General features: G+C 39.6%; 4 protein-coding genes across 10 annotated transcripts; 2 read left to right on the top strand and 2 right to left on the bottom strand.

Annotated features, from left to right (window-relative positions):
* Positions 1 to 16585: 16585 nt before the first annotated feature.
* LOC137291221 (calreticulin-like) lies at positions 16586 to 20892 on the bottom strand. Its single transcript, XM_067822517.1, has 10 exons — positions 20696 to 20892; positions 19852 to 19956; positions 19500 to 19703; positions 19211 to 19305; positions 18906 to 19040; positions 18295 to 18627; positions 17955 to 18047; positions 17730 to 17817; positions 17506 to 17579; positions 16586 to 17109 (listed from the first exon to the last, which is right to left on the bottom strand). The coding sequence occupies exons 1-10, from the start codon at positions 20775 to 20777 to the stop codon at positions 17092 to 17094; spliced, it is 1227 nt and encodes a 408-aa protein (XP_067678618.1). The 5' UTR covers positions 20778 to 20892; the 3' UTR covers positions 16586 to 17091.
* An 80-nt stretch (positions 20893 to 20972) lies between these two features.
* On the top strand, positions 20973 to 44135 carry LOC137291016 (uncharacterized protein C19orf44-like). 5 transcript variants are annotated; one of them, XM_067822258.1, is made up of 10 exons: positions 20973 to 21062; positions 23606 to 23811; positions 31868 to 32474; positions 33922 to 33948; positions 38278 to 38414; positions 38964 to 39171; positions 39384 to 40059; positions 41409 to 41617; positions 41779 to 42134; positions 42565 to 44135. In XM_067822258.1, exons 2-10 carry the CDS (start codon positions 23710 to 23712, stop codon positions 42640 to 42642), a joined length of 2400 nt encoding a protein of 799 aa, XP_067678359.1. In that variant the 5' UTR covers positions 20973 to 21062; positions 23606 to 23709; the 3' UTR covers positions 42643 to 44135. The 5 variants fall into 5 exon arrangements, with proteins under 5 accessions (XP_067678359.1, XP_067678362.1, XP_067678363.1 ...); XM_067822261.1 differs by having other exon boundaries at positions 41971 to 42134; XM_067822262.1 differs by having other exon boundaries at positions 20977 to 21062; positions 38967 to 39171; positions 41971 to 42134.
* Positions 44136 to 44934: 799 nt separating this feature from the next.
* On the bottom strand, positions 44935 to 75214 carry LOC137290741 (FAS-associated factor 1-like). Its single transcript, XM_067821856.1, has 18 exons — positions 75154 to 75214; positions 69043 to 69111; positions 63929 to 64217; positions 63366 to 63457; positions 62984 to 63090; positions 62433 to 62541; positions 61991 to 62074; positions 60266 to 60364; positions 59863 to 59983; positions 56817 to 56880; positions 55404 to 55485; positions 54636 to 54790; positions 54125 to 54261; positions 52820 to 52908; positions 52425 to 52505; positions 52104 to 52214; positions 51025 to 51240; positions 44935 to 49912 (listed from the first exon to the last, which is right to left on the bottom strand). Exons 1-18 carry the CDS (start codon positions 75193 to 75195, stop codon positions 49829 to 49831), a joined length of 2031 nt encoding a protein of 676 aa, XP_067677957.1. The 5' UTR covers positions 75196 to 75214; the 3' UTR covers positions 44935 to 49828.
* Positions 75215 to 75908: 694 nt separating this feature from the next.
* LOC137290627 (cyclin-dependent kinase 4 inhibitor C-like) lies at positions 75909 to 105065 on the top strand. Of its 3 annotated transcripts, XM_067821691.1 has the most exons (5): positions 76219 to 76325; positions 77379 to 77413; positions 90690 to 90963; positions 102298 to 102670; positions 104289 to 105065. In XM_067821691.1, exons 3-5 carry the CDS (start codon positions 90811 to 90813, stop codon positions 104447 to 104449), a joined length of 687 nt encoding a protein of 228 aa, XP_067677792.1. In that variant the 5' UTR covers positions 76219 to 76325; positions 77379 to 77413; positions 90690 to 90810; the 3' UTR covers positions 104450 to 105065. The 3 variants fall into 3 exon arrangements, with proteins under 3 accessions (XP_067677793.1, XP_067677792.1, XP_067677794.1); XM_067821692.1 differs by lacking the exon at positions 77379 to 77413 and having other exon boundaries at positions 75909 to 76325; XM_067821693.1 differs by lacking the exons at positions 76219 to 76325; positions 77379 to 77413 and adding an exon at positions 85009 to 85316.
* The last annotated feature ends 15955 nt before the right edge of the window (positions 105066 to 121020 follow it).

Here is a 121020-nt window from a genome sequence, read left to right on the forward strand (position 1 = left end):
ATGGTTGATTGCCGACACCACCTTGGGTAACCTCGTGACCCATTCAGTCGATCGTTTTCCAGGGGTGGCCATCTCCCTAGCATACTGATAGCCGAACAAGCGCTCAGCCAAAGTCCTATTAAATCTCTCAACTATGGCTTGGCTGCGATGGGCTCCGGCCGTGCCACGCCTGACCTTTGTATCGTGTTTGGCTAGCAGTTGTGACACGGCACCCATGAACTCCCGTCCGGGGTCAACTTGCAGCTCTGTTGGCCACGTCAGCGGGCTGCGTTTGTATATGCGTTCGAATCCTCTGGCTACCTGGGCCGAATCTTTCGTGGTCAAGGGTTCGGCTTCCTTGTAACGACTGGCTACGTCCACTACGGTTAAGGCATACTTGTACCTCTTGTCGTGGGGTAGGAACAGTAGGTCTGCCTGGTGAACGCTATTAGGTATGTTAATACCGAACCTCCTTCTAGGCACGTAGCGTGGTGCCGGCAAATAGATCTGCCACAGGGCTTGTTTTTCAAGCCACGTTTTGGCTTCCTCCGGGGGTACTCGCGCTATTTTAGCTAGCTTATCTACTGCGCTAGCTCCTTTCCAGTACCCACGCGGGCTGTAGTAAATAGCCTCAAATTTTTTCATGTCCATACGCGTATGTGTTTATCCCATCAATAGCTATCCAACGTTTCGTGTCCATAGGCGACAGGGACGTCTTGTTTATAGTCAGTCCGTATATCTTATGTCCATCACTTCTAAGTGTGTTCATTTTATGTCTAAAGGTACGGGTCTTGAACAGGGCTTCCTTGAATCTGGCGTGTTTGATGTGTTGTTTCACCACATACTTCTTAACCCCCTTAGCCTTCCGGATCTCACTATTGTCGGCTTTCAGTATGGAGTACATCTTAGGTCTCAAACCTATATACTCGGCTATGGGCGTGCCAGCACACTCGTCCTTCATCTTACCTAGGACCTTTTTATTTACCGTACTGTGTATGGCATGGGTCTTAGGGTAGTCGCTGGTGTCGTATAAATCGAGGTGTTTTTTCATGTCCTCGTACACGTCCTCGGTTCGAATCTCCATCAGCAGGGAATCCGTGTCAGTGTACAGCACTTCACACCTGTCGCCGTACTGTTTCTTGAGCTCGTTGTAGTAAAAGTCGTACATCAGGTGTTTGGATAAATCGAGGATGCTCATCCCCACGTAAACAGGCCGGTTGAATTTTATGTGACTTTTCTTCATGTGTAGGGCAACCAGGTTGTCTGTGAATATCTTACTACGGTTGAATGCCGGACTGGCTATCAATCTCCTGAGCTTGTCTTCCTCACTCGACCGAACCAGCTTCACGGTCACGCGTTTCCTCAGGTTCTCCATAGTCTTACCAAACACCGAGTTGTTCATGAGCTTGTAGAGATTTTTCTCAAAATCACTGGTGGCTTTTTTTCGTAGGTCTGTGTTCATTCTGATGTAGGGCTCCATCCATGGACTCTGGTCGAACATGAGCACCCTGTGTATTTTGGTCAGCCTCATACCCAACGACAGGTACAGCTGTAGGTTGCGATAGTGAACGATGTACTTGGTCTTATTCATTAAGTTAGGCACGAGTTTTTCAACGTCTGTCACACGCCCACCTGACAAGTTATGTTGGTACTCAGACATCCAGTCTGGGTTAACCCTCATACGTTCGGGGGCCAGGGGGTAGCTGTTGTGCGATGTGTGTAATTCCTTGGGATACTCTAAGTCAACCTCGAGGATATAACCTTTGTTCGAATCTGGTGCAACCCCCATAACATCAACGTGGGGTACCCATTCGAATCCCCCTGTAGGTAGATACTGACTCATGGCCCAGCCGTACAGGTTGTTTGCGTCGAGGTAGAGAATGTGATTGGTTGGTTTGTTAGGATCGTAACCTTTCACGTATTGATTATTTGCTTTCGCGTATCGTTTGGATGCCATGGAAATCCCACCTCGCAAACCTTTCTCAATGAATAGGTGCATGTCGTAATCTGTGAGCAATTCCAAATTAACTCCGGTCTTTTTAAGCAAGGCGTCCCACGACAGACCTGGGCTGGTGTAATACCATGCGGGGTCGAGTTTATACTGCTTGAAACATGTCCGCCTAAACGTTTCAAACACGTCGGCTAACAGCAGTACATCTGTCCTCAAGTACAGGTCGTGATAATCACCCAGGTTCTTACAACCCAGTTTATTCCATACGTTAGTCGCGTGCGAGTAATCATCTCGTGAGACGGACGCCTCATTCAGCTTGCTATAAAAGCAGTCAATAGGGGGTAGTCTGGTCTCGGTGAACTTAGCCCAACTATCCATGTACTCATAGGGGTACACACCCTTCCTCATAAGCAGGGGTCTAGTCTCGGCGTCTGTGTATCGATCGGTGATAGGGAAGGTATTGTTGGCCTTGACCAGACTGTCGAGTGACGACAGGAGGAACTGAAACGAGTCAATGAACCTAAGTCCGTTTAAGCTGAAGGAGATGTATCTCTCCATGTTGTTGGGGATGCACGTTATATTACCATCGATTTTCGCGATGGCCTGCATGATCAAGTGTGAGTCGTACCCTCTCAAGTTGTGAAAGACAACGGGGATGTTTATTGTCTTAGGGTTGATTTTAAGCTTGAGGTTGCACGCGTTGTGAGCGGCGCCTCTATACTTACCAGTTATGTGACAGTGATCTCTCACCGAATCACCGTTAAGTGGTGATTCACACACGTGACAGTTAGTGCTACTAGCGTGAGCTAGCCTGTCGACTCGGGTCATACGCATGGGAGCGATTCTATACAATGCATTCCTAATAATTTTTTCTTCCTCCTGCAAACACTTTAGAAACCTTTCAGCCGCGTCAGGCCCCCTATACACTACCGGGGCTTTCGTTTCCCCGTCACAACGGACGACAATGTATCCAAACGAACAGGCTTTATGCTCTTGTGTCTTGTGGGTAAAGGTACCACTGGTGGAATCCCCACCCACAACTAAGGCTTCGAAGTCGGCGTATATAATATAAGGCACAGACATTTGGTTCTTGTGGTTACTGAATTTTAGGATATTATCACCTTCCTTAGGCATGTCGACTCGTATGGCCGTCTGCCCCACACCTTGACAATCCTCCCGGTGGGATTCTAATAAATCAGCTCGACTGAAACCGTGTAGGCATCGTACACAAAAGTGTTTTTCCCCATCGTGTTTCGACTGGTCGTGCAACAACCGGCTGAGATGTTTTATCCACGTGTAGTGATACTTGTCACCTCGTTGGATCATGAATATATTGATAACTTGGCGATCCTTCACCGGGCTGACCCTGTGTACTATTGTTGTGTTACCTTCGTGCCCAAAGACATTTATAGCCAGATTATTCTGTTTTTCTATTTTAGTGATCTGGGATATGGGGGTGGGTTCATCTATACCATCCCAGTTGAGCCCATCGTCTTGGGGATAGCTAGAAAGCCTATCTGAATGAGTGCCAGCTGGAAATAAGGCTGACCTGATAGCTAACCTCAGGCAATCGTTTCCTCTATTCTTAACGTTTACTATGGCATGTTTGTTTCTATAGTAGGGAGGCAAGGCTAGGTATGACCCGCCTCTGAACGGCACGTAGTTAGCTATGTCTAGATAGACATTATCGATTTTATCTACAACCCACCCGGACCCCAAGTGTGTGTAGCGTTCTAGGTATTCTCGTATCTGCTGAAAACTGGTATCGATTGATGTATCAATGGTCTCTGTATGTGTGGCGACCTCTTGTTGACCTCGGAAGTAAGGCTGAACATATTCAGTGGCCCCTGTGGGGCTCCCAACCTGCTTATCGAGCGACATTTTCACTGTGATCTGAAACTTGATACTTCCTAGATTATTTAGTTCCTGGTTGACCTTATCAGCTATCAGAGGCTTGATATCTGTAATGTCTATGTTTCTATCAACGTGCATGCGCCAACCTCTCAAATAGTTGCCTACAGCGCGCTCAGTGCGCACGAACTGTAGGTCAATAGCTCTATTCTGTCGTAATAATTCTAAAAGCTGTGGTTTTCTCATACGGGAATACCCGCCTAAACCCAAATCGTGTGCCTCGACTTTCAGTTGTTTTACAGTGAGAGGTTTTGCTACGGGGGCATGTGATAACAATGCGGTTAACCCGGCTCTCCCCAGGTTTGAATAACCCGTGTATCCAAGCTGTTTTGCTTGAGCTTTTAATTGTTTTACTGAAGGAGGGGCTTCTAAACCTAGTAATCTCAACAATGCTGACTTCCGCATTCGAGAATACCCGATCACACCTCTCTGTTTTGCGACCCGCTTGAGCTCGCTTACAGTAGACATCGTGTTTACACCTAAGAGAACCAATGTCTAATTGGTTCACAGTAAGGGGAGGTAACCCTTAAGTGGCTATCTTGAGCAGTCGCCTACGTTCTTTTATGTAGCCTTTTTTATTCTCGTAGATGAGTTGATGTCTGACTACGTTCGCTCCGTGAGCTTTACATAGACAGTAGTGTCCTTTAACCCCGATACCACACACAGAACACGTGTAGTTAGGACTTCCCATATGGAAACAACAGAACCCCTGATTCCTGCATTTCCTACCACAGGCCTCGGTCTTCCCCATAAGTATATATTCGCATCGGTATGGAGCGGGTCTCATGTTTACTTATATAGGTATTTTAATTTAATTGCTTCGCAACCAACGCAGTAGCTGCTATACCCAACACTATGAAGCCCAGTTCACGATTCATTTGTCCCTTGGATGGTGTGTAGTACTGAGCGAGTGTGGGTTTATTGAGCGGTTCCAATTGTTTACCAGTTAGTAGGTAGTATTCTTTCATTGCTTCATCGACATCGTAGAATGTTTTAATGGCATGGTTTTCACGCTTGAGCTGTTCGTTAATAAAATCGATCCTCTGGAGGCGTTTTTTAACGTACTCGTCCTGTGCTCTTTGTAATTTCTCAGTAGCGAGATCGTGTCGCTTCCTTTCTTCCTGTATTTCAGCCGCGTGATCATCTCGTAGTTTAGAGAAGAGGAAATTACTCCCGGAAAATGCCAGGGCATTTACTAACGCCCCACCGACCATCATAGCTATCGTGGCCATCCCTATATTTATTTCATTATATTATCAGGTATTATCCCTTGTTTTACTAGGATGTCTTTTGTGGCCATCGCCATACCAAGGTTCATTATGAGCATACCCATATCCTGCAGGTTGAAATCTAGCTTGATAGTTGGTTGTTTAAGTACCATTTTAGTCAACCGAGCGTACCCTACTGCTAGACTGGCGACCACTGTGGCGTGGTATGCGTCGTTGACGAACGTTTTCCCCTCAGACATTATGTATATATAAAAATATTTTAAATTATAACATGATATGCGGGTCGACAGTGGGGCCTGCCGGCGGCGTGGGGGTACTCCTCACACCCCCAGAGTTTCCCTCACTGTGGGAGGGTACCCCCACGTATAACCATGTTATAACCACGGCAGCAGTTACGCCTACAGCCAGTCGGGTTGGGTTGGTCACTTTATGTTGGTTACACCACCGTTTTTTACCGGCAGCTACTCTCTTAGGATTCTTCTGCCTGGTTACTGTGGGGGGTACCCCCACTGAAGGGGTTTCCACCGTCACCTCGGGACTCACTGTTGGGGGTGGGGTCTCCTCCATCACTGTTGGGGGTACCTCCACTGGGGTTTCCTGTGCAGTATCCATCTATACTATTATTATTATTCTTTCTCTCAAATTGACAATGTTTTGCCGTGATAATCGCCGCCGTCACTGGAGCCAACAACATGCCATATTTGTGGTACAGCCCGCAGCTGATAGAGCTCACGGCGTGTTCGATAAAAGGGTCTTTCTCGAGGTCCTCCCACAGGTAAAGTCGGCGCTCTGGTGGAATGGGAAAGAAGTATGACACAATACCGGTGTATATCTGGGTCATAGCCGATCCTATTGTTTTTGTCATTTCTGCTCCGAGCCGGGACTCGTATCTAGCGTACAGCTTATCGATTTCTTCGGCTGACATTTTGTTAATTTTATCCGGAGTGTAGTCTCCAAAGTAATGTTTGGCTTTGCCGCCAACAGCCAACGCCACCAGTTTCTCTCGCTTGTCATCAGTGGGGCCTGCGGGCGGCGTGGGGGAACCCTCCACAGACAATTGTTCGAGCAATTCCTCACACTCCATCTTATAATATAACAAGTAAGATTTAGTTTTAACTATATAATACCCGATACAGGCAAAACACAGAGAAATGAAGGTTAAGTTGCACACGACAAATACTTCAAATATCATAGCTTTGCTTAGCTTTTGCTTAGCTTTGCTTAGCTTTGCTTAGCTTTGCTTAGCTTTGCTTAGCATACTATATATGCTACTGGTTGGTCGGTTTTTAGAACGAGCTTAGCGTGTTTAGTTTCAGCGAGCTGTTTCTTCACCCGTTCCCGTTCTAATTTACTCATCACATCGTTCTCTCTCAAACACTCCTCAAACGAATCCCTGTCCTTGCAGTGAAATAAGGCCACCCATCGCGTCTGCTCCCTGAGGTCTTTCAACACCGAGTTGAACTTCTGCGTTAGCACCCAGACGCTGTGATTTGCATGCCGGCCGGAGAAGGCCAGGTACGATAGCATGTCTCTCTTTTTTGTTATCTCGCGATTAGCGCTGCAGTCGTCCAGTATAAACAGCGTCGGTTCCCCTTTAAATTTCTCGTGAAGAACTTTCAACCAGTCCTGCAGGCGTGTTCCAGGGTCGATTTTGTGTACGTCCGGGTCCGTCATCACCCAAGGTCGCGCGTATGTTTTATTCATGCTCAGAGTAGGGCACATGATAACGATGTTATCGAACACACCCTTGTAGTAACCCTCCAACATATCCAAGACGAAAACGGTCTTCCCACAGCCAGTCTGCCCGCACACTATGGCGCAGTGTGGGTCAGTGGGGAGGTGGGGGTACCCCCGGGGGGTGTGGGGGTCTCCCCCACTAGTAGATGGCTTGCACGAATCTCCCATTGTCTATATTAAGTTGCGCGTCCATAATAACGTACAGATATAATTTCAACTTACCAGCGGTTTGAGCCTTCTTAGTAATCTGGATGGTTATCCCTTCGCTGCCGTTATCTATACGGCGCCCGCTACCGTGCAGTTTATCATCATCCGTGGATCGCATGTCCAACCATAGGGCGTACTTGGTGGTCAGGTATTCACCGATCTGCACGGAGCCGAGGTCCAGGTCCTTTGTTATGTAGTCCCCCACTGGTAGCTTTTTTATCTCATCCCACTGCTGGTGTGGTCTCATACCATGACTGAACAGCTGGTTTGGCACGCCCTCGATGGTCACTTCCACCTTTTCAATCTCGGGGTTGAAAAACTTCTCGCTGTCCCTCCGGAATGGATCGTAATCCTCCACGGGGACGACCAGGATACCTTTCATCGATCGCGCCGGCACGTTCAGGTTGATATTCCACACAGTGTCGCTCTTATCTCGCACGACTGATCTATGCCTCAGTACGCGATCGTACAGGATAGCCATCTTCCCAGAGTACTGGCTTCGAACCTGCCTGGCCAGCTCCGGGCTAGTGACCATGTCGAACTCCAGAGAGATGTTGTCTATGGCATAACTAGCCTCATCACCGTTCGGCGTACGCACTACTTTACTATAGTCGTTAAACGTGAGCTCGTATTCGAGCCTATCACCCAGCGCTGCCTGGTAAAACGGCGCGTGTCCCGTGAGCAACTCGAAGTCGAGCGGCACGCAGAATCGATTTCCGTATGCTAGAGCAATGGCCTTTTCACCGTCCGATAGCTTGTCTTGCTGGTCTGTCGTGAAGACGTATCCTATGCGCGCCCGGGTTGATTTGCTGATGCCCTGGTACACATCATTGACTCGTTCTCTCTCGCTTTTCCAGAGATCCTTGTAGCAGTGAAACACGTCGCTGTCGTCGATGCTCAGCACCTCGTTACCGCTGATCTTGACGGTCGTTTTCTTGATGATAGCTCGACCCACGTTCCGCACTAGCTCGCGTTTGTCGTTGTCGGAGGTCAACGTGATATTGAACGCCAGTCGAACAGTGCCTGGTACAATGAGGTCATTCTCACCAAGGTTTGGAAATCTAACCAGCAGAGTTTGATTCTGGTCTATCTTGCTGGGATTGTTGGTGATAGTCACCGACTGGCGCACGGCTCTGGCTCCTAATGGCTCTCTCAATTTTCTGAAAGGATCTAATTTTCTGCCGTACATTGTTATATAAAAGAAATATATTTTTAATACTAATGGATGAAGACATACCTATGGATGAGATGCCGGGCGCTAGTGCCCAGGCATTCGATGAGCAGGAGACCTCATTTACTAGTTCACCATTGAACCAAGAACTCTTGGAAACAACGGTAAATGATTATTACGAAAGTTTAAGAAGAGATAAAAACTACGTTGAACCACAGGGTCGATACCATAAGAATTTTTTTATTGATACAAAGGGTGTTCTACGCCTTAAGTCTGACCCAGGGGTTGACCTCTTTAACAAGAGCAATAAAAAACCACTGGCCTTGTCAACTCTAGCCAGCCGCCATGGTGTCGAATTTATTCGTAAAACTCTAAACATGAATGATTACGGTGGTGCAATACCTAAGGCCGTTAAAGAAGATCTGCAAGCTACCAGATCCCACCTCACCATTAGAGATGAAATGACACCACAGCGTGCTACAGAAGCCTCGGACAGCATAGAAAAACTGTTGAGCACCTACTGGGACAAACCGTTACCGGGGTTTGACTTTCTGGTAAGGGAACTGCGCGGCTTAGACGAAGCCGTGAAACGCGTGCGTGGAGAACTCGTGAACAACATGGGGAAACTGAACGAAATCGACGAGCACATCGCTAGGGAAAAAACCAAACTCAACGAAACTGAAAACGATGATATGAAGCGTCGTATCAATGAACGAATACGTGATTTAGAAGACGAGAGACGTACACGATTGGAAGCCGCTTCCTCGAATCGTGAACAGCTTCGATCCCAGATCAGTCGTATTCGGGAAACAATCGATAGAATACTGAATGAGGATACAACTTTAGCCAACAGGATTCGGATATTATTCCGGGAGCAAGGGATCACCATCGCCAGCATTATCACTGCATTGGGTTTCATTATATCAACCCTGGTGGTGTCACTGGTGGGTGGAACCCCTGTGGGGCCTGCCGGCGGCGGGGGAACTCCAAGTGGCGGTGGTGGTGTTAAAGACTGGATAAAAAAACTCGGGGAAGGCCTAGCTAAACTGGCTGGTAAAGCCGCCGAAGCCCTTCCCGGCATCCTGGGTAGCATCGTCTCGTGGTTGTTGAGCGCTCTGGCTAAAACTGCCACGTGGCTCAGTCAAAACCTGTGGGCAGCCATCGTCGCCGTGGCGGGTCTGGTGTACGTAGCTGCTAAGAAATCTTTAACCAAATAAGTCCCAAAGTTACCCCACCAACCACCAGGGCTGTTTTACTATCAATATGATTGGTGGCTTGAATATGGGGGTGTGTGGGGGGTACCCCCACCTGAACTTTAGGCTCCGGGGGTGGCGCCACTATACCCTTTTCACGTGGTGGGATGTGTGGGATATAGGGGGTGTTAATATCGGGGTTGATACCCAACTTTTGGTCCGCCGTGGCTATGACTATTTTGTTGTTATAACCCACCACTTTTTTTTATTCTCAGTTGCATATCACTCGGAGCCATGTACAACCCCACGCCGAACACGTAATTGACTTTCGATCTGGCGTATTCTAACACGTTTTGGTAACGGTCGATGGCCCTCGGGAGATCAACTGGAGAATTGATAGCATCCTCAACGTTGGAAACGAATTGTGTCTGAGCGTCGTAAGCAGTTCCCTTACCGAGGATGTTGGAACGCGTCATCGACTGCGCACCCAACAGCGCCCACACGTACGTTCGAATCGAGTCGTTCAAGCGTATTGTACCAGCACGAGTGAATCCTTTCGATGTTTTTGAGATCATTTTAGTCCAGGCTGTGGCTGCATCAGGATTGGTTTGCTTTATACAGCTGACATGGATCTTTTCATTCGTTGTGGGGCCTGTAAATGTATGACGGTTTGGGTTGTATGAACCATCTTTAGAACCGGCATAATATGTTCCGGACCTGTAGAAGTACACGAGAACTATACCGAGACCATGGTTCACACCAGGAAGGCGAAAGTCTTTATTCGTTGGAATCTCAAACTCCCCACAAACACGTTCATAAGCGCGTCTATCATAGGGGTTATTCGTCATACTCCACGCTTTATCTTGGGGAAGAGGAGCACTTATTTCCTTCAATATTCGTCTCGTTTGATAATAAATATGAAACAAAATAACCGCCTTACTCAGTTCGTCTATACCGTAGTCTGGTGTCACACCCGACCCTGTCGTCGCACACCACACAGCAAAGTTTAGTTGGTTCTGCCAAAACTGCATTGGGTTTTGATTCCAGTTTACCACCGCCTGCGCGTTATTAACGGACACGATATAGTTTTCAAAGATATCAATAAAGGTTGTTTTAAACCCCGTACCATCTGCATTCACCACGATTTTCAAGTGTACTAAATCCATATTATAATATATAATTCATATATTATAATATGTACATAACACTTCCAGGAATAACGAGCGGTGAGGCCGTTCAGCTGACGCACGCGATCGATAACACGTCAGGTCAACTCGAAGTCGCACTCTGCGATATCACCTACCTACCGCAATGGACTAACATCAATATCAGCAACAATAAGCTGTTCGTCAGTGGAACTCGCAGCCAGATAACTGACGGCTACTACAGCGTGTGCTCTCTAAACGACGAGGTCTTCAAACCCCTTGGAGCCGAACTCAAGATGAACGACTCAAACGGCACAGTGGTGTTAATCAACAACGGAAGAACCTCATTGAGGCTCGGCCGACCATTAGCGAGGATACTCGGTATGTCTCCTGACGAGATAAAACCAACAACAACCGTCACAGGCACGAAGGTACCCGATCTAGTACCGTACCGAGAGCTGTACATTCATCTCGGTCAGGTGAGCACAACGTACAACATTCAAGGAGGTCACCCTTCCACTATACTGAGAGCAGTGCCGGTGAAAACTGAGAAATTCAACGACGGTAGAACCGAGTCGTTTTCACCACGGCAGTATAAGAGATTAACCCAGGGCAACATACCTGAGCTGACAATATCGGTGTTAGATATAAATCATAATCCTGTAAATATAGGATACCTCAGCTTAACGCTTCATGTAACATGACCAGCGCACAAGGGCCCGGAGTGAAAAAATGCGTCAATATCGGGATCTCCGACCTCGGAGACACACGCGGTTTCGACGCTCCCGGAGTAGATGGTAAATCGTACGCCTTGCAACTGAAAAACAACATTTACAAACGCGTTGAAATCCCCTCCGGTGGAACCCTAAGTGATATAGTAGATACCACAAGAGCAACAGTCAACACTAAGTACACCCTTGTCAACACCGGTGATAATAATTGGGTAATATACCCATCGTTCGGAGGTAAACTGTTCGACTTAGACGATGTTGAGAGCACTACCGTCGCCCGAAACAAGCCATATATGCTCGTCTTCACCGAAGATGACAAGTGGGTGTTGTTACCCGATAACAACTGGTTTATCAATATTAGACTCGTCTCCCCCTACGTGTTCACTGATAACAAAGACAACCACCTAAACAAAGTCGTGAACAATGGAACCCTGCTCGTGGCTTACGTCCCAACTCAGAGACGTAGCATAGTCGTCAGCCCAGTCAACACTATAGCAGCCCACATGCTATCGAGTAAACCAGCCATACAAAACGTGAAATTGCAGTTGGTGTCTGAATTCGAAGGCGTGGTCAAGATACTAGAGAGTCTACCGGCAAACTCAACATTGATCATCAAAGTCTACCTAGGGGAACCATCGGTGAATGAGGTCGAGATCGTGAAGGGGATCAAACTCGGGTGGGTGAAACGACACCAGTATCAAGTTTGCAACGTTTACGTGCGGGTGGGTGTCGGCTCCAACACCAGTCTGCAGGGGGTCAACGTGATCGTGGAAAACAAGATATCACTAATCAATATCTTCCTGCCTGACAACATACACTTCATGGGTATGAAGTTAACCCCTGAATTATTATCAGAAAACCAGTTGGAAATTATATCGTAATAGTATAATAATGACTAGTCATCATCCCAACACTACGCTTAACGACCTAGGAGACACGGAGGGATTCGATCAGCCTGGTGAGGAAGATGAATTATACATCCTGCACTTCAAAGACAACGTGTACAGACGGGTGTCATTACCAGATTTTAAAGAGCCCAAATGGCTAATCAACTTAACAATCGCCTCACCTTATATCACATTTAGCGGAAATTGGTTTATCTCTAAGATTAGGAACAGCGGTATCTGGGTCGGGGATTTCATTCCGGAGGGTGATGTAGTAGTCATGATATGGTTTGGTAACGAAGAAATTGGGTTAAGAGCTTTTGGGTTAGACAGTAAATTAACATTTGTCACTAATATATTTCCCGGGGTTAGGAATATTGAGATACCACACTTCCCTTCCACAATCATCATAGAAGTCTTTTTTATAAGATGGGGGGACCCGGAAAACATCACGAGAGCAATCCCAATTTTACCCGGGGTGGCAATACACTGGGCTAAAGAACACGCAAACAAATATTGTCGTATTGTTATACAACAGGATACCTCCACGGGTCCTATAAACCGCTTAATAAGCCTCCATGGGGTTTTTATTACAACAGAAAAGTCTATTAGACTCTCACCTATTAACCTGACTAGGGGTATAGACCTTGTAAGCTTCAAATACATTGATAGAGTATTAACTGAAACCCAATTAAAATATCTTTCGTAATATATATTATATATATATATATATAGGATGGGTCTGTACCCAGTCGTAGAGGAAGTAGCGAAGACGCTGGAAACCGTAGATGGGTTCCGCTTGAGGCAGTTATGTGATGTGAAACGTCAACTAGAACAAGACCGTGACACGCGGAAAGCACTATGTAAAAAATACAATAGAGCTTTCAATATCGTGGACGGGGCTGACACTACCCTTATGGCAACCAGCATGGGACTAGGGGCGGCAGGTGTTGGGTTGTTGGCTACCATCGTGGCTGCACCTATAGTGCTAGGTATTGAAATAACGGCTGGGGTGACAGGGTTGGTAGGGTTGGCGCTTAAGTTAGTATCATGCAGACTTAATCGTAAGGCATTGAAACACGACGAGATCAGGGTTCTGGCCGAAGCAAAGCTGAACACAGTGAGTGAGCGAATTTCCACGGCACTCTCTGACAGTAAGATCTCAGAAGAGGAGTTTCGTTCAATCCTATCTGAACTCAAAAAATATAACGGAATGAAACAAGATATTCGATCCAAGTCTCGTAAGTCTGCTATCAGCGAGGACGAGAAAAAAAAGTACATAGAACAGGGGATACAAAAAGCCCAGCAAGCCTTTATTATGAACACCAAAGAGATCGTAGGCGGTTCACGTTAAACTGTTTCATCGATATAAACATAACATAGGCACAGACGTTAAGTAGTAGGGGGAACACGAGGGCGATAGCCGTAAGCGAGCCACCGATCCTATATGGTCAGTCAAAACTTACAACATAGATAAAGTGGATATGAAAGCCGACGAACCTAACTTATACTACTTGAGGGATGGGCCGGGTAGGGGTTTTGTAAGAGAAGAATTATTGATCGTACCGTACGGCACAGTGTTACCTCCTACCAAGGCACAGTAATTACCGCCAACTTTTTTGTAGTAGGGGTAATAGTAGCAAGAGCTAATGGCCCAACCAAAGCCTTATTTAGTAAATAAGGCTTTGTAGAGACATTTCTTGAAAGTGGTCCAGAACTGTCATTCCCTATACTACTGATTTTGATTAATTACAGACCGCCGCCATATAGCTGGAGTATTGCTGAGTGTGGCATAGAACTAAACTCACTCACCCGCTCATTTGCATTTTATCAATTTTTTAACTCGAATTTCCTCAACCTTTTTTAATGGTATATATTAACCATTAACTATGGTGAACAGTCTGGAATAACAGCACTTCAGTGTGGATTTACCAGTTTACCAGGGCAGGGTCCTGGGCCAGATGCAAGAGAAGTCCCTTTATTTGACGATCTGTCAGCAGCATCAAGAACTGTGTAATCCAGTAATTATCATTACACCTCCCACTCTCACAAATCCTTGTCACCATGGAACTTGTGAGTGAGTGAGTGAGTTCAGTTTTACGTTGCACTCAGCAATGTTCCAGCCCTATGGTCTGTAAATAATCAAATCTGGACCAAACAGTCCAGTGATCAATAGCATGAGCATCAATCTATGCATTTGGGATACAATATCATGCGTCAACCAATCAGTGAGTCCAACTACTGGATCCTGTTAGTCTTTTCTTATGACAAGCTCACGTTCGAGTTCTAGATGAGTATTCTAACCCGGGTCTCCATGTGTTGACACAGAATCACCAGGCTACAGAAAACAAGCTGGGCTTACCCACTGCTTGACTTACACAACCCACGTGTCTAGAATACAGCGTTACTGGCAGACAATGATAATGTAGGTGACAGATTAAGTATCCCAGTTGAGATTTATAGCATAAATTGCATGAAAGCAGTGCAAATTGAAAATTTCATAATTTTATATTATAGACAGTGAAGATGATGTAGTGTACATCAGTACTTAGGTAGAAGGGTAGAAAGCATTTTGGGTACAAAGTTATGTTGGAAAGTTATAAACTTTTGATACAAATTATATATACAAACATACTGTTCACCTCAGTATAGCAACACATAGTTCCTTTATGTGAACATGTTGCAACCATGTAGGCAATATATAGCAACTAGAAATGTAGTTTAGCCAGCAGAGGAGAAAGTAATAACAAAGTGAATTCATATGACTACACCTAGCTGAACATTGAGGAAACCCAGCACAATGAGCCTCTGTGCTGACCAACTGCATCAACATGACCCCTGCTCTAATGAAGAGAGACAAGCACTGGTGTTCAACATGTCAAGACGCTCGGTACTATTTGGATAAGGCCAGGTGTATTGTACTAACCATCACTAGACTCACTAGTGGAAATGTAGAGCTCATTTACTTAACGCACTTCTGTCAGCTGTTCTAAGCTAGAACTATTTGAAAAATATTCCATACTGTTTATAGATACTGTTTACACATGAACTGATGGATTGTAATACAAATTTGTAATGTTTAAAAGATTATGGTCATAGTTCAATAACTGAAAAATCTTAATTCTTAACAAAACCTTACACCAAGATGCAGCCGTTCACATGCACAATACTTGCACATGCTTTCAGTAATTTGATGCATGATCTTCTTGCAATTCATCTACATATTGTTTGCATTTGGTTTCCTCAAATGCTTTAAGTGTGTAAATTTTTTATGAGAAATAGATTACCTGATTTTGCTATCTCTACTTGTGACCCGAAGTAATTTGTCCAGATTGTGGGTGGACTCTTATGCTACGCTGTATGCAACATTCCATGGTTTAAGTTGCCTGTTTACTTGGCAAATCAGCTTACTCGTCATGATAGACATCCTTAACACAATCTCCCAACCACTGACTTGCTGTTTAGAGATGGATGTGGTGTTAATTCTGTGCCAGCAACCCCATGGCACAATTGCCAACAAAACAGGCTTAAAACATGTCATTCACAGCATCAGGTGACCTCAGTGATCAGGACACACACTATTTTGGCCAATCAGTAGATGTCATTGTACCCTGACAACCTGGATAGTTAACCTGGCAGAAACTTTGTGGTGTTGGGTAGTTGCTGAGGTCACAATCACTTGACGTAAAGCAAACGCTGGGTTTGGAGAATCCTTGGATCGGTGACTGCATTTGGCGGACTGACCTAAGTGTCTAGGGACTGAGTCCTGCCCAACAACAGGGCATGCGTTTCATGTTGTCTGATCTTAGGCAAGTGAAACATCATGTGACTTTACCTCACAACAGCTAAAGGCCAGCTTGGGTTATCCAGGCAATAATAATCATGCAATCTTTGAGTGAGCAAGGCTGGTTTCCGGCCGCTTTTAGCAACATTCTAGTAATATCACAGCAGGGAGACACCAGACATTGTCTTCAGATGTACCCATGAGAAAAAAATAAAATGGAACCTGGGCCTTAGGCATGGCAAGTGAATGCTTTACCTCTTGAACCACCGACCAAAAGACTGGACAACAAGGGGTAATAACTTTGCAAATGAAAATGCGGTGTCCAACTGAATCCAGTCTGATGTAACATCACCATGACCTGCCAAAATGCCAACCAGTGTTCAGCTGACATAATGCTGACAGAAACAACTCTAGCCTCTTTGATATAACCAGTAAAGATGTGTTAGAACTGATCTTTAGTAACCCATGCTGTGTCGTAACAGACAACCAACCGTATTGGGTGGTCAGGCTCATTGACATGTCATTGTATCCACACTGTGTAGATAGACGCTTACGTTGCTGATCAATGCATTGTCAAGCCCGGACTATTTACTGACTGCCACCATACAAATGGAATATTCTTGAATATGGTGTGGAACTATGTTTCAAACACACAACACAGACTTGTAAAAAGAAGCATTTATTACCTCACTTTGGTATAAACACCCCTACATTATATGTATGTTTCATAGAGCAATTTACATCAATAGCATGAAATTTACAATAGTTCTTTATACATCACTTAAATTGTACATTAAATATTTAAATACAAAACAAAGGGTGAAATCATCTAATATGACAGACAACCTAACAATGTTGACAGCAATGCCATTACCAAGAACATAGGACTGTCCCATGCATATCATCTTCACACACACACTTTGTTTTTAGCGAGTTCATGGTGGCATATTAGGGTGAAACGCTGTTTGACTTTTCTTTAAAACATCTCATACACAATGGCAGATGAATACAAAATAAAAAACAAAAACTTAACAAATTTCCTTTAAGAGCTTTGATGAAAGCTTTTGACCCCGACTAAAAGACTTCCCATTTTATACGTCATGTGAATGGCATGAAATGAACGGTGACGAATGATGGATGGAGATGATTGGTTAATCTCTGGAAGATCTCTACAACTCGTCATGATCCTGAAATGAAAAAAAAAAACATTCACGAATGAACATGCCATAAACTCATCAGAATACAAATTGTAACATACCACAGTGGAAGCTGTCTAAACCGGCACTAACTGGGACTGAAGAAATAATCCGGTTTAGACAAAATGCTGTTTTGTAGAGCTGATGGTAAATGTACAAGCCGTGGATGGGGGCTGAGATTTTATCCTGGTGTTAACAAATTGCCAGATTGGACAAATGCCGGTTTTGACAGCTTCTACTGTAATGCAATTCTTATCATAAAACTGATATTTTATACTTATCTTGACTCATGAGACTTGTAATGAGTAAGTACTACAGTTTAAAAAGTTAAAAAGTTTAACAAATTATATCGCTCAAGACCAGCTTAAAGCAACCGTGTTAACTTACAGGTTCTTCTTTTTTATCTGAATCATCCTCTTCTTCTTCCTCCTCTGCCTCGTCACCATCTTCCTTCTTGGCATCTGAGAAGGCAATTTAATAACATGATCACTTTAACTTGTTGGAAAAGAGACTATCTGAACAATTACAAGTCTTTATGAAATCACAAACACTGAACTTCTTTCATAGCAAATGACATGTGTAAATCAGTTTGTTCCCTAACCATGTCTCACCTTCTTCCTCTTTCCTCTTCTTCTCTTCTTCCTCCCTCTGTTTCCTCTCCTCCTCATCCTGAGCATCCTTCATCTTCTTTTCAGGATCCTGAAACATACAGGTATACATGAGACAAGTCCAGCAATGTAATAGGTGCTCAGTGAAATCTTACATCAGTCTAGAACATATTGATGTGAACAGCACACTTAATGCTGCATACAAAAGCTGACAATTCAGTTCCTTACCTTTGTTTTACCCCATGTAGATTTTCCAAATTCTTCTGCGAAGCCTTCATCATCAGTAATGAGGACATTATCAAAGATTGTTCCAGATTTAACCTGAAATGAAACAACAGGTCTTGTAAATCTTGCATGTGTTTTATCCCTGTCAAGTTCATTTACATTTCAAATACATGATCAAAAGCATTTAAATGATTTCATAATTACTAACAGACCAATAATGGCATCCGGTCAAAGTATTTTTAGAAAACAAACAATTTGGTACAAAATATTGCTTTCTGATGCCAATATTGGGTAGATGCATTTGGAAATAACACTTAAAAATAAACATTGCTATTCCTCGTACCTGCCACAAATCAAAACCGATAGCACCAATATCTGTGTATCTGTAGAGGTTTTCATCAGGAGAGTAGTCAGGGTTGTCAATTTCGGGGTGGATCCATTTGCCCTTGTAGTCTGGGTTGTCAATCTGCTTGGGTTTCCACTCTCCCTTGTAATCAGGGTTATCTACCATTGGAGGCTCCCATTCTCCATCCATCTCATCATCCCAGTCATCAGGCTTCTTGGCATCAGGGTCAGGGATGTGTTCTGGCTTGTCCCAATCCTCGGGCTTGGTGTCATCAGGATCATCAATCTTCTCACGTTCGTCCCAGTCGTCAGGCTTCTTCGCCTCGGGGTCCTGAAACCACAGCACATTTACTTTGTATTCTTATTCAGTACACTTAATCCTGGCTGATATATGTGTTATCAGTTGTGGTTGAAATAGTATATTGAGGTACATATTGGTGGCTCGTAGAAAACCACTTACGGGGCCCACCAGTTGAAACCAACTGGATAGCCGTGGAGTGGGCCAGACATGCAAATTGGTTTATATGTATGAAACTGCATGTATATGGGCAGATCGTCTTTGCACAGACAAAAAATTTGATTCATGCAACACCTATGTAAACTATTTACCTTGATTTTCTTGGCAGGAAGGAAATCCCAGTCTGCCTCAAGTTCTCCGCTCTCAACCTTCTCGTTATCTATCTTCACCTCATATGTGTTGTCAGAATTCACAATCAGGGTGTACAGGTGAGTGAAAACATCATCCTACACGAAAACAATGTTAAATAGTTACTCAACATATACCGAACAAAAAGACTAAGATCACTGAGATTTTTTTAAAGACAAGTCCCTCAAATATGGTTTATTCTTCACTCCTCGTCACCCATGTTACAAATTGGTGATCATGAAACCAGCTTTAGGCATTTTCTACAAACCTTGCATCGGATATCTTTCTTGGTCAAAAGATTCTTTCCCTTGTAGTTGAAAATGACATGAACCTTCTTTGTTCCTGGACCACAGATGTCAGGCCCTGAAAGAAATGAATTAATATAAACAATAAATGAATATGAAATATGTTACAAATTAGGTGTACTGCCTAGACAAATGACAATTTACAAGGAGCCTGTGATATATGTACATATAGAAAAAGGTTGAACATTCCTGATTATGAATAACAACTTGCATAGTGAGTATGGTGTTTAAAAATAAGAATATCATTCTCACCAAACATAATGAGGTATGGGCTGTCTCCATGCATGTTTTCTTGGTCGAGTTCACTGGAAAAGACCTTGACATAACCGCCACCACAGTCAATGTTCTGCTCATGTTTCACAGTGAACTGGATGACCAGAGATTTACCCTCGTTGCTGAACTTATCAAACTTGGCTGACAGACCATAAAATCTGGCATCCTGGCTGGTTTTTATACCTGAAAAGGAACACACAAATTCAGAATAACAGCAATGATTCTGAAGAGCAATTCTACCTTTATATCGCTCAGATTAATGAATTTTAAGTAGCAATACATTGGTACATGTTATAGTACATTGGAATGATCACAAGGTAAAAATACTCACCCTTATCTTTTTCTGCATCACCATAAAATTTTCCAGCTGACAGTTCAAATTTTCCTTGTTCTGCTCCCTTTGCTGTTGAATCTACCCACCGATTTCTCCAACCATCTGGGAAAAACAAGGACATGCATACAATGGGATATTTTGACCATATCAAATCATACGTGCTTTCCAAGTATAACATGTTGCATATCTTGTGATGGCTTCATTCATAGACTACACAGACTAATGTGTTAGTCTATGAATATACAACTTTGATTGTTATAAACATGATAAACAAACCTATTTAAACTGAAAAGGAGCCCAAGGCCTGAACCTGGGGAAATCTAGCCTTGCTCTATTCAGAGCCAGACACTGCAGAGTGGGCTGTAGGAACAATAATGTGGTTCACCCCAAATTCAGGGGCTCTGAGTGTGAGACAGATTGACAAGCATATTTCGAGTCGGATTCTCCAAATTGCACGCTAAGATTCGAAGAACGGATATATGGTTAAAATATGAAAATAGGTGTACAATTCTGGGAAATCAAAGATGCACAAATGCAACAATTTCTTTACAAATAATATACAATAATATGTAATTATCCAGGTGTCGATTTTAAGTAGATCTGTTAAGATGACAGTTTATTAATTATTAGCATCTGGAAACTTTAACATAAATACCGACACTTCTGTTGAAAACATTCCGATCATTGTGGTCTAGAATCTACATTTATTTGCTAAAGAGTTTTTACATATTCGTACTTCACTAGTCAAATGTCAAAGCATGGGAAATCGTGAAAGTCTTTAGCTACACGAGCACCTGCAAACCATTAAATACTACTTATGCACAATCACAACTTAACCTACCATCAAATTCCTCCTTAAAGTAAATAGTGGGATCACAGAAAACTGCACCGAAGAGTGCCACAAAAATCGCAACCGCCCTCATCGTTGGTCAGGCTTTGGAAAGGACCTGCCGAAAGTTCCACTCCGAGATAGTTAATGCCGGTTCTCCACGTGATCTCGACAGCTGTACGCACGCGATTGGTTTCTTCTGACCAATCAACACTCACCACGCGCAGAGCGAGGAATCTCCCTTCATCGTAACACGTCGGAAACTGTCGTTGGACAGCGGTCTTTCCCGATTGTCAAGGAAGGGAAGTAACTCTAAACTTTGTTGTTGTGTGCAACGGAAGTTAGGAGAAAGAAACTTGTTGAAAATGTGCATTTTATTGTAAGTTTCGGGGCTAGAATGTAGGATCGTTTCTGCATATGCGTCTCTATTTATGAAGTGATGTTGTCTCTTTGATGATATCAGCTGTGCGTATTATTCTAAATTATGTATATATCTATGAAAAATAGTTCTACATGTCTGAACGTGAAATCGACGTTTGCTATCTGCACATTTTATCAATTTTGGTGGAAGGTCATGTCACTATGCATATAATTAGCAGATAACGTGAGTTCCGGCTATTAGTTCCATCTGCTTACTTCATTGATAGCTTTCGTCGTGGGAAGTGTGTAACTTCACAAATGTGAATCACGGATTGGCTGGAGCCATACCTACGTGGAGCGCAATGATAGACATAACTGCCGAAACATGGATATAGAACATACATGTGACTGTAAATGGATCTGATTTTATAAACATTTCAGAGTTAGCAAAAGGTTGTGTTTGTAGTATCTGTAGTTTAAACATTACTACTCGAATTAATCACGCCAATAATCTGTAGTAGCCTAATGTAGGAACACCAAACCTGAATTGACAGTCACATATCAGAATATTTACCAGAAGTAATCCCCAAACTATACAGTTTGTTTTGAGGTGGCTTTAGTATTTATGGATTGACTAGCATAAAAAAAATAACATTATTATTGTAATGAAACATCTCTATCAGTTAAATGTACTAGTTATTTTGGGGTAAAGGGGTAGCCTTGTGGTTATGTGGTTGCATGTCAGGCCAAAGATATAGGTCAGATTCCTCACATAGTTGCAGTGTGTGAAGCCTTTCCGAGTGTCCCCATGATATTACTGTAATATTTCTAAAAGCAACCAGAAACCAGCCTTGTGCACTCACTCAAAATGTTTACAAGGGCACAAATATAATCTTAATATTATTTCTCGGATAACCCAAGCTTGATATTGCTTGAAAATGGCTAAAAGCAACATAACACTCACTCATTCACTCACTAGTTATAGTTTGACATCTGATTACAGGGTGAAAAAACATGCATTGCCAGTGAATATACAAATGCACAATAACATGAAAATGCTTTGTTAAAATATCTCAATAAAGTGTTGCCTGCATTTTCATTGGAGACCAGGCATAGGTTGTGTATTGGTGGAGTGGTTTCACTTCATGAGATTTTGCTGGTTAAAGCCTCATTGAATCTCATGTACCATGTTTACCTCAATACTTTTCAGTTATTGTGAAAATATTATCTTATTCTTTTTTTTTATATATAATAACCACTTTTGAAAAGGAAATTTTTGTTGTGTCACATGTTTTCAGTGAGATTTGTTCACTATCGAATGTGTGGTGATATGGCTCATAATAGAGCATACTACAAACAAACTAGCAACAATTTGTCCCCTTCACAATTCCCATATAATTATAAAGTCATTGTGTATGTACTTATATGATGTCATTTCACATAGCGTATTTGATAGCTTCAAATTTTCTTCTGTTCTTGTGCTGCTATATGTGTATTAGACATTAGAAAGCTCACATGTAAGCAATGCATGTCTCAGCTACAATGTAAAATATATGTAGCTCATGTATTCACTGCACTAAACTTGTCTTATCTAAAATATAGATATTCTAAGGTATTTGAAATTGCATTCAAAATGCTTTTTAGTATCTCAACACTGTATTTTTTACAAATTGTATATTTAAATATTTTTTACACACATGCATGCAAACAGCTCAAAATTAATTGAGTTATGATGATTTAGTTTGCAAGTGGTACAGAAATACACAACTTATCATGAGTTCTGCAATATGGATAAAGGCCAGCATTATTGTGCATATCAGTCAGTCACATAACATCTGTTGCAGCTGATTTTAAGAGCTATGTGACACTGAATTAATTAAGAATTTCTTTAATTAAGTCTTTATAAACTGGGTGAACCATATATATCAAACAGACTCACAAAAATCAATGTCAGTGGCATCACCACATCAGTTAGTGGATGTATAGTGCACTTGTCATGCAGGCTACAACATGAGAATATTGATATATCAATTACATATTTGAATATGGTCTTGATGAGTCATGTCTTTACTGTTGCTGTAGTCTTCTCAATCATTTACTGCTGCAGTGTTGTATATACCAGGTCCCATTAACCGATTGTGATTTTTGTAAAATTTAAAATATGCATGTATGTTTTTCATATATGTCATTTATGGGTTCTAATTGTTCTAACAGTTGATATAAAGTCAAATACAAATTAAATTTCCTTTTCAACCACATTGAGGGGCAACTATAAACAGAGTTAGTAATAATGGTTTTGTTACAAAAAAGATGAATGTGAACATAATAAATTGTATATTGATAAGACCCCTGGGATTATTAGTCTTTAGGTATGTCTTGTAAGCAAAGGTTTTGAGCAACCTAATAGCATCTAGGAAAATTGTTCGTAACCATATATTATAATAATGCCATGTTTCTTTATTATTAATAATTGTATTTCCTGCAGTATTTATGTCAAATGAGATTTCTGTTTCTATATGTGAATAATGAGTAGTTTTATGTGAAATGTGACATTTATTGCAGGTTCCAGCACAGTGTTAGGGACTTGTGACGCTGAGATGCACTTTTTGTCATTTGAAATGATGGTATTCGTGCAACACTGACGCAGACTGTGAGAAGTTTCGTTCATGACAAGGATGAGTCGTGCTTCCTCCATCCTTCAGCGGGTCAACTCTCAGCTAAGAGGGGAGAGAGTGCCAATAAAGTCTAAGGAGGAGGATGAGCTCTCAGTAAGTCCGTTGTTACTGAACCATGTCCATTAAAGTGAGGAGTTTGTTCTTGACGCTACAGAAGGGCATATATCTGTCTGTAACTAGTTGATTAGTAAATGAAGATAGCAATAGACCTACAAGTTGTAAACTTATTATTCATTCTTGATGTATTAATGGTGATTAATCAATACACAGTGTATCATCAGGGTGAACAAGTTACTATTTATCCAGTATGTGGAGAGGGCTTATTGAAGTTGGATAACTTGTGCCCAATCCGTTTCTTGATTGAATAAAATATGTTTCCATCCATCCATCCATCCATCCATCCATCCATCCATCCATCCATCCATCCATCCATCCATCCATCCATCCATCCATCCATCCATCCATCCATCCATCCCATAAACAATATTGCAGCCAGGTTGTAGTGGCAAAGTTATCAAACAATGCAACACACATACATGATAGCTTGAAAATAGTAAACATGACACATTTTTAAAAGAATTAATATGTTTTACCCAGAAATTCATCCAACTCCAACTCTTATATGAAAAATGAAAGTAAATAACAAATACAACCATTTATGGCTCAGGGGTGTGATGATGATTTGTGTAGAGAAACATGTGCAATGTGCAATGTGAGTGACCCATCCTCTTTACCATATTTTTAAAGCATAATTTTTTAATACTTTTGCATTCAAAATTGTTGACCCCCAGTACATGTGCACAAAACTGATGACCCCCTATCGCACCAGAACAAAATGATTACCTGATCTGTAAACATTCCCCAAACTATTAATTTATTATAATTAGAAAAAACTAATGTTATTAGAATTTTGACTGCATCATGGAAATTACTCATCACATTCTGGAAAATTGCCGATCGTATCAACTGGTTTGTGAAACGTGTACCACAACATATCATATTGTCAAGTTCGAACACAGGTTAACTGGTATTATGTCCCACCCTTAGTTGTTTGTTGAACAGTGAGTTATTTTGTGCAGTGATGAACTGGGTTACTGACTGCAAACTTTGGACACTTGTGAAACATACAGATAATGAAGGCCTCTGGTGTTCCCTGCCACAGGGTGTGCATTTCAGTCTTGACATCAACATCGTCAATTTCTTTTCATCCAGCCATGGTGTCATTCATCTCAACACTGACAGTCATTATCTACATAGATAATACATACACTTGTTTTATGAAGTAATGTTACTTAATCATCCTCCTTAATCCTAATATGTGAAACAAAAGGAGGTCTGATACCCCAGTGTGCTATTATGTCAGTAGTGCAATGTACATGCCCTGCAGCTGTTGACTGATAGTGGGAGGACAGCTGGAGGTGAAATGGACAACAGCCTGTTGCATTGTCTTCCCATCTGTCTTTGGGCTGTAGGCAAATACATGTCATTACTTTAGTATGAAGTTTATTGATTTAGGGTATCTGTGCTGAGGGGGTGAAAAGACCTCCATAAACAAACCTATTACTGATTCATTTTGACTTGGCATTTAGTTATACTGCCTTTGCTTTCTAATAAGTACAGTGTTAATTGTCAGCTTTTATTTGGCACAAACTTTTCTTGATACAGTTTGTAGGGATGTAATTATTACAGTCCATAAATCACTGTTAGGTGCGACTTGTATGTAAAGTGTTGGGAATAGGAAACCAAATCCACTATCGATTATTGGAGGATGTAGCGAAAGATTATTGATTATAACTGAAATATATACATTTATAATGTTGTTACCGATTTCAAGGGGTTTTCCCCTTTTTTTTCTGATTAATGTGTTTTATAACTATCACTGTCGTGCAATAAAATGCACACTTACAATAATTTGTCACACACTGGAATAGTAATTAAACAATAAATGTGGTTAACATTTTACAATGCACATAGCTTTACGTTGTTGAGTGCATGTTTGTTAGTGAATAGTCATCATATTTAAAGATTAGTTTACTTCATTCAAGTGGGTTATACTCAAACAACAAATTTCTGATTAATCAAAAATATGTTGTTTTCTTAACAATCGATAATTGTAATTATTTCTTCTTTCGGTGACCCGTGAAGGTCCCGGGGTAGAATATTCCTTCAGCAACCCCAGGGTTAGCACTAAACTTAAAATTGCCACTATCCCTCCGGGCTAGTAACCTTCAACTATCACTAGCCCAGGCACAAAACCAGTAGTCCAGAGGAATGAAAGTTATTCACTGAATTGTTAATATCGTGACACTGTCTGCAATTCATCTGACACAAAAGATTGCTTCTCTAGTGATAGGGCTGCTGAAAGAAGGTCATGGGCTCTTGCTTCAATCTTTCTGAGTTCATCAACATCAGGAGCACCTGAAGTCGGTTTTTGATTTGATAATCTACCGAAAATAGCAGGTCCCCAGACAACGGAGGCAGAATGCACATCGAAATGATAGGAATAATTTTAGGAACCAACCTGAATGTCACAATGTCTGAAAACACTTATGGCATTTCAGATGGTCATACATTATTGACAGAATTCGAATTATAAACTTGTAGTATTATTTTAATTTGAAAGACACGATTATCGAACTCATGGATCGGCAATGTGTCCACATCAAAGTTGTCAAAAAAAACAAACAAAAAACAAAAAAAAACCCTGAAGCAACACTGTTTGACGGAAATAAATAAGCAAACTAAATAAACAAACGAATAAAATAAACAACAGTACTCATGAAGGTTGTCAAACGTACCATGCCGTACCATGTTTTCGGGATATTTCTTTACCCCGTAATTTCTTGCGTACAGCGACATGACAGTGCCACCTGTAAACACCGTCTCGTGTGCAGAAGCTTCCGTCGCAGTCGGAACACAAAATGTTTGAAATATTCAGATTTCACGGACGTTGTGGCCTAATTTCTGTCAAAGGACTAAAAATCTACCATAGAACATAATGCACTTTGAAAACCTTCGTAAATGAGATCATAACTTTTGAAATTACGCTCGCAACTTGTCAAGCGGACCATCGTCTGCTCAAGTGAAAAGCCAAACAAATATCATGTGACTCGAATGGAATGTTGCCGACGTAGTAAAAAAACCACATTGTTCAAACACCGAATTGGTCATTTCTTACATATATTTTTTTTCGTTCAGCAGAATTCACACCAGACATGTGACCTCTGGGTTCATTTAAAATGCTACTGCGATGATACTATACCGCACAGACATGACACGTTTTATTGTCCCTGCAGACAAGAAGAACGAATGTGCAAATGATTGAATAACTTACCTGTAAATATGTTTTTACAAAAAAATAATAAAATAATAAAAAACAAAATTACCAGTTTGCTTGGCTTTTGATTAAAATGATACGCTGTATTTGTTGATTTCCGTGGAGAAGAATGGATCACATGCGCTTGGAACCATACAAGGGTGTTACCCCGCTCAACAACGAGTAACCCGAAAACATGGTACGTCACTTCTAGCACTCGTGCTTGCGAACAAGACACATAATCATGTTGCATTGGAAACCAGCGGACGACAGAAGAATTCTAAGAATAAATTTATGAAAGGCGAGGTGATATTTATTTACGGAATTACAGTTTTGATAATCTACTGATACGCAGTAATATTCATGATCATATTTAGTGCTATTACCCCGAGAACACGTTACACCATAGTATATCAAGTTGCTGTTTAATACTTTTTATGCAATTGCGTAAATATTTAGTGAAAGTCATGTGACATCTCGAACTTCACTCTCAGACGACGATGTCTAATGCTAAAATATGTGCACGAAGCATTTTTATTGCAGATAACTTATGCACGATGCGGCCACTAAGTTCCATAATTTACGTATAGGTGGCAAGGTTTCGTTTAAAACATTCTAACTGGCATGAGTTTACCTAAAACTTGCGTCTAAATCTACAAGCTTTCAAGTTTTAGGTCACTTGCATGATTTGGACCAATCACCATCTTTATAGCAGGCAGGCAGAAATGCTTCATTAGAAACCAATAATGATCCAATTATTTATACTCCATCTGGGCCAGTAGTAAAGAACTGAACATGTGGAAATGTATTTATAACTGAATTTGCCAGACGTTATGAGAGGCGTGTGCGAGGCTGTGATTTGTCAGATAGTTATTCTCTATCAGGGCCAGCTGTAAAGAACTGAAGAAATGGAAACTCTTTCCAACCTATACCTTGTGGTAAAGTGGAGGAGCGATAACATGATTTGAAAGAAGTGACACGATGTATATGTTAACTTTTGAGTTTTGCAATGATAGAGATTCATTAGTCTGGTGATTTGAGTAGAAAATGCATGATCTCAATTCCAGTACCTGATGAATTATAGTAACCACTGAAAAAACCCAAGTAGTCCACCGGACTAGTGCAGTTATATTTCCATTCGCCCGACAAAACATTTATTCGCCACGGGCGTGCGGGCGAGCGTAAAGATCGAACCCTGAACCCATGCTTGCCATAAAAGGCGACTATGCTTGTTGTAAGAGGCGACTAAAGGGATTGGGTGGTCAGACTCACTGACTTGGTTGACACGTGTCATTGGTTCCCAGTTGCTCAGATCGATGCTCATGTTGCGATTCTTTAAAGGCATTTAGAAGTTTGCGTGGTAATACAGGACACATTTTATGGATAGCAACTTCTTGAGTTTATTTTCACGACGTTTTGGGGCTTAACCTAGCTCCCTCATCAGGTTGAGCTGAACTGATGAGGGGGCTAGGATAAGGCCCGAAACATCGTGAAAATAAACTCAAGAAGTTGCTATCCATAAAATTTGTCCTGTATGATGCTCATGTTGTTGATCACTGGATTGTCTGATCCAGACTCGCTTATTTACAGACTGCTGCCATATAGCTGGAATATTGCTGAGTGTGGCGTAAAAGTAAATTCACCCTCACTCTTCTTGCGGTCAGTATTTCATTATATTTGATACTGGGAACACCAGTAGTGATGTCCATGAGTAACGTGTAGGATTGTTCAGGTGTGAGTAGGTGACATCAGTGTCTCTCTGACCTACTGGTAGATAGATTTGAAAGTATAATAAAATCATGTAGACTATATAACAGACAGTCATGTAGATGAACTGGATTTTCTCACACACTGTAGTGAATATGTTACAGAGATGAAACATACTGAAATATGGTTTATCTACAGCAGATATTCACAGTATGTGTGTACACCCATGTGTCATGTGTATTATTGGCCAAGGAATTGCTATGTACAAATGTATGTATACACAGGTTAAGGCCCTACACATAAGAATTAATCACCCAAATTTTCAAATTGATATAATGTACACATTCTTTGCCTCGTTATCTCTCTTACGTCTTTGTATTGATATCCATCAGAAAACATTCATAATAGTACATTACACAATAGTCATAATGACCTCAATAAACGCATGATAAATATGTGGACCTCGCCTTCAAAATGTCTTGCTCGCGTCCCAAGTACACTGTCGTCAGGCTCCCCATTGTTCTCAGTGCCCTTGGTTTGGTACCTCTGATCTCTTGGCACAAATCAGGAGAGTTCCTAGATTCTCCACCGGGAGCACAGCCCTTCTGACAATGTGGGTAATGCAGAAGGCTGCAGTGCTGGGTAGCCTTCATATTCTCTTGAAAGTTCTCGGTGGGTTTGGCTAGGCAGTGTTTCCTGGGAGAAGTCCCATTTGCTGTCTGGGCTGCTTGCAGAGGGGGTGAGGGCCCTAGGCTGATGATGAGCTTTACCAGTCTGATTCTGCCAGGATCACCCCAGGCCCTCTCTACTGCAGTTCTATCTTAACCTGTAAATTAGAAACTCAACTATTGCTGGACAACCCGACAAGCAGTCTGCCAGTGTTAGGCACTGTCATCATGTTGATAATCTCAGTATATCTTCATTTTAGACTGGTAATATGTTCTGAAAGCTTTCACACCATATTTTATATTGTAGTCTCTGAGAAGGCCGAGTACAGGTCCTAGTAGTTTCAGAGTAAGATGTAGGATACTTCAACAAATGACTGTTTGTGAAATGAACATGTCAGTATGATGACAGGTGTTGCAGATTGTCATGCCAATCATGTAACACAATGACTTTAGAAAATCTGTCTTTGATTGATTATAATGTATCAGAGTCCAACATGGCACAGCTAAGGCAAACACAAAAGGCTGTACATTCCGTGTAACCAGGATAAAGGAATTATAGCCCATATTCTGATACACTTGTCCATGTTGTGCTGGTTATCTTGGTCACAGTTCTGGTTATTGTCTGACAGTTCACTCAACAATGTAACATGGGACACAGGTGTCTGTGTAATATTTTGTTCATTATATTTACATGAGAATTCATTTGTGTGAATTCAGATATTTTTCCAAGAAACGTTTGGGGAAGTACTAGGTAATGAGCCACGCATAACTGGCTCTAGTGATTTAAACATGTCACTTTTATCTGCAAACTCACTTTGTTTTCTAGTTGTTAGTTTATTTGTTCTCCAATTTATTTTAATATGTCAGTTAATGATAAGATACTGTCGATGCTTTTTGTTTTTGTATGTGCATCCAAATGTGGTCCCAAACCGCCATCATAAACATGATCAAATAGAACTGTTTTATTTTTATGTACTGATCTCGATGTGTGATCAGTTTGATCATCTTCCTGGAGACATGAAATGATATAACTAACTAACTAACTATTACAGTAATATATAACATATTTGCGCTTTACATATTTATGTGTCAAATGCATGGTATTGGTGCATATCAAACCATTCAAACAGAGAGCAAAGTCTTCCCCAGAAGTACATACACAATCATGTACCCAAAATCATGTACTGTCCAGGAATGTTCAAAGGCTTGTGTTTTTTATAAGCAATTTGACATACAACCTTATGAACCCTGACCTTCAGTGACAAAGCATGATGGTCATGTGTTAGCTGGCTAATCATGGAGCCACTGTGACCTGATGATGTGAAACATTGCTTATACTGTCAGCCTCAGGTTTGCTTGTTAGAAAGTTGGTTGACCACAGGTTTTTTTTATTTATATATATGATAGAAAATTGCTGATTGCAGCATATGAGAATGTTCCGGCATTGTATGAAAACACTGAAATTAGGCAAGTCTGAAAAAGGCTAGATTTCTGATGGATGGTCTTAATTTACAGCTTGCCAACCCGATGGTCTGGTAAAACTTTTAGATCTTCCATACATCTGAGTAAATACACCATATCCTGATGTCTGATCAGGTTAAATCCATTTTAGGCAGGTAACAGGTAGGCAGGAGATGTCTGGTTGTGGTTTGGCTTTGTTTCAGACTCTGCTACCTGTTCCAGCAATATGAAGTCTCACTCACCAATTATCATTGGGTTTACTACTCATAACTAAGCATATTTTTAACTTACCTTACCATAGGTCTTATGCATGTTACCTCAAGCTTCACTAGAAGAAATCAGACAGTCGTTGATTCGCCATTCCCTAGATGGCTACCTCATGTAATCTACGAATGTAGTCACGGAAGTGACATGATCTCCCCACTCGCGCAAGCGCGAACAATCCAAAAATCACTTTTACTTCTAGCGTTCGTCTGTTCGGACGTTTTTGGTTTTGGTTACTTTGTGGTTCAATAAAGTTGTTTCCTCACGGGTAGGTATGGTTTGTATCCCTTAGGTGTGCGTGTTAAGGTAAGTTATCTTTTAAATGCACTTACTTTGCTACCTCGTGTTGTTTTTTCTCTCACTTCGGGGTGGGTTCGCCCGCGTCGTGTGTGAGTGCGGCATGGCGTCCGTGGGGGTATTATATCTTGCTGGTTTTCTCCCTCCATGTGGTTTTCCATGTCGATTAGTATTTTTGCCAGGTTTCACTGCATTTATATGTTTTTTCGTGCCACGTTGCGATGTACGCAGGCAACCTTGCGCGAGTGGGGAGATCACGTCACTTCCGTGACTACATTCGTAGATTACATGAGGTAGCCATCTAGGGAACTAGCCATCAACGACTGTCTGATTTCTTCTAGTGAAGCTTGAGGTAATATGCATAAGACCTATGGTAAGGTAAGTATTTAAATATCTAAAATATTTAGATTTTAATAAGTTTTCACTTTTCTTCCAGACCTACCTGAGCACTTTGGCACAGAAAACTGGACAGGCTAGTAAGTCAGTGAACTTTGAGGACTTTGGTGAAAACATTTCAATATCCAGTGAAAGTAACTTACAAAAGACACCTAGAGGTCGTACTGGAACCCCACCTTTAGGACAAGCTGCCAGTCGATTCTTGAAGAAAAAGAAACCAGATACAGACGAAGTTGACCAATCAAATGTCACAACACCTAACATGTCTCCGCGGGGTCCAAGACGTTCATATCGACCAGCGACATCGGTCCCAAACGCATCACCTCAGAAATCGACCCCCCTTGCCAAGGCTAAAGCAATAACTAACAAGATCAATGACAGGGCCGTTGTCAGCAATAAAAGAGGGACATATTTTGAAACTGACACTGATGACAGCGTGAGTCTTGCTAATTACATGCAATATGCATCTGCTGATCAACTGAAATCGGCATCAGAAAAGAGTGTTGGGAGAGATGGAAATAGATTTTTGAAGAAAACAAAAGCAGAAAAGCCGTTTGAAGAAGGTGAAAATGTATACATGGAAAAAATTGAGGCACCTCGTCCATCTTCCCCAGCCAAGGGACAGAGACGACCATTTGCAGATAGAGGTATGTATTGGGTTTCTGATGTCTCAATAATAAGACAGATTGTGTCCATTAACTTCGGGGAACCAACTGCAAACCTGATGCAGGTGAATTATTGCACGATGATCATGCATCAATTTGCTGAAAAGAATGTGCAAATATCATGCATGTGAACAGCTGTGTTTAGTGTAGGGTTTTGGTAAGAATGCGCCAATATTACTGATTTTCATCTTTTACTAAACTCATGACAATAATCTTTTCAATTTTTTTAATCTGTTTCATAATGCATCAGTTAATGTGTAATCAGTACCTATTAACAGTATGGAATATTTTGCAAAGTTTTAGTTCAGAACAGTTGCCTGAAGTAATTGGTTATATTTATAGGGCCCTCTCCCATTTTTGCGGGTTTCCTATTCTCACGGTAAACACATTTTCTGCTGAGATCACTGATGCTTGATACTTAATGGTTGTTTACATCATTTACCAGTAACTAGGAAGCGGCCTAAGTCTGTGAATTATCAAAATTTTGCAATGTAACAAATATTCGTGAGTTTTAACCAACCTGGAAAAATCTTAACTTTTCCCCGCCCTTTCCAATTAGATTCCCCTTACTTACCCCTAATAATGTTCCTTTCTCGTTATGCCACGAGAATGGGAGATGCCTCGAAAAGTCAGCGGTGGACGACCATATATTTCATCAAGCTCAAGTGTGATAATACACCTGATGGATCAAGCAGTTGATAGATGCAGATGTTACAGGGGGAATCTCATTTACAAACAACAAGCATACATACGAAAAGAACTGTTTGTATTATTTTTTCAGCCGATATCTGTAAGGACTACGAGAATAGGAGACGCCAGTATACAATAGTCGAAACTTTTGATGGGAAGTATATATATATACTAGATATTATGATCATCAAAATGTACTTTCTGTGCTCAGCAATCATTTGCCCAATCTTACATTTTATGTAAATATACATCAGTGTTAATGTAGATTTGCACTACCTCCATCAGGCACAATTGCTGCACAGTGGTCTTGTACATAACATAAACAGGGTGCTTATGCTAAAATGCAGCTCTATATTTAGTTACAAATAATTATGAGTGATAGGATAGACATGTTATTGGGCCAGAAAGTCAAACTTGCTCTGTGTTTTTCTGTATGTGTGACTAAGTCTGTGTATATGATTTTATTGGCATGTCATTATGAGCTATGATAAACTTAATACTGATGGTCCTGTGAGGGAGGTTGTTGGATTAATGAGGTTTGTACTAAGAGTTTTTTTCTGTGCATAGGGTCGGGGTGTTGGTCTTACTTTAGCACAGTGGGTGTTTGCCCTGTGCACGTATTAATGGTGACATTTGTGATCTATTCTCAAGTACACGGGCATGAAACTATATGTATACTAATAAGAATAATTTGCAGCTGTCTGATATTTATTTTATTGACTGTAAACATGTTTTGTAGATACCTCCAAACCTACTGGAACAGCTGGTAAGTGGGGATGAGACTGACACTGAAATGGACAGCTTTGCTCATTTCTTTGCATTTAGTTTACAATTAGAAAAAGTTTGTCCTTAGTCTCTCTGGAAATGTCTCATAAATTTGTTTCTTTCTATCCTGAAAATGCTTCTCTCATATATTGCTTGTGGTCCATGATATTGATCCTATGTGATGTTCCTATGTTATCTGTCACACTCATCAATCATGTCACAGCTTGTTAGTATCAAGGAGACTGTGTCAAATGTTTGACAGTCATTTCCAAATAGCAACAATACTTTAGTATTACCATCCTATTTGCTAACTGTCAACTCAGATCAATCTGCTGATCTCATACAGAAAATATAGTTTGGTTCTGCATCAGCTGTTTTGACTCTATTCCTGGTTAGTGTATGGAAATGACTAATATACTTTTGATACAGCCCCTTCTTGTATGGGCAATGTAGATTCCTCTTGCTTGCAATGTATTTCTGACTTGAATGTCTCAGATCTTCTCTGGCTTCATGGCATGATTATATATCTTTGCTGATTGTCTAGTACTCTACCATGTAGATATCCTGCCTGCGGCTTACAGCACACTCGCTCTAGTTCTTTAATCTCTTTGCTTTATTGTAGTACAGTATTGCATGATAAATATATATTTATAGGCTGCATGACGTGTGACATGAAATCTTAACTACAGTCATGTAATTAATCAAGTGTTCTTCAAGGCCTTTTAGTATTATATATGAGTAGTCTACATACTTTTATCACATGGCAAATTAACCATAATCATTAAAATATTGGTTTTATCTGGCTTCTTTTGAGTGCTATATCCATTTTTTAAAGTTAACTATCATCACAATTTTTTTATGTTCTTTAAGATATTTTGACTCACTGACTTAGTTGACACATGTCATTGTATCCAAATTATCTACATGTTCATGCTGTTGATCACTGGATCGGGTCCAGACTCAATTATTCACAGACCATATAGCTGAAATACAGTCGAGTCTTGTTGATCTGACCTCCATTTATCTGACAGTCGGCTTTATCCAACACTTTTGTTGGTAACAAATTAAATAAATGTTATTTAGTCTCATTTATTTAGTCCAACATCCATGTTAATGCAACAATTTGCAGTGCAACAGATGATGTCGGATTTACAAGACTTGATGGTATTGCAGATTGCAGACTCACTCACTCTTACCATGGGAACTTTTCTTTTCTGAAAGAATCATTGTGATGTTTGATACTCAGTACATATGTCTGTGACTCACTATATTACATGTTTTACTTTACTGTCATAATTGTCACAACTTGAGCCATCATGTGCCATGCCTACTGTTGTGTCTGCTGGCAATACGAAAGCAGTAACGGTCAACATGTAATCTCAACCATCAGTAATATATTACTGCAGAATACGTTCTGTCAGGATGTCAATCCTTAAATAGCTACTTTTAGTACATTATGTGTGAAGCTCATTTCTGGTGTCCACAGCCATCATGTTGCTGGAATGTTGCTAAAAGCAGGGTAAAAGTAATCTCACTTCAAGGCACGTGGTTACTCTCCTACTGCTTCTACAACTGATAATGTGATCATGATAACATACCAGACAGATTTGGCTGTGATACAGTGTCTTCTGGTGAAGGCTTCCATATGAGACCCGTGAAGGTCTGGGGTAGAATAGGCCTTCAGCAACCCATGCTTGTCATAAAAGGTGACTTTGCGTGTTGTAAGAGGCGACTAACGGGATCAGGTGGTCAGGCTCGCTGACTTGGTTGATACATGTCATCGGTTCCCAATTGTGCAGATCGATGCTCATGTTGTGGATTATCACTGGATTGTCTGGTCCAGACTCTATTATTTACAGACCACCGCCATATAGCTGGAATATTGCTGAGTGCGGCATAAAAATAAACTCTCACTCACTCACTCACTCACTTCCATATGATATTTTTACAAATTGTACTGTAACCAAGTATGCATGGAGAGGGAAAGCTATCTGATTGCAATGATGAGTGACATATTATCCTTGTAACATGATGAGACGTCACTGTGGAGCTAGATTGTGTCACTGATATCCAACCATGCCATCATGGCTGAATTGTATTCAAAGATTCATATCTACGACCCCAAGATACTTGTTCACTTAATTCAGTAGGTTTAAATGGTGGTTCATAAATTATGTTACTCTACATCGACAAAGGGTACCTTGTTTTGTTGTCAAAATGATATTACTGACAGTGGTAACTTAAGATTCACTCATTATGATGTGTTGAACACATGTACCATGTTGAACCACCTATATGTTATAGACTGGATCTGGGGTAGTGGGTCAGCCTAGTGGTTAAAGTGTCCGCTCTTCACCTGGGTTCGATTCCCCACATGGGTACAATATGTGATGTGTCATCCTGCTGTGATATTGCTGGAATGTTGCTGAGAGCAGTGTAAAACCATACCCATGCATTGTAGACTGGATTTTTATAAGATCTCAACTCATTGCCTGAGTGGATCTTATCACTGACAAGTTATAAGAGGCATCAAATTTCATCTGTTGTTTTTTTGTCTGAACTTCAGTACCTCTTGAACATTACATTGTCAAGCATATGAGGTTCTTGATGGGTTGACTGACTGCCCCAAACAGCTCACCCACAGAATTAAAGCCAAGGATCTGCCATTTTATTGTAAAATATTTTTGGAAACAATGAAAAAATACTGCTTATCATGAAAAATACTGTTTATACTGCCCAACAGGGAATTAAAGCTGCCATGCACACTGAAAAGCTACATGTTTTTGTATTGCCTGGAGAAGGTGTTATGTAACTTCAGAAAACAAATTGCATGAAAAAGACATAGGGTTTTACTAAAAATGATAATGAATTGGACTTCGCAACCCATGATTGTTGTATGTGGCGATTATTGGGATCAGGTGGTTAGTCTCACTGACTTGGTTGACACCTGTCACTGTTTCCAAAATATGTAGATTGACACAATCATGCTGTCCATCACTGGGTTGTCTGATACAGACTTGATTATATACAGGTTGCGTTCATATAGTTGGAATGTTACAGGGTACACCATTCAGCATCAGTCAAAACTGTGAATAAAATTATTTGTAATTTGTAATGTTATTATCATGCAATGCTATTTGATGTTAAGCTTGAATGTTAGATGGGACGTAACACTAAACACAATGCACTGAATGAACTTAGAAAGGGAGAAGGCTGCACATTATAATGCTTGTAGTTTTACATGTAAAGATTTGGATCCTTGCCATTGCACTAACAACATGAAAGGGGGATAATTAAATGCGCTACAGGTTCAAATACTGCAACAGAAGAGATAACTTACACCAAGAAACCCCGTCAGTGTCAAACACAGCATCAAGAGTTTTTTTCACTCTGACTGTGACATGTAATGAGGGAGGTGTTTGGTAGCCAGACAGGCAGCCCAGGTGAATGTCAGATAGCTAGTATACTGTGACCAATAGGAAGTATCTGTTTGGCCCAAAAGCCTACCAATGAAGTGCAGCACTCAAAATCTAATTAATAAAAATACTTACTCAGTAATACGCATATTACAACCAGGTGTTTGAGGAGCACTGAGTTTGTCTGATGTTTTGACTATGATCAGTGGTTCATTAAGACTTTAATGTTTAAAGTTAGATTGCAAGTCATTGTCTGCTTTTGAGCCAAACACAGACTGTACATGTGCTAATTGTCTAAATTTGTATCTTTAAACTTAAAATAACATTAAAATGTAAATTGTAAATCAGATGCAGGGGTAATATTACAAGGGAAGTAACTCTCAACATATGCTTATCATTTCATGAGTGTCAAATCAATGACGTGTATGTAGGGGGAGAGGTGGGGTGGGGAGCCAAAATGTTGTTGATTTTGCATTTTTAACGGAAAAGTGTGAATACAGGAATTAAATTGATAATAATTAGTTTTAGTAGGTGCATTTGCTTATACTGGCAATAATGTAGTCAGTAAGTTTTCATTTTTCTGACACAAGAATTTATAAAGTAATAAGGAAATATAATAGGTCTATGGAAGATTTTGCATAAGATTTATAGTTGGTAGTTGTATCAGTCATTTTGTGTGAACTTTTTAACACTTTTAGGATAAGGCCTTCTGTTTGTAAGTGTGTCTGTATTAATGAATCAAGTTTGTGGACGAGTTGGAAAGAGAGAAAGTTTCAGTTAGGAATTAGCAATTTGTTTGAAACAAAACAAAAAATATCATTTTCTGTGTTGTAAATAGTTATAGTGATGCGGAACTGACAAACAAGTCCTATGGGGGAACTATGGTAACATTGTCCTGTATGTTGTGCCTTCAGTTCCGGAGTATGCCAACAAGGGCCAGGTAAAGTATCAAGGCAACTTCCATCTGACCTCTGAGGAGGAGAGTATGGCAGACTTTATCAACAGACTCTCCTCCGCTGATGATGCCAAGAGGAAGAAGAAAACAAAGAGGGTAGGTACTACAGCTGTCAGGTAGCAAGTCATTGGCACTGAAATCTTACCATACTAGGGCTCTTAGAATAAAATTACCATCACAGGGCTCCCGATGGTTTTGAAGAGGACGTACATAATTTATGGCTAGGAGGTTGGTAGAGATGATATTTATGAAGAAACATGTCAAATGTGAGTAAGTCCTGCCCTAAAATTCATCTACAAAATAACTGACACTTCCCCCTACATACATACACCCTGTACAAAATAAGTCCCGACAACCTTTGTTGTTAAGAAAATTGGTGAGCCGCTGTACCACCTTAAAAAAAATAGGTGAACTCCCCTTAAAATCATCATCACCACATATCCATATAGTCATGAAATATGAATGGTCTCTGAGATTCCATTATATAACAGATGTAATCAAACTTTCTGTGTTGTCATTGTGTCCTGCGATCTCGCTGATTTTACAAAAACACTAGTCCTCCCTATAGCTAAAGACAATATGTTCATTAATAAGTGATGATTTTCATGCCGAGATCTGCTCAGTGTTCATCATGTCTGCTTTCAGCAGTCCAGAGGTCATGACCTCCCCTCCTCCGACCTTTCCCTCATGAGAACACCATCTCCTCCAACACAGACTCCTCGGAGGGTTCCGTCACCTATCTATGGACGCCGACTGTCAAGGTCACCATCCCAGGACTCTGATAATGTGGACTCCATCCACAGTGAAGTGGCTGACACCCAGGAGACGGAGAGCTCTGGCAACATATTCAACAGTAGGACCTCAGTATCCTCACATCTGAAAACAGTGCACACCAGTGACACTTTCACATGTCACAAGTTAATAGATGAAAGTAGCAATATTTCTTCAGTGTGCATTCTGATGAATTTTTAATTGTTTGATTTGATAACAAGTGACAATGAACCCAAATGGTGTGACTTCAGTGTTGTATTCTGTAAAGTCGATACTACTTGTTTTTCATTCCAGCTGTCAACTTAATGGATTTGGATTCTTTAGAACCTCTTGCCCTGTCACCTGAGCCATCAGAAAAGAAGAAGGAGAAGAAGAAATCATCGAAAAAGAAATCTGAATTAAAGGAATCAAAATCCAAAACAAAACAAAAATCTAAAGAGTCTTCAAGTGTTTTCAAAGCATCTGTGAAAGAAAACATATTCAAGGCAAAGGGTCCTTCCAAAAAGTCTAAAGAGCCACCACACAAAACTGACTCTGTTTTTAACAATCTAGGACTTCATACTGTTGATGAACTTCTAGGTGTGTCGGAAGCTAAGGAGGAGAGTATAGCTTCGGAAGTTTCAGAAATAGTGACAGAAAAGTCAGATATTTTTGCTGCTCGGAAGAGAAAAGATTCCATGTCCTCAATTGCAACCGAGATTGGTGTGGATACTCCCCAGCATCAGATGTACTCTGAGGACTTTGATGAGGACAGTATATCTGAGAGAATTGGACAGGATAGTGTCCAGGGTGGGAAGCAAGTCCGATGGACCGTGGAATCCGAAGTGAAGACGGAGTACAGTGATGAGAACACTCAGGCAGACTATGATGACGACTTTGAGACAGATTCAAGAGGAAGAAGCTACACTGACCGAACATATCAGAGTGACAGTGAGGGTTACACATCAGACACAGAGACATACACACACAGGTAGGAGATATCGGTAATAGTCTGGACAAGCTTACAGTGCTGTATGCAGTGATAGTGCCTGGTAGACAGTATGTCAGAGTGACAGTGTCTGGTAGACAGTATAGTAGAGTGACGGTGTCTTTAGGTCATTATGGTAGAGTGACAGTGTCTGTAGGTCATTATGATAGAGTGACAGTGTCTGTTGGTCAGTATGGTAGAGTGACAGTGTCTGGTAGACAGTATGGTAGTGAAGTGTCTGTTGGTGAGTATGGTAGAGTGACAGTGTCTGTTGGTCAGTGTGGTAGAGTGACAGTGTCTGTTGGTCAGTATGGTAGAGTGACAGTGTCTGTTGGTCAGTGTGGTAGAGTGACAGTGTCTGTTGGTCAGTATGGAACAGTGCCAGTGTCTGTTGATCAGTATGGTAGAGTGACAGTGTCTGTTGGTCAGTATGGTAGAGTGACAGTGTCTGTTGGTCAGTATGGTAGAGTGACAGTGTCTTTTGGTCAGTATGGTAGAGTGGCGATGTCTGTTGGTTAGTATGGTAGAGTGACAGTGTCTGTTGGTCAGTATGGTAGTGAAGTGTCTGTTGGTCAGTATGGTAGAGTGACAGTGTCTGTTGGTCAGTATGGTAGAGTGACAGTGTCTGGTAGATAGCATCGTAAAGTGATAGTGTCTGGTAGACTGTATGGTAGAGTGATAGTGTCTGGTAGAGTGTGTGGCTGAGTGAAAGTGTCTGGTAGACACTATGGTAGAGTGACAGTGTCTGGTAGACTGTATGGTTGAGAGTTGACAGCAGTGGAAGTATGGGACAGAAGTCATACACTAGATTATCACAGGTGGGATGGTGGGATAGATTAATGGTTAAGGCGTTTGCTCATGATGCTGAAAACCCAGGTTCAATTCCCAACATGGGTACAACATGTGAAACCCATTTCTGGTGGCCTCAGCCATGATGTTGCTAAAATATTTCTAAAAGCAGTGTAAAACCATATTCACTCTCTAACTACATCATCACATGGAATATGTAAGCTATTTTAGGCGTATGTGTTGCCACACCACATGTATTACAACTAGTCCCCTTCATTCACGACCCTTGAAGGTCCGGGGTAGAATAGGTCTTCAGCGACCCATGCTTGCCATAAAAGGTGCTAGTTGTAAGAGGTGGCTAACAGGAACAGGTGGTCAGACTCGCTGACTTGGTTGACATATGTCATCGGTTCCCAGTTGTGTAGTTTGATGCTCATGCTGTTGATCACCGGATTGTCTGGTCCAGACTCGATTATTTACAGACCACCGCCATATAGCTGGAATATTGCTGAGTGTGGCGTAAAACTAAATTCACTCAGCAGCATGTAACCATCCTGTTCCAGCTACACAGATTCAAGACAAGACATGCCTCCTCCAAAATCCAGAAAGGAGACAAAGAGTGTGGAGATTCAAACATCGACAGACCCTGGTCTGAACTATCGCTGGAACCTGATGTCAAGCGGCCTGGCTATATCTGGCCCCAGCCTTGGACTAGGCTTTGTGGACCCCACTCCTATAGCCTCTCATGTAGTCAGTGCAGATGCTCTAGAAGGTGGGTGACTCTAATGGATAGTCAGTATGGTCACAGATATACTTACATATGTTGGTCTGGGTGCTGTTGCACGAAGCGATCTTAGACCTTAGGTGTGCATACCTTAACTTCAAGCCATGAAATCATACAGTCCCCCAACACACATCTGTATGTTCCTGTAGCCATGACATCATACAGCCCCTGTATGACACATCTGTATGTCTCAGTAGCCATGATATTGTACAGTTCCTGTATGAGATGTCTGTATGTCCCTGTAGCCATGACATCATATTGTCCCTACAGGACACATCTGTATGTCCTTGTAGTCATAACATTGAACAGTCCCTGTATGACACATCTGTATGCTCCTGTAGCCATGACATCATACAGCCCCTGTATGCTGGCCCTCCATGACCTGATGAAGCAGCAACTGGTACTGACACAGAACTTCCTGGAGACCCAGAGACAGATGTACGAATCAAGCACCTCTGTGTTGAAGGACAGCTACAAGTACACTACACTGGAGGACACCCAGGAGGTCAGTACAGGAAGGGGATATAGTTCTACTCCTGTGTCAGCAATACTCCAGCTGAAACTATCAGCTGACCATCAGTAAAGATCCATATTACTGGTCTCATGCTGTAAAGATTAGGATTCTGATCCACAAACTATTTATGGTAATTACAAGCTATCACAACAGTTTGTCATTGGCTTGCAAATATTATAGTTCTTCAATTGTTGGTGAATAAGGATCCTAGATCTGATTACTGATAACTAAGAACAGAACATGCAGCCGTGATTGTCTCTTAATTGTTGAACTTTTACAAGTTATTAAACATTTATAGCTATTTCTGTAGGAGCTTATCTATCTATCAGTTAGTTTTTCCAAATATGGCCTTGTATTCTGTGTCTGTACCTTGTTTTCTGCAGCAAGGAAATGTGGCTGGTATTGTTCTTGTGTTTTTCAGTACATTCGGAAACACCGTAAACCTCGTCTCTCCTTCAAGAAAGCACTGAAAATGGTGTCAAGAGAAATGAACATGTGAGAAGGCCCAGTGACTGTACACTGATGACCTACCTTCCTCAAGCAGCGGCATGCTGCAGAGTACTTGAATCAGTGGAGTAATCAGTTCGGATGTATACAAACATGCATCATATTTGTGGGACAGTCAGAGTTGTGTCAGAGTTGTTTCCCCTTGAATGCTTCAACAATAAAAAACATACCCAAAAGTAAATACCCCCAAACCTGTCATACTGACATCTTTGGGACATAGAATTTGAATAGTATGGTGCATGGCCAGTAGAACTGGCTAGCTGATGGATAAAACTGTACATTTAGGTTTTCTGATCCTTGAGAGAGTTGGCAGCTGGAGGATTTAGGAACTGTCAGCAGCCATTAGTTTATTCCGAAGCCCCACCTTCTGAATGTCCATTAATCTGGATATATGTTAAAACAAACAATGTCTCAATATCGCCTTACATTTTGGTAATGTTGTTGGATTCCTGTTGTTCTTGATATTGCAAATCACCTGCCCATGATTTTCATTAACATAATAAATGGTTGACCTATGGGAAAGATAGGTAACTTTGATTGCCTAGAAACCAAGTCAATTGCCACATTTATTGCTCTTGAAGACATCCTTTCAGTTAAAATATTTTTTAGGCCTTTCTTTTGTGGGTAAGCCAGTACTTTTAATATCATTTCTTAGGATCTGAGTCATAATCAATGGGACTGGCAGCTATTTACGTTATATTGTAACACTGAGGCTTGTTTGTAGTTTGCATTCTGATTAGTATGTTACACCCAGTACCATAATGAAATTGTTAAGTGGAAGGCAAGGGTGGGTAAACCAAGGAAGCACAGGATCCAGGTGTCACTTAACCAGACTGCTAGCCCTAGAGGTTAACCACATCGTCAAGAATCAGAGACAGCTTCGTCCTTATGTTACAAAGGGGATATTATATGAGTGGCCATATCACACTATGTTAATGACACAAGTGTCTAAATGTTGACATTTCCCGAGCGAGAGCGAGTGATATACTGATATTAAGGCACTAGTGTCATAAACATGGTATGTTATGGGGGGAAAAATATAATTTTCTGTTTATTACCAAAGTTGTAAACTTGAGGAAAAAACCCCAAACCTACTGTTAAGCATGGGTGTCTGCCTGCTGTCGCCACATGTAGAACACAACATCAAAGAGGAACCATGTGGTAACTTCATTGTTCATGACAAAGTGATAGTTTGCCCTGGGGCATTGTAAGAAAGATATGAACCCCAATATGTTCGCCCTCATAATAAATATAGTTCCTGTCCACTGTATGTAGGGGCATCAGATCTGTATAGTTTATTGTGTTCACATGAAGAAAGCCCACCTCAACAGAGATCTCAGAAATGTAATCATGTTTAGGACAACGTGACTGTGGGGCTGATGTGTCCGTCCATAAACTATATTTTGTATCTAATTTATTGTATATATCATGTTAAATTATCCCTATTTCGCTGTATGTTGTAGTAATAAACATATATTAATTGTATTTGTCTTGAATCATGTCATTATTTCAAGGTTTATTGCTAAAAGAATGTCTCCAGTTGACAGGACAACATGGTCAAAGGTGATCGATTAGCAGAGTCATAGACTGGACAAAAAATGTCTCTGGAATCTCCACACGAATATCACTATATCTTGGGAATATGGCAGAAAAATTGTCCTTGATTTGAATGACCTGCATCCTCGATATCTGCATGGTATACGTTCTGATGAATCTACACAATACCCTGGACGCATTTACGACTCGGCCTGAAAATTTTATTACTCCCATTGCGGGATCTGCATTTTCACAGTCGCCAATCGGCTAAGCTTCCGTTACAACTGAACATCCCAGTGTCAAAAAAGATTGCAGTTTCAGCTATGAAGGTTTGTTTGCAGTGCGACTCACATTTGGGGGAAATCGTACAGACACATTGATAGGTCCTAAAATTTAAAAAATATATATGCAAAAACTCCTTTTGCCTTTTTCAGAGAACCTGTGCATGGTTTGTGTTGCCAAGTTTAATCGGTTATGTCATTTAAAAAGCGAAAGTGAGTTATGATTGGTTCACTCAACTTCCCAACTGACTGAATAAAAAACCTGCCAAGGGAGGTAATAAATTTATAGAGCTTAACCGTAGATGCATCCAGGGTATAGTGGAGATTCATCAGAACGTATGAATGACCTGGAGCTTAGGCTATTTGCCTCCTGGCGATACAGGCATGTAAATCAAGGAATTCTCTGTTGTCTCCCCACTATTTAGGCATCTTGCCTTACAAATGAAACAAAAACATGACAGGCAGCAGTTTTATAAAACAGTTTTTAATGTTTTGTGCCAGCATACGTCTCCATAGTAACATGTTATCATCACTTCAATACTCTAAAAGATGGTGTTTTCACAATGCACTTAAATACACAGCTGTACAAGCAGGGGAGTGGTTCCCACAAGAACAACACTGTCATTTATTACTCTCCCACCTGGGTCATATATACACTATATGAACATGTTGAACATGGTACCACTGACCACACAAAACCTGCAGGCAACACACCATTTGGATGTGTCTAGAAAAGTCTTCAGCTGTCTTAATCATGTAAAAGTATATATTCAATCGAACTCACAAACTGGAGTGATGATGGGTGTGTAACTGTTCAATCATGTCACCTACATATTCTTAAAACAGATCTGGTATTTATCCAATGGTGCTTGTTTCCAAAAGTATTGTCTCCTGGCTGTTTGATAGAGATATCCATGTTAGAATTCCGATTCCTATACAGACTACAGCGACAAACGGCACGCTGTGTATATGTTCAGGATGCATCTGAATGCACATTCAAAAATTAAAAGGGGTCCTCAGATTTGCTGCTATTATATTCAAACTGAAGTACCTAAACATTTAACTTCATGACAAGGACCCTTACTTCCATGCTTCAACACTGAATGCAAGCATTAATTTATTCATAAGACTTACAGAAGAGGGTTCACATACGGCACCAAATATTGTTCTAGTTCAGTCTTTCTTGTAAAAATGCCTTTGACACAACAGACCTTACTCTGACCTTGATAATTCTTTTGCAGTTGGGTGAGACAAACGTTATTACACTGAATATGTAAGAAGCATTCCTGATATTGTCTCTGAAACTACAGCTGTTCTTAACTCATTCAATAATGCATTTTTTCAGTTTTTATTTCACATTTCATGTGGGATGCTGATAAGAAAATTTTCTAGCTGTTTGCACTGACGGTGAACCTGAACCCAGATCCTTTAGTTCATTACAAACAGTAATCATTTACACTGACAGAATACATATAGATCATGGCAGTCATGTTACAGGATTAATGCCCATGTGTTATAAATACTTGACTATTAAATTGTAACAATGCCAGTTGTCGCTGGTGCTCTTGCAGCAGAATGAAAGCAACCACTAAACCACTCATTTCACACAGAAATGATACACAACATTGAGAAATCTTTTCTTTTATAATTATACTAAATTGACAGTGAGACATCTGGAAACAGTTATGAAATATTTTTTAAAATCATACAGAATATGATTTCAATACATGTGACTAAGATACAGAGGAAACTGACACACTTCATTTACACTCTTGACACAAAAATCCTTCTTCTCTTAAAAATATCCTGACATTCATATTCTAAAGAGTTGCACAATCAATCAAAACTCGTACAAGAAAACCCCACAGTCCTCCCCCCAAAACCTAAACATTCTGTACTGATTTAAAGTGGAGTGAAAATCATCCAATAACATTTTAACTAAATGAATCCACAGGAAAATATATATTGAGAGACCCAGGATGCTAGGTACAGAACACTGTTTTAAAAGACACTGACAAAGACTGGGTACTGTGGCTGGGTTGAGATAGAAATGAACCACAAGAACACTGAAACAAACACCAACAGCTTCCACTCTGAAACAGTCATGAATTCCACAATCAAAGTGGCTATATAAAAATATCATATCAACAAAGAAAAACTGCAATCTTTCACATTCGTTGCCTGTCAACAGCAAAATAACACTTCAAACATAACAATACCTATAAACTGCTGTCAACAATATTGCTAGGACTATCATCACTACGGAACTATGTGTATTTTCTCACCTTAACTAACCTTGACATTGGAAGAATAAATTCTCCTTAACGGCCAATGCTGGACAGATACTAAAATAAAACTTCTTATGCTATAAATGAACTACATAACAAATTTGAAATACTATGAATATTTTCTTATCATGAAGAACCTTGAGATTGGAAGAATTGAATATCTTTGGAGCTGATAATAAGGCAAGACACTGAAATACCCACCTGTGAAATGAACTACCCAAAAAGAGTAGCTGCCCTCACACAGTGACTTCAGGTCAAAGGGAGATAACTAACTCAGAGACTATATGCATGAACACAAATTTCTACTTTCAACAGCGGAACTATGAGTTTCAAGCTATTCATAAAATTACTTCATGAACACGGAAAATATTTAACATATAAACAAGAACAAAAAGTGCAGTTTTCATCTGTCCACAATCATTTCAATAAATAAATGCAAAAATGTTCCTCACTCAAACTCACTCATCTTTGCCGTCAATCCCTTGTTGGTGCTGCTGTGTTTCATTACAGCATGTTTTCAACATGCTCAACAGTAAGAACTAACTCTGCACACTAATTTGTTGTCCAACAAGAGTGAAGGGTTAGAAATGAATACAAGTGTACCATAGGCACTCCTGAATATGTTTACACAAGGCCTGCAAAGTCCATGTACAAACTATGACGACAACAAATGCTTCTCTGAACGTTTGCTTACTCTCACCAAAACTTCAGCAGCCTTAATGAGCCTAATATAACTTTTTGGAGGTGTCTCAGATCTTCAGAGTGATACTGTATTTCTAGTGAAATCTTAGTGCTTGGACTTCCATAGATCAATGTTACCGAAGGATGATCAATGTCATCCTGTAGTGCTATAACTGTCATATTACACAGAACCAGATGTTTTTCACTTTGGTTAAAATGAGAAATGGATGCAGTCCTGATATACTGGCCAGTCTCTGACCTGTCCAAGCCTCTCACAAGCATTCCCAATTCTGACACGACTGTGGGCTGTGTACTGATGTTAAGTCTCTGACCTGTCCAAGACTCTCACAAATAATCCCAGTTCTGACATGACTGTGGGCCATGTACTGATGTCAGACATATCAACTACAGACAATCTGGCCTTATATTAGGATAAAAATGAAATAGATATGTGTCATGTTTGCATTTCATCCACTACCATAACACTGGACATTATTTCTATCTCATGCACATGTGTTATTTTCAAGGAAAAGTGTTGTATCTGTTAGCCTATGAAAATTTTCGCCACTTCTTACCTTACTGCCATAGGTCTTGAGATTGTTCATAATACATAGGAGGCAACTGTGGTTCAATCTGTTTAAAACAGATCCTGTGTTTTCCTGGACTCACTTTCACAATATGATCATAGTGCTACCAACTAACTAACTATCAGTATCTCAGAATATGGGAGCTACAATTGCCTTGCACTCTAGGATCAAAAGCACAGAACTACTTACTTTGGGCCTCATGAGGAAAGGAGGCTTTAGACAGTCACTCTGCAGATAACTAACATCAGCTGTGGCAAATCTTGATTCTAAATGACCTTTCTGGACTTAGCAGGTTCTACTGAACATGACAATATAGTATTTAACATCATCAGTTATAAAACCTTGGTTAACCTTGATATGCACTATAGACCCCAGGCAGTCAACTACATGTTGACAACCCTCACTTAACACAATACATGGCCAAAATTTAAATACAGGTATTTCAACAAAAACAGATATTTCATGAAACCACATTGAATGAAATATACAACACAATGGGATACAGGGCCAACAACACTACATCACCATGATTCAAGTATCCTCGCACATCAGGAGATAACAGGTTTACATGTCACCTTTTCACTGAGGAAGTCTGCTTTACCATAACACATAGGTCTCCAGTTCTGTTCTGAGACATTTCCAGGAAAGATTACCAGTATCATGGAACTGACATATTTTTCAGAGACAGCAGTGTTAGGTACGTCAGCAATCAGTCTCAACAGAATCTTGTTCAGCTGCAATACATTTCTGTGTGAAGATTCGACCAATCCTCCAAAATCACATCAACTCACATGGGCCTTGACCTCCTGATCAAGGCCGAGACAATCAGCTCCACTATTCAGGATTTTGTTGTCACAGTTGTTTGTTAAATACAGGTATGACAAAACCTCAAAGTTTGGCATGAAAATACAGAATCAATAACCTTCATTTTTTCTTTCAAAGTGCATCCTTTGCATGCCAATCAATGCATTTCTGTATATATGACATTACTGTCGAAAATCATTTTCGAGATTGAATAATCAGATATTGTCCTCTGTATGCTTCAAATAGGGTTGTGTTCAACACATCAGCTGACGAGACCTATGGAGGGTTGGTCTGTTGTTACAACAAACACATTTTGACACTGAATGTCAATGATGCACTAACAAGAATGTTTCCCTGTGACTTGCAACCAGTATTAAACCTCATCTGAGGTGGATGTTACGCATATAAACAAGAGGAGTTTCCATTACTGTAAATACTCTTATTCTAGACAGTCAGTCTTCATGATTAGTTGATTTGCTACTATGACTATGAAAATACTTACATTGTTTAATGTAATCAAGATTTTGCGTGAAGTAAATGTCAGCGTCAAGCTTGACATCCATTTGAAACTGATAGGTACCTTTCAATGTGTGAGCAGGCATGCACATCAAGTTGACCAGACATGAAACAACAAGGAACACTTAAAATGGCAGCCAGGTAATGAATTCTTCAGTGTTCAAGATGCAAACAACACATTTCCAAGGACATTCATGTCCTATTCCTCAACACAAGTAATTTTGTGATTATACTATCTTGCATTTGGCGTAACTTACATTTTCTTTGTTTACAAATTAAAATTTCACATCTTTCATATTTCATCACCAACAATAAACATTTCCATTCAACAATGGAACAAAACAGGAAGTTTTTCATTTTCATTTTTGCTTGAGAAAAACTGTCTTCCGTCGGAGAGTCATAGTAGGTTCAGCAACATCACAACTCTCACTTAATCCAACGAAAACATCCTTGCACTTCCCCGGCAACCAGTCAGTGACAGAGTGTTACGACTTCTCCTCAAGAATAAGTGTTTCTTGTGGGAACAGTTTGGCTTCTTGTAATGACATGTTTAGATCTAGCTGGGTAATCTGTAAGTAAATATTGTCACACGTAATATGAAATATGTCAGTTAATGAGTGGTATGTTCCAATATTCAACAATATATTCAACAATATCAACAATGTCAACAATATTCCCACTATAGTCATGCTGCTGGTTGCTCGGCCAAGTCTCAAACAGGAACCCGTGGTTGATATGAGCAATAACCCATGAGGTAGGGCAGCATGACAATAGAAGATTTCAATCACCTGATTCTCACTAGTATGCACTTAGAACAAGCGGGATGTATTCTGAGCCTCACTAGGTCAGTTCCTAGGACAAGCATTTGCTCAGAGGACATATTCCGAGTCTCACTTGGTAAGTTCCTAGGACAAGCATTTGCTCAGCGGACATATTCTGAGTCTCACTAGGTCAGTTCCTAGGACAAGCATGGGCACAGAAGACATATTCTGAGTCTCACTAGGTCAGTTCCTAGGACAAGCATGGGCACAGAAGACTTATTCTGAGTCTCACTAGGTCAGTTCCTAGGACAAGCATGGGCACAGAAGACATATTCTGAGTCTCACTAGGTCAGTTCCTAGGACAAGCATTTGCACAGAAGACATATTCTGAGTCTCACTAGGTCAGTTCCTAGGACAAGCATGGGCACAGAAGACATATTCTGAGTCTCACTAGGTCAGTTCCTAGGACAAGCATTTGCACAGAAGACATATTCTGAGTCTCACTAGGTAAGTTCCTAGGACAAGCATTTGCAAAGAAGACATGTTCTGAGTCTCACTAGGTCTGTTCTTAGGACAAGCATGGGCACAGAAGACATATGCTGAGAGTTACGACAAGCATGGGTACAGAGGACATATTCTGAGCCTCACTAGGTCAGTTCTTAGGACAAGCATAAGGAACAGAGGTTCCATTCAGAAGCCCCACAGGAATCAGATGACATGACAAGGTCAACAAGGGACCTATTCTGAGCACCACAGGGGTCAGATGACACAACAAGCATCAGGATCAAGGGTCTATTCAGGGCTAATGAAGGTGGAGGACATCTGAAATTGTACTGTTATATATGCATGGAATATCAACTTTGTAACCTAAGAAAGTGAAACTCTTCATCTAGTAGACAAGCTGACCTATGTATACTCACATCTCTCCTGGGGAAAGTTGATAGCACCTTGTACTCCTCTGTGTGGAACCCTTTGGTTGTTAGATAATGTAGAAGTGTCTGCACTGTCTCGGATGCCAGGAAGCGCCGTGTTGTCACCTCGCCAGTTGGGAGACGGAAACGTATCCGACTGACAGGATCCTTACAGGTTGTGGGAGGTTCATCTGGTAATGACTTTAATAAGGAAGCTTGGATAGCCTGGAAAAAAATTGTAAGACTATGATAGGAAGATGCATGGTTTTACTCACAAACATGGAGAATGGATGCAGAAAATAACATTCATTGAGTCCAAAGGATGAACAAAAGTATTCACTGTGCCCACAACACATCTATGACTTTGCAAGGTGTTTGGTTGTTCCTTTTAGAGTAATTAAATGCATCATTTCATCCCTATGTTCACATGATCAACGATACTTTGAAGGCTCTAAAGAAATGATTGAAATGTACACCTTTACTTCACAGGATCCTCAATGTTATCTGCAAGGACCCTTAAAACTATTAATTAGATGTAATCGGGACACTCTATGTTTTTAAGTTGAGACATGCATTGTCACTTTGATGACAATCCCCTGGCGCAAATTATCAAATCAAACCTACAAAGGAATGAAAGCACATGTCAGAGTTTAAGATGAAGTTATATGTCAACAAAGACATGGCCAGTCAACCTCTCTTGATATTTTTGCTCTGTAGTTGTTCGAATGCACAGATATTTTCAAGAGTCACTTTGACCTAGACACGAGTGTCAAAGTGCACGAAATATGCTGTAATAAAGAAATTGCTTATTGAATAACAATCAAGGGAAGTCTTCTGAGTCTATGTGGAAAATCCAATGAATTGCTCTTGAGATCTTGCTGGCAATCTTAACATGTAGCTTCATATGCTGAAAACTATATGAAGGTCACCAAAAATCGACTGGGTCCTCCACTTTCCCTAGATAAAGAAAACACATGATGTTTATCTCCTAAAAGGAACCTTGGAACTCGAATAGTCTAGAGCAACAAAACTGTTGGCAACTGTCAGTAACATCATAAGAAGATGAATGTGTAAGGCATGCGGACAACCTCTTTGACAGCTAGCTCCTCTTGCTTCTTCTGCTCCTCTATTAACTGGGCCTGCATCTCCTTCTCCTGCTCTGCCATCAGCCGCTCCTTCTCCACCTTCTGGGCCTCTGCCTGTAACACACCATGGGCAACATGGACATTGACACACTGGTAACACGGACACTCACACACTGGTAACACAGCACTGGTAACATGGACACTGACACACTGGTAACAAGTACACGAACATAGAGATACAATGATTTAAGCCTGATTAACCTTTAGTTTGTTACGTCCTAACCAATGTTGTTGAGACCTTTCTGTGTGTGTTGAAACACTCACCTTGGCCCTGTCAGCAGCTAACGACTCCTTATATGCTTCATCCTGCTCTAGTTTGATTTGTTCTCTCGCCTCTCTCTCACGCTGAAACAAACAGAAGCATATGACATAGAATTTTTCTCCTCACACAGTCTTTAAACTGTAGTATTATATGAGACTAATCAAGTTCTTGCTTTGAGTGAGGGCCACATAAATACTGAAAACTTGCCTCAACCTCAATCCTTTTTCAGTTACTTAGAATCAGTGAAACATCGCTGTATCAAAGTTGAAGGAAAAGACATCAGATACTATAGAATATCTGACTTATGTCTGTCTCTGTATTAAAAACATCTGTGTTCTGGTATACTGTTACAATATCTTCTAGTTTTGACTTTATTTATCTTTTAAGAAGCACTTACCTCCTCTAACATGTCAGCTTGTTGCTGTTCCGTGAAAACTTCTACTGAATGTATTAACCGCGTCATTAGTTCATCTAAAGTTACATGGCCTGAGGAGGGAATAAAAAAGGTATCACTTACTGTAAAAAGACAGGACATCATGCAACAAAAGTATCTTGCTTCAACTTGGAACTGAGTCATTTACTGCAGTCACAATACTGGCTGAAGTTACAAAAAAGAGAACCAACCCCCTAATGGGGAGACTTTCGCACGCCTATGAAAAGAACAGCAAATAGTGGAAGAACATAAGGGCTTACACGCCGGAGAAACTAAAAGCGAGTCAACCGCTGACAGCCATAATTTACACTGTAAACACGATTTCATCAATTGAAACTAAGTCTCGGTTGATGAAACATGTGCTATATCAACCCACAATAATCACAAATAAACAAATTGTGATACATACACATAAACCAAATACCACATACGACATAAATATAGTTAAAGGACCGAAATAATTAAAAAAACTTATCGCCGTAGTGTAGACTACAGGTAACTCCAGCCACCCTCGTTGGGTGATAAGGAGAGAGTGAAGAGCATGGCAGGTCACATGACCATTTGCGCGGGAAAGGGGAGGATATACGTGGGTGAGTGTATTTTATGTCTGCATCTTTTAGAAGGGAACTTCAAGGGATTTCAGTGTTCCACTACCTTCGCCAGGGAAGAGGAGATAAGCAATAAGCATGAGTCAGGACAAGGAAAAAGCACTGGCACTGAGAAACTATCCATAACACAATTCCCCTGGGGAGACAAGCACTGAACACTATGAACCTACCCCCGAACACAATTCCCCTGAGTAGATGAGCACTGAACACTAAGAACCTATCCCCGAACACAATTCCCCTCAGAAGAAAAGCACTGAACACTAAGAACCTACCCCCAAACACAATTCCCAAGAGTACATGAGCACTGGACACTAAGAACCCATCTCCAAAAACAATTCCCCTGAGTAGACGAGCACTGAACACTAAGAACCTACCCCCAAACACAATTCCCCTGAGAAGACGAGAACTGAACACTAAGAACATACCCCCTAACACTATACCCCTGAGGAGAAAAGCGCTGGGCACTGAGAACCTACCCCCTAACACAATTCCCCTGAGAAGGTGAGCACTGGGCACTGAAAAGCTACCCCCTAACACAATACCCTGAGGAGACAGGCACTGGACATGAGAAACTATCTCCAACACAATTTCCCTGGGATGTTATCAAATACTAAATGAATTGACATTGCAGAACGGTGACAAAATAGATCTGCTTGCTCACCTTGAATAACATCAACAACTTCGTTGGTAGCCCGAGATCTTGTTATTAATAACAGTGCTGGAAGCTGGTCTGTTTTGTAGTTCCTAATCTGACTGGCTGCTACGCTACCGAAGTGACGAGTTGCTACTGTGATTAACCTGAAATCAACAACATCTGATAGTGATGACCAATTTCCAAACACACATAACTATCTTTCTGATGGAAGGTCCATCAATCTCTATACAGAATAATGCCTGTCTCTCAGTTCAATATAGGATGAAAGCAAGAGTAACATTTCTGTAGTTTACCATTTTGTGGAAAACATGACACAGATATGGCGATGAGGGTTATACTATAAACTAGACCAGCAGAAATTTCTCATTCAAACCAACAGCTCAAGCCACAAGCAAGGGACACAACTCTTCATGTCACTAAGAATATTCTGAACTGTGTGGACAACAAGGATAAGTGAACTTGACATGGCAGATAAGTGGATACATGTACACAAGTGACTGTTCCAAACTCGACATACTTTGCCCGATTAGCTTCAAACGTCATATCCCATGCCCAGGTTAAACAATTGCTACTGAGGTAATTGACAATGCCTTCCGAACATAGCAGCTGGGAGCAGAAGACATTGGAGAAGATACTTCCTTCATGGTGGAGGTAGATGGCAAATAGCTTTCTCTGAAAAGCAAACAAGACTGTCAAAGAGAAGCTACATTTCTTTCACAGACACAAACTTGTTAATCATGGACAAAGAAAAGCTGCTTTTTTTTCTCAAAATCTGTGAGAGTTAATCCTTAGTCTGAAGAGGACTTATTGTATTTAATACTCACCTAAAAATTGCTGAAGCTATTAACAGATGTACTTATTTCACACTATTAGTTATATTTTGAATTACATTATCGGTTTCCAATTCACTGTATAAATAATCTGGAGACTATAGGGCCTAAAACTTGCCATTCTGATGCCATTTTCATCACATGGACAACTTTGTTGTTACACCATGGATTGGTTTCACTACATAAACACTTCACGTGAAAACATGTGGAAGATATGTTGCTATGTTTTCCAGTCTTCAAACAAATAAGGTGTCCACACACAGTTACACAAAATGAGTGAGCTGCGAATATGGTGACATTCTGATTGTAACATGTATCTGTGACTTCGGTTTATTAATCTTAACACTGTGGAAGCCTCCTGCTGCTGGTTTGTATGGACACAAGATTTCCCAATGCCATCTCCCATATGGCTACTGCTGTGAGACTCAATGCATGTATGACCCAGAGAGACTCACATCTTTAGCTTTCACTTGTAAGGCATCACGGATAGCATTGTCTAATGAGCCTATGTAGAACACAGGATGACAGTCTCCGTACCTGCAACATAGGCACTATTCAGGCACTTGGTGGAACAACATACGATTATATTAGCACAAATCAGATGATGGGTTAACAATATACCTCTTCACCAAAAGATAATAGCAAGATGGAGGAAGGAGGAAAGATGGAAGGAGGTGTTTTGGGGTTGCATGTCCAGACTAGTGCTCATTTAATACTGTGTATCGGAAACAAAATTGTATGGCAACATATTGCAATACAGGTGTCTGTATTGTGATCTGTATTGTGATATACTGGGACCATAAGTGTTTGACATTGATTGGCACTAATTGTGCATGTCAATCCTATTTTCTACATTATAAGTCCCTAAACATATGCATTATGGTTCTGATAACAGTAATCTCAAACTCACGTTGGATAGTAATGGATACTATTTTCCTTTTTATACAATTTATAGTATTACAAGGATGCAGTTTTGTCACTAAATAACAAGGCAAAACATCTCATGTGAATAAAATATGTAGATTTTAACTGAAACTACAAAACTTCATATATGTTTTTCCCAATACTGGTTCTCAGAAATAATACTGCAAAACATATCATTTAAAAAATGTATTTCAATCTACCAGCAAGACCGTGCAGCCTCATTTAATAATACTAGTCTTAGGAGATACAAAACTGCAGCTTAACATTGCTACCCAAATCAGTGTACCGACTCTCAGTTAATAAATTCTGGAGTTATCTGCAATAGTGGATCGAACCACCTAACCTCCACTTCCTGGGTAAGCACACTATCCAGATGACTATGCAGGTCCTTATGGAGAGAGGAAGAGGCACTGAGATGTTGGAAGAAAGAGGAAGGGATTGAGGTGTAGGTAGGGTGAGGAAGAGGGATTAAGATGTAGGAAGAGAGTCGAAGAGGGATTGAGATGTAGGAAGATAGAGGAAGAGGGATTGAGATGTGGGTAGAGAGAGGAAGAGGCATTGAGATGTTGGAAGAAAGAGGAAGGGACTGGGATGTGGGTACAGTGAGGAAGAGGGATTGAGATGTAGAATTCTGAAGGAGAGGGACTGAGATGTAGGAAGATAGAGGAAGAGGGATTGAGATGTGGGTAGAGAGAGGAAGAGGGATTGAGATGTAGGAAGAGAGTGGAAGAGGGATTGAAATATGGGAAGAGAGAGGAAGAGGGATTGAAATATGGGAAGAGAGAGGAAGAGGGGTCGATGGGGATGCCTTGGCAACTACCCCACCCATCATGACCATCCAATATACTCCTACACACACTGATAGCATGCGTAATGACACATTGGATCTTTTGACATGTAAACTAGCTTGCCACAACATTTTGGTTGTAGGGTTTGATTCCTACCTTTCTTTGAATTCTTTGGTAAAATGTTCCAAGGCTTCTGTTTCATCATTTACTGATTCAGGCACTGTAAAACAAAAAGCAAATCAAAAGTGAAAACAATTTTCTAAAACTTCAAAGACAGTCAAGCCTCCCATAAGAATGTTTCACTTTGAGTCTACACCCAATTCTACAACCTGTACCCTTAAGTCCAATCTGTCCAATCTGTCCAAACAACAACTTCTTGATGTACAACATTAATGAAGCACTTATCCATCAAAGTATTACTCCTACCAAGCCAACATAAGCATGATTGTACACAATGGTAAAAAGGGAATTCAGGGGGCATTAAGCCTGCAGGTCCAGTCAAGTGATGGTTGTTGCAAAAACAACCCTTAAATTGGCTGACATGCATAATCAATGACGACACATATCAACATCTGACCTAGGCATATGTTTCCATGGTCACTTACAAGTGACTACAATCTCTTATTGGAAATTATAACTGCATTGAAAGATAGATGACTGGAACAAGGACATAACTTAAATACCTGGACGCCACTTGTGTACTGAATCTGAATGCACACTATCTATGGTTTGTTTACAATATAAAATAATCATACTGTCCACTTTTCATTCTGCTAAATTTGTGATCGCAGAAGTTTAGATAAAGTACAAAAAGCAACTACACACACTGGATCTGGTTAACAGTCAAGGACGCTGAGTGATAGTCATGTACATGTGCTCATTGTTACTTTTCAAAGTTAGTTAGCAATGCCATGGATATATAAGAAATCTTGATCATGTCTAAAGGCTATTTGTCCCACAGTTTAATAAACAGACATACCATGATGGACCAACAAACAGAGACACACAGAAAAACACGCAACCTCCCCCCCCCTCCCCAATGCAAAAAACAATTGTTATTTTTAACTGTTTTAAAGAGGCATTGATGCGGAGTGAATAATGTTTCTCACCAACGGTCTAATTATGAATCCAAACTGCAAATTGGTCAGCGCCCACTCCCTTGACCGTGACAAAGGGACTGGGGTCCAGTCCATCTTTGCAAAATTTTTTCACCTAAACAGTCATTATTTAAAAATATCCATGGTATTCCTTGTCTGATCGTAACAAAATATCCCAGCAGTGTAGTTTTTTTTTTGATGCTTGGATGGTATAAGGACTGATCCAATTTGATCCTATTTCTGTGTTTTTTACCTCAATATTAAATCATGATACGTGAAAATATGATGTCTAGAGGCATGTAGCAAGCCATTAGTTTCGGTCCGAAAGATTGCACAGCTTTGTATTCAGATAGTTTTGAGTGTTGTCAAAAGGCAGTGTGTACTAATCTATACTGACTACACCCCGTCATAAAGTGCGAGTGTAAAAACAACATCCTCCCTTCAAAGAATTAACCACCATTGCGTTGATTGATTGATTGCTCATTATTGGTTAACTAAATTACTTAGAATAGCGTACATCATACAATTAGTTGCCAGGTGTGCTATCTTGGGTGACCAATGAGAGGTTTATCAGGTTTTCACCAGTGTGAAAGACGTGAAACAATGGATTACTTTTTCGTAAATTAGACTGTTGTAAGAAACACAATACAGAGCCAGATTATTACCAGCTTGGAATATCATTCTTTTATGTGGATATTGATGGATACATTCCTGAACAAGGTAGTAGCCTGACATTGTTGCTATAAAATTAGTCTGTTCTACATTCATTATTTGCATTTTGTTTTAATTTATTTGTTGTAGCATTCAGCAGAATCTATATGACAGAAAACACACACTAGATCGCGTATGTGTGTGAAATAGGATCCACATTGGCAGGCTATACAATGTTTAAATGTTACAGTTATGCTAGAAATTTACTATAAGTATAAACAGACCGTGTGTTCTTTTACTAATTTTCAAAATCATACAAATATGACAATAAACTAATTTGGGTTATGAGACAAAATATAGAGACGTACATTGGCTTTGCTAGTTTTAGACCCTAATATTTTTTTACCATTTCTACCACTGGCAGATGATTAACCTGCAAAGTGTTTCATTTGTTTTCATAATGCATTTGTAATGAAGTAAAAATGACTTCACCTTAGTTGATCTGTCTATAATTAAACTATCAATTGCGCATACGGACTGTGCAGCAGAGGTCACAAACCAGTCACGAATTCTGGGATATCATCTGGGTACTCATGTGAGAAAAACAATAACAAAAGTTTACACCAGTCCACAGAAAATGCTCCGCATCAGTGCCCCTTTAAGTTTCATTCCTAAATTTTCATTTAAGTTAGCAGCAGCATGATTGTGTCAGCAATACTTTCTTCATTTCATCATTTCATCTCAATAAATGTTCCTCACTCTTCGGGAATGGCGCAGTTCTCATATCCCACTAATAAAATAAATGATAAGTCAAAACAGGAACAAAACAAAAACGCCAAGGAGACATCAACCGCAGATAAATGTTACCACAATTACTACCTTTCCTATTTTGGTAAATATTTCTCCAGACTGGAGTTCAAGGACCACTTTGTCCCTCAGTGATAATATGTTTCAGCAGAAGACTTCCAAAACCACACGCATAAAGAATAGAGATGGGTGTATTTGGGAGAGCTGACCCAAGCTGAAAGACAGTAACATCTGTTTCCTTTTGTTCACTGTTGTTTTAATGTTCTGCCAGAGTTAAGCCTTCACCATGTAAAAGACAGTTTAGTGGTCACATGATCATTACTGTCATCAGGTGGTGGGTGATGGTGTTGATGCGTTGTTTACACTATCAACCACTGGTGTCAATGACATTATATATTGTTTACATCGTCATCAGAACATATTACTTCCAGTGATGACAGTTGATACATCCCACATTTATCAAAAGTCAAATTCTGCCTAAGGTAATGCATCTCTCCCATATACTGTCTATCCACACTGCACAATATAACCATTATCTTTCATAGGGTTAAAGCACATTTCATAATTGCTAAAAAAAGCTCGTACGAGTTTCCTGTTTTGTAGATTTGGTAGCATTTTATTTTCCTGTTATTGTTAGTTTAACCTACTTAGTGGTTCGTGTTTCCTGCTTTGGGGAAGTTCTGACTCTGGGGCAAAGATGTCATCCTCCAACGTGTAGGGCTCCATTGTAGTGTCCTCATCACTGCTATCAACTTCCATTACAGCTTCCTGCAACAGTCAGATGCCAGTCAGATATGACACACATCTACCACTCCATCTGCCAGGACATCACAATATATTCTAGTCGGGGTTTTCCATGATTCAAGTAGCTTCTTTAATATGTTACGCCAGGGTGAGGGTGGTGACAAATACACAAACAATCCACTGTCAAAGGTCTTTCAGTTTTGATATGAAAGGTATCATCAAGCAATGCTAATGCAATTGTACTATTGTAAGTATGACACTTGCTGATTTGTAAGTCTGGCATTGAAGTTGAAATACAAACAATACCTCAGTTGTCATTTTTGATTTGTTCTGAGAAGATGATGAAGCCCTGTACATCTCAAAATCATGTTTTGGATAACATACACCTGTCCTGCCCAAGAGGTCCTGAAGTAGAAACATGTATGAAGGTTTTCAAAGGGAATAGTAATACCATTAAGTCAAATACATCAATAAGAAACGCTTCCAATATGCTTTGTTTGTTTGTTAGTTGTTTAATGCCGTGCTCAGCAATACCTCAGCTTTATGGGAGCGGTCTGTAAACAGCCAAGTCTGGATGAGACAATCCAGTGGTCAACAGCATGAGTATCGGTTATGTAATTGGGATACAATGATATATGTTAACATGATGGGGAGACTCCAGAGGGAAGGGAAGTGGGAAAGATTGAGAGGGAGAGAAAGAGGAAGAGAAACGGAGGAAGCGTGAGAGAAGAAAAAAGGGAGGAAAGAGGCAGAAAAAAGAGGAGGAACAGACAGGAGAAAAAAGGAGAGGAAAAAGAGAGAAAGGGAGATGAAGAGGAAGAGATGGATAGAGGAATTTTAAGGGAGAAAGAAATATGGAACAGAGCATGAGGGTGAGTGAGAGAAAAGGTGGGGAAGAGGGAAAGAAAGTAGAGGAATAGGAGAGAATGAAAGAGGAAGAAACAGAAACATGGGGCAGGGAGAGGAAGAAAGATGAAGAAACATGGGACTGGGAGTGCCAAGGAACGGGACAGGAAGAGGGAGAGAAAGGGAGAGAAAGGGAATGAGGGGAAGATGAAACATGGAACAGGAAGCAAGATCAAGAAGGGGAGAGGAAGAGGAAAAGAAAGGGACAGGAAAGAAAGAGACAGATTAGAAGAGGAGGGAAAGGAAGGGATGGGACAGACTGGTTGTGTGGGGGATAGGAGAGGAAGAGAGAAATTAAGGGCAAGGAAAAGGTCAGGAAAGGAAAGGAAGAACAAGGGAAAGAAAGAGAGAAAGGGAGAGAAAGAGTGGGTGAAAGGAAGAGACAAAAGCAAGAGTAAGAGGGAATGGAAGAAAGAAAGATGAAGGAGGGAAAGAAAGAAAGGGATAGGAAGAGTGAGGGAAAGGAAGAGGAAGCAGGAGGGAAAGGGGAGAGAAAGGGATAGGAAGGAATGAAAGGAAGAATGGGAGAAGAGAGGGGAAGGAAGAGAGAAAGGGAGAGGAAGAGTGAGGGAAATGAAGAGACAGAGAGAAAGAGGGTATAAAAGGAAGAACGAAAGGGAGAAGAAGAGTGGGGAAAGGAGGAGAGAAAGGGAGAGGAAGAAGGAATGGGAGAGAGAAAGGGAGAGGAAGGGTGAGAGGAAGAGAGAAAAGGAGAGGAAGGGTTCAGGAAAGAAGGAGAGAAAGGGAGAGGAAGAGGGAATGGAAGAGAGAAAGGGAGAGAAAGATGGATGGAAAGGAAAAGAGAAAGGGGCAGGAAGAGTGAGGGAAAGGAAGAGAGTGATGGTAGAGTAAAAAGGGGTAGAGAGAGGTTCAAAATACTCAGATGAAGGCCTACAAGGGGCAAAACCTATCAGAACCTATGTTCAAGCTACATCATACTGGCCTGTAATGGGACCCACGTAACCAGTGGTTGACAGAAAGAAACTGATCAAATATGTAGGGGCATAATGACATATAGTAATCCAGGAAATTCATCATTACCATATAAACAGTACTGGCAATTTATTATTTGGATCCAACATTAACATTTCTGCACCTAGAGAAGTCAGTGTTTATCACACTCACCTCATCCTTGACGCCATCCGGCCACCCTGACCACATCTGGAATCTGGAGGCCACATCAGTCAATGCAAACACTGCCTGCTTGATCTTCAAAGAGAACACACAGTGTCACAAAGCTAATCAAGTCTCGCATACAATTAACCTATTTCAAAGACACAATCAAGTAATAAGGAAGTTCAATCAAAAACTGTTACAGTCAATCAATGTGAAAATATTTTGTGCTCATTTAGCCAAATATCAAACACTGGTAGCAAGTGAAACTTGTAAGTAAGTAAACTTACATATAAAACAGTAAGTATATTGAACAGCAAAAGACATGGAAGTTTTGAAAAAATGAAATCTCATAACAGTAAGCAATCATGTTTATGTCTTCTATTTAATAACATGACTGAAAAAAAACCCAGTTCTGTTTGTTCTGCTGTTAAGTATATTTGCTTCAACAAACCTCTCGGACTGATTTACTCCCTTGAAACTTGAGTGGGAAATACTGGTACTTGCTGCCATCGATGTACTTGATGTTCAGGGTGTACTCCCGGTCAAACATTTCACATGGGCTGAAAAACAGAATCAGGATAATAACGCTCTGCATCGACACAAAAACTAAACACTGAACAAACAGTGATTGAAGTTGAACAGCAGTGAAGTAGAACCCATAATGGATATTGGTGTAATTCTTATCAGTAATTGTCAGTTAGTATTAGAAAAGATGTTCCAATGTTTTTATTGTGGGCCAGGATTATCCTGACGATGTGATGTCACACGAATATATTGCCAGATGCTGACATCCACTGGGTATCATGCTGGCAGCTTGTATAAAGCTACAGTCAACAATGTTCCAGTTGACTGATACTCTCTGGACCAGACAAACCAACCTACCAAGCATCAATAGTCAAAATATAGCAGAGTATGGAATGGCACAGTGGTGCAACTCAACAATGTGAAGAATTGCCAAGTTCTCCTCCTGAAAATATGAATTAACTGACTAAGTGATCTTACTCCTCTCTGACTGAAGCACTGGGTTTTGTCAGCGTTGGGTTGTTGATCTGTGGTGTAAGCAGGTAGAGCTTGTTCTGCTTGGGCAGATGTAGGTCTCGTAACACAGTCTGCGAAAAACAAAGTATACCTCAATACATCCTCGGGAAGTATAAACAAAAAGGTTGCTTGACCAACCCATCAAAACAGCACAACACTTCAACAGTAGGCTTATTTCCCAAAGATTTCTGCAAGGTTTATTATAATTAGCATTATACCTTTGAAAAGTACTGACTGATCAGGATGCAGCCATGTAGAAAGAAGCTCAACTAAGAAGAAAGTACTGATATCATACAGGCTTCATGTTTTGTCTCAGACTCTGTCAAGCAATATATAGAGTACCTACCCTGTCTTCAACTTTTCTTTTGACTAGTCCCTTCAACTCCTGTTGGTCAACTGGTATGCCCAGTTCAACACTCAGGGTTTCTTTGATCTTGCCTGAAAGGAATACACTACTGCATCAGGTGAAGAAACCGGTAACATGACGCAATATTTCAGAGTGACAGATAAATGCATTCATGAAGAGGCCTTGTCACTGAACAGTTCCGTTTGAAATATACTGACACTATTGTAATGTGAACAGAACATCTGACCACAGCGCAGAATACAGAAGTGTAGATCCTTCTTCCCACTAAATGATGCTACAAGATGGTGCTTGATGTTACCATGTGTGATGGTCAGTGTTATGTCCACAAAGCAAGGACTGGTCGACACATCTTTGAGATGTTACCTATATTAAACTGTGGCAGAGTGCCTCAGCTGCAGTAATTAAAAATATGTGTGCATTTAATAAGCAGCAAAACACATACATGAACATGTTATACAATTGGAATAATTTATACAGAGAGTTAAACCCTTCTTCACTTCACTGAGAAAGATCATATTTGATTTATCAAGCAAGACACCTACCAATTGTTTCTGTGTCTGGCAAGATGACTGGTATATTCTTGTCCCGATATTCCACCTGGAAGTGCAACATTCTAGTCATACTGCGGCCTGCAAAACTTGTGGAAGGACCAGCAGCTGAAGCCCCCTCTACGACCAGTGCTGGATCATCAGACACAAAGCCCTTATTGTGGTCGTCTGGATCCATGAGACAGTCTGCCATCTCTGTTGTCTCCCCGGCTGTGGCATTGCAAGGAGGAACAGGGTTGATGGTTGCAGATGCTCCATCTTGGAGGATGCTGTTGACTGCAGTCTGACAACAAAAAGAAGATACAGTTGTGTGCTAAATGTGCATATGCATATACACCTACCCAGCTTCAACATACGTTTCAGCTTTTTCTTCTGCATGTTTCAGTTTAATCTTCTGCATATTCCAGTTTATTCTTCTGCATATTCCAGTTTATTCTTCAGCATGTTTCAACTTAATATTCTGCATGTTTTAGTATATTCTTCAGCATGTTCAGTTTATTCGTCTGCATCTTCCAGTTTATTCTTCTGCGTATTTCAGTTTATTCTTCAGCATGTTTCAATTTATCTTCTGCATATTCCAGTTTATTTTTCTGCATGTTTCAGTTTATTCTTCAGCATGTTCAGTTTATTCTTCTGCATGTTTCAGTTTATTCTTCTGTATGTTTTAGTTTATTCTTCAGCATGTTCAGTTTATTCTTCAGCATGTTCAGTTTATTCTTCTGTATGTTTTAGTTTATTCTTCAGCATGTTCAGTTTATTCTTCTGTATGTTTCAGTTTATTCTTCAGCATGTTCAGTTTATTCTTCTGTATGTTTTAGTTTATTCTTCTGCATGTTTCAGTTTATTCTTCTGCATGTTTCAGTTTATTCTTCTGTATGTTTTAGTTTATTCTTCTGCATGTTTCAGTTTATTCTTCTGCATGTTTCAGTTTATTCTTCTGTATGTTTTAGTTTATTCTTCTGCATGTTTCAGTTTATTCTTCTGCATGTTTCAGTTTATTCTTCCGTATGTTTTAGTTTATTCTTCAGCATGTTCAGTTTATTCTTCTGTATGTTTCAGTTTATTCTTCAGCATGTTCAGTTTATTCTTCTGTATGTTTCAGTTTATTCTTCAGCATATTTCAGCTTAATCTGCATGCTTCAGCTTAATCATGTAAGAGTAAGATTTGAACAACCCTGCAGAGGTTTCTGATTCTTTGAGAAGAGTCCTCCTTGGGATACTTGTAAGCATTAAATTGTTCATTTTAAGTTCCTACAACAGTTGTAACTACAGTGTTCAAAATGAATTTTCTAGAAAGTTACAAGTACTTGCTATCTGGTATAAAATAGGCAGAAAAATCCCTTAGCAGGTAGCAGAATAATCTTTCATATTGCTGTTAGTTCCTCCCTCCCAGTCCTATTACTGTTTTTGACCATATGAAACTGTATTAGGTCTCCTTGTACAAGCAGACAATGTTTGATCATCCTCAAGTGGAATTTGACAAATGTCTATTATCAAACATCAGAAGCAGTAATGTAAAACTTATGCACATGTACACTAGGTTGACTGGTTCTCTGTTGCAGTTTTAGTGACCAACTGAAGCTCTGATGAGCATTTTCTGGTAAAAGTGAAATACCAGTATGGGTAAGTTTATGAGAGGAAGAGCACAAGTGGAGATCTATACTTTGAAAATGCTGACTAACTGATAACTGACTAACTGATAAATTTAAGCAGTTTCACTAAAAAATACCAAACAGCAAGTTGTTGCTACTGTGTGTAGCAAAATAAGATTTTGAACAGCAAATTTGCCATCTCAAAGTGTTAACTTTGAACCCTTTATCTATATTTTTCATTAATATATTCACTAAGAGAAAACTTGTTTTTGTCTTATTGAGGAACCTCTACAGGGCTCCTGGTGGCCCCAACTGCCAAGAGCAGGTAACTCTAAGCGTGAACCTTGTACCTCAATTTTCATGCTGAACTAACGCAGACAGAATAAGGGAAGATGGGCGGCCCTTCCCAAAGGAGGACTCTTTTCAATGACTTGGAAACCTCTGCAGGTTTGTTCATTTCTTTATCAAAAGAGATCCTCCTTGGAGTACTTATAAGCATAAGACAGACTCCCACAGACATAGAGTCAGGAGTGGCATTCTGTCTGGTATACAGTACTCATCCCAATTACCCAAACAAAATGCACTTACACCGTCACTTAAATGCTGCTGTCAATTAGGCGGGAGCATGGCTAGGGAGAGGGACAATAACTTCCTAGCTTTACAGCCAGGTAGGCAAAGAACATATTAAAAACCTTGCACCCCCATATGAATTTGGATGTGGGTCATGATTGACATGTTAACTAATCTCGCTATAGACCCAGTGAGCTATGCATAGGAATGGTGCATAGAATGGTAATGTTATCAGGAATTGCCTGCAAAAATCCATCACCAAACCATCACCAAGGAATGAGCTTTCACCAAGTTTAAAAATGCAATAGGAGGTGTGAAAGCTCTATTGCCTACAGAGTTGCAAACTTGTCCACTAGTGAGAACCACAACCAAACTGAGCATGCTCTCTGGAAGGCTTATCAAGCTGGTAGTGTCCAATAAATGTGCTCTGATGGTGCCAAATAGTTGCCGAGCAGATCTTATCAATGGGCAGGGCCACAGCATATGCTTTAGATATGGCCACTGCTCTAACCAAGTGAGCTTTCAAACATTCTAGGGGAGTTAAGCCTTTATGTACACACCCCATACAAATGGCAGAGGCAAGCCACTTAGAAATGGTCTGCTTGTTCTCCGAAAGGCCAGCCTTGCCGCTGTAACAGCTGTTAATCCTTATAGATAGATGCTCATCATTTGATATAAGCTTTGAGAGTCTTACGGACATCTAAGCTGTGAGCATGTCGAAGACAGGTATCAGACAGTGGAGGCTGTAGGAAAGTTGGAAGCTCAATAGGTGCCGTTATGTGAAAAGTGCCTGCAATCTTAGAATGCAAGAGTGGCAAGTGAATACTAACTCTGTCTTTATGAAAGGCAGTGAGTTCAGGATCTGCTGACAACATATTGATGTCGCAAACTTTCTAGCCAGATGTTACCATCACAAGAAAATCTGTCTTCCAACTTAACAGCTGGAGGGAACGAGACATCCAATCAAGAATGACTGACAAGTCCCTGTGAGAGAGGCATCTGTCCGAATTGAGACCGCCAATGTCAGAAACTCCAAAGGGATTCCTTTGGATAAGTTCCCGATGTGTGCCCACCATTGTAGGTGAGGCATTAACCACTCTGGAGTCATGAGAATCATCTCTTAACTCTTTTAATGGGACCACAACTGAACTAACATTTGCTGTATCAGTCGCATCCTCAACTTTGCATGCAAACTACGTCCACTTTTGCCACCATGTTGCCGAACAACTGAAGTCCTACTTCTTGAGACTGATAATCCATCCCAGCTTGGTGAAAATACTCATCATGGAAAATGTTGAATCTTGACTCAAGTGAGTGGCAATCGCTCGGAGTAGTCAGTTGTCAAGGTACGGGTGATAACACAGACCTGTGCCCTCATGACTTGTGCTGAAATCAACATAAGCTAGACACCATGGAGCTGCTGAGGGGAGCAAAAGAAACTGATAGCACTTCCAGTCGAACAAAAACCAAGGCACATTTGAAAGTCGGGATGCATTGGAACATGGAGGTATCTAGCCCATCTGAGCTAGGGATGCACAAAGCCACATATGCAATCATCCACCACTGGGGGTTCTCCCCCAGGATCGCATGCCCAGTATGAGGGAATATATGACTTTGGGAAGCCCCAGGAAGCCTGTACTTACAGGGGTAGGGGCTATCCAAGGGTACGACCACCTTTGACTGGACAGTTGTGATACGATCTCACAAATGCCGCAAAAAGACCCATTCCTCGGAGTGAATGAGAGCAATAAAGTCTCACCCCCAATCCAGTTTAGTTGACCTGAACAAGAAGTATGACAACATACTTCAGTCTGAATGACTGAAGTATACTGACTGCTCTTACACAAAATGATGGGGACCCTCTTTGTCATTTCATGAAACGTCAGAAATGTTTTGTTATTTCATGGAATGGCTGATCTCACAATCTGACAGTAACATACATACCCCTGCTTCAGAAAGTAGGCACTTCAAAATTAAGGGCATTGATTAATTTAATAGACTAGGGTGCAACCTGTTTTGTCTGATGCAGCCAGGTTTTCAAGGCTAAATTCAATCAAGTTCCTTTAAATGAACCCTGAGAGTACAGACTACTGAATGCAGATTATATGCAGCTGGGCATATATACAAGAAATCTCATATATCACTGAATAATTTATTCTCAAGTATGGCCATTCTGGGGTTCAGTATACTGGTAAGATGATACATCGTCCCACAACTCATTACAAACAGAGGAACACAGTTGTAAAGTAATGCAGCTTAAATTAGAATGCACTTTGATTGTTGCTCAAAATCACTCAGAAATATTCTACTATATGATGGTGGCCTCTACACTTAACTATGGACCAGACAATACAGTGATTGACATGATAAGCATCTACATACACAGTTGGGATTACAAAGGCTGTCATCAACCAAGTCAGCAAGCCTGACCACCAGCTCCTGTTAGTCACCTCTTTATCACAAGCATGGGTTACTGAAAGCCAGTCCTACACCAGACCTTCATTCTATTTGGTGAATGTAAGTATGTAATAATTACAAAGAACTAATTTCAACTCATGACTTCACGTAACTGTCTATCATTGCCATAGCAATAACTTTTTTCATCGTGACAATTTATGTAATCCTAGTCAGAATAAGAAACACTGTCTCAGTCATTTGGACAATCAGTGCCTTACTATGGATGTCCTGCTGACATTACTCATGGAAAATAGATTATAAGAGTCGGATTATTGTGTATTTGAACACGAAATCATTCACTGGTAAGAAGATCTTCACACAAGAATATACCTATTTGTGCTTATATTTTTTTCAGGCTGTTACCAACTGACTTGCCAGTTTCTGCCTTTGCAAATTATCTGCACCAGAGTGATCGGTCTACAAACACCTGACCACAGATGTGACCGACCTTAATCTAGGTCTGTATGGGGCTTGTTTGTAACAGCTCACCTCTAGACTCCAGTCATGCTGTTCCAGTATGGCCACACATGTCTCAATGTCATCAATTCCAGTGAATGCCTGAAGCAGATACAAATAACAGTGTATGAAATAAGACAAAGCCCTGCCTAGACACCCAGGCTGGTAACCTCAAAATGTTACCAGCCCAAAATGGATTTAACCAGACCTGTCACCAACACTTTTTGAATTTACTCATATGTATGGAACATCTTAAATTTTTACCAGACCAGCGGGCTAGCTAGCTGTAAATCTAGACAGTCTGTCAGAAATCTAGCTCACCTCATGCAAATGGATGGGCCCTATTTTATGCACTGCAAATAACCACCAGCTTATCAGTTCATAGACAGATCTCTAATCACTTGTTAGAAAGTCTATGGGTAATACAATCTTCAGTCATGGCTCTGTTCAATATCAACTAAGAGATACAGCCTGTATGTTTAATTTATAAAATCAAATATACATGGCACAAAATCCATGTCTACCTTTAACCATGTCCTGTGACATAATATTTTTATTCAGATGTCAAAAATAAATAACTGCTTACTAAGCTGGCATAGCCATAGGAGAGATCTATAAATACAAACAGAGCAATGGAGTATTGAAGCAGATATCAACTGCCATAATTATAACACATGGATTGAGTTAATAAAAGGAAAGGCAGTGCATTAATTGATGAAATACAATATCAATATATTGAGTGGACATGCTGAGAAGTATCATGATAAATCAATATATTGATTTCTAGTACCATAGAGACCATTGATACAGGACTACAATACTATAAGTAACAGAAAACTGAATGGTCCATTAAGATAGAGGTTAAAATTGAACGGAAACTAACACCATATATAGCTGGCCAAATATATAATATTTTCCATCCAAATACATAATATTTTCTATTAAATGAATCCAAAAATATTACATCTGTGCCTTTTCAATATTTAAGGTGCCAAGACATTAAGACTTTGGTATCTCTGAAGGCATGTATTAAAATCACTCACTGTACGTGCTGTTTTGCACAAAATACATTAAATATTATTTTAATCACAATAAAATATTCAAATATATTAAAAAAGATGTATAAGAATAATTATGCTTGTATTTTCGTGTGCCAAATTTTGATGTAGCAATACATGTACATATTTCACTCTATTTAACACATGCAACATGCAGTGAGTGAGTGAGTTTACATTTCTAAAGGCAATATTCCAGCAGTATCACTTCAGAAATACCAGAAACAGGAGATAATTGAACAAAGTGCTTTGGCAAAATGAGCAAATGGTTTTTAAATCACCTTACTTTCTGTTGCATGTAATATGGCTATGATTCATAACTTCATACCGGTAACAGACTGACATAAAAGACACTTAACAACTCTCAGTCCTAAAAGATGGAAGACAAGAGTATGGCAGCAAGGTATACCAGCAGACATGTTGAAGTTCCATGGCCCTTGCAGTAATAATTTACACAATAAATATGGAGATATGGCTGTATAATAGGCAAACTCAAACATGAAATCTGATTCAAATTTTGAGGACAGTCACAAACCACATATAATATGGAAATTGCTACAATATGCGCTTACAGGGATATACATGATAGGACATTCATGTACTGGCCTCCTTGTTTAATAGCCAAGATTTACTGCTAAATTGCATACAAATACAAATTATTATGGCCGATGTGAAAGCCAAATTTCTACATCATTCTGCATTACACATACATACTGCTGATTTTCACAAGACATAGATATCGCACTGTAGGATGATCATGATGATAATTATACAAGCCATGATAAGCATGTTAACACTGACATTTATATACATCGTCAATTCACGTGGTTAATTTCACATCAATTGCTTCGTGTTAATTTCACTGAGCATGTCTTCCAACACAGGAATACCAGATGATACACTTGTGTCAGTTCATGCAAGTACACCTGTCAACTTGTTTAGTCAAGCACTTGTCCATATAAGCATGCTTGTGAGTACAGTATCAATTATTCATGTACATTTCCAGGCTGGTGACGAGGACATCAACTTATTCTCTAGCCATAAACAGAAGTGTATATTCATTGTCTCCATCAATCATTCAATGATTAGACCCAATGACATATGGACTCATTCACCTGATCTACATAGATCACACAAAGCTGCAAAGACTGGCTAATTATTTTTTCACAAATGAGGCAGAGATTGCTTAGCTCAGCACATTCACTTGGTTGGCATGTTGCTTATGCTTCTGTCAGCATTATTGTAATTTCATTGTGAGAGACCGTAAACTACTTGTTGATATAATGAGCCTCTAACGGTTGGGGTACCATGACACAAAGTTAACCAAGAAACTAAACCTAATCACTAATCCATTCTATTTGCCTCTTTGGAGTGACTTCATTCTTACTGCGATGCCTACTCTATGCAATGCAGCTATTTCAGTGTCAGCAAACACTACAAAGACAGAGAGAGCCAAAAATGTTTTACATCTGTCATGCAACATTAACTACACGTATTCATAGTTATCCATAGTCTGAATTTAGACAATACTGGCCTCTCTACCAACTCAAGTTACAAGTTACATTTAATGGTTACCATTGCATATTGAGTAAGGGAGCTTAGTTTAAGCCGCCTTTAGCAATATTCCAACAAAATAAAACACCAGAAATGGGCTTCACTCATTGTACCCATGTGGGGACTCAATCCCAGATCTTCAGCATGACGAGCTAATGCTATAACCACTGGGCTATCCCACCACCCCCTTGCATAGTGATACTGGCATGAACAAGGAGCCTTGTTTCACACTAGACACTGCAATGACTACATTGACCCAGTTCACTGTGCCAAACATGTTTTTCTTCTTTATTTTTTTCATTACACTGGTTTACAACAGGAAACACTGGTATGCTAGAACTGATCAACAGATGTCTGGATGTGTTCAAACATAAATAATTAGAAACGTAAACATATACATAGAGAATTTTATTTACAGGCTCAATTCTCAATCCAATGAGCACTTCATTATGGTTCAAACTTCAAGATATCTTCAATAGTCAAATATCTCACCATGTCAAAGGTACTCTCTGGTAATGGAAACTACAGTTTTTCACAGGTGATTTAATCTTGCTTTTTCATGACAGTGTCAAATATCAACAGTCATCAAGCCTCATTACATGTCCCAGTTCAGTCTCAACTCATGACAGGCATGGGCTGCTGAAGATCGATTCTACCTTGGTCCAGTGTACCTTGAACATCTTACATTAGTTAATGATCTCCTACCCCTGAAGGTCCACATTATAATTGATCTTCAGCAAACCATGCTTGCCATAAGTGGTACCTAATGGGATCTGGTGGTCAGGCTTGCTGACTGGGTTGACACAATTGTGTAAACCAATGTTCGTGTTGTAGATCCCTGGATTGTCTGATCCAGGCTCAATTATTTTCAGACTATCGCCATATAGCTTGAATATTTCTGAGTGGGGCGTAAAACTCACTCACTCAGTTATGATCTCCTGGTTAGTTAACTTCAGGAAGAGACAAGTCCAAAGCCACTGCTTAAACCTGAATACACACCAGAATAACATGAATACTAACAGATTCCATTACATGCATATATACACAGACTCCACTGACTGTGGTAGTACGTAATGTAGTTTCATTAAAGTAAATAAATATATTAGGTATTTAAGATGGACATTAGGATAACAAGCCCTAATCCATACAGTCCTACCATTGCCTGGATGTAGATGTGTAGAGCAGGCTGCAAGGCTACGACACAGCACACATTGTCAAGATAGAGACATTGTGTGCATGAGATTTACCCTCAGCTCTCATTGGTTTGAACAGTCCATGACTTCCATCTTGTAGGAACTAGGACTTTGCTTGATACAAGAGCAAGCACACGGCAGTTTCTATTGGTATGTGATTGAAGGAACATAGTTTTCATGGAGACTAAAGCACTGACAATACCTTAAAGCTACAAATCATTACAGTGTGAGGTAGTGACGTAAACAAATATTGCACTGATGAAATAAGAGTTCAAGTAAACTAAATTTCAGTGTTTCTGGAGGCTATTCAGGTTTTCCTTTATTGAAGCAGTTCAATCATATCTGCTTTTGGCAGCCAAATTCCATTCATGTGGGAGAAAGGAGGTGGTGTAGCCTAGTGGTTACAGTGTTTGCTTGTCGCCTATGACCAGGGTTCAGTCCTCACATAGATACTATGCATGAAGCCAATTTCTGGTGTCTCCTGCTGTGATACTGCTGAAATATTGTTAAAAGCAGCGTTAATCTAAACTCACTCACTCATATATGAGGAAAGTATTATTCCACTTTCGCCCATAAAAGACATGGTGAAACCCTAGAACACAAGTATGGTGCTGACAGACCAAGGCTTATAAGGACGACTCCTGGATACAAATGAAATATATATATCTAAGGGAGTAAGCTACAGTTGTGGGGCCTTACAGTTTGATTTTGCTTGTTTTCTAACAACACACAATCCACTAATATGACATCCGAAAGCCGAAATAATCAAATCTGGACTAACAAATACAGTGATTAAGAAGACCATTAAACTATACACTTAGATTACAAGGACAAGCATGAACAAAGTTGTGAATGATCAGTTCAGCTGAATGATAGTGATAGAAAAATGCAGTCTAAGTAAACTTCGTCTCAGTGTATTTCGTTACACTCCACCACTGAGTCTAACAAAACCTAGTAGAAGGTCGCGTCAGGTAACCTTTGAGCAACCAATGACAGTCCAATTAAATGCGAGACGGTTAAATAGATTTAACCAAACAGACAACGGCTACTATTTAGGGACCGGAAGGACTTTCAAAATATTCAGGTCACCGACACAGATCTCTCCACAAACAACAATCAGCATATAACACAGTTATTTGACCTGCAGTATATACGCTTTGGGTTTTCTGATGACATGGTTACCATTAGCTAATATTTCTGCACGATAACATCCTTGAATATTGTCAAAAACACTATTTTCAGCGACTGTTTACTCACCGTTGTCATGGCTGTACATATGCCGTGTGCATCAGCCGGAAGCGAGTGTACGCTAAAAAGCATTCGGAATCATTCAGGTATGAACCTTTTCGAGATGAAAAGCTCCTAAGGGATGTGCGAATGTGCACTTTCGCGATTTGGTAAGCTGTGTTCTGATTGGTCAATCTCAAAGGCTACCTGACGCGACCTCCCATAAGGTGTTGTTAGACTCAGTGGTGGAGTGTAAAGAAAAGTACTGAGGATAAGTTTACTTAGACTGTGGAAAAATGTAAAATAGTGACAAATTTCATATTTTCTAGCGGGAAATGTTTTTGCAGTCTTCAGTTCATATTTTCACAAAAAAAACCCCAAAAACAGATAGATTTTGAAAACAATATTACACAAATAACATGTTGTTCTAACATGGCCTGTAATGACATGTCCCCAAATCCAACTATAGTGGTAGCAAGTATGAAGATGCAATCATAACAACTTTGTTACTTCTAGCAGATTCACTTGCACATATTAATTTTTCTTCACATAAGATGATAATAACTGGTCAATGTCTCAGATCTGGGTAACTAATCAATCATCAATTCGAATTCATTGTGTTGATACTCAAAACAGCTCTACTAAAATAATCTATGACTTGTAAGTTCATACCTATATATCACCAACTCACAATCTTGTCATACAGAAAACAAATAATGTCATTAAGATTGACAATTTTCCATGAAACTACCGTCAGTAACAGTACCATTTAATCATTGGGCGTACAAAACTTAACGCACTGCGTATTAAATATGCATCTAATAAGACATGTCCGCTATTTCAGCTGAAAACTCCTCGAAGCTTGAAGCAAGAAGACGTACTATAAAGTGCACGATCGAGATGATTCCAAAGCCTTGTGCGTCATAAATTCCAAACATGAACAGCTGATTCAATGACTGGCAAAAGCGTTTGTTAATGATGTGTCAGAGATCAAGATTTTCTTTCTCAGGGATATGTAACTAAAAAGAAAAACTCGAAATTAAAGTCATAACTATCAACAATTAATTGATACACATATACCAAGCATAGATATCCCCATAACCATTGGGACAGACCTGAAAATCAACAAGAGTCGAGTCTCGTATGCCATCCGCCATTGTTGCTTCTCATTGGTCTGAAATTCTAGTATCTTATAAAAACACCACTAATTTCACCATTTTCATAGCTCCATACAGGAAAGTATTGGATTTTTAGCATAAAATAATTATGAAAATAATTTGGAAACTAAGCATAAAGTATTGTGTGCATTAACACATTTTCAAACAGGAATCTTTGTACAGAACATAGTTCTTAAACATATACATACATAACTAGTATTGTGGGTAGTATTAGATACGGTTTCTGCGCAGGGCTGTGGCAATAACGCCACAAAACGCAAAATTTGAATAATCTTAGCATATTATTTAATTTTATTGCACCAATTACCCAACAATTTCATTCTAGGAACATGAAAATGCAGAAGAGGTGCCAGAGAACATTTAATGAAATGTCAGTGAGCGAGTATTTTGTTTATTTTGGTCTGGCTATAAATAGTAACAAACCGCATGTGCAGTAAGTCACGTGACATACAATCTCCAAGCAATCCCGATCAAAACATTGAGGCAGTCTTGACAGTATTCGAATTCATAAACGTGTTTAACCGAACCGAACGTTTTTAACTGCCACAACGCTTTCATATCATATGCTTATGTAGACTAACTTGTACACATGCTCGACACGACCTCTTTAACCAAAGAGTGTCAAATGGACCCCGAAGACAACTGCTGTATATTGATTATTTACGTCCCATACTGTTGCCTATTAATAGACCGTTGACATCACGGACTAATATTTTACATCGCCTTGATTATATCGAACTGTTCATAATTACGCGCCGCGATTCAAACATGCTTCTGACTTGAAATGATTGCGCTGTGCAAGCAAATAAACTCATAACCACATTAAGGACGGCTTAAAATGTCAGCACGTGATGTCACCTGTTCGTGTCAGGTGAGATTTGGCCGAATGGGTCTCCCAATGTTCGGACGAGGATTTACTGACAAGTGCATTACACAGTGATAGCCATCCCGCCTTTTATCTTTACTCGACCAGACTAGTCAGGAACGGTTATCAATATGGTCAGAGGCACCTGTGACCGTTATATTTCGGAGGGCCCGCTTGGGTCCGAGGGTGAAAATCAACTGTTCGTGCCCATTCATTTGTTGTGAGAGTTTGTGTTGAATATTAGGTAAGTAAACTAATCGGCATTGTCATGTAGGTGCTTGTCAGGGCACAGTGTGTTGCACAGTACACAGGTATATATTTGTTGTATGTCAACACCGACCTATACCATAACGTTGTTTTCAGGTCTGAACGAACTACACTTGTACATATTTAAACATGTCGCCGGTTTCATTGTTGTTACATATATGTTACACATCAGTTAGTTGTAATTTATCGTCCCACAGACATTCCTTTATGTAATTCATGTTATCGAAATATAGCTTGTCGTAATTCGACATTCATATCCGATGTTAACCGTCTTCCTTGTTAGCACAAAATGTTATTCTTCGTCGAATATATTGACAGGTTGAATGCAAAAGAAAGCATTTGATTGTTATGGAATATATCACAGAGATGAAATTAAAGTAGTATTTGATGTTTTTTTGTTAAAATACAACCGGACAGTAGGAGTGTTGTTTTGAAGAAAATATAACAGTTTGAGTCTTGTACACCAAGAAATGGTTGTCAGCCCAAAACAGCTGGACTGCGTGGACTAGCTAGAGTTTAAATCGGTCGCACAGTGTGGTCCAGGTTCGATTCTCCGCTCTGGTGCATTGTGTAAAGCTATATTGTGGTGGAGTGATAAAACTAGACGATTGCCAAAGCTGAGTCAAGCCACATTCACTTCACTTATTCAGTCATTATGAGCTGTATATATATGAGGGCAGAATATCTACCCAATAAGCTGTGCTGGTCGTAAGTGTCGACTACAAGGAACCCACTCAGGGAGTTCGTCGTTGTCTGTTGAGGAATGTTGTTTGATGCCGCATTCATTAATATTCAGGCCATCGGAACACGAAGTTGGCCTGTAAATAGTCGAGTCATGACAAATCAGTGATTGATATCACGAGCAACGATCTACAACAACAAACCAACCAGACAGTTGAACTAGTCTGTGCTACTGTGCTATTGAATAATACTTCCTGGAATGTTTAAGATGTCTGTTCTCCTGTGGTGTTGATTGTTTCTCAATCATTGGTTACAGCATGGTTTACCTGGTCCAAACTTTCATTTACAGAAGGCCACGCTATAGCCTGAATATTGCTGTGATAGGTGAGTTACTCACACTCAGTTGCATCCTGTAAGTTCGATTCCCTTCTTGCACTTTGTTTGAAGCCTATTTCTAATGTCCCACTTGGCGATTTTGCAGAAATGGTTTTAAAAGAAACGTAACGGCCAAATTCACCCATTCACTGATACCCAATACATTACATCATTGAGACACAATGCTTGTAGGCGTGTCATCGTCGTGAACTGCATTTACTAAGGGTATGTCAGCATACACCATCGTATAACCAACGCCCTTGATACCAATCGCTGGATTGTTAGGTCCAGAACAATTATTTACAGGCTGGCGTCCTATAGCTGTGTTGAAAACGTTCGTTCGTTACGCTGAAGACCCGGGTTCGATTCCCCACATGGACACAATGTGTGAAGCCCATTTCAGGTGTCCCCGGCAGTGATATTGGTGGTATATTGCCATAAAGCGGTGTAAAACTAAAATATTTTACACTTTCTCACTATCGCTGGAATATTGCGGAGTGTGGAATTAAACAACAAACAACATACAATGACATGTGAAATAATATAACCTTCAAGATAAAAAATGACAAATAAAAAACATAGCTGAAAGAGTAGCACATTCAATAAAAATAGTAGGTACGTCATAATGCCGGATGTTAATACGCAGTGCCAGAATCCACGCCATGTAACCTTATTCGTGAGAAATATTTACATGCCATTAGCATGCCTAATGCGTACATGCATTGTAGTATCTGTGTATGTTGTATGCATGGGTACAATTACATCCCAGAGTAGTTGACGAGAACCCAGTGACTGTTAGGTTGACGTGTGTTAGTTTTGATAAGGCAACCAACCTGAACGATTGGCAAGCACAAAAGTGTGATCGATGTCGGATAAAAAATTAATTGTTGGGAGCGTTTTAGTAAATACAGAAGACAGGCGATTGGCAGATAGACATGAAACCTGTGTCTCAACCTACAGGTTCACGTGAACCTGTTCTGATAATTTTACAAATCACATTATTAATCATTTATGACTAGTAGAGGGTTCGATTCCTGAATGGGACTCAACCTAGTAAAACACTACAATCTGTACTTTGCTGAGAAGGATAATCCCAAATATAGCATGTGTTACACTGTACTATTTACCAGTTTGTGAGTTCATGACATTTCTTGGGGCTAGACTAATGTGCAAACAGTGATATGCATGCAGATATTCCTTGTATATGATCTATGTGAATATGCGTGAATTCATACGCCTTTATAGCGAGCTACATTTTGAACTAAGATAGAATGTTTGTAACGATCAACTAAATTGGTTTTCCGTGGGATAACACAATGTTCTCGGCTTTCACTCCCTCCCTAACCCCACCTATATTTTCAACTAAAACAAAATGTAATGATCACCTAAATTAGTTTCTCCTTAGGATAACACAATGACACCCCCCACACACACACACACACACGACACACGCGCACACCTCCAATTGTATCATCCCAAACTCGATTTCATATGATATATCGCTTGTGAGTTTTTGTTATAGCTCCCACTCCCAAGTGATGGCGTTGAAATTAGATTGCAGTAGTATGCCTTCTGTAGACCGTTTCCATTATGTCACAATCATGACATCACCGATTTCTCTGGTGCTGAAGCTGGTTGTCTGCATCTTTGTGAAGTGGAGGTTATTGTTATTTACAAGCTGAACACAGAAGTGTCAAACTCCCCGTCAAGGGAAACGTTTTCATAGTCTGATGTCAGTAGTCACGGATGTGTGTAATGTGATTGTATATTATGATAACTGGCTGACTTTCATTCTTACACTGTGATAATAAATTCCAAACGTTCTGATGCTTAAAATAGGAATTAAGATAGATAAATCACAGAAATAAAACATTGGATAGATAGATGTTAATCTTTTATTTTCTTGTAATTCTAGCATAATTAGTTTATTGATATTCAGAGCTTCGGATAAGGCGCGTATTCAATTAATTACAAATCTGGGGGTACAAAAATGCAAAAGAATCTCTTAAAACCCAATAGGTCTATAATAGCTTGCGTATATTACTCAATTAACTAAACTGGCTTGAGAGTGATAGTGCGTCGTGGCGCCCATACTCTACAACAGCATTAGCTAATGGTAGGAGATGCCTACTATTGTAGCCGCAACCACTGTGCAGAATTTACTCTAACAGTCACATGATGAGTATTTAGAAATGCCTGCCAAATGTTTGGCAATATGACAATTAGTAAAAACTTTCAGTCTATTGAGATGCATTTGTATTTATATATTTAGAAGAGCTAATGTACCCAATAAGGTATGCAACTCTGTGTAAAAGTACTCATTCTTCTCACTAGTAGGAGTATACAAAATGCCGGTTACTCCTAAATAAGTTCAATTACTCATACATAAAGACATGGGAGTAAAATACCCAATTGCTTGAAAATTATCTGGAACTTTGCCGTTATGTTTCAGACCCTTTTGAACTGGACATATTTGATGGGCATGTTGGAGTTGAATACTTGACATTTCTTACGTGTTTTCAGCAATGCGTTTACACACTGATTGTATATATTTTACTGTCAGATAGTGAAATTAGTTATTTCGTGAAATGACAAAGAGGGTCAGCCATTTAGTGTCATTTTGTTTGTTTGACACTTGCTGTGTACAGATCAGCCACGCCACACAAGCCTCCGTCCACCACGTATAGATTAAACCTAATTTCATGAAATGGCTGATACATTTTGATTGTTGTTACACAAAATGACGCGAAATATCTGACACTCTTAATCATTTCATGAAATGTCTAATTTCACAATCTGACTTTAACATATGCACGTTTCCAGATGTAACACACTACTTGTATATACTTGGTATATGTAACTAAGTTATGTGGCTTACACACTGCTTTTATGGTATATGTAACTGGGTTGTAGGGCTTTAAATACATGTACACAGACGTTCAATACACACTGCTATTGTGGCATGTCTAACTGGGTGGTATGGCTGTATATGCCTGTATTTAGGCGTAAATTACACACTACTTTTATGACACGTAACTGGGTATTATGGCTGTTTATAGATGCATACAGACGTACATTACACTCTGCCTTTATGAGTATTATGGGCACACACACACACACACACGTGTGTGTGTATGTGTGTGTATAGACGTTCAATACACAGTTTTTACGATATATACAACTGAGTTGTATGACTTTAAATACACGTACAGAGACGCACTTTACATACTGACGTTATGACATGTGGAACTGGGTTTTATGATTTATTATACATGTATACAGACGTACATTGCACACTGCCTTTACGGTATTTGTAACTGGGTATTATGGTTGTATATACATGTATACAGGTGTACATTACACACTCCTTTTATGGCATATGTAACTGGATTGTATGGCTATATATACATGTATGTAGACGTACATTACACACTGCCTATATGGTATGTGTAACTGGATTGTATGACTGTATATACATATCTACAGACGTACGATACGAACTGATTGTATGGTATATGCAACTGCGTATGTACACTGCTGGTATGGTACATGTACATGGGTTGTGTGGCTGTATATACATTTATTCAGACGTGCATTACACAGTGCTCTTAAGGTATATGTAACTGGGTTGTATGGCTATATATACATGTGTACAGACCGTATCCTACACACTCTATTGTGGTATATATAACTGGGTTGTATGGCTATATATACATGTGAACAGACCGTAGCCTACACACTCTGCTGTGGTATATGTAACTGGATTGTATGGCTATATATACATGTGTACAGACCGTATCCTACACACTCTATTGTGGTATATGTAACTGGATTGCATGACTATATATACATGTGTACAGACCGTATCCTACACACTCTATTGTGGTATATATAACTGGGTTGTATGGCTATATATACATGTGAACAGACCATAGCCTACACACTCTATTGTGGTATATGTAACTGGATTGTATGGCTATATATACATGTGTACAGACCGTACCCTACACACTCTATTGTGGTATATGTAACTGGGTTGTATGGCTATATATGCATGTGAACAGACCGTAGCTTACACACTCTGCTGTGGTATACGTAAATGGATTGTATGGCTATATATACATGTGTACAGACCGTAGCCTACACACTCTATTGTGGTATATGTAACTGGATTGTATGGCTATATATACATGTGTACAGACCGTAGCCTACACACTCTGCTTTGGTATATGTAACTGGATTGTATGGCTATATATACATGTGTACAGACCGTACCCTACACACACTATTGTGGTATATGTAACTGGATTGTATGGCTATATATACATGTATACGGACCGTACCCTACACACTCTATTGTGATATATGTAACTGGATTGTATGACCGTTTATAAATGTATACAGACGTACAGTTCTCACCTTTCTTACGCTAAGTGGCATTTATGCATGTACTTACAGTACCTCATATTATATACTATACTGTAATGTTATATGAAGGTAGTACATGGATACTGATGGTTATTGTTAGCTACAGTATAGATCACGAATGGATCCCGTGAGTGTACATACTCTATTATCATCGTGTACAAAAGTGACCTCTGTATTAAGACTTACAGAATCACACTGTACATGCGAGTGGTTTCCGTTAGTACATATGTATGTGTACATTATACGTATAAGTGCAGTACTGCATGTAAGTGTGTGTTTTGTATTGCGATGTAGGTACTGCAATGTTTGTTTTACTGAACTCCCACTACAGATCCTGAGCACTGGGTCTGTGATGCACGGTCTGTGGTGCAGGACATTGTTAATCACTGGATTGTCTTACAAGGTCCTCATAATTGTGCTGAATGATTATTGAATGGGGCATTAAACCCCACAGAAAGATGTAATCCTTTATCCGTTAAAAAGTATGGGATATTGGATTTATAAGATTGATATAAAATCATGAAGCCAAAGAGGAAAAAAAAGATGAAGAGAAATTAAAAGAAAATGTGACAATTTATTCCATTCCTTTGGAAATATTGCATCTGCGCATACATACATACATACATACATACATACATACATACATACATACATACATACATACATACATACATACATACATACATACATACATACATACATACATACATACATACATACAGCATGTCTGAATTACAATGACCTCTGATGCACTAAACGATGCATCATACGTGTTAAACATATTTCAAAATCTAACATTTAATGCAAAACCCGGTCAGTCGGTGCAAATCAATATTTTTCGAGGAGGCTACTGTGTTATCGGAGGGGTTGTACTTCCGGGTCAGAACTGGTACCCAGTATACCATACTTGTAACGGCCGAGGGCTGGATGGTTGCAGTTAGTTGCCTGGCCGATACTCTGTCATTACACCCTGAAGGTATGGCGCGTTGCTCATGCTACCGATCACTTGTTTGTCTTTCCCAATCACTGTTACTTATATGCAGCCTTGATGATGCGGGATTGATTCTGTCTGCGGCATGAAAAACATTCACTCACTCAGTAACCCGTCTCGGAACCATTAGATGTGTATATTAGGTACATTGTCAAGAGGAACGTTGGGAGGTTGCATATGATCTATCCGGATTAATACTGTTTTGTACAATTCCAGACGTTTTAACATAGTTGAACAATAGCTGTTCTTATCATATAATAGAAATGATGACATTTCTCTGGCAATAGGATTGTAAGATAAAGAAAACATTTATCTGGCTAACACACAAGCAAACATCATGGCAATTCGTTTCTACTAGCCAATTTGAACCAGCACGTATCTGATGTTGTAGACTAACAACGACTCTCCGAAATGCACATATTTTACAGAAAAAAGTTCATATTAAAAATAACATAATGAAAAGGAGCCCTGAGTCTTTAAGCTGTGGTAATCTAGCCTTGCCACAATTTCTACTACTGTTATTGCATCGTTTCCAATGTCTCACACTTGAACGACTGAATGTCATGATCAACTGACTAATGATTTCATGTCAGATGTTATGTGGATTTCATATAGGATTTAGTTCACATAAACCGTGACTGTATAAAGACCGATATAGTTTAGCATCCTCATGTTTCAAAGTTATTACAGGCGAGGGCGCTTTGTATCTTATTATTAGTTATTAATATCATAGGGAAATCCAACAACATGCCATATTGTTCTGTGAGGGGAATTTTTGCATGTATTATTCAATTTCCTTAGGGTTACTTCTTGGATTCCTGATTCTAGATGGGATTTTCGTTTTTCACACTGAAAACCTGCATCCGAAAAATATCAAAGGATGTTGTAAATATCATTCAACAGTATCTGAATCGGGACGATTCACTGAAACATTAATAACATAATGATGACCTATATAAATGAGGAGTTACATGGAGGGTGTCCAATTGTTGGGTTTTTACCAACTTCAGAAATATATCTGGCGGACCATCTGTTACGAAGGTTCATGGTATTTCCGACGATGTACATTGCAGGATATAAAATGAAATTTCTTGGGAGGTATCTGGTCACAAACGCCTCAGGGGGCGTAACTCCTCTACAAAGCCATATAGCCATTTTTACCACCAACTGCATCCATTACTATGCATAAATACGTCTACCAATCGATGAAATACAAACACTAATTACAGTCGACGACTGTTGCTACTGCTTCTTCTTCTTCTACTACTACTACTATTACTACTACTACTACTACTACTACTACTACTACTACTACTGCTACTACGGATACTAGCCACATCAATAATTGAAGTAAACGTGATTGTTGTCAAATATAGATTAATAGATTATTGCAAATCAGTGTGAAATTCTGTTCGTATGATAAATAAAAATGTAACAAATACATTATTAGAAGAACCTGAAAAAGATATAATACCTGCTGAAATGTAGAACATCCTGATGTTCAATATTTCATAAAATTACAGACATGTGAAATCCGTCAGTGAGATATATCCACTATCAAGCTAAAAATTGTGTTCGCATACTAAACAGCTATTTTACGTTAAGACCAATCTATGAACCACCCGTAGTCATCAATATATTTAACATAATTATCATTTTTACAATCCAAATATCAGTTGATTAGTCCATTAAAATTATGCATTTTCACTCATTTCACAATTTATAATTCACTTATGTATGGAAGGTGACATGGATCCAACAAAACACTTTTTAATGTGTTAATGTGGTTAAAATATACACCAAGTGTTTACATTGTGAGACGTATATATAGGTGACAGTATCTCAAAAGAGATATGTGTACCATAAATGCAATACGTAGAAATATGATATTTATCTATTCGATGTTAACCTAGTAGACACTATGCAGACACTATACTAGTAAAATGTTAGTCTTTATAAATGATATAATATGATATGAGATTTCTTGTGGGTGTCTAAAGGGTTTTCTATCTAATATCTGCCTTAATACCGACACCGTTGCAATTGTTGTAAGTCTGGCTGATACGATATTCCATTTGAAGTGAATGTTTTCCTCACCTGTTCCTGATGTTACATAGGTATGTTTGTATTTGCGGTCGTAATCCGTAAAATTAGAAAAGTAACATTTTAATATTACTGTTCACAGGAAGCACACAAAGAATTGTTCCTGGAAACACAACATCCTGTTTCTGTCGTGTAAAATAGCAGGAAACCACCCACTGGATCCAAAACATTCCCCCTAAAGAATTATCGCCACTGTTTGGTTGTGTGAGCGTCTTCCTTGTCTGTGAATTATTGCCTTGAAGTAGTCAGCAATGGCACGTGCACATAGACCGGTGCGAACTGGTTTCTGGGATATGTTATGATTGTCGTCTGCTGGTCTGGCCGTTGTGATTTCCAGACAAATCTGTATCCGTGGTGAAAGGATTACCCCGACTTACATATCATACATAGGTAGGTGGCTTATCAGTGTATGGGTGATGTAAATGTAAACAATTATTGCATTATTAGTTATTGTTAAACTTATGTTTAAAGTTAGGAAGAAATATGCTCATTGTTGGTTTGAAACTGCAGTTCAGTTTTGCAACCCCCCTTTAATATAGCATCATGACAATGCGTTCAGAGCAAGAACACAATAGGTATTAAGGTAAACTTTCCTTTCCTCTTAATCTTAGGTTGCTTGTTACTATCAAAAATCATTCTGACGTGTGAAGTTAGTTTGGGTGATTTCTGACTGACGATTTCATTCCAACAATTTTTTTTGAACAATTGACATTTTTAAGCTAACACATTTCACTGGATATGTGATGGTAAAATATTTTACAAATTATTCTTTATTTACTGCTACAAAAAAGAATGCATTAAATAATTTGCATTCATTGTTACTTAGCTTGTTCACGAGAATCTGACAGGCTATGTTTCTGATTCATTCTAACTGAAAGTGCGAGTGTGTTTTTTATGTCTGGAGCTAAGTACCTATGTGTGTCTTTTTCACAGTTTACTTATGGGAACATAATATTTAGTGTTTACTTATAATTGTATCATGTAAACGTAAAACGTGAATCATATTAATGGTGTGTGACAGTAATGGTGTATGATATAATCTGTTGCATTTTCTGGAATATTTATATTTCAAATTTGTAAACACATCACTAAATCTTGGCATCATTTTCTCATACTCGTATGACACAGACAATTTTATTTTCCAAATAAGTAAGACACATGTTCAGACACCAAGTTATCGACGTAACACATGTTTGTTTCGATAAACACAGTATAATTCTTATACCTTAAGAGTCGCACACGACATTGTTGTACGTGTATTATATTGCAAGGCTAACATAACCAGTCACAAAATATGACATATAATAATTCTTATCCACCATTTAAAATTGCAGAAATATGCCACGCTCATGAAATTCAAGACTTATGTGTGTAATCAAATTATGAAAGATTGTCTTAATTTCCGCCCGGTGGTTTGATTGTAGGAAACACATTCAAAATTCTTAATTCTTTATACCTGTTAGTGTGGGTATAAAACCTGAAGTTGTATAAAGTAACGGAATACATAATCTACCGTATTTATGTTATTGAAGTGACTTTCGAATTTGTAGCTTTGAAATGTTTACAATCGCTGTGCCAAATCCTCGCATTGTCATTGTCGTATCCCAATTAATCTGGTGAAGAACATTCGGATAGGAAAACGTATAATTAAATACGTTGTACTGAAATGCATACCTTCTTTGGTAAAATGGGGCAAAAAATAAATACACATTCTTTCAAATGCGTGGTCATAAATAGAGATATTATTTATTGCCGGGCTTATTTTTGTTTTCATCTCGGGATTTTGAGAACGCTTTTCACTTCCATTCCTGATGATTCATACTGGATTAATATGCCTCTCTCAACATACATTGAACTGTTGATGGTTATTTGTGTGATTATGAATTTTAAACTGGTTTTGTTTGTATCATCCAGAAGGTATTTCCTGCGCAGGCACCTCAACGCGGACAATTCGTCTGGTAGTGTATCAAACAGAAAAAAATCCAACGTTAGCCTTTGCCTTGAATGTCCAACGCTGACCACGATGTACAATTTAAGTAGGGGAAAGTGTAGCAACGAACAGTGATAATGAAATAACAGAATAACAGTCTGGATGTTGAAGAAGAGGTCACGCAACATCAGACCATGTATGGCCATTTGTCATTAATATTGTTGATTACAGAAACACGACACGAAATATAATCTGAAAATGTCTCCTTTCCGTTCGGTAGTTTAGTGGCTGAATAAAATTCTAATTCTGCCCCCCCAACACACACACACACACACTAATTTCCACGATATCGGAATAACAGTTAACATGAAGCAAAGTGTATTATCTAATTGTCGATCTGTATTTAAATTCGTAAGTATTTTGGTATTAGGTAAATAGGTTTGTACAGAAAAACCTTAATCTGCAGTTTAGATTTAGATGATATTGTTTGAGGTGTGTAATAAATATCGATTGTACGATATTTTACCAGACACACATGTTCTAAATAGCAGTACACTCAGACAATCATACAGGGACATCCCATATATCCTGGGTTTTGGTAGACATGTCATGTGCACATTTTGACAAATCATTTTGGAACTTTTGTTCATTTTTTATGATATTTCTGTCAGTGCTCTCGTGTCAAGAAATGTTCTCAATGACGCATATTGACTGAAATGTTGTAGATGAGATTTGACATTCCATAGCCTCAGTCATGGTAATTACGACACAAAGACAAATGACTGACTGGATGTAATCTCTCCGTCAGAATGGTTATATAAGTAAATATATGCATCGATGTACAGGATAGTGTCTTCGAATCCAGTGTAATCCCTACAGGAGCTTTACATGGTGAAAACATTTTCAATTATCTTGCCCAGATATTAGAATTGACACTTCCCATTAGACACGCAGGATGCGTCGGGAATATGAAATAGAAATGATTTATAACTTATTTAAATGTTCACGACTGTTGCATCAAGCTTCAGAATTTTCGTTATGTTGTGATTTTAAATTCTCTGCTAAGAGACAAAAAGGTCGTTCGGGGTTCTAACGTAAATTGTGATAAGTTTCTTACTGAAAGCTACACTCGAGAATATTATTCATAGTAATTTACCCTGCACGAAAATAAAGTAGAGCACACATTTAATTGCAAACACACATAATGTGACATTAATTCGCGCTTTGAAATAGATGTTTACGAGTTATCACCGCGAAATGAACTGCTTTTAATTGTATGAAATGCATACTTTGTGTGTGAATATTTTACAACTGATAATAATCGCATAAAAGTGCATAAACAGGTACAGTTACACGCCAGTACTTTTTTTTATAGATGCCCGTTGTATCAAGAAACCATTCACCGAGAAAACTGACAGATGCCTGTGCAATCAGCAAAACAATATATTCAAACAATGCTAAAACGATGGGCTGCGTTCGATATCGGTTCGATTTATATCAAGTCAAATCTTTTATTTCGTATGAAGGACTTCGGACCATATACAAAGACAATAATTATCACAGTGATGAATGCAGCATAGGAACATTACAAACATATATATATATATGCATTTCATCATGGCCATTGTGTTGAATTATACATGTTTAATTATTCGTGTTTGTATAATTATATATTATCCACCAACTAGCCGCTAAATTATCTCAAAGCCCAAACATAACTATTTTCAAAGATTATTTAATAATTCAGTTCATGTAGAAAATAACAATGAATGATATTTATAGGTAAACAGATTGTCGTTGTACATTTCTGGCAAATAACGCTTTCTTAGATTATTATACATTCACAAATGAGTATAACATGAAATTCATCTACATTTCTTTATTGGGGGCAATAAAGGGCATGTGGGGCAAATACGTTGATAAAAATACCCACAGTCACCGTTCCTCACAATTTTGAAATTCCTTTTCTGATCGTTGTAAGAATATTTCTGTGTTTTTATTTGTTTTTATTTATTTAAAAAAGTGAAATATTCTAAGTTTCTAAACTATTTTTAATATTCTCTGTACAGTTTATACCTTGAACTTTCTTCATTTGTACTATTCCATGTCTGTATATACATGTCAAATGCAAGTTGTTTATACGTCTGGAGAAACTGGAATTCAGTACCGATACCTTGAAATACCCAATCATAACCAAATCCATGTGCGAACAATACATAACGCAGAGACGAAACATAATTATCATAATACATTACAATATCATAAAAAATTTAATTTTTGTTTTATCACGTTAGCAATGATATTTATTTTTCGACAAAGAAGGTGGTACTATTTTAGACATATAAATATAGGACACACAGTTATGCTGTGTTCATATTTTATGTTCATAAATATATAAAACGCAGTTATTTTGTCATACTTCATGTTCATAAATATATAACACCTAGTTATGTTGTACTATTCCATGTCAATAGATCTATAACACCCACATATAATATTTCATGTTTATAAATATATAATACCCAATTATGATGTAATATTTCAGGTTTATACATGTATAACACTCGGTTACGTTAAAATATTTCATGTTTGTAAATATATAATACTCAGTTATATATAGTGTTATCGTATATGTAATTCGGATTATAAAGATAAGACACAGAGGTTGTTGTGTTTATATTTCATGCTTATGAGTGTAAGAAACATAGTTATGTTGTGTTCACAATTCGGATTAATTAATACCAGACACCCAGTCATGTTAATAGTTGGGACTGATGAATATAACACTCATATTTATGTTGTAGTAATGCATCGAATTAAAACAAAGTTATTTTGTAATATTTAAGCTTGATATCATAGTTATTTTCTCTTTTTTTATGTAACGAAAATTGGAAATCTGCTATTTTTGAGTATGTTTAGTTTACTAGCATGTCTGTTTCATGTTAAAGCGACGATGATCTTAAGTGTTACAGAGGTCTTGTGTGGAAGTGAAACAAATATACAAATCCCACTGTCTTGGTTAACGTTTTTCTTACACTGACGCTATAATATTGGTTAAATATACATGCATATCTCCTAATTTTGGTCGTATTGCAAACTTATATTGTTGTGGTGGGGCTCGTATCTGTACTACATATGTTTTGGACGGTTGTGCTGAGATAAATGTTTGACACGGGAGACACAAAATGTCCCTACAAATTTAACGTTAGTTTCAAAATATAGATCCTAGTGGTATATACTATGCATATTGCATGTATTTGATAAACAGACTTCATTTCCAAAGCACTTAGGAATAAAATAGACACCATGTATATCCACACATTTCATATAGTTAGAAATCCCCTGTCTTACTTCGAATTGAAATCAGCACTTTGAGATCATATCAACAAATTGTTGTGCCCCTAAACCGTCGCATAATTTTCCTGTTGAATACTGTGGTTCGCATTCCAGAATCAGTTATTACTATTTAACCAGACCATCGACGTGCACCAAGCTTCCGATGTATGCTTCGTACATATCGGGAGACCTGTCTGTTGGTCATCCGTCTCTTGTGGAAATCTGCGATATCTTTTGCTTGTAGATCGCATGGATCGTGACGTTATTTTATTGCAAAAATCATTGTTTGTGTGGAGCTACAAGTATTTAGCATTCAGTTACTTAACATAATTCACAGGTAGTTTGTGAAGCACACATGCTTTATGGTTAAAGGTTGAATAACCATGATAACATGTTTCATATAGTAGAATTATTTTGACTCACTGAGATTCTTACCATGGCAGTTTCCATTTTCAAAACCCCATAATTACAATGTAAGCCCCACCTTCTCTTTTCAGAAACTTAAGCTCCTATTGGACGAAGCTCTTCTGTTGAGCCAATAGATGAAGACTACTTGCAGGCTTACAAATATGCTTTGTTGTCATCGAGACTGGACAGATGAGACGTTAGGCATAGCTCATGGCAAAAGAAGGTGAAGTAAGGTGTGGAGAATTCACTGTGGACGACCTCACCACTGCGGCGGCGAATGGCGATCTGACCAAGGTGCGAGACATCCTCCATGCAGGAGTGGATGTCAATGGGAGAAACAGCTTTGGAAGGACTGCCATTCAGGTAGGGCTCATCGCTCTCGTCCGACTCATTATCAATCTTCAGTAAAATCATGTTATCATAAGACTTCCGAAGAGGACTTAAATTTTAAATCATAACTGTACGAGAGGAGCAGTATCCCAAATTCAGTCAAATGAGTGTGTGTTATTTGATGACAGTTGTGTCCTTGGCGTCCATATGTGAGAAGTTACCCACGCCGAGAGTAAAGGTTTTCAAGATAGAAAAAGATTCTGAGAAGATACATTTTCATATTACAAAGTTCGTATGTCAAAATGTAATCATGCGGACATTCTTTACCCAGCTGTATGCGTTATTAAAGTAAAAGGTGACACAACCTGTCTAAACCAGGTTTGATGGGGATAGGGGTGGGGGATGTGGGTAGTATTGATGTTGACATGTGGGTTAGTTTAATGCCCGTGTAACTGAGGTTTAAGGTCAAGAAACGGAAATATACTTTTTCATCCATGCGATTGTGATTTCATATAAAGATGGCGGCAGTGAACACAAATCTAGATTGTCCACATCCATGAGCCTATGTGTCCTGTCTAGGTGTGCTTATGTATTCATCATGGCGTGAGTGTCGCGAGTCTTGAAACTTTTCTTATTAAAATAGTAGATGATGGAATGCATGTTCAACTGTATCGGTAAAATATATATGCAATCGCAAAAATTCATGTTCGAATCAACAGTTGCATGTATATGTCAATATTTCAGAATGCTTTTGGTCAGTGACGAGTGCCATGTTTATCCACGGTGTTCACGGCCGATTCATTGTCACATACGGTAATAAGCACGAAATGGGTTGTTAGAGACTTGTTTCTGTTAATGCAAATGCCTCCCAGTTATTTATTTAAAGGAATTCTACTCTTGCAGCGCCATTCTCTTTAAAACCGTATATGTCCGATTTATGTGAAAAATGACAAACATTTGTTGGACTCATAATAACTTTTAGATAAGCTACGAAAATGCTTACTTTCTACAAGCGCCACTGGATGTCTAGTCTCGTCATTTAACTTAAAACGTTCCAAGGAATTCTAACCACCTATATGAAATATGGATGTATCTTTTCAATACAACCCAAATAAGAACGTCAACAAACTATCAAGGTATTGTAATATCTGCAATACACAGAATAAACCCTGCTTAGGACGTCTTGCTATATTCTGTGGATGTCACAGAACCAGACGCACTGGATATAACATGGCATGAGTTCTGATATTGTAGCCAAGGTAGTGGTGTTGCTGCTCAGCCTTAAAGATCACTCGGCACACGCTTCCTAATTAAATCTCATTACACTCCATCACACTGATGTAAAGCGGACTTCCAACCTAGTGTCTGTCCACACTGATGTATGTATCTGGTGTGTGTCCAATTAGAGAGGTCAGTAGGGGTGGAGTTACTCCAAATTGTCCATGTCTTTGATGTGATAGATGGCGATGTCTACATTCAGTGCCACAGGGCTGGGATGACCATCTCATCACGACATTTCATCAACAACGTTAGGTAGTTATGAGGAACTGGGCGAGATTTAGGGGAGGCAGCACAAGGGAAGTAAATCATAATTGGGGGTAAGTGAGACCCAGATATAAAATGCAGATTTACGAATTTTTAGTTAATCAATATTTTAAGCAGAAGCCTGTCGCATAGATCGTAAATACGACAGGTCGCCTGTCCGTCAACACACTGTCCTTGTTGTGCAGGTGTTTCTGTTTGCCCTTTTAACAAGTGGAATAACTTGATCTTATATTTAATAGAAAAAGGGAAGCAAACTCGGAAGCTCTAAATAATTGATTTTAAAAAAATACAAAAGGTCCTCAACCATAAACAAATATTTTAACATGGAGATATTTCAGCTAATTACATTACAATATAAAACTGTTGAAAAAACTGCTGCTTTAGTGTTATTCACCTTTCCAATGTGGGAACCTTTGTTAACTAAAGTAATATTTTCCCAAACCATCATTACACACATTCTCAAAATGATCATTGGCTAAAAGTACACTGAAATAGGAGTAATCAAACGAGTGTGTTTTGGGGGAAGACATGTCATACACTCCAGAGTTGTAACTTCTTTATGTATGATGTCTTCATATTGTTGAAAAATATCCTTGTGTCTTACGAACCTTGCAGCTTGGGATGGACACATTAATCTATTGGGTCACAAGGTCAGTGATTGGTAGGTCGGGCAGTGACGTGTCACTATAGTTCCAACTGAAATTTGATGACTACAAATTGCCCAGACGCATTTTTTCAATAACAGTGATCGACTCTCGTAGCAACCCGCCCGTTTCAGTAATTGTGCTTTGTCAAAATTACTCAAGGAGGCATCATAATAACAAGTGTTTTATGTCTGAATGACCTGTCCTAACGTGTCGTGACGGGATTGCAAAATTACTGAAACGGGCGGGTTGCTACTAGAGTCATATATCACACACACGCGCGCGCGCACGCACGCACGCACTCACACACACGCACGCACACGCACACGCACACGCACGCACACACACCTCCTGCCATATACTATGAACGGTCTTTCATTGTGGATTTTGGATCAGATATAATTTGACCTGATTATCTTATCGTCAAATCTGACTCTGTTGACGATGGGCAAGATGGTTAGAGTCAGATTTGTTTGTAAACAGTAAAAGTGCACCTAACATTTTAAAAAGTAAATGACCAAAAGGCACACAGCGTTTGTTCTCTGGATTTACTCGGTACCTATTACATGACAAAACATCTTATCAGTGCACTGAGAATGTTGGAGCCAGCAGTAAACTGAGGGGATTCTCTTTATTTGTAATCTTGGTTATCGTGTAGATAGCATTATTTCCAATTCATATTACTTTTTCTTCTCAATCTTATCTAATTATGTACTTTACAGAGCTCATCTTTGTCTTGTATGTGTAGATATTTGTTGGTTTGTTCTTTATGGATCTCGGTGTCACGCTTCGATGCATTACTATGTGATTTGGTCTCGAATACCAACCAGATTTTTTTTTCAGTTTTCTTGGTTTGTCAGTTCCAGGCCAATGCTGCTTGGTTGTACGTAAGTTGTAAATATCTATGATCTACATCACATCGGGTTTCCTCCACTTCAAGCTGTCTCAAGCCCATTCGGGTGTCCCTCGCCGTGATGTTGCTGGAGTATTGCTGAAAGCGGCGAAAAACTTTACTCACTCAACCCAACCCGTCACTTCAAGCTGACACGCCATGCTGTAACTGAGGCACTGGTCAAATCGCTCTTAACTGAACGTATCATTCTGCCACTTATGGTGAGACAATAGTTGAGTCTGAACCAGCCACACCAGTGATTGAAACTGTGTGTAACAATCCACGACATCTCAGTAGCACCCGGATATGCAGCGAGTTTCACCCATTCCCATAGCTAGGGCCAGAAACTGGAGGCTGGAAAGTCGTGTCAGTGAACAGTTATGTGAATCAATGTGTTCAAATCTATATCCGATGGAAATGTAAATATAAATATTGATAATAAATTAATGGTTAATGGAAAATCATTGTTAAGATTATTTTAATGCAATATAATTTATATGTGCGACCCATTAAAAGTATAGTCACTAGTGCAAATGTAGCCATTTACTCAGTCAACTGTTCTAAATTAGATTTTGCAAAATAGTTCATACTATTTAGAAGAACCGTTTACACATGACCTGATGTATTGTAAACCAAGTTCGTAACGTTGAAAAGATTATTGTCATGAGTTCAGTAAATGATGAAACTCATTGAGACCTGGTGAATTCTTAATAAAACTTGACACCAAAACGCAGCCGTTCACATGCACGATATTTGCCCATGATCTTAGTGCAGTTCATTTGCATAACGTTTGCAGTTGGCTCCCCCAGTTTAGTGGAGATATTCATCTTCGACGTAACCATATACAGATGCATATAACATAGAGCGTGGTCTAAGTGAGTTTAAACTTTTCATGGGTAGTGTATGTCACAATGTACATATATTATTAATCCATTGGATACCATGTTCAAACATACGAAAACACAACTTATTCTTCAAATCCATCTTTGTATTGTACCAAGGAAGGCGACATAGTTTCATCGGGGTGGCGATACCAGTTTATGGTTATTCAGCAAAGAAAACCTTGTGAGATAGAATATAAAAAGAAATTAACATAACTGAGGACAAACTAGCTTACAGAAACTTATCATTTTATGATGTAATAACGGGTGAAAAATGTACGAAAAATGCGTAAATAGTGACTATTTCGTTATGCGAGGGCTCATTTGATGATTCACATTTGATGATAAATGGCTGAGCTACAAATTTACATGAAATGAAATGTTGTGTTTTGTGTTATTAATTCAACAAAAACTTGGTTTTAAATATACTAAATATCTAGTCAACAAAAATTCAACGATACCAATGTTTCATGAGTAAATACACTTAGAACTCTTTAATATCATTTTGAAGATTTAAAAACAGCGAATAGGCACAACCGAATACCAAATTACTGAAAAAATCATCTCGTGTGGTTCTTCCATCATTGTGTTAATTGTGCCCGTTCAAATAGCATAGCGTGCTGTGTTAAACGGAGACGTTAATGTATGTGTGTACCGCCCACGTCTAGATACACATGCATAACATGAAGGCCACTATCATGCAAACATACTGTATTTAATATACTGATTTATTGGTGTGTCCCACTACTACGACGTGGAATCTGTCATTTTGGAAATCTTACCTTGGTTTAAACTGTAGAGACTGCGTTCATACATACTGACAATTATTTTGGACGAACTGCATGAATCGAATGGTTAAGCATAGGATGTCAATGCAAGTGAAATAACTTTCCTGATCTACACACTCTTAAACTTTGAACATCGCCTTTCTTTCGGCGAAAGCAAATGCCAAGAGGACGTTCTGGACGTTTTGTAAACAGTACTCAAACGGCGATTTGTGAAAGAGAGACACATCACCGCTCATCGAAGGGCGCCGTCAAGCACTAAACACTGCTCGAAGTATGTAACACCAATCTCTCTGCAGCTTCATGATATGGAATGTCTGTGAATACATGACATTAAACGGAGGCCTAATTTTAATCATAATCCATCCTATTTACGATAATATTCAAGCGCTACCGTGATGCACGGTATTTAATAAAATCAGCAAATACAAATGAAATATCTTTATTGGTGGAATTATGGATTAACATTAATTACATTAATTTAAAAAGAAAATATTGCACGTATTTAATTGTATTCATAAGAACTTTGTATTGATATCTTTTAATCAGATGGGTTATCGTGTTTCGTTTTATTTTGTCATGATATATATTCTTGATTTTGGATACAGGTGACCAATTTTATGTTGACTCAGATCATTTTCTTATAATGTTACAACCTTGTTGTGTTGTTTTAGTTTAGTTGCAACACAAAGCGGTAAGCTCGAATTCCTGCTCAGTGCCAGGATATTTATCCTATTAAATTCTAGTTTATGATGAATTCCTTACTTTAGTCCAGAATTACTTATGGCAGCAATTAAATTTAAATGTATGAAAATTATAATATCTTTTTAAAGCAATTTGATCGTGGAGTTTTTAAACATGCATGTATATTTAAAATGCTGAATTACGGTGAAGTGTAATCATTGACACATGAAAGGTCAATCAAACATGATCTCTGGATATTTTCCCATTCATACTTACATACCATGTTTCCACCTGTATGTCACTATTGTGTTGGTTGTACCAGTAGTGACCCCGTGTTGGAATAAATCCTCACACCGGGCGAATAAGTGGATGAGACCGCCAGACTCGGTGACATGACTGCAGGGTTGTCTACTCAAGACTCGATTATTTACACCCACCGCCCTAGAGCTGGAGCATCGCCCAGGTTGGCGTTAGCACCAGCAGTAATAAGACACAAGAAATATTGTGTGTCTACTCCGCTATCACAAAAATTACTGATATTTTCCAGAGCTATAAACGCTATGATGGGGGCCCGTTATTTTAACATATCTACGAATGTTACATTGACATGTAGATAATTATTACCAGTCATACATTCAGCCTTTGTATTGTATTTAAGTTTGTGAGTCATTCTATTTCAATGGACCTATTCACTTGCGGCATACACACTTAAATGTTCGAGTTAATTATACATGTGATCAGAAGGTTTGAGAAAAGTGATATCATGGATCTGAGGGCCCCCTATTACACAAGGAAGCAACTAACGAAATCTGTTGATGACCCTTACATTTGTCATCTGTTCCCCTAAAACTAAAGTCTGAATTCAAATTGTTCATCTTGGAGAGTATTGGACCATTATAAACAGACTCATGTAACACATGAACATCATGCATGTTAATATATTGTCATACTAACTCACACAAAACGTAATATTTTTCTTTTTTTTTTATTCAATATTGATACTCTTGGTATTTACAAATGTGTATATTTAAGTTTCTGTTAAAAAATCATTGTTGAATGGTATGTTCTGTAGTTAATCTAAGCTGCGTTTCGTGTGGACTATTATGTAGTTTTTTAATGTTTTCTAAATGAAATCTACAGTGTGTATTTAGATATGACTGGAGTCAATGGAAAATGGAAACAATATATAAAAATATGCACAAAAACATGTACTTCGTTATGTGATCACGTAGGAGCGCATTAACGAGTAAATGATGCTTTATGTGAAAATACAACCACATCATCGAACAAAGTGAGGAATAATCAGTATTTAAAAAAATATAAATATATTTCCAGGTGTTGAAATCATAAGCGTCTCTTTCTCTCATAAAATACGTTCGCCCTCATTTAATAAAATTGTAGCGTCAGTTAAAAAAGCTCTCTCACCATGGACAGCCATGCAATTCGATCACCCATTACACATAACGAGGAATAATTTGTTTCACCTAAAGTATATTTAATATCAAGGCTATGAAATAATATGCCACCTTGTTTTTCAAGAGGATAGCGAGCCGAAACAGATCCTAATCATAGGAATTGACAACTATAATTAGTGACTACACCAGGTTCTCCCGATAACACCCACACTATTACTGAATGAAAAACTTTATTATTTGAAGTAATAATGCAGACCAACTACAGACATAAAATAATTGTCATTAGGTATATTGAAGAAAAATATGCATTCACCTAACAAATATTTAATTCCAGTGAATAAAGAAATAAACTACTTACTAGAAAATCTTATAAGACAAACACTGTGACTACATAAAAAATAGTATGTTATATGATTAAGTGTGTAAAATCATATGATGAAGAATATTCATTATTTCAAAAAATATTATTTCCATGTAATGAAGCAAGTTTTTTAAGATGAGCCACACACTAACACTAGATGAAAGTTGATAGGATTTATATAGAAACAAAGCACACTATCAATAGGCACGTGCTTCAATATGTCAGAAACAATGAGGAATGATCAGTACTCGTAAGATAATATCATTTACCCAAGTAATGACAAGTCATGACGAATGATTTGCAACTGCAGATATGATGGGTTAGTCATACCCAGCAAGTACATATATTTAATTACAATGTAAACATAAACAAGTCATTTAGTCATATAAGCAATACATATATAAAATGGAGATTCCAGATATTTCTTATTGACAAGATACATATGTATGTTTTCCTTCTATCTTTTGGTTATGCTTCAACTGATAAAATGATTAAATCCAGGTCAAGTTTGGTCAAGCTCATTATAATTAATCCGTGGCAATAAGGCTATGAGAGAAATAATATATACATCGGTGTTCCAAGAGAATAATTGTTAATTTTCTTACCTTCCAGAACATACCAAAACTGAATCCATATTTATGTCATTTAGAATCTTACCTTCATTCTTAAGTAACATTTTATGTAAAATATGAACATACACATTACTAATAGGTAAGCTACAAAAAGATCCCCGATTGGTATAAGGGAAAAGCAATGGTATTTCAAATAAAAGACAGTTATTTACACCGCGAAGTCAACATCCTCAACGGAAGCACGTTCATCATTTGATTGGTTGAAAATATCACAAGATATATCGGGAAAACCCCGCTAAGCTGAAATAGAGCTGCTGTCATGAAACACGCCTGGTATGTATTGATAGAGTCAATCTGCCTCTCTCGCGTCAGTGCACAGTCAGATCAATTATATAAGTCACAGTGTGTAGAGTATGTAGGGACACACACATTCATTACACACAGATATAACAAACCTTATCTCATGCACAATTTGGACGTTATAGTTACAACAAATGGTAATATAACATAGAATAAAATTAATTAATTTAATCTATATGGCAGTGAGATGTGATTGTCTCAAAAGGAATTGAAATTATTTCATAAACTAATAATTAACTTCTAATTGTTTTTAGAAAAAATCATGCAAGTGATTCAGGACAATAGGTCATAGTGTGGAGATATGTTCAGTATTCTCCTATTAACGTATATAAAGTGTAAATAGAAAAGGCTAGTTTTACATGTACTCACCGTCGACATACCACTATAGGTTTGTTAAAATATATGGAATATATGTTTGTATTTGAAAGATCTCTGTGGTCGTGGGCCGGTCACCATGGAAACTAAAATGCATGTGTCTCATAGGTCAGGTTTAAGGAAGGCGAGCGCTATCAACCTGCATCCGTTTGTGAAATGAGAAGCACATCCTCAGTGACTGTTTTTGTCCAAAGTTATTCCTGACAACGCAACATCGCTGAGTCAGACAGTTTGCTATAGAGTTGTTAAAATGAATAGGTTCATTGTGTACAAACGCGATTTATTTGTTTTTAGATAAAAATAGTTTTGTCAGCATGACATATTTCAGGCCATTTAGCAAGGCTGAGTTAGTTTCTCAGTCGATAAACGGCTTGTATGTACACTATATATACATGGCTACAAATTATGTGGTTCATAATAACAAATGACAATGAGATATAATTTATATCGTCAAATGTTGTACAGAAGCACTTCAGTCCGTCAATTTCAGTCCTAAATCAAATGTTGAAACAATGTACGATTGTGGGCAAATATTTCCTTGAGCTGTACCAGCAGGGCTAAATAACTGAGATAATTATATCGCCCAATTTGCACTATATAAACGTTCCCTCGACCACGCGCCCCTGTATTTATGGTAGCAATCGTGTTTAATTCTGTGTCACTAACACGCTCTGCTCTCTTACAAAAAACATTGATAATGCGTTTACTTTTAAAAATTTTACGGTTCAGTATATTTATGGATATGAAATACATCTGGTGATGAATGAAAATTTAATTGCTTCTTGAAAAAAAAATGCAAATGTTCATACTATAGATAGTATCAGCCTCATATTAGCACACCAAATTAAGATATTTATGTCTGTGGTTGATTATAAGGCTGAGCGGGAGGTAAATGCCCACCTAGATAATCAAAAATCTATATTATTTAACAGAAAATATTTTGTATACAGTGTGTACTATAAATGACCTGTTAGCCACTATGTTTTACGTGTATTTCCGATATTGTGTTGGTTATTTTGTATTTTTATCCAGGAAAGTGCGATATCTTGTTAAACATATTGTCAAATGATGGAAGTTTTATGTCGATGGTTTGGCATCCGGCAGTGTACTCCTTTCCACAGTTGATGATGTCCCCGAGGTTCGTCACGAACGAGCAGTACTAATCTCTCTGAAGCTTGAACGAGTGCAATTCTCTTTACTTTGCAGGGACCGCCATCACAGTTGAAGGCCACTCCTACAGATATTTCAGATTCCCTGAACGTTTTTCAATCCACAACTTCCTGTAGCTCATTTTTTATACACTACACCATGCCATGTCACAGATTGGATCTTTCTCGGCTTTTAGAAGCTTCCGTACACGTGTTTCAATAAACGAATAATTGGTAACTGTCAGGTTGTGTATTTTTGTGTCCATGCAGTTGGTGAAGGCATATGGGATAAAACGTTATGACTTTCGTCATCTGCAGCGACGTGGGACCTCAAAGGTACTAAGGTGATGTTAACTATATAATACCGCCTTTTCTTACAAGACATGCTATGGTGAATCGAAAACCAATTGAGAATTTTAACCAAAATTCTCTGTGATCCCTTATAGTAGCAACACAAAACAAAATAGCGAAATCATACAGACAGAGAAACCACGAAATAGCTACAAAGAATACAAATTATTACTCCTGTGTCGAAAAAAGACACTAGGCACAACCCTTTCGACAGTAACCGTTCACACTGCATGAATGTTGCTCCATGATATTCACTTCTAATTCAACTGAGTTTCCGTATTGTCACACCAACACCAAAACGACGATGCTACTACATGTTTTGAAGAAAGGGTAAACAAATACAAACATTGAAGATGGAAATTAATACTGTATCAGAAACGATGTATCTACTTAAAGCAAATAATTTAGCTTATGAATAGTTTATACTCATGTTGATTGACACCTCCATTAATTGTCCGAAACTTCATTTAGGTATGAATGGGTGTTACTTCGATTTTTCCGTCCAAGCTTCTGATAACTCGCTTTAAAAACGAACATCAAGATGACAATATACATTTGTTGGTGTGAAATGTTTGACGGGTATTTGATGATAGATAAAAACGTGGAACAGTGGATCTGCTCGTTAGGTTATCTCTATTTGAAACCCTTCTACATTTAACATGTTGTACATAGAGTGGTTTACCAGGAGTTTTGATATAAACCATTGAGTGGAAATAAGTGAACATAACTAACGCCGCGCTTTTACCAGCGGTCTGTCATGAAGACAATGAACCACATATATCCAAGTACTCCCATGCAAGTCTAGAAAATGTAGCAAGTTTAGATTCCCTTGGCGTAACGAAGAAATTCTCTGGGCTCCTTTTCATTATGTTACATTATGTTTTACTCTGAACATTTTTTTCTGCAAAATATGTTAATTTCAGGGACTAGCTGTTAGTCTATTTTACCAGTACTTCAGTTGTTTCGTGGCATGTGAGTTGTATCTTGGAGGAATTCCTGAACTGATGAACCTGGCCTTTATCACTTTATCGTAACCCACTTTACGCATTGCTGCTGACAATCCAAGTGCAATAACTATTGCGAACTATGGATTCGAACCCACACTCTGTGGATCCTAAGATAACCACGGTCAACTGCGACACCTTAAATCACCTTGCACTCCCGCCCTTATCATAGAGGAGTGTTTGATCATCAGGACTCTTTTCAACAGGTTGAAAGAAGATGATTGCTATGACGACTTAGATGATGATTAATCAACCAGTAAAAGTTTTAAAAAGTTAACATTATTTTACCATCAATTTATAGCTACTGAATGTTTTGTATGTAAGCATTTCATGTTTTCCGCATTCAACAGGTGATGACGCACACCTATGTCGATCTGGCAGATGAGCTGCTCTGCGCAGGCGCAGATCCGAATGTCAAGGATGTCAGCCACCGCCATATTGACGGCACCAGTACTTACCGTACGATTTGCCACGACGTCGCCGAAAGTGGGTCGTTGCCAACTCTCCAGTGCTTGTTACGACATGGTGCCGACATATCCCTGAGGGACAAGCGAGGAAACACCCCTGCTCATGTTGCTGCAAAAAGCGGCCATTTTAAACTTGTGCAATACTTATTGTGTGGGATGGCGACGAATGTGACAAACGATATGAAGCGCACGCCCTTGGACTACCTCGAAAGCAAAGAGGACCCCGGATGTCAACAGTGGGTGGAACGGAGGCGGTGTAAGTTGCAACGTGTAGTATTGGACAGAAAAAACAAAACAAAAACAAACAAAACAACGCAATCACGAACCGTATAGTAAACAATCGAAACAATTTTAATGGCCTTCATATTAAAAGGAGTATGTATATTTGCGTATGAATTTCAAGTACTTTGATTGGTAAAATATATACGATAAAATTATATATATAATTCATATCATATTATTTTTTAAGAGTCTTATTTAGAAAAAAAAGAAATGATTTCTGTCTTCTTTACATTATTGTATTATTCAGACCTTATTCGCCATCCATGTCCCATGTGGTCGCTATGGCGTGAAATGAGCACGACATGTTTCAGCTACTTTATTATCACAAGCTGATCACCATGTCAAGCACATGGGTTTCATGTCGACACCACTGAATGGACGTTTACATTTCGTGTCGTTAGGTCATCCTGACCCATGCCTTGTGAAACACGCATACCACGCGGAAACTGTGCCTCACATAGACATATGTCGCCCGCCACGGATTTCACGGCTGTAAGCGAAACTATAGTGAATTTAGTGTTTCCTATTTCCTCTGAAGGGTCAATGGTTTGAAGGAGCGAAAGGTTTCATATGTATGCAGGACACGACGGGGTGATATTGGTGATAATTGTATGCTTAGAGATATTGCTAACTGCAATCAGTGCTTGTCTGTCATAGCTGAACAAGCGTATGATGAATGAACAACCTGCACAAATAATGCTGAAACTACAGATGGGACACACAGATGTCACACTGCACCAGGCTGACCGGGATTGTGGGATAAATTAGTTACAAATAAATAATGAGCATTTTACCCTGTATAGGCGGATCTGGAGGATGGGTACTCACCCCCGCCTCCTTTTCCCCTGGAAGTGCATTATATGACCATTGAAATTGTCGTGAAAATGAACAGACACGCCTCCCCACCCACCCAACCCCACCCCGTTCTCTTCTCCCTTCAGAAAAATCTGTATCCGCTCTGCCCTGTCGGAGTCTCGAAACAATGAATGAAGCAAGCAGCAGACTCGTGAGATATGTTTCTGCTTTAACGTGTTTGGATTTAGTGTTCTGCTCCTGCATTTTGATCTTTGAAAATTTAGTTAGGTCTTCCTTTTCGCTCAGCAAAGCCAAAATATTTTTAAAGTAACATATGTGTATTAATAATATGCCCATTAACATGAATTTTACCATTGAAAGTAATTTCAATGATTTTCCCTTATATTCTCTTTCTTGGGGTGTTTTTTAATGCAGGGAAGCATGTCTTTTACTTTGTCCTGTCATATCTCACGTGTGATGTGCTATTGATACATTTATATCATCCTCTTCTTTCGTCGTACCTCACATTATTAAGGAATCCGTATGTTTCTTAATGCCCTTGAGTTTACAAAATTTTCAGTTAATTTGGGGAGTATATTAAAACCATTTATCAACCAGCTGAGATGTTCTGGTTATAAACTGCCGTAGTTAGTTCACTTCAATTTTATTAGGTATTATCTATTGTTTATATAATAACATTTGTTATATATCATTTATATCAGAGACTGGTGATTTTTCGTGTTAGCGTGAAAGAATATATAATTCACCTTTGCTGTATGTACACAGTTCTCTTGCAGCTACACCTGCGACACTGCGGACGTTGTGTGTTGTCGTGGTGAGGTCGGCCCTGGGACCAGGAAGGTTGAAAGATCTCTCAGGACTGCAGCTGCCGGGACCAGTTGTCAGCTGTGTACAACTGCAAAACCTGCGTGCACTTGAGGCAGAGATAGACTGTTGATAGAACTGTTGGATGTGATGGAGGTCATGGACAATACTTCTAGTCGTGCTGGAAGCAACTTGCCATAACAGCACGTTAAACACTATTTAGTAGAATATAGTGAAGGGCTGATATTCGGTATCCGCAATGCCCAAGCTTTTTGTTGCTCTTCATCTTCCCATGTCACAATAGATGTCCCAGTTCTGATGTCACAGACTGACATTGCCACGTACCTAATGCGTATGACTTGTAGAAACGCCATTTGGTGTACATCGCACAATTGATGACTCGTTTATCCAGATATTGGTTATTCCTGATACTGTGTCTGGGATTGCTGGATTAGCGAGGTGAAGCTTTGAACAGTATTCTTCATGTATATACTGATTAATCATGGACAGCAAACTTATTAGCATTTCCTTGATAATCATTGCATGATTCCACTTGGCGCTGCATGGTGTATAAAACAAGCGTTAGTGTGATAGATTCGTGTTTTCTTTTAACTTCCACATTCATTTTTCAATTATTTTTCATTGTTTAATAATTGTTTCATTTGTACGTCGTCAATAGCACATCTGCATTTACAGGTGCTCTTCTACTTTGTTGTGTCACAACTAAATAAAGTTATTCCCACCTAGTCTATCACTGGCTGTGTTACTGATGTGCTGTGACGAAGTAACAATTATAACAAAGTTTATATTTGTAAAATATAACTTGCTCAAAGGCGCAGGTCCTATCCTCATTTGAACAGGAGGGTCTCAAGTTCACTTTTAAATATCTCACAATCATTGATTTGCTGGAAATTTTGTCGGATTTCATTCCAGTGTGCAGGATCTGCTCCTGTCACGACAGAGTGATGTTCTTGTTTTCGGGACATTTAGTTGTAAAAGAGAAAGTGACCCAGCGTTCTCTGAGGCTGGTATCTGTTTATAAGTTGTTAAGGACACAGAAGGGCTCTGTCGCGAAGAGCTTCAATAGAGAACAGTACTATCAGTTCTGGACAAAGACTATCAAATTTCATGGTTATCTGTTTGTGTGACTGTTCAGTTCACTGTTTCACCTGACATTGATATGTTAAACTATTACTGGGCACAAAGTCCCCCAAATGAAGTAGTGAGACACACATGAATATAAAACATTTCCCAGTTTATGTATCATAAGTATCATTCATCTCCATTTTCATTCCCCTGCTATTGTCTGGATTTACACTCCGGGGATATCTATCGTGGACGTATATAAGTGTAACTATGATCATTTGTATGTGACAAATTCACACGTGAATGAGATGCGCCGTTTGGCGCATGCTTAGTGTCATCTGACATCACTGGCTCAGCTTAGGCGTTAGACTCACTACATTTGCAACAAAATTACAGAGATTCACCACTCAACACTCATGGGAGAAAAGAACAGTTGGATATAGATTGTTTCGATAGTAGTCACATCATGCACATGTATCGATGGAGACGCGCTGTAAGCTACATAGACCCAGATGTACGGGAACAGTACTGTCGGCTACATAGACCCAGATGGACGGGAACACTTCTGTCAACTACATAGACCCAGATGGGCGGGAACAGGGAACACTTCTGTCAACTACATAGACCCAGATGGGCGGGAACAGGGAACACTTCTGTCGACTACATAGACCCAGATGGGAGGGAACAGGGAACAGTACTGTCAGCTACATAGACCCAAATGGGCGGGAACACTTCTGTCAACTACATAGACCCAGATGGGCGGGAACAGGGAACAATTCTGTCAACTACATAGACCCAAATGGACGGGAACAGGGAACAGCATTGTCAGCTACATAGACCCAAATGGACGGGAACAGGGAACAGTTCTGTCAACTGCATAGACCCAAATGGACGGGAACAGGGAACAGCATTGTTAGCTACATAGACCCAGGTGGACGTTAACAGGGAACAGTTCTGTCAACTAGATAGACCCAGATGGACGGGAACAGGGAACAGTTCTGTCAACTAGATAGACCCAGATGGACGGGAACAGGGAACAGTTCTGTCAACTACATAGACCCAAATGGACGGGAACATCGAACAGCATTGTCAGCTACATAGACCCAGGTGGACGGGAACAGGGAACAGTTCTGTCAGCTACACAGACTAAGATGGACGGGTACAGGGAACAGTTCTCAACTACATAGACCCAGATGGAACAGTACTGTTTGCTTGTGTTAGTTCAGCGTTCACGCTCATGTACGGAGACAGCTTTAGTGCTGTAAAATTATGCTAGGAGTCGCCCCCACTGAACGTTTTTGCAGACTTACCCACATGCTCAGTGCTGGAAGTGGACTAAACTACGTGTGGGTGTGAGGTTTTGACATGGAATGTGTTCAGAGACGTATGCAACAAATAACAGTACATTCAACTGAACGCCTGGCTTCTCAGCTCTAAATGCATCACAGTTTAGCTCACCAGTAACACCTCTGATTTCAAGACCGGAAACGAAAAAAAAAATAAGGAGTCATGATTGACACTGATGAGTTTTGTATACTTCACTGTTCGTGCTGAAGACGTTTTAAGGCACTGCAGTTCGCTGTGCGGAGTTACGTCCCTTAGGCTCGTTAGAAATCAATTATGATTGGGTCCGATCACACCTGCCCCGGTTTATGTTTCAGTTAGTCAGCTGGTTGATCTAACGGTGTGGTAAATATATACCACCTTAAACACTTTGTACTTTCTTCCAACGATATGCTGATCCGCCACTGCAACACTGAGGGAAACTCTTGTTAGTGGTGTTAAACTGGCTCACACACTCCTCCAAGATGGAAGATCACGATTGAAGGCGTTTGTCACTCTGTGGACAAAAATTACTTTGCTTAATAAAGTTGATCAGACCATTGACCGCTTGATTGATTGCACATTGAATGAAACACCGCGAACAGGTAGGGTTGGTCTATATTAACGCTCATCACGTACCGCACATGCATTTGTTTCACTCTTCCAACTACTGCACTTACCCCCTTGTAATACAAACCAACAAAAATCATTTGAATCTATGATCGTTTAAGTTGAATAAAATTTTGATACTTTATTTTTTCACTTTATTTGGTTTACCTTTATGTTTAAAGTGAAATTCATTGGTGCGTTATCACTGCAAACAGACTATAGTCTGGACAAAGTACTGTGACTGTGTGTCCCAGTCCGCCCATCTGGGGATCTGACTCTAACATCAACAGATCCCTGTACTACCAGTCTACACCACATACCCACACTTTGATTCCATTGTTGCCGGTAAACTCTGTCTTATTCGATAGAACCATGGCGGGTACATATCAACCGCCCGCACCAAACACTAACGTACCGGTACCTCTTGCTTACCGAGTATCGTCAGCTAAATGTCTTTCAATACCAGTTTGAGTTAAACCCCGTGTGGTATTTTTCATGCATCTTTAGAAATGCCACGATATGCATTTTTTATCTTGACTTGAGGTGTATTTCTAAAACATACTGACTTGAGTCAACATTACTAGGTTTAAACATCTGAATATTACTGATCGCACAGCTAAAGCTTTGTAATCCTGTCGATTGCGTGGAACAGAATAGCAGCACGAATAAATGGATTGTGTCACATCTGAAATAAACGGGAAAGTGCTAATGACAGTAGAGGATTTGATCCTCATGGTAAATCAGCCTACCAAGGGTGACGGGTATGAGCTTGATGTACCTACTCTAAATCAACGTATGTCATTGCCAAGGAAGTAACGCATTCCAGTAACGAACAAAAAATGTTAGGGGCTATTACCATGCATCAAAGCCTTGTTAGCCTTACCAAGACAACCGCTGGCAGACCTATCGCCAGAAATATGTAGCTATACGATAAAAGCATATGATTTCAAATGAGCATTGATATCGGGGGCTAATCGTGACCTGGCCAATCATTCTAGATTTGAGATTAGACTGTTTTGTGTAATCTCCAGTGTCCGGGAGACAAACTAAGCATTGTGTTGACATTTTAACAGCAACAATCGGTTTGTGGAACGCCACCTGGAAAATATTAGTGGCAGCGAGTGAAAATCCACTCTGCAAACTGGCATATTATTATTACAAATAAGACAATGAGAGCACAAAGTAGTCGCATCAGACAGATAAAAGATAGACAACAATGCTCCCAGTATCCTATTCATCTACATATTTCATCTGCACACTGTTGCATTACACACAAGCGCACACGTGTGTGTGTGTGTGTGTGTGTGAGTGAGTATGTGTGTGTGTGTGTGAGAGAGAGGGAGTGAAAGAGAGGGAGTGTGTGTGTGTGTGTGTGTGTGTGTGTGTGTGTGTTTGTTTATACTGGTAACTGCCACAAAGTAGTAACTGCCACATCAGATAGATAAAAGATAGACGACAATGTTCCCAGTATCCTCTTCATCTACATAATATTTCATCTGCACACATTACACACAAGCGCACACGTGTGTGTGTGTGTGTGAGTGTGTGTGTGAGAGTGTGGTTGTGGTTGTGGTTGTGGTTGTGTGTGTGTGTGTGTGTGTGTGTGTGTGTGTGTGAGAGAGAGAGAGAGAGAGAGTGTGTGTGTGTGTTTGTTTATACTGGTAACTGTCATTCGGTGTAAGCCCACAGAAACACTTACTAACACAACAGTGAATGTACTGAGATAGAGATGGAGTATAAGTATCTGGAAACCTTCATTGACCCTAAGCTGAACTGGACACCAACACTACATATCTATATAACAAGGGTAAGCAACGTCTTCATCTCATGAGATCTTTAAATGTTAACCTATCTTTGATGTCATCACTGTATATAGCATTTATTCAGAGCATTTTAAATTTTCTGTTTTATCGATTGTATTTTAGAGTCACATCTGATGCACGATCCGTGCATAGAGGTTGTTCATCCTGCACTTAGTAATCCTTGCTTTATGATGAATGCTTATATTGTATTTTTGTAGATTTCCTGTTACCCTCTTCGGTGAAATCCCACCACCGACAAATGTCAGCAGTTATTCATGAACCCAATAAACCCAAGGAACCCGACACAGCAGGGCCCCTTGCGCACTACAGTAGCTGATTGTACTTGTATGCTGACCTTTTGTCGCCAGAGAACAAACAGAAAAGCACCCGGATGCCGGGATTTTGATTCAGTCTGTGCAATTTTCCGGTCATTTTACTAAATTCACTTTTACCATAGAGGGAGTGGCTGGGTATGACCCTAGCTACTTTGTACTAACAACCTGGCTTAATTCTGGCTGTTCGAAAGTCGATAAAGCAAACTTTTCACTTTCTATTAAACTTTTCACAATATATTTTGCTGGCAATAACTCTTTCTTACTTCTCCCTCGGTTCACGTCGACCTTTCGACGACGATAACTACAGTGGGTTACAAAAGGACGAACAAACCAAGGGACGTAACTCTGTAAATCGCAGCGTTTGAAACCCCATTAACTTTCCACATACAGGTTACATAACACCTAATGTTTTCCCACAGACTTCTGTGGTAACCTTATATTACTTTTGAAAATGATCCAGGCTGTCAACAGCCATTCCATGTACCCATGGGAACAGTCAGGCCTTTAATCTACAATAAAACACAATTTTCTGGCCAATTCGTCCGGCTCATTTTCCAAGCACAGGAAGCGGAACACGTCAAACCCAGTTTCGCACCAAATGTCCCTTCCACGAAAACATTTTTACACACATAAGCATAAGTCATGGTATAAAAAATCACAGCACTAAATACTTAAAATTGTGGTCAGTTTTAATTTATGGAGGTATGTGCTTTTAAAAGGCATAAACATCTTACACTATTCCATCCAATCACAGCTGTCACAAGTCCCAGTCTTCAGATGTTTACATGCGGTGCCCGCCCGGGGAGCGTGTGATTTTGGTCAGTGTTTTAGTAAGGCGTGTTATGTCAAAATATCCACCTCGCATTATGTATGTAACCAAGCCCGAACCGTTATTACAACACATCAAACCAGGTCACCGGCAGTGAAAGTCCGGGTTAGAATATTGGCCTTCAGTATTAGTTAATGGCCTTCCGACTGTGTAGAGAACGAAAAACATCGTACCAGGCTGACTGTAGTCCGACACCAGGGTCCAGGAAGAGGTGTATGCTGCTATTTCTGTGACCATCCGTTGGTGACAAGATAGGCGACCCGTGATGGTACGAGTTAGATTTGGTCTTCAGCAACCAAGCTTGTCGTAAGGCGACTAACGGGATCGGGTGGTCAGACTCGCTGATTTGGTTGACACATGTCATCGGTTCCCAGTTGCGCAGATCGGTGCTCCTGCTGTTGATCGCTGGATCACTGGTCCAGACTCAATTATTAGCAAACCGCCGCCATACAGCTGTGCTATTGCAGAGTACACCGTCAAACTCACACAAGAGAATTACGGTTGGTTGCTAACATCGAAACAGCATTTTTGTGAAAAAAATCCCGTATTTCGTCATAGGCCAAACGATTTTACGGGCGTTTCAGCTAGAGGGCATATAGCCCTTTCCAGGGGACATAACTCTTAATACCTTGAAACTCTTGTCAGCAAATACATGGGGCATGTTTGGCAGACGGCAAAGTTGACGGATCCCCAGTCTGTTTCAACTGGTTCTGGATTTTATCAAATTCAGACAAGGTGTGATTATCGTCATTTAGCCTGGCTGCCCGATTCAGTGGAGTTACTGTGGACAGAAAGTGTGCCAGGACGTCATGGATAGCAAGTTATTTGATGTCTTAAGTACCAGGCATACTCCAAACTCCTGCCATTACCTCACAAACATCATTGATCAAATATATACAAATCATGGCTCGTGTTGTGGCCGATACTGCAACAACTGGATAGCTCGTCGTTATTGCAGCGTGACACGTCATTCTCACCTAGCACTGGAGCGCTATTTTAGCATGACGTCGTCCGGACGCAGCGCTTATTAACCAGTCAGAATAGAGGCACCATCTGAAGGAACCGGTTTTCCCCGTCATCATAAATACATTTAGAAATTAACGATTACTTTCATGTTTCCTGAAAAAGGAAACGTCAGACCAGAAGTGGTCACCCCAAAGAGGATCACTATCTAAGCACGTAACATCTGTGCAACTGCTACCTCACGGTGACGTCATTCACGTCAACAAAACCAGGACGTCGCGTCAAGTAAATCAGGAAGATGATTAGATTGTGCATACATTCCAGCCTCGGGCCCCCACTGTGGAATGGCCGTATACTATCAATATCGGTGAAACGATGTCTTGGTCTTGTGATCTGTGCAACGTTTACAGCAACGGTCACAGCGGCGTGATTGGTACCGTCAGCAGTAACGTCAGCAGGTCCAGCTTCAGTAGCGCCAGGAATCGTACGTAGTATTAGAGCCGTCATGTCCAGGTCTTTGTGAATAACACACGATGCTGGTGCCAAAATTAGATTTGTCAGACTTGTATATGGTATGTGTGACAATTTAAGTTAAATGTGTTTGTTCATGCAGGTTTCAGTTTGTTGATTGTTAAGGCCCAAGAGAACTGACGTTATTAGCTTGTACCGTAAACGACTGAAGTGAACAACACAATATATTTCAATCGAAATGGGTACATTTTCTTGTTTTCCTTTCATGTATATTTTACATACCATAATACTACTTTCCTCGTAAGGAATCTTTGTCGAATATGGTACCCGCGTAACTTCGCTCAAATACTGATGTGTCGAAGTTGGAGGGACTCATGTCAATAATTCGACACCTGAATAAAAATATGACTAAAGAAATAATACAAAGGGACAGGTTTTAACTTCGAGACTACCGCACGTTCGACACACCGGTGATTAATAGCTGTATGCGTTTATTGTAGAAGTCGATCAAAAACAACTGAGACAGTGTCATACAGTGCGTGGCCTACTCCAAGCAGATAAACCAAGCCCAGGCTCGATTGTCGTATATCGATTATTGTGATGCATAAGGTTGTTTCTGAATAAGAAAATTCGATCACACCCACGAAAAAATAACGTTCAGAAAATATTCCAAAATAAATAAAATAAGGTATCGTTTTTGACGGAAAAATGAATTGTTTCCTTGAAAAAGCCGGGGTCCTGATAAAACGGAATGAAAAATGCTTCTCTGTGTTGTTTTGTGTATATATTCGTTTGAGACAATGCTGCGCCCATGGTTACATTATGTCACAACCTATGTAATACGTAACTGTACGTGACACAAAAACTATTTGTCTACAGAAGGTAAATAAGTGATGATGTCTTCTCCCATGTATTGATCGTGGAGGTACTGACTGACAGCTATCTGCATGCTGCAAGCGTGTCGATATCTCCTGTGTTTATGTGGCTGCCAGGTGCCTTGTGTGATAACGACACGCTATCAACATGACAAGTGAACGCTGACGAGCGGTGTGCCTTCCATCGATACTGATTGTTCTGTACCGACAGTGTGTCAAGCAATCTGTACAGACTACAAACTCTCCATTGATCGTAACATGGCCAAAGCAAATACGATTTAGAATTGTGTGACACTGATATGGGTTACATGGCACTTGGTAGAATGTCAGGACCGGTAGCCAGCTAAGTGGCAAAAGTATTCGCCTGTCATGCCGAAAACTCGCGTTCGATGCCTACATGGTTAAATCTTACATTCCTCGGATCCAGGAATAATCAAAATGTTTATTATACACCATGTCGGTTCCCCTGCTTTTGTGTCCACGATCAGCAGATCATTCTGTGATTAGGGGCACAGCTATCCCACTTGCATGATGGAACCCGGATATACGTTACTTTAACATGTTAAACAAACGCCACCATCATTTGAAAACGACGTAATAGCTAAATCTACCAAAACATGACAATACAGGCATTAGTGGTACGTCACGGTGAGAGAGAGAGAGAGAGAGAGAGGGGGGGAGAGATAGAGAAAGAGAGAGAAAGAGAGAGTGAGAGAGAGAGAGACACACACAGAAAGAGAGACAAGCGCACGCACGCACAAACCTACAAAATGTGTAAAATTCCATGAGTGTGTATAAGACAATATTTCATTATCCTGACGCCATTACGGCTACGCGGCATATGAACATCAAATAACTGACGGGGGTAACAAAACAGTTATTGAATGGCCCCTTGCGGCGACTAATGGGTTCTGTATTCTGATATGACTTAAGTACCACTGATTGCCTGTATTGTTCAGAAGAACCAGTCTGAACTCAGCGAAGCGATAAATTCCAACCCCTCCACAGGGGAGCTGTACATTCAGCCAGCCAGCCAACCAGCACCATGGGTATATATTACATGTATTTGTATATGATTGACTGACCAAATAATACCATACCTGTTTCTCAAGGAGGTAGAACAAACGACGTGTTGACTCGACTATTGTATGTCGATGGCTCGTGTTCAATACATGGCCTCATGGACCAAGGACTATAGCAAGTGTCCCACATACAGGCTGATGACTCGGCTATGTTTGTAATTAGTTGTATAACAAAAACAATAATGTCCTCGAGTTCACTGAAGATGTTATAGGCATTTGTCTGGTCAAGAAACAATGTGAAGAAAAGTAAATTAAACAGAAGAAACGTGTGTTGTTTGTTCTCATTCGACGGTCAACATACATATAAATGAAATCGAACAAACCCAACCACATACAATGTCTACAATAATATTTGACCAAGGTAGATCTACATTTTTGACTGTTATTTGGATATACTTATTTCAGCAAGTATGGAAATTACATTAGTATATGAGTACATACAGCAGACACTGTTTCTGATACCGAGACAGCGTCATTTGCACAGGTATAGTAGGTATAGCCTGGGCGATAACTAGTATACTGTTCAAACAACTGTTTCCGAAAAAACTGACGAGACTGGTATTCTGTCTTCTATCATGCGCTCCATCTGTCACGACACAGACAAGACCATCTCTTGTCAGGGATTGTACAGAATCTGTACATACACCAAGTGTACTTTATTGTAAAGCGATTTAAATCCAAACCCCCAAACATTAATGCATTCTTCATTATAAATACCTCTTTGTATATTTTCTGCCAGTCCTGTTTAATGTTCTCTCCAATGGAGGAATAGAGGGTACAATTGTGACAAATATATGTGAATTGTAAACTGTTCTCGAGAAGAATAACATTTTATGCACCACTACTGATGCCTAACATCAGAGACCATAGGATTATAATAGATCTACAATATGGTCTCTGTTAACATGAAGAGATATCCGATGGTTCCAGGACTGTTAGGCTGGGTAGGACACGTCGGTCTTTAGATCACAATCGGAGTTGCATCTATGGTCGTTTCTGTGTTAAGTCAACACTACCACTAAACACAATTCAATATGTGGGGTCAAGTATCTCTTCGTGTGTAGTCTCGGCACTTGACCTACTCAGTTATGAAGTTTGTCTACAGATTTATATACCAGTCTCCCAGTGCTATGCCCGACATACGACTGTTTGATACTGAGACAGCAGGGTGAAATATACACACTAGGCTTCGATACGGATACTGAGATATTCACACTTTTGCGGGGAACAGGCTCAGGCAATTTAATTTAATTTCAAGTTTAAATGAAAATCCATCAGTCCCACACCCAAATCGACAGTATCTTCTACTGGACAGTAAGGACACTTTATCTTCATGGAGAGACGAGAGGAAAAGGTTACGAAGCTAAGTTTAAGATTAAAGACATTGCTGATCATAACATTAATGCAAGCTCGAACAAATGTCTTTGGACGCCACAATGAACTGACGCGTATTTAAATGACCATATTGTAGTATCAGGTTCACTGAACGGAAGTAGAAACCGCCACTTCTATAACGACGCTCAGTAAACAATGCAATTGTGGCCGGCACCGTTAATTTGGCACTGTATTAAGTTTATGATTTGGTTATACTGCAACTACGAAAACCAGTTCGGTATCGGTGTCTGAAATAAACACCAATAATTGGTCAATCTTTATCTCAGTCTTTATTAGCTTTCTGCGTTTTCCATTCCAGTGTCCAAAGGGCGTGCTTGGAGATATGTCACATAAACCTTCGTGCTGAATTACATTCTGCCAATGGCACACAGACAGTTCGTTCAGTCATGTATAATATTCCTTCCATCAATGGCCTTCCGACTGTGTCGAGTACATAAACACCGTAACTGACGCGATCCGTGTAGTCTGAGACCAGCTTCTCTGCATGGGTGCATGCAGCCAGTTCTGTGACGATCTCCCCCAGATACGTGACCCGTGAAGATACGTCGACAACCCAAGCTTGTCCTCAGATCCTACTAACGGGATCGACTGGCCAGACTCGATGATTTGGTTGCCACATGTCCTCGAATGCCGATTGCGTAGATCGATGCTCATGCTGTTGATCGCTGGATTATTTGGTCCAGGCATAACTATTTACAAACAGCTGTCATATAGCTGGCATATGGATAAGTGCGGCGTTAAGCAAGAAACCAACCGAAACGACACGTGGTGCGTGAAAAACTTCTGAAAACATCTAAAACCCCACTCATTTAAACCCGCTATTTCATTGTGATATCTACAGCATATAATTTCTATGTTAATTTCATCTTTAATGCCAGTAGTTACTTACGGATTTCCCATCTTACTAGGGCTCTATGGTGGTATTAACCGAACAGATAACTCCGCACAGATCCATATATCACGCCTATTCATTAAGCTGATGTGAACCCCGGCACTTTTGTCAACACATACAATACGTCTCTGAATATCATTTGATTACGTCTATACCATTTCGTATATCAGATCTCTCGAATGGTGACAATAGGGTGTCGGTTGTTGGACGTGAGACAGTTCTCTGGTCTGTTCTGTTCAGTCATACATATTACTTATTTATTGACACTGAAGTCAAAAGAGCTCTCAAAAGCTGCTGTCAATGCACATATGATACGCAGTGTGGGGCTCAATCAATACCTGATACAAAGTGTATCCGTCCGGGCAGAAGGTAGCATACATTTAGAATTGTATTTGACCAAACGAAACAGTTCGCAAAATCTTACCATACCGGAAACAGTTTCCGGAACACTGACAACAGAAGGTCCTGAACACAGCTGTGATGCAGTACGAATTGGTACACTATCATAGAGTGACTCTTTCCCGCGTGTTCTACTTAGCAGCATGTATATTTATCCTTTCTTTCCCTCGGCAATTTAGTGAGACAATGAGACATTGTGAACAGTATCAACTTATACTTGGTGAGTATAAGGTGATGTTACAACATTGCAGCCTCTGTCTGCTTTCGCGTGAAGACATATAACAGTCATAACGGTATATGTGATACATTAGGGGTTGTCTCCCTTACTCGTGTCAGGATCCCTAACTCTCGAACTTGAATAACCGATTCGTCATGTTTGGATTCTCGACCCACCAGCATCATAATATAATTTGCTCATGGGGTCACAAATGTGTCTTAAAATCGAGTCTCTCTGTTGTTTTTAATTCGAATTAACTGAAATACAATAATTGGCGACGAGAACTCAAGCGTCCCTACTACTGCTTTATTCAGGTTCCACAAATAGCTCTCTGCTGATGGACAGTCGATGGTTGTAACCCGGATGTAAGTGGGCAGTGGCATCCTGGACATCGGGACTGTATTCTCCAACGGGTCATGACTTACGCTTACACAGTGCGTCATGGCTAGCATTCTAATAGCGACCAATGAATATACGTAAGCATTTCGAAAAAGTTGAGCGCCGAGACTTTCTAATGTACAATGTGCATTCGTTTGCAGGTTATTTCTTATGAGTTATCTCGTGTATTGCTAGGTTTACTTGGTGTCCAGCTGTGTCAGGAGGTGTGATATCAGTTACAACGGCGACAGGCAATTTTGCACCCATCGATCGCAACCGTTACTTAGACAAGTGTCAAGTCACCATGTAAAGACCATCAGTTTCCTATTGTCCCCAACATGAGTGACAGGTGATCAACGCCCCGGAATGCAATCTTCACTATCTTCACAAGATGTCATGAATACTATTACACGTCCATGTTAGCTGGTCCGACGTCGCGCTGATCAATATTTATTAAACGTCATTTTGAAAGACTTCTTAGTGAATGAGATCAGTTTTACGCTACTTTTGACAATAGTCCAGCAATATCACGACGGGGAACACCAGATATGGCCTTCACACGTTGTATCCATGTGGGGAGTCGAACCCGGGTCTTCTGAACCGAAAGATGTGTGAGTTTATTAATGACAGTGATAACACTACAGGGAAAATATCACTTTGCCGGAACTATCACATTGCTCAAAAACGTTTTTATTTAGTATCACCATGGCAATGTAAACATAAGCATATCACCAAATGCATCAGGTCCGCAAGTCAGGGCATCAGGTGACCAACGTCCATGGAAGGGAACACGCAGCATGCGAAAATATTACGTCATACACGTCCTTGACTCGATGTCAGATAGACACACAAATATATCTTCTGTTTGTGTACTATCCACTCTATTTCCTTAAAATGGAGGAGAAACGTCCGTCGCTTGTAGAAAAAACGTCGCAGGGCGACGTCCAGACCGATGATGCTAATCCCTTCTTAATCTTATTTTCCAGACACGATCAGAGGATCCTGTCTCAACTATTGGACATAACTCTTTAGCCCCTGTTACACCGCATGGCCGTCTGCACGCATTCAAACTTGAAGATTGGTGTAAATTATATGATTGGGCATACATGCATTTATTTCAGTATCGTTTACTAACACTGTGGAAGATTTACGTCTATTCTCAGCACCTATTTCCTCAAGAGAAGACCGTAAGTGTCATCTGTAATCGAACATGAAAATTTCCGTTAACGCCCGCACGTGACAAAACAGAATTGCTGTTTCCAGAAGACTGATCTGATGCAATCAAGATAATTTCCCGCTGTGAGCCTTAGCTGAGATAATTAACCTCGTATTTAATTTCCGACTCTCTTTATCATGTGGTAAGCTAGCTGTTTGCTTTACCGGATTGTTGATAACGGGACCGGTTAGGTAAATACATATTTGTTGACCATATTTGTTGATGATTTTCACTAGCAATGCCAGTAGAGGTACAGAAGATGCCACACCCGGCTGTGATGTATATCGCCCGATGTTGATGCGTATTAGCGTCACATCTCGTATGAAATATTTTCGTCAGAATAAATTCTATATGACCTTTTGACACATGAGTAATGCAAATAAACGTCAATGTTTGACGACATTTATATAAATGATTCTAGTATGCTTTTTAATATTTATCTATCGATTCATTTCTGAGTGGCCAGGAACAGTGGCAAGCCTTGAAACCATCGATGCATGTGTATCTATACTGATCTGTCGACCATTGCAGGTAAAGGGATACGAGCACATCGACTTGTATCGCTTAGAAAGACATATATGTGTATAGACCCTACCCTAGTACTATATACATATATGTGTATAGACCCTACCCTAGTACTATATACATATATGTGTATAGACCCTACCCTAGTACTATATAGCCTTCAGCAACCCATGCTTGCCATAAAAGGCGACTCAGCTTGTCGTAAGAGGCGACTAACGGGACCGGGTGGTCAGGCTCGCTGACTTGGTTGACACATGTCATCGGTTCCCAATTATGGAGATCGATGCTCATGTTGTTGATCACTGGATTGTCTGGTCCAGACTCGATTATTTACAGACCGCCGCCATATAGCTTGGATATTGCTGAGTGCGGCGTAAAACTAAACTCACTCACTCACTAGTACTATATATATAGTACTAGGGTAGGGTCTATACACATATATGTCTTTCGAGCGCTGTTTCTAAACGATACAAGTCCCTGTGGATACGAGGATACACGCCTTAAATTTATGGTTTGAAAATGTCAAAAATGTATCACTGGCGGGGTTGTCTAATAGATCAACCTGTCATGCCTATTATAATAACGATATTTTAGACAAAAGGTTACATGTTTTAACTGACAATATCATGTTTTAAACATAAACCGTTACGTCATATATCAATTTTGGAAAAGCCTCAGTTATATACCCCGTGAAGAATTGGTCAGACTTGCTGACTTGGTTAACACATGGCATCGTATCCCAGGTCGACTCTCATGCTGATGGTCGCTGGATTGTCTGGTCCAGAATCGGTTATTTACAGAGTGACACCATATAGCTGGTGTATTGCTGACTGCGGTGTAAAACTAAACTCAGTCAGTATAATATATAATATGGTTTCGTTTCATGCAGTTTACCCGTTAGAAGGTTTACACAAAATGGACGGGTAGTCAGACTTCTAATTAAAACCACCCTTCCAGTACCACCACAATACCCCAAGACACAGGTATTAGGGTCGTACCCAACTATGCAAGTTCAGCTTCAGTAGGCACATGGCACGTTATGGGGCAATCTCATACATTCTGCCACAGCATATGACGCTCCATTTGTTGTAAGGTTTACACAAAATGGACAAAAAATCTTTCGCAATGAGAAAGTTTTCTCTGTATAATTTATACGCGGAATAGCCATGCAAGATAGATACATATGCAATATTCAATGTGAAGTAGTATAATCCATTAGAAAATACAATCTATTACCACAGCGATGAGTTAGAAGGATGCTTGAGCATGTAAAGAATGTGTAAACAATACGTCCATTAATAATGTACATTTTGGAGAGAAGACGGTAAGAGCAGCACCCGCTCTATTCAGTTTAATACATCTATCAACATTATGAAGAAATAGCCTGTATGCGGATCAAATATATTTATGGTCTTAATATAGAATCTCGGTATACTGCGCAGATTAAATAAGTGGGTCCATTGTTCGTAATAAGATTGTTGCCTAGATTATACTGAGCCTAAGATATTGAATCTGACCTTGTGACCTTTGGTCCACTACATAAAACATATAAGTGTGACGTTAGTGACATGAGCTGTATGCTTGGTGAAGCCAGACAGTGCACCGTCACTATGAATGATGTAAATGACCCATGTACAGTACTGTATACTCTCCTAAAATCTATATGGTAGATTAATACAGCGTATATGAGAGAACTATCTACCTCTCCGTACTGCCACAGTATTCGTTGTTTCTGACAGCGATGTGGAAATATGAATCTGAAAAGAACGCTAGTAACAATCGGTTTTAAATCTTCGCTAAGAATTATCGGGATTCCTGGGGACAACTAGCTCTACTAACGTGTATCGGATGGTCAGGCTCGATATTGTGTATCGGGTACTCAGACTCGATAACGTGTACCGGGTGGTCAGGCTCGATAGCGTGTATCGAGTGGTCAGGCTCGATAATGTGTATCGGGTGGTCAGATTCGATAACGTGTATCGGGTAGTCAGGCTCGATAACGTGTATCGGGTGGCTACTTCGTGTATGATGAGAGGACAATGTGTAATTGTACAAAGAGACGTTTTCAGTCTCTTTATCTTAGATTCCCTAATGGTAACAAGACCAAAAATCAGCTTTGAACAGGCTTGAGTTCGATTCGCATCGTGCTTTTGTCATACCAATCTCAGGCCCCTATAAATCGCTAAATTCGAAAACTCAAAAGAGATAGGCCCGAGATTCAAGCACCTACATGTATTAGGGCGCACTCCGCTAATGACACAAATCATGCTATTTCCTAACAATCGATGCGTGTCTCTTAACGTTTCA

The sequence above is a fragment of the Haliotis asinina genome, chromosome 7 (genome assembly GCF_037392515.1).
Source record: "Haliotis asinina isolate JCU_RB_2024 chromosome 7, JCU_Hal_asi_v2, whole genome shotgun sequence".
Classification (NCBI taxonomy): Eukaryota; Metazoa; Mollusca; class Gastropoda; order Lepetellida; family Haliotidae; genus Haliotis; species Haliotis asinina.

Excerpts from the sequence above, each read along its gene's own strand:
- LOC137291221 (XM_067822517.1), bottom strand. The coding sequence starts at position 20,777 with ATGAGGGCGGTTGCGATTTTTGTGGCACTCTTCGGTGCAGTTTTCTGT. Across the intron at positions 19,306-19,499 it reads CCCATACCTCATTATGTTTG|GGCCTGACATCTGTGGTCCA; the intron begins GTGAGAATGATA and ends CATTTCTTTCAG. Across the intron at positions 19,041-19,210 it reads AGAAAGATATCCGATGCAAG|GATGATGTTTTCACTCACCT; the intron begins GTTTGTAGAAAA and ends GTTTTCGTGTAG.
- LOC137291016 (XM_067822258.1), top strand. The coding sequence starts at position 23,710 with ATGACAAGGATGAGTCGTGCTTCCTCCATCCTTCAGCGGGTCAACTCT. Across the intron at positions 39,172-39,383 it reads CTCTGGCAACATATTCAACA|CTGTCAACTTAATGGATTTG; the intron begins GTAGGACCTCAG and ends TTTTCATTCCAG. Across the intron at positions 41,618-41,778 it reads CAGTGCAGATGCTCTAGAAG|CCATGACATCATACAGCCCC; the intron begins GTGGGTGACTCT and ends ATGTTCCTGTAG.
- LOC137290741 (XM_067821856.1), bottom strand. The coding sequence starts at position 75,195 with ATGGCGGATGGCATACGAGACTCGACTCTTGTTGATTTTCAG. Across the intron at positions 59,984-60,265 it reads AATCAAAAATGACAACTGAG|GAAGCTGTAATGGAAGTTGA; the intron begins GTATTGTTTGTA and ends TGACTGTTGCAG. Across the intron at positions 49,913-51,024 it reads CAACTTTCCCCAGGAGAGAT|ATTACCCAGCTAGATCTAAA; the intron begins GTGAGTATACAT and ends ATTTACTTACAG.
- LOC137290627 (XM_067821692.1), top strand. The coding sequence starts at position 90,811 with ATGGCAAAAGAAGGTGAAGTAAGGTGTGGAGAATTCACTGTGGACGAC. Across the intron at positions 90,964-102,297 it reads TTGGAAGGACTGCCATTCAG|GTGATGACGCACACCTATGT; the intron begins GTAGGGCTCATC and ends CGCATTCAACAG. Across the intron at positions 102,671-104,288 it reads GTGGGTGGAACGGAGGCGGT|CTACACCTGCGACACTGCGG; the intron begins GTAAGTTGCAAC and ends GTTCTCTTGCAG.